The 112,697-nt window shown below is 40.2% G+C and overlaps 2 protein-coding genes and 1 long non-coding RNA gene across 4 annotated transcripts; all 3 read right to left on the reverse strand.

The window, feature by feature from the left end:
- Window positions 1-209: 209 nt before the first annotated feature.
- Window positions 210-60,866, reverse strand: notch1b (notch receptor 1b). Of its 2 annotated transcripts, none has more exons than XM_042489070.2 (34): window positions 60,604-60,866; window positions 59,820-59,901; window positions 39,815-40,077; window positions 39,251-39,589; window positions 36,042-36,164; window positions 35,688-35,921; window positions 34,713-34,868; window positions 34,118-34,303; window positions 33,717-33,830; window positions 29,058-29,171; window positions 28,365-28,598; window positions 28,167-28,277; window positions 25,358-25,550; window positions 24,676-24,821; window positions 24,406-24,519; window positions 23,546-23,665; window positions 22,182-22,334; window positions 21,828-22,056; window positions 20,604-20,805; window positions 19,116-19,269; window positions 18,799-18,983; window positions 17,350-17,482; window positions 16,241-16,498; window positions 15,453-15,565; window positions 13,963-14,537; window positions 12,299-12,733; window positions 12,020-12,168; window positions 9,547-9,760; window positions 9,145-9,235; window positions 8,341-8,503; window positions 4,784-5,082; window positions 3,866-4,013; window positions 3,155-3,252; window positions 210-3,024 (listed from the first exon to the last, which is right to left on the reverse strand). In XM_042489070.2, the coding sequence occupies exons 1-34, from the start codon at window positions 60,659-60,661 to the stop codon at window positions 1,639-1,641; spliced, it is 7,572 nt and encodes a 2,523-aa protein (XP_042345004.2). In that variant the 5' UTR covers window positions 60,662-60,866; the 3' UTR covers window positions 210-1,638. The 2 variants fall into 2 exon arrangements, with proteins under 2 accessions (XP_042345004.2, XP_042345003.2); XM_042489069.2 differs by having other exon boundaries at window positions 8,341-8,506.
- Window positions 60,867-77,680: 16,814 nt separating this feature from the next.
- LOC148189708 (uncharacterized) lies at window positions 77,681-99,795 on the reverse strand. Its single transcript, XR_015776382.1, has 4 exons — window positions 99,450-99,795; window positions 91,017-91,082; window positions 79,597-79,702; window positions 77,681-79,203 (listed from the first exon to the last, which is right to left on the reverse strand). It is a non-coding gene; the product is annotated as an uncharacterized LOC148189708 (long non-coding RNA).
- Window positions 99,796-108,968: 9,173 nt separating this feature from the next.
- Window positions 108,969-110,968, reverse strand: LOC121944309 (gamma-crystallin M2-like). Its single transcript, XM_042488053.2, has 3 exons — window positions 110,825-110,968; window positions 109,430-109,672; window positions 108,969-109,290 (listed from the first exon to the last, which is right to left on the reverse strand). The coding sequence occupies exons 1-3, from the start codon at window positions 110,855-110,857 to the stop codon at window positions 109,006-109,008; spliced, it is 561 nt and encodes a 186-aa protein (XP_042343987.2). The 5' UTR covers window positions 110,858-110,968; the 3' UTR covers window positions 108,969-109,005.
- Window positions 110,969-112,697: the final 1,729 nt, after the last annotated feature.

Below are 112,697 nucleotides of genomic sequence, written 5' to 3' on the forward strand. Positions count from 1 at the left end.
AGTTTATAAGACAAAGGTAATTTTTATTTTAAAATCTATTTACATATAAATAATAAATTGTTTCCCACAACTATCAGAGGCATAGGTGTTTAAATTGTGTTTATTGTACTAAATTCATAAATACTTAGCTTATTCCTTGTTTCGCACAGTGTGTATAGAAGAAATTAAACTTGTAAAGTAATTTGAAGGAGAAAAAAACACAGTTCCCATTAATTCAAGACACACAAGTGCCCTTTATTATAACAAGAAACATTTTTACAGATTGAAAATGAAAAGGGGAAATACATTTCTTGCAAATTATAACTTTATAAGAGGAAGGAAACATATTGCAGATATCACAATTTCACTACAACCTAATGTTTTTTTTTTAAAAATGATAACTTTTTTCCAAACTATACCAGGGACCGTCTCACAAAGTATTGAAGCTGAGACAACTAAGAATTTAGCCAACAACAGTTTTAACCAAAGTGTAACAAAAACATTTTTTAATACGCACAAATGGTTGCCTCAGTGGATTTTTATGTGTTACAGAACAGCAAATAAATATGAATTCATAAAACTTCAATATTTATGTATTTTTCCTTTTTATGAGAAAAGAAGTCTCCTAACAATATATCATATCTATTTGTATATATTTCAAATTTATTTATGCATAAGGGACTTAAAATACAAAATATATATTCTGTTCTGTTTGACATTTTAGAGGCTGTTGACCGGTGCGAGACCTATCAAAATTGCATGCTTAAGACATCAGATTTCTTAAACAAAATCTTGCTTACAAGGGAAATGCATAACATATTTACAAAAGGAAGAACACAGCCATAGGCTCAAACTAATAGGAGGGAGAGGGGAAAATGAACTTTCCTTTTTCCCTCTGGACAATGACTTACACTGTGGCCGACGGGCCAGTTCTCAAACACCAACAGATACTCAAGCCTGTCTTAACTGCCAATCTCCAAGATGGCTGTATACTGTACAACATATCACATCTCCACCACGTGAAAGACAATCAAATATAGAAGCACAACATAATGTTGTCGAAATTGATTCAAGAAATGTTCACCTTCATAGAGAGTGTAACTAAGAATCACATGATATTTTAAAAAAAGGGGAAATTGTGAAAACATACAGGATGTGCTCTGTAACATTCACAATTTATCATCAGATTACTAGAATATCTCCCAAACAAACTGAAATAACACTGAAACTTAAAATGTGCTATATAAAATGCCCCATAATCACGAGTTTATTTATAAACAAGATTATACAAAAAACAAAAATATAAACAAAGATTGAGAAATCATATGAAAAAGGCAAAGACTTTAAGTCCTCAAGGAAATAAATACCCAGTGTGTATGCTGCGGCTTCACTGCAGAAAAGAAACTAAAAGCAAAGAGTCTCTCTAAAGGACTTTCTCCGACCCAGCACCATGGATCCCCGAAATTTCTGTAAGCAGGCAATGCGTATAAATAAGGCATTAATAAATAAAAAGAAATGGATGAAACACAGGTGTTGCTGTTAGTATAAAAGCATATAAAAATTATGTTTACAGCTTTGCCCTTTTTCTTTTTTTTTCCACAAAGAGTGCTTTTTTTATAAAAAAATATACAGCAGCTCATCTGGGCATAAAGATACTTTTTATTTGAACTGTTCGGGTATATGTGCAATCTGAGACTGCATGCTCGTCGGTGGACTTGAAATGCCCTCGGACCAGTCGGACATGTTTGAGTGAGGAGATGAGCTTGACCACTGGTCGGGGGAGCCAGGGGAGGGGGTCAGAAAGGGGTGGTCAGGCACCTGGACCTGATGGTTTGGGGTATTGTCCATGGGGCCTGAATAGCTGTGCTGGGAGGGCGGGGTGAGGAACTGGGTGCTGGGCATTGACTGGCTGATGGAGGAGGGCATGATCTGGGTCTCCTGCGGCAGGATGGTGTGGATGGGGATGCTGGAGTTGCCGGTGCCCTGCTGGAGCTCCGGGGAATTGAGCTCGCCGCTGATGAAGTTCTGGCTGTTGGTGGTGTTTGAGTTCTGGTGCTGCAGCTGGATGCTCTGTTGTTGTTGTTGCTGTTGCTGCTGTTGGAGCTGCTGCAAGTTCTGCATCTGCTGCATCTGCTGCTGCGCCTGCTGCTGCATGATGTGGGGCTGCGGACCCAGTCTAGTGCTCTGGATACCCTGGTAAGAGATCATCTGAGACAGGCTGGTGGTGGGGTGGCCGTTGTGGAGGGAAGTCATCATCCCGTGCTGCCCTCCTGGGTGCAGGCCTCCCTGAGCGCCTGCAGCTCCTCTCATGGGGTTGAACTGGCCGGGCTGGCTCATGTTGCCATGCATCCTGGACAGCCAATCGCACTGTCCGTTTATGGCGCCCTGGCCTCCAGATCCAGACACGGGCAGATGGGTGAGACGGGGAGGCAGCGGGTCAAACTGCATCCGAGCCAGCTCCTGCTTGTTCGGCATCACCATGTGGTTTACAGACAGGTGTGGGTCACTCATACCCTGCAGGTGGTTCAGAGACACAGACGGCGACTGCTGGAAAGGTGACGTCATCATGGGCGGTGAGGCCACATCAGAGACATAACCGTGTGGAGACTCCAACGAGTCAACAGGAGACAGAACAGCCGAGCTGTCCAGTAGGTTCCCAGACTTCCCGTCCTGCGAGTTCTTCTTCTTCACCTTCATGTCTTTGCCCTCCTTGCAGCCGATGCCCTTGGCGCTGGGCTTGCGTGCCTTTTTGCCCTGGCCTTGACCTTGAGGCTGCGGTTGCTTCATGCCGCTCAGGTAGCCGTTGGGCGAACAGAGAGGGGGCGACAGCGTGGTGCTGAGTGACCCTCCGTGCATGTGAGGACTCCGTACCAGGTTGTAATCATCCATCAGCCGCACAATGTCGTGGTGCATCCTCTCCTGTGCAATGTCTCTGGGCAACCGGTCCATGTGGTCGGTTATTTCTCTGTTGGCAAAGTGGTCCAGTAAGACCTTGGCAGTCTCGTAGCTTCCTTCCCTGGCAGCCAAGAATAGAGGGGTTTCCTCCTGAGGCAGACAGAGAGGAGACAACGCGTTAAGAGATTCACCGACATCCGGGGAATGTTGTTTCGGAAAGATGTTTCGCTATTGTTTTAAAGAACTAAGAGCAGGAAGAGAAAGACAGATCGCTTTTTACCTTGTTGTTTTGCATGTCCTTGTTGGCACCGTTCTTCAAAAGCACAATTGCAGCCTCCACGTTATTTACTGCTGCGGCCCAGTGTAGAGCGGATTTACCTGAAAACAAAAAAAAGGTTATTACATCTATAATGTTCTTTTGATGCTCTTCAAGAATTATCACCCAGCATTAAATTGCATTGTTTTTAAATCTCATGTAAGTAAAGATGTTCCAATACCATTTTTTCCTTCCAGACACAGATATTAATACCTGAACTTGCGTATCGGCCGATACTGAGTTCTAATGAAGTGCTATTGTATTAAAGCTTAGGAGTAAATGATAATTCCTTTACGAAAATTTAGCAAAAAAAGGCAATTGTATTTTTAAATAGCACAGTAACAGTATAAAACAGTAGTGTAACAGCAACTTCTTGTTCCCAAATATTTTCTTCTTTGCTGCTTTAAACAGTAGTTGCCACTGGCTGTAAAGCATAACTTGCTGTGCTGGCGACAGTTGTAGAGTGGAAAAGAAGAATTGATTTTTGGGAAACTGCTGATTTATCTTAACTATAAAGTTTATTAATAAATCACATGCTATTGGATTGGTGTATAGACACTTAAACTCGCCAGTAGCTGATCAGGCATTTAAAGGGGTACTGGGAGGCATTTCCAATACTGGTATTGGTACCAGAACAACTCTACATATAAGTGGCATAAAAAAGAGAGGCGTTACCGAAATCATCGATGGCATTGACGTCAGCATGACAATTTATGAGCTCCTCCACCATGCCCTCCACAGCCAGCCTGGCAGCCAAGATCAGGGGCGTGGTGCCGTCGTGCATGCGGGAGTCCAAGTCTGTGGCACGGTTCCTTATCAGAATCTATAAAAACATAAAGCAGGTTACTAATTTAGAGCTAAACATGATTCTGTTGACTCAAATATTCCAATCCAATCCAAATATATTTATAAATCTAATTTAAAAACAACAACAGTTGACCAAAGCACTGTATAAAAAATGTCAAAATCTATAAATAATGATTTTTAAAGAAATGCTAAAAATATGAAAGCACAGTTTCATGATATTCAATGAACAGAAATATAAAACAAAGAAAAGCAGCAAATCCTAAAATTTGAGAAGCTGGAAACAGCTGATGTTTGATGAATGACTTAAACACAGGGTCTCTACTGGTATCAGACTTTCAATTTTTAACATTGAATTTAATGCTTTTAAGACTTTTTAAAGATGATTTTAAACCAAATTCAATCATTTGAATCTTTCTCTCATTCAAGCATTGCAGTTAAGTACAAAAGTAAGTATAGTATAGTTGTGACCCCTGATGAGAAAGTTTCATGTAGAAACATTGCTATTACCTGAGATAAGTAAAGTAACCAAGTAAAACAAGTAAAAGTAAACAGACAAGTATTAAGTTCACTAGTAGCTTGAAAAAAATTACATCATAAATTTGGACTACCATGCAGAAAAACTTGACTCGTTTGACATATAGACCTCACAAATTACAAATTAAGTTTTTAAGACTTTTTAAGGACCTGCAGAAACCCTGAAACACTTAAGACAGACCTATCAACTGACTCATCCATTTTTTATTTCTGCACCAATACTTAAAATAAATTTGGCCTGTGATGACCCACCTGGAACACGCCCTGAGCATCAGCCGCCACAGCAGCATGCAGAGGCGTCCTGCCCATGTTGTCCTGGATGTTGGCGTCAGCGCTGGCCTCCAGCAGGCGTTTGGCAGCGTCAGAGCGAGCGTAGCGGGCGGCCAGGTGAAGAGCGGTTTCACCTGTGCGGTCGGTCTGGTTGTGAAGGTTAGCGCCCTGGTAGATGAAGTCGTTGATCACGTTGGCTGAGGCGTCCTCCTCCTCCTCGCTGTTGCCTGTTTCTAAACCTCCCCCACTGCAGGATGCGATCATCAGCGGAGTGAATCCATCTGGACGGAGACGGGAAAAGGAGAGGGGTATATGAAAGACTGCACGGTCAGCACAGGCCCAGTCACCGCCACAGGAGCCCGCACTTCAAAGCAGCAGGCAGATCAAAACAAAGCAACAAACAAATCGAATGAGGATTTGACACTTTTGCCTGAGTTGAATCATGGCGGCTCTCTCCTCTCGATAATGGATTCTGATCAAGGCCTCGGCACAGGAGAAGCTTCAGAGGGAAAAGTGAAGCTGGGGGATAGAGGCCGGGGCTTGCTAAAGCTAGGCTGCTGCAAAACCGAAGCATTAATATCTAACTGTGAGAGGCAGCTCAGTCCGTCGACTTGAATAGGTTTTCTCCTCTTCAAAAGGATAGCAAGCCCCAGATCTCGCAGATTTGGTCGATTCAAGCGCATCGATCCGCAACGGGGGGAAAAAGTGTGCTCTCAAGTTGTTAACCCCGTTACTTTGATTTTTCATAGCTTTTCTTTGGGGAATTTGGCACTTAGGACAAAATTGGGTTTTTGCATTTGATGCCTTCATTGGTTTTTGTAATGTGGAATAGAAAAAAAAACAGAGGCCCATTACTGGTCAAATGATTAATCTGATCAGGAATCAGTGTTTTCCCCCAGGCGCCTGGCTTCCAGCCGGCTGCTTTGAAGAAGATCCTTTACCCCGAGGACACGGGGCTTTATCAACTCCTACATGCACGATTACACACACACACACACACACACACACACACACACACACACACACACACACACACACACACACACACACACACACACACAGAAAAACGCACTCTTGAAATGCGAAACATTCACTCAGTAAAGGCATGAATCTATCCAGAAACAAACACATACTAGAAAGGTGAAATGTTTGCTCAGGAAATGTGTGAATCGAGTCACACACACACACACACAAAGCTTGTGTCCCTTTTAAAAATCTGTTGACCTCTTCTCACTTTTTTTTCTGTGCATGTAAGTTGTTAGCAGTTTTAGAAAAGCACAATTTTTCTTTTTTATGTAGTTTCATTTCAGGTATTTTCAGAGGTCTGCAGACTGTAAAGTATTCAATAGTTCACAAGAAAAATGCAACATGAAGATAAAAGTCATAAATAACAGATAGATGTTACTTAACCCTTTGAACCCTAAGAAAATTGTCTTGATTTGTTCCAAAAACAATGGAAGAAGGTAATGTGCAACTTAACAAGAAAAGGCCCCAAATATTACCACAAAATTAAGAAAACGTTACAAGAAATTGACCTGAAAATAATAAGAAAAAGAAAAGTAAAACACAAAAACAGACAAGAAAACGATCAAAGAAAATGCTTCAAATTGTTTTATTTTTTTTTCCGTAACAAACTTTAAATGTATAATTGTGAGAATTATAAATGTAGTTTTCTGGACATTTTCCCCTACTTTTTTTTAAATATCTAATAATGCCCCCAGTTAATTTTTCGGTAATTTTTCTTGCAATTTGAGGGTGATTTCTTGCCAAGTTGCTCATTGTGTTTTGTTGTTTTTCGTGTTCCTGAGAGAAATCAAACTGACCAGAGGTTTAAATGCTTGTGAAAGGCATCTGAACACTGCATAAAAACATTAATGCCGCCACATTGATTATCAGGTGTTAAAGGGTTTAATACATGTAATCCAGCATAATCAGGAACATGTACTTTTAGTGTTATAAATAGTACCCAAATGCATAATTGAATGGAAAAAAATCCAGAAAAAATCAAAATTATTCAAAATAAATTAGAAAACGAATTAAATGTTTATCAGTAATAGCTGCAAATTCAGTTCATCGATAAATCAACTAATCATTTCACCTGTACTTGTCTGAACTGTTGGGTAGTTTAATTTATAGCAAAATGCCATATTTTATGAACTTGTCTTACGTTTTCATGCAAAAAAATCCTAATTTGTAAAGTAACTAAAGCTTTTAAATAAATGTTGTAAAGTAAAAGTATAAAATGACATTAAAAGAATAGACTTAAGTAAAGTTAAAGTATTTCAAATTTGTACTTTAGTACAGTATTTGAGTAAATGTACTTACTAGTAACAGAAAAATATTTCTCTATCTAATACCTTAGCCCAGGTGGTGACAACAGCTAAAAGGACAGTGGGAACTCTGCTCCCAGACCTGAGCGCTGTATGTGCATGTCGCCTTCAAGAGAAAGTTAGCAGCATAGGGAGAGACCCAGCACACCAAAACAACCGTCTGTTAGTCCCTTTGCCATCAGGAACGAGACACAGGACCATAAAGACACGGACTACCAGACGGAGGAAAAGCTTCCTCCCCTGAGCTGCAGCCTCTATCACCCTCCTCCTCCACAGCGCACACACACACACACACACACACACACACACACACACACACACACACACACACACACACACACACAGCTATAGCTGCTAATTACTGATTTGAGCACATGCATTTTATATTGTGCAATAACTTAATTAACAATGCACGAATAACCAGCTGCTGCCATTTATTTATTGACATTTAAGACGGACTCCATATGATCATTTACTAATCTTGTTCTTATCTTGTCTTAATGTTAAAAATGTAGCTTTAATTTAATGTTCTTATTTTGTTTGGGTTCAAACATAATTCTATTTTTTGAAATAAATCCCATTAGTGCATACACACATTGACAATATGTACATACTAATGAATAAAGAAAAGCAATCAAACAATCAAAAGGCAGAAACAGATGTTGTTAATCAACAAAACATAAAAGGGGACAGAGAAGCAACGAGAAACTGTGTGAGGAAAAGAAAAAAGGAAAAAAACTATATTCAAAATAAGACAAGGAGAAGGTGCAGCAGAAAGGGGGGAGTTAAAATGAATAAATGAAGGGCATGGTCTGTTTGGGTTTCGATGCACTATGAGTTTAGCTGGATGGGTTTGGTTTAGGAAAATCTTTCTATATGCACACACTTTCACACTCCCACATACACATGTCCCCATTTACAAGCTTACATTTGTATTTTGTTGTTTATATGCAATGACAATAAAGTGTCTTATGCCTGTAACCATTTCAGGTCACAATTTCTTCCAGAAAGTGATGTCATGCCTGTTTTTCCACACAATTAGAGCAAACATTTTAACATTTCATATCACCACCTATCAACTCTAAAATCCTGGAATATGTCATGTTTTTACAAAGTCATCCAGAGAGAAAATGAACCAAAATACACCGACCCAGAGCCCAACACTGTTTTCTTTATGGTAAGTGTGTAAATAAGAGTCTAGTCACCCACCTGGTCCCCGCACATTGACGTCCATGCAGTCATTCTCGATCTCGCCCTGAGGGGGTGTGGGAGCAATGGAGGGGATGCGCAGGTCCGCGGCGTCCAGGTGTTGCTGCGTCCACTGGCGGTGGTCCGTCTGGTCGTCCACTTCCAGTATCGCCTGCTCGTCAAACTGCTGGAGGAGGGACAGCAAAAGGTTAGAATCAGAATCAGAATCAGACTGATTACCAAGTAGGTTTTTACTTTTAGTCCATAAATTAGAAGTACAATAAACATAGTGAGAGGAGTAAAAATAAGACTGTTGCACTAAAGAAAAAAGATACAAAATAAAAAAGTTATATTAAAAAACATAAAAAAGAACACTAACATCACAAATATGTAGGACATAGCTGCTTCAGAATAAGAGAGCTGCACCGTTTGGTGCAGGATGTGCAAAAGTTCACACTAAAGCAAATATATGCAATGTGCAGAGGTAAAAGTTGAAAATCTGTGTTAATGTAATGCATATAGACAGTGTCTATGGATTTTGGGGGGGTGGCTAACAAGTCAGTGTCAGTGGGAGACTGAAACTGAGCATGAAAGTTTGAATCAAATCATAATATAAAGGAAAAAAACATTGAAATAGATAATAAAATGATTCAAAAACAATTTTCAAAACATTTTAAAATGTACAGAAAATCGTTTTCTAGTCCAGTATGTCATTTTCAAATTCCAGAAGAAGTTGTTTTCTATGAAATTGCTGATCAAGTTGTAAAAATGAAAATGAAAAATCCTTAAAAGCTCCATTATTGCGTAATATCTCCGTTTCCTTACCCTGAAGCGTTTTGCATCTGAAGGCTCGTCTTCTCCCCATTCATTCTGAGCATCATCCATGAGTGAAATGTCCGAGGTGTTTTTCAGTGGCCTGTGATGAAGCAGAAAAACCAGTAAAGATCCATCTCCCCTACTGCTTCCATCCCATCCGAGCCACTAATGGTGCAGCAACGCCGAAAAACAAAAGCATTGATTAAATCCATACCCCACCCCTCTGCCCCAACAAGTCAATTAATGCGCACCTAAACCCGCTATATCATTATCATTAATGATCCAGGCGAAACCCCCCTTTCCCAAATTTGTCTGATCACCAGTTACACCCATTCTGACCATCAGAACTAGCCCTGCGCCCGACCCGCAAAGAAACAGGTGACAGCAAGCGCCACTGGCAAATAAACTTACTTTAATCCCACCGAATCCTCTCCGACAGGCTCACGTCTCTTCTTCTTGCTGGTCTCTGTGGTCTTGAAGCCCTCGGGGAGCCAGAGGCGCCCGTGCTCATGGCGGCGCTTTCGGGCAGCCACCATGCCGACTCCGAGGAAGGCCAGTATCCCTACGCCGCCCAAGACCAAGTAGATTGGGAAGGGGTCCTGTGAAGGCTTGGGGTCCACTCCGCCTGATGGGGAAAGGGACAGCATGGTCAAGACGGGGCCGGGGAAGGATGGGACGTGGAGCGGCAGAGGATCGACCAGGACACCCAGGATCAGCCTGAGTGTTCGAGCAGTCCGGCTCTTCTTCGCCCCACGCTTCCCAAATCCAAAACACACCGCAACCAGCAGCGAGCGCCACAAACTGACTGGCGATCCTCACCGTTTGTAAAGCTAGCTTCTACTATCTATTCAGTAATAATCAGAATTGCTAACCACTTTTCATCAAAAAAGGAAAAAAAAGGGATGGGGCGTGATAAAAAAAAAAAAAAGAGAAAAGGGGAGAAAAAAGAACACCACCACCTCCTCTCTCCCTTTTCAACCCAGGGTACCAAGAGACAACTTTACCATTTCTTCTTTAAGAGAAAAAAAGGAGGGGGATTAATGAACTTCAAATTACTGCACGCGCTTTAAGCTGTAAAGACGAAGGATTTATTAGGATTTTCGAGATAACAAAGACTCCCAACTTCTAGCACACTCCCGATCAATTTTTCCCCTTCTCTTTTTTTTCCACTAACGATTTTGAAATGATAAACTCCCCCAACCTAAACCCTTAGAGATGCATTAAGTCCTGGTATTACATTCAGCGAGGTGAAGGTTGCAGCAGCCCCTCACACTGTGGGATGAAGTGTGTGTGTGTGTGTGTGTGTGTCAGAGTGTGTTATCTGCAGACGTATATGTGTACATGTCTGTGAAAGGAGGAGAGAGGCAGAGACAGAGATGGAGCGTTATATTGTGTGAGTGAGTAGGGGGTTGGATGAGTTGATTTGCAGCAATTAACCATTTTGGAGCCTGAAGCCAGTGGATTTACACACAGAGGGGAGGATTGATTGTTTAGGCCATGAGATTCACAATTGCATTTGTTCACCGCTGCATAACAAATACACAATCAAAGAGTGGTAGGGTTAGGACCCGACCAGAGGGCGCGGCGGGTACGTTCAGTTTGGGTGTGTGTGGAGGAGCACGTGTCTTAACCACTTGTGCATGTGTGTTTTGGACACTAAAGCAAGCCGTTAACTGATAATACCAGTTGTTTTGCATCTTTTAGTCTATTTACTCAAAATGTCTTTTATCTTACATTATAACTAATTATGATACAAACCTTTCAGTTTGCCTATGTTTTAGATTTTTTTGGCTGTTTTCACTGATATAACTTTATTTTTAATTATATTATTAACTATTTTATTAAATATACTTATTATTATTATTATTGTTAATAATATAATCATAATAAGTTAATAGTTACATTAACAAATTTAGTTTTATATTTTTAATATTATTGTAATATCATTAAACTATAAAGTTTTTTGGCAACCTCCAAAGCTGAAAAAGTAAGCCAATGTAGAAGTGCCGAACACTGCAGTTCCTCTAATGGCCACTTGAGGCTGGCTGCAAAAATTAGTCAGATGCTCAATTTTCCAACAAGTACATTTTGTTTAATGTTTTTAAGCCTGTTTTTCACTCGCCAAAATCTGCATTAGCATTATTACAGTTGACCATGGCTATAAATGCACCGTGCTAATCGAGCTAGCAGCTATTATTAGGGTTATCTGCACCTGCTTGTCCAAATATGGTCACTTCTGGCTCCAAAAATCCAAAATGGGTGGACATGTCCATTATTTTTATACAGTCTATAGTGTATGAAGTTAAATGAGGCTGCCGATATTCAATACTTTCATTTTTGTCAACAAATAAATGAAGACCAAAACCAACAATGTGTTAGTTTGTCTCTCAATAGTAATTTTAAAATTACATGAAGTTTTGGAAGTAAAATTGCGTTTGTGGGGGACTATCATCAGCAGTGTATGAATACACATTTGGTGCCCTGGTGAGTGTTTCCCATACTAAGGCGGTGTATGTGAGATTGACCCAAAATAAACTGTAGTCTCATCATGATGAAGGTCATCCAGTGCAACATGCGGCTCACAGTGTTTAAAAGTGCAGATTACCACACAATGACTTGAAGTCCACGATGATGAATTACACAAGTTTCAGAAATCTGCTTATGAATTCTTATACCATAAAGAAATGACAAAGAAACCAATGGATGCTGGCAATCATTGGGAAAATGCATTAAAAAATCTACATCTGCAAAAATATATTCAGAATTTGTATTTGTGGAGTTAAAACCTGCAAACACATCAGTATGGTCCTTCAGCTGCGGTATTATATGTACAGTATATACATGTTTTCTTCGAGTCCTGCAGACTTGAATGAAATGTACTCACTGAAAACAGCTTCAATGGTGTAGGGGACATCCAGCGTGCCGCTGGAGGCCAAAGCCCCGAGGAAAGCTGCGGCATCATTGGTGCTCTGGAAACACTCAGTGGACTGCTGGAAGCACTGCCGGTTATCCACCTCCAAGTGAACGACTGAACTGTAGAGAGAAGAGAAGCACATACAGAGGTCATGTTGAAAGAAAAGACTGAGTATGGTTCATATTTTGGAGCATGAATCATTAAAAACTGTGCTACGGTTAAAAAATGAAATATTTTTGTATTGCTCACCCTTTGATCTGCAGGTGATCCAGCTCCCTCCTCGTTCTCCTGCGCTCGTCTGCCACATCATACAGGCTCCTCCTCACCACGCTCAGCACCTTGCCAGGAACTTCTGACCACGAATCCACTGAACGTTTAACGTTGTACTTCTTCAGCTCGTGTTCGTTCCCGTAGTACGGGTACACCATCATCTCACCCTTGGCGTCCTTCCTGAATATCACGTTGGTGCGGAGGACGCGGCTCAGCTCGCGCAGGAAGCCGAAGGAGTTGTTGAGGAGCTGCTCAGGCGTGATGTGGACCACCAGGACCAACTGGCCCACGGCGAGCTTCTCGGGCATGTTGTTGGCACAGTCCAGGCCGTCCCACTCGCACTCAGCGTTGTTGCAGCCCTGGTCACAGTGGCCATCAGCGTAGTGGTCCTTGCAGTACTGGTCGTACAGAGGACTGAAGAAAAAAGATCGAGTTACAGGTACGGTTATTTGAATGTTATGTTTATCACGTGGCGCATCATGAGTGCTCATACACCTTTTTAGCACCAAACATTAATTTATATGTTGTGACGCTTTAGAGAGGTTAATGAAAGGTTAGGGTCTCCAAAAATGAAGCACAGAATCACAACTACAGGCTGAAAAGGAGTCATGAAAAAACAGAATCTAAATAGTGTATGGACTCTGTAATGTTTCATGACTCTGGTTAAAATAAATATTTATAACGTTGTTTTGATTTCTCTCTTCAATGCTCATTTTTATATCTTATTGTGTTCTATTATATTGCCCATTTTATTGTTTTGCTTTAATGACTTGACCTGGCCACAACTGCTTGTGACTGTGCAGTGATATTAAAGCTAAAAGTTGGATGATTGGATGATTTTAAAGGGTAACTTTGGTATTTTTCAACCTAGACCAAATTTCTTTTTTTTTTAGTGTCTAAGTGACAGCTAGGTACAGCAATTTTTTAAATTGGTCCAGTATAGAGTGCAAGCATGGCAACCAGTGGCCGCAAAACAGGTTAAAAAAGTTTAAATTAACTCTAATGTTATAGTCATTAAATACACTTAATTCAAAGTCAGAGGAAACAAAACAAATCTCACAAAAGCGATCTTGGTATGTCTGTCCACTTTTTCAGCAATCACAAACTCTGGTTTGTTTAAAATAAACCCTTAATTAACCCAGTTAGGTGTCAACATATACTGTTTTTATACATGCAAAAATTATTGTTTATTATATGGAGTCTATTGGTTTTGTTGATGGCGACTTCAAGGATGTTTCTGGTTAAAAAAAGGATCTTGCTCTTTAACAAAAAGGTTTATCTCTGTAAGGATCCTGTCCATAATGTTGTCAGACACTTTAAATTTTATAAATTTTAAATCTTTAAGTGGACAGTGCACTATTGCTCGAAGTGGATACATTGCAACTTTTTTCCCTGGTGACAGGGAAAACAGGGTTTTCAAGAAGTAAAAATCCAAAAATTTCAAACTGTGTCTGGAAATTCACTATTTCCAAACCAAATTCTAAATGAAAATTTTTTGGTTTGTTTTAATCTGCTTTGGCTCGTCTTTGGCTCTTAGTGCCATCTGACCAGCAGCATCCCAGTTCCTGATCACAGAAATGTCACTGAACTGGTTTTAAATTCTAATTTGAATCTTGTGATTCATTGTTACAAACAGCACTCACTTGCACTGTCCCTCCAGATTTTGGCAGTCAAACCCGTCGTAAAGACATCCGGCGTTGTCGCATTGTGAATCACACTTTCCGTCGTTGAAGTATCTCCAGCACTGCAGCGAGGCCGAGCAGTTCTTCCACGGGTCGTTGAAGTTGAGCGAGCAGTCTCCGTTGTCCCAGCCGCACGCGTGTTTGTTACAGAGCACGTCGCAGAACTTGTTGTGCTTTGCTTCCTCGCACTGCGGGATGTCGCAGGCGACGTCCACCTCGGTCGGTGGCGGTGTGATGTCAGTGCCGAACCCCCCCTGGAAGCTGTAATCTAGGATGTGGCATCGGAGTCCGTTGAAGTTTGTGGGGCAGACGCAGTGGTAGTACGGCGCCTCAGAGGTGTATTCACACGTGCCACCGTTGTAGCAGGGGTTGGAGTTACAGGGGCTGTCGGTGGGATACTGGCACTCGGGCCCCGTGAAGGACGGCGTGCACAGACACTTGGGACTTTTATGGCCAGAAATGCAGGTGCCTCCATTGCGGCAGTGGAGGCTGCCGCAGGCCTGAGCGTCATATTCACATGTGGAGCCAGTAAATCCCTGGGCGAAAAATAAGAAAAAAAAGATTTTAAATAGGGTTACAATTTTATTTCAGCAAATACTTCAGCTCTTATTATTTAAATTTTCTATTTAAACAAAAATCTTAAATTATCTGCGTTCAATTTGACTATTAAATAGCTTTGCTCTTGCAAAATGATGTCGGGTAGAACTTGTTTTGGTGAAACATTTGCGTTAAAACCGCAAATTCTCAGCAAAAGAAACATTTCACAAAAAACAGACATATACTACTGTGTTATTCAATATTTTGTGATAAAACAAGAAAAACATAATTCGACTATTAACCTCGACTATTCTTTAGCTCTGGAGGAGCTCATTGGAGCCATTAAAAAAATATCACAGGAGCTCGTGTGAAGTGGATCAGTACATTTGTGAAGTCACTGTCACTGATGCATGCGGCTGCCAGAGTTAAAGGATGTGGCAAGTCAACTGCAATGGCTGTGTCAGGATCAATGGATCAACATCAGTCAAGAGAGTCCTGCGAGACAGAGTTTATTTGTTCATAGATCTTAACACCAAAGAACAAAGCAGGCATGCCTCATTGCATGATCCAAATCTTCGACAAAACACCCATTTTCAGCATAAAGATTGTTAGTCTGGAGGTTGTTTTTGTTGTTTACCGTAAGGGGAACAGCATCTTGCAGATAACGGGAGGAGGGCACGATGCCAGCCTAAATAGCTGGCCAGTGACAGGTTTAAAGCTACAGTCTATGTACAGTGAGTTAGATGAGGCCTTAGAGAATAAAAGCATGATCCCAGCCTCTCATATAGTTTGGTGAGGTTTAGGTATGTAGCAGTTCCAGTAAAGGTTTGAGTTATCCTTTAATACAACGTCCTGACAAGTGACAAAGATCTGTGTGTGTGTGTGTGTGTGTGTGTGTGTGTGTGTGTACTCACAGGAGGACATTTGCAGATGAAGCCATTTGGGGTGTTGCTGGCTACAGCGCAGGTTCCTCCATTGCGACACGGCTTTCCCTTACATCCATCAAACACTGTGTCACAGCGTTGACCTACAGACAAATCAAACACAGAAAATGTTAATCACCTTATGTAATTATCGAAGAAATACCCTCATATTTTCCACCTTGATTTAAATTTAGGGCAGCAACTTATCATTTTTTTCCAGTATCGATTTATCTGCTAGCTATTCTTCCATTAGTAATTTGGGCCAACGAAATTTGAGAAAATAGATGTGCCTGTTTCAGTTCTTAAAAGTTGTGTTTTGTCCAACAAACTGTTCAAAACTTAAATAAATAAACATGAAAAAGGTGCAAAATTATAACAAGAGCAATATATGAGAAGCTAGAACCAGAGAAAGGTTTGTATGTTTGCTTGAAAAATGACTTTCTGTGAGTTTTTCCATCATTTTCCATCAGTCCTAATGGATCAACTGACTAATGTTTCATCTTTATTTCAGGGACATGAATATAAGGACAAAACCTTAACAAAGGAATTTCAAACATAACTTCCTGAGTTGGAAATTATTAAAAACTAATTGTAATCCCACAATAAAATGAACACAGGCCTGACTTTTATGTAGGAAATCAAATGCAAGAATTCAACTTTTACTCGGACATGGACTGTGAATCTAAACAAATACATCAGAGGCAGCGCACATTAAATTTCTCCCTCATTCTCTGAACCGACGCAAAAGAGCAGAAATGTTTCCCCTGATGTCTGTTTACCTGTGTATCCCGTGCGACACTCGCAGCGGTAGTTGTTGGTGAGCTGGATGCAGCTGTGTGTTCCTCGTGGGTCGCAGGGGTTGGACAGACACTCGTTGACGTCTCCCTCGCAGCGCTCCCCTACGTATCCCGCAGAGCAGATGCAGTGGTAGCCTCCGACTCGGTCCACACACTTCCCTTTGTTGAAACACTTGGGCTCTTTGGTGACCGGGTCGGTGAACGGGTTGCAGTCGTCGATGTTGATCTCACAGTGCACACCTGAGGGAGGGGACATTGGGGAAGAGGGACGAGTCATGTCAGCTTTTTAATAGTTTTGGCCTGAAGTTTAACAAACAGAAAAGTCAGAAAAGAAACGAAACACAGAAATGCCCTTTAAAAGGGTTTCAAATAAGCTGATTTTCAATGGTATCCTTTTTCCGCAAAGTAAAACGCTTTAGGTTAAAATAGGGCATGACACAATAAGGGATTATTATATATTATAGTAATATTTTCAAAAGTTCCAAATATTGAATGATCAAAAAAAGTCATAAAACAAAAACCACGAGCCTTAAAAATCATATAATTAAAAAAAGATCTATTTTACGGTGAATTTTCCATTAACTTGATCTCAAGTCAAGTCAAGTCAATTTTATTTATAGAGCCCATTATCACAAAACATGGTTTGCCTCAGTGGGCTGTACAGTTTACGACATCCCTCTGCCTTTAGACCCTCACATCACCCAGGGAAAAACTCCCGAAAAAGAAACCCTGTAACGGCGAAAAATAAAGGAAGAAACCTCAGGAAGAGCGGTAGAGGATGGTAAAGGATCTCAAAGCTGCTGACAACTTTAAATTTCTTCTTTTATTTCTAACAACATGTCGGCTTTTTTGGGATACACCAAACTCCGCTGGCACTTTGGGCTGACCTACAACACACACTCCCTTCATGTGTGAGAGAAAAATCAATGGCGTATTTGACAAGAAGAGGAAAGGATGGAGGCAAGACGGGAGGAGGAGTTTTGCAGACATGCCCTGGCGGCTGTTAAGCCCTAATTAATGAAGCGTGGAGACAAGAGGGAGCGGATGGAGAGGCAGAGCGGTGTGGAGGAGTGTGCGTGGGGTCTGCTGACCTTGGGTTCCCCGGGGACAGGAGCATTTGTAGGTATTGATCAGGTCAATGCAGGTGCCCCCGTTCTGGCACGGCTGGGAGAAACATTCATTGATCTCGTCAGAGCAGTTGGTCCCCACGTATCCTGGCATGCACTGAGAGAGAAGAAGAAGAAGAGACAAGAAGGAGAAGAAGAAGAAGAAGGAGGAAGAAAAGGAAGGCCGAGGGAGAAGAGAGAGGAAAGTTTAATCAATGTCTGACATGAAAGAAAGATGTTTTTTGTTTACCTGGCTGTTTTCTGGCCTCCATCCTGCCAAGGCCAGCAGATCCTTTCTTCCAGAGGAGATTAACATAACCAAACTGTTTGTCTTCTATTTATATCCAGGCCTCTTCATTAAGGCTGCCTGCTGCTGTTTTAGCTGAAAGGGTGTCTGCTGTACACCCGGGCATTCAAAACTCATTCATGGAACAAAAATTGAGTTTTTATATTTGAAAAAAAAAGTTAAATGACGTGTGCAATTTGTCAAAGATTATGTGATGAGACCTTTGAGAAGTCAGGTGGAGTGGCATTTAGGACTCAATTTGCAATTAAAATCGACATTAAATTAAAACCTGATTGGGCTGATTTTCATTGGAAAAATGTCACCTCACAAATTTATGTTTAATTATATATCCACACATTACTATGAAAGGCAAAATAACATCTAACTGTAAATAAATCTTTTAAATACTTAGTTGAGTTTGTAAATCTTATGACTCTATTAGGATCTGCTGCAAGTAAATCATAATAAAATACTGCAATAAGTTTATTTCTGAAGTGGCATTTTGCATTAAAAGAATATTTCAGCCGGCAAATGACTTTGTATATAAATTACTCAGCATGTGTTACCTTGAATTTGCAAACAAATCTTTGTTTTTCTTGCATGCCTCCATGATAAACGGAGAATCACAAAAAAGACAAACATTCTTCATGAAGTGAAGTCACAGGGGTCCATGTTTAACAGCAGCAAAACTGTATCAAAACATCTGTTTACAAATTCTCACACAACGCATGCAGCATAATCCAGGTCTCATTTATCCAGTTATATGTTCAGTGTTTTTTTAATACATGTATTTTTGCTTTTAAAACACAGCGTGGCCTAAACGGCTCCACTTTAGCAGAGTTCAAATGTACGTGCGTGCCGATGCATGCTTATGGGTCAGTGAAAATGCATGTGTTTGGATTGTGTGAGAGTTTGTAACTGATGTTTTGATATAGTTTTGCTGTTGTTATACATGCTCCATCATGACGTCAATTCATAAAGAATTTTCTTAGTTTTTGAAGTCTCATTCACTTCGGAGGCACGTGAAAAAGTTTTCTTTCGTTATTCAAGGTAACTGGAGGTAAGTGATTAATATATAAGTGGTCATTTTGTGTGAAGTGTTCCTTTAACATACAAACTGTATGGATAGATTACTTTAGGGCTGTTACCTTGCAGGTGTATCCGCCCAAAAAGTCGGTACAGGTGGCTCCGTTCTGGCAGGGGTTTGGAGTGCATTCGTCCACCTGCTCCTCACAGTAACTGCCAGTATATCCGACCTGGCAGTGGCAGTAGTGAACGTTTCCTGCGTCCAGACATTGACCCGAGTTACGACACAGGTGGGCGACATCGACACCTACACACAGAGGATGAGATCGAGGGCTTTAAATTTTCACAAACATGCTTATTCAGACTCAGCATAAGATATTGTGATATGATAAACAAAAAAAAAACACATTTGGCTAAAGCCATGCACCTCCCATCTTACCTCTCTGTTTGGCTGCCACCTCACAGGAGACACTTGGGACGTCGCAATAAAGACCCGTCCAGCCCGTTTCGCACGCGCACGTGTAGGTGGTCCCACGCTGCCAGCAGGTTCCTCCGTTCTTACAGGGTGACGAGTCGCACCAGCGTACCAGGTTCTGAAGGGTGCAAACACTCAGTTATCTAATCAGTATTTTTTTTTAACCAAAATCCCCAAAAAGCTTTGATTTGGTGATTTTCTAGTAAAAAGAAGTATAAAAGAAAGAATTTTAAAATGTATTTTTTATAATGAGGATTTAAATCCTAACTACACAATAGAGTACTGGAATCAAAGGCTGAGAAACAACAACTATACATTAAGTATTCAAGACATCTAACAGCCTTTTCACAACTATATTTTTTTTTTTGCTCTGGTCTGAATTAGGGACTACGTTCTCACAATGTTATCTATCGCTTCAAGTTTGGTTTGTTTTCACATGGCAGCTTTTACAAGCGCACCAAAATCTGTTCTTTTTGATCAGTATTTCCAAGCAGGAAAACTCCCGCAAGAATGAGAAGATAAGACTGATGTCCTACTCCAAAAATAGATTAACGCCCCACTTTACAATTTCATGATGGAAGAACAACTACGCTGGTCGATTTTGGCCCTGGTCTTCACTCATTACATAATATGCATCTATCACTTTAGGCAAATGATACACTTTGAAAAATGAGGTGCAGCTGCAGCTGGAAAATAATGTGTTTCATCCCTGAAGTTTCCAAAAGAGCATATTAAGACAGTTTAGGAGGAGGCATGCATTAATCTGTGACAATGTGACATCAGCCAGAAAAAAATCATTTTTTTAAAAACAAAAATGTGGGTGTTTTTCCCTTTATTTTGACAGAGCAGCTTTAAGAGTGAAATGGGGAGAGAGGGGATGACACGCAGCAAAGGGCCGCAGGTTGAACTCAAACCCAAGGACACAGTTTTTTGTACATGGGGCCGAAAATAATTTCAAAGGTCCATCAGGTGAGCCCGTCGTCTTCAACACACAGTGTTTACACTGATGTAAACAGAGACGGCAGGCGTACGCTCGTTTGTAGCCGAAATAAACACACAAGCACAACACAACAGGCTACAAGAGCTGGTTTAATCCAAAAAAAGACACAACGACTCCTGCAGATGGATTATCTCAAGGTTTGATTATGTTCTCACCACAACAAACTGGATCGATCTGTATCAGAGTTTGATTGTAATCAGACTTTCTCCTCAATAAGGTCTCGGTGCAGTTTTTTTAGTTCGCACCCGAGTTCAACTGCGGTGTAATACCTGCCCAAGTAAATCGCACCAAGGGCTAAATGCTCAAGGGATCAATTCTCCTGAAACCTTTTTACATATTTTTTCCTATTTTACCAATGCATCTAGGCATCTTTTGACCTGAAAATCACCAAATCAAAGTACACTAGTGCACTTTGTAACACTTGATACGAGAGCCCCTCTCGGTCCTCTTACCTGGCAGTTGAGTCCGGTGTATCCGTGCGGGCAGGCGCACTTGTAGGTGCCGTAGCTGTCCTGGCAGGTGGCTCCGTTCAGACAGGGTTTGGAGTCACACTCGTTGATGTCATGCTGGCAGTAGCTGCCAGTGAAGCCCGGCGGGCACAGACACGTGAAGGTGTTGATGCCGTCCACACAGGTGCCGCCATTAAAACAAGAACTACAGACAAAACAAAACAAAAAAAAAATTTTTGCATGAAGCTTAAATAAATGAGATGTGAATTATTCTGCAGCTTTTTAGGAAGAAGGTAGTAAATCAATAAAACTCTCATTATCTGAAGCTGCAGGTATTTCATATCTGATTTGTTCACAGAAAGTTAACAAAGAACAAATACTTTTTCCAGAAATGCCCTGCTTCATTTAACTTCCACCTGAGAGCTGCATTGATAATGTTCAGGGAAACCCGTTGATAGATTTTAACAAACGACTCTGCAGTAAGCAGCTCGTTGAGGATACAGGCTTCTTAACCCTTTGAAATCTGGATTGACATCTTTTTGACAAGTATTTAAACCTTTGGACCCAGAGCATTGGTTTGATTATTTTAAAAAAACAGATAATGAGCAACTTGACAAAAAATGTCTTGCAATTAACAAGAAATTAGTATATTAAGAAATTCATTTTTTTAAAAGCTATGAAACAAATATCAGGACAAATACACCTATAATAACCAAAAATAAATGTTTAAAATTATTTTTACATAATTATCATAATTCTAAGCATTTTTCAGGTCTTTTCTGTTTGTTTGTTTGTTTTGTTTTACTTTCCCCTTATTTATTTATTTTTTTGTTAATTAAATGCTAATTTTCTTGTTCCGTTTATTAATTTTTATAGATATTTTTTAAGTTGCTCATTGCCTTCTTCCGATGTTTTTGAAAGAAATAAAGCCAATTTGCCCAGGTTTCAAAGGGGTAACCCACTGTTTAAGGGACAGCTGCAAGAGCACAGCTGTTGGAAGCAGCTTTGTGCATCAATACTTCACCAGAGGGGGCAGTAGTGGACAAGAAAATGAGGTTAAAAAATGGATAAAAGTGAACCTGTTGATCTGAGCAGATGCCCTCAGTCACCAATCTGTGTAAATACACATCGTGACCAATGATCACTGAACTGTCTTCCCTCCTAAAATAAAGCTGAGGGGTTTAGATGTGACACTCTATGACACTTTGTAGTGTGTGACCTGCATACCTCTCCGTGCAGTCAGGTGTGTTGTTTTCACAGTGGATCCCACTGAAGCCGGCCGGGCAGGTGCAGGTGTAGCCGTTGACGCAGTCGGTGCAGTTGGCTCCGTTCTTGCACGGGTTGCTCTCGCACTCGTTGATGTCCTCTTCACACTTTGTGCCCCGGAAACCCGGCAGGCAGGTGCACAGGAAGCCGTTCACCTCGTCCTTACAGAGGCCTCCGTTGCTGCAGGGGTCTGTGGGAGGAGCGATGATGGATAACAGCTCAGTGAATGTGTTTTGAGGTTTTTGATAAATGCAATGACTTTAAAGTAGATCCAATAACCAAAAGAAGCAGAGAGACGGTGAGTGGAGGACGTACTGGGCTTGCAGTCATCTATATTGCTTTCGCAGTTGCGTCCTGTGAAGCCCGGTTTGCAGGCGCAGATATAACTGCCCAAAGTGTTCTGGCACGTTGCTCCGTTGCGGCAGGGATTTTTCACACACTCTTTGATATCCACCTCACATGTTTGGTCTTGGAGGGGCGGAAAGAGGAAAAGAAGGTAAAATGATGATGGCATGAGACAATAACAATGTGGGCGACAGGATGAGATAAGACTACTCTTAGTTAATTCCCAAGAGGGAGAATTATTGCAAATGTATAAATCATGCATGTACTACTATCATAATTATTATCGTTTATGTATTTTTTATTTTTATTTTGTTATAACTTTTGTTCTTAATTCAGTTCAGTTTCAGTTAGTTTCCAGGGTGTTTGCTGTTTATTTGTAGTTCAGTTTTTATTAGTTTCAGTATATGATTATCTATAATATAATATAGGGGGTATTTGTCAGGTGGCAGTGTAAAGAAACTCAGATGTATATTATAACACAAACATAACATTTTGTGGAGACACATTTAAACTCATGTAAATGTCTCAGTCTCTCTAAACATGCACCGATGCTTCTTTATGCTTGTTGTGTTGACAGTTTTGACCAAATGTACAAAGACTAAAACTTGCGACATTTCCTGTATATATTTTTTATTTTAATTTGTTTTGTAAGTTCACTGTATCTTTTCAGTGCATTTCTTTTTACATTTTATTTGAGTTTTGTCATGACTTTGAGTTTTGTTATATATTTATATGAAGTTGTCATTCAAATATATTTTATTGTTTCTTTTGTATCTCTTTATTATTCTATTCTATTTTTTCTATTTGTTATTTTCTGGAGCTAACCCCAAAAGCATTACACTGAATGTTACTGTGTATAACTGTGCATGTGATAAATCAACATGGTTTTCTTATTAGCATTTGATATAAATATACATGGGAAAAGTACAAATCCTCTGGATGGAAGTATCATTTATAGTATTTAGTATTACATTTATGACATTATGTTTGTGCTACAGTATTTATTTATATCACTTTCTTCATATTTTACTTAATGCTATATTTTGTCCTTTATTTTAACTTGCTTATATCCTTATATCTAGTCCATCTTTTTTTTTCTACTTGTGTGATTTTATTATAATTATTATTAATTTTGTACCTCCTAAAATTGCATTGTTGGAGGGCGTCTGTGACCCAAGTTTTTTAAATGGCAGCGACCGCTCTTGCAATTGTTGCTCATTTGACAATAAATAACTCTGAAAGTCCAAAACTTAAGACTGGTTGACTTGTCTAAAGTTTGAACCCCCATGTAAACATCAGGGAAATTAGTCCTTGAAAACATCCCTAATGTTCACCTTGCCATCCTTCAGGACAGATGCAGGAGAAGGTTTGATAATCCTCCGACTCCTGACACACTCCTCCGTTCTTGCAGGGTTTGGCGCTGCAGGGCGCCATCAAGGTTTCACAGTTCTCTCCTGTAACAAACAAACAAAAGAGAACACACACCTTGAATTAAAATTAATGACATTTGCAGGGTGTTAAAACATTAACTTCCACTGTGTGTTATCACGTAGGAGTCATGAACTTGGAGATAACCCAACCCAAATGGACACAGAATCATCTTTCAATCAGTACTATCAGAAGATTTTAGCCAGGTTCTGTCAGTGTTGGAGGCCTGCGCAGACATTTCCCTATCTGTTTCCATAACACGCGGCTCGTACAGGAAGCCGACTCCAGTTTCCGCCCATTGTGAAGCCATTTGCTGCTTTGTGAGACAGGAAGCAGGCAAACAGGAAATGTGTCAAGCACCCCGTTCCCACCCCGGCACATGCAAAGCCCTTTTATTATTCAAAGTGCTGTGGATTTTTCCGAAAAGACGACTCGACAAATACAAGAAAATTTGCCCTTAGCCTTTCCATCATTATCTGTTCTGTCAAATAATACGTGAGATGAGATGAAAATATTTTCCAGCTCTCTTATCAGGCATGCTCGCGTCTCACAGAGGAGCAGAGAAAGTCAGAGGTTCGCTGTCTTTAGGGCTCTGAGGAAGTCTTGCTGTTGAACTTTACTCGACAGTAAATTCATCCGCTGCACGTTTTTCCTCTTCGCCCAAACCCGTACAGGCCATGGAAATTGTCCTTTACACGGCGAGGAAATGCCAGAACACCAGGCCATGACATGGGTGTATCAAATATTTTCAGTAATATTTTCATACCCGTGTAAGGCAGAATGCAGTTGCACTTGTAGCCATCGACGTCGTCAATGCACGTCCCCTGGTTGAGGCACGGGTTGGAGGCACATTCGTTGATGTTGGTCTGGCAGTTTGGTCCTGCAGTCAGATTGAACGATATACATTTCAGTTTATGTTGAAGGTCAACAGTCAAGTGGTGCGGAAGTAAGTGTGGTTTATATGACACACTATACAAGCTAATACATCAACACACACTCATTTACACACACTCATCCACAGAACACAAATACTGACCGGTGAAGCCCATGCGACAGGTGCAGACGTATCCGCTGGTCATGTCCTTGCAGGTGCCTCCATTCATACACGGGTTGGATTCACACTCATTGTTGTTGATGTCGCAGTTTTTGCCGCTCCAGCCGGAATCACACAGACATTTATAGCTGAAGGAGAGAAAACGTGAGAAAATCTCAGTTATAAATCTAAATCGGCTGCTGATTTGAAAGATATTTTTAGAGCTGCCCCTTAAAAGTCTCAGATCCTTAGTGGACTGAGATCACTTTAAGTCGAGCAGTTGTTTGTTTTCTGTGTTGTGTATTTCTGGGGATGTGTTGGTCCCCAGAATTTGTTGGGGAGTGAGTGCTCTTAACTTCCATGCTATTCTTTGGTGCACGGAGTTGCAGACATGCAGGTCGTGGCACAGAGGGGGAGAGATCTTCTGCATGAAAGTGGTGAATTTACAGCTCACAGCAACTTCATTCGACACAGTCTCTGGCTTTTGTTTGATATCTAGTGTCTGCAAAAATGTTTACTATATTACGTGAATACAGCTTTCAAACTAAACATACCGCTGAGCCCGTTCAAACCTTAGAAATTTTGTAATGAAGTATTACAAAAGCCCAATCCAAATCGACAGGCATAATTCTGGATATTTCAGTGTATTTTTGCATTGTCTTGGTACATTTGTAGAGTGCCTCACCCGTTGATCTTGTCCTCACAGTGGCCGTGGATGCAGGGATTGCTGAGGCACTCGTTGACCTGGGAGAAGCAGGTGGCGTCATGGTAACCCTCTGGACACACGCAGGTGAAGCCGTTGATGCCGTCGATGCAGGTGCCGCCGTTGTGGCAGGGGTTGATGGCACACTCGTCAATGTTGATGTTACACATAGTGCCTGAGAGAAAGGACAGGACACGTTGTTATGTTTTTTAGAGTCTTAACGCAATAGTTCTCCAAGGGGGTCTTGAGGGTTAAAGTCCCCCAAAAAAAACTTTTTCCAAGTTTTATTCCTGTGTCCCGTGTTAAATGACCATTTATCTCTTATTATGTGCCAAATATATGTCAAAAACTCAGTTTAGGAGTATTTTTTCATCAAAATTCCTATTTTTTCTCCTTCTGTAAAACCAGGTAAAACAGTTTCAAATGTTTAATGACCATTTGGAGGACGCACTTGATAACTGAGAAATATGGAGAGCGATAGGAGAAGATGTGCGTATGGATATCAGTGGGCAAAACCTTTGTTTTCATTTCCAAAAATGATGTGGCTGAGGTCTAATTCAGTCATCTCTCCCTCGTCCTTCTCCTGATCTAACGGTAAGGGAGGTGTATGTGGAGCCAACAGTCCATTTTAACTCCTTATAGCGCTAACCTCTAAGCCCGCCCACTTTTGAGCAGTCAAATCAAATGCAAGGGATTCGATCTTGTCGATTTGGACATGCTACACACATGGTTAGCTTAAGATTATAGAATCTGACGTTAAAGATAGCATAAGACTCTCTACGATTCAGTCATTTAGTTAATTTTACTGAATCCATGAGCACCAAAGAAGACGCAAAAGAGATGCAAAAAAAGAGGCTTAAATAAACAATTTAATTGCATTTTCCATATTTTTAGAGCAACAGTTTTGTGTGAAAGGAAATAGAAGCCTGTCCAAAATATAAGCCTGTTGATTTAAGTGGTTTAAGCAAATAATAGCGCGGGCTACTAACTGAAGTCAGTTTTGACGCTAAGTAAAAGGACAGATTTAAAAGCTGTTGAATTATTCCTTTTAATCACATGATCACAACACGTATTCACTGGTGAACTACATTAAAGTGATGCACTTTGAAAAAACCGAAATCATTTCTGTGACACCTGTCAGCAGCATTTTACAAAGTATTATTTTAAATACACAACGGCAGCTCACACAGCAACACACAAAGCGGCCGCACAATGAAGTCTATATCTCAGTGCAGCGATGTATCAATTTCCAGAAACATGAGGGGTTTTAAGTCCCCCTTTGTCGGCCACTTGAAGCGTTGACGCCATTCAGCCTGGTGCCACGCATAACATAAAGGCAGCCCATTTAGCTTTAAAGCAGGGACCGGCTTCCGAGCTTTTAAAAGCTCAACTTTCAGGAATCTTTCAGGGAATCTTTTCTCCTGCTCAAATCCCAGGTGACCGTGTGTGCCAGAGTGTGTGTGTGTGTCCTCTCTTTGTGCCGGGAGGGCAGCTTGCGGTGTCCTAACAGCAGCAGGCTGGGGACAGGGTGGAGCTGGAAAGTGACACCGGTTGAGCCTCAGAGGAGCGTGCACGCTCGCTCGCCATCTGTCACCCTCCCACCCATCAAGACCCTCCGTCCATACGTTGCGTCCTCCAAATCTGCACCTTAAACACTGGTTTTTGTTCACTGGTTACCTGAGACAGCAGCCACGTTTAACTCGTCAAGAGTTACCTTTAAAGTTGCATAGAGCCTTTCTATATATTGAGAGTCTGCGATGACTCAATCGGTAGAGAGAAATGTCACCTTGACTTCCACTAACAGGCATAAATTTCCCTAAATCTTAGGAGAAAGCATGAAAATAATTAACTTGGCTATAAAGTGCTCAAGGCTCCTCTTTTGTTTTACTTTATTCTATCAATTTATGAATATATGTTGAAAGGATTGTACTACTGGAAGCATTTGTTATTAATTATTTCTCCAAATTATTTTGTTTTCTTAGCCCCCACTGCTTGTTCAAGGCTGCACTATCACGCCGTAATTCTGCCTATCTGGGACAATCGTGGAATGAGGAGACAAACTGTCCCACCTTTTAGCCGGCAGCAGAGGTACTAACAGCGCAGAGTCGTCATCTGTGTAAAAGGGACAGTCAGCAGGATGGGATGATTGTGATGTTTTGATAACATGTTATGTGTGGGACTGATGGGAGATTTAATAAGCAAGATTTAATCTGCAAACTGTGGAGAACATGCAAGGCGGCGTAAAAAAATGGACTTCGCAGGGGCCCTATGGCCTGATCTTTGTATAAATTAGCTTTGGCAATAATAAAACATTGACACTCATGTCAGTAATCATTGCCTGATCTCTGATTTGATTTAAGAGATACCAAATAAAAATCTTTTTTATTTAAGATTCGGGTATTTTTTGCCTTGTTTTCATCCTTATTTGACAGGACAGCTTTAGCGTAAAAGGGGGAGAGATTGACTGACATGCAGCAAAAGGCTGCGAGTTGGTATCAAACCTGCGGCTGCTGCAGAAAGAACACAGCGTTTGTACATCCGGCGCCAGCTCTAGTTTTTTTTCTCTTCATTGCTACTCAACACATACTTATCTTTTTTAGAGATGTCTGAAATAGTTTCTGATATTTGTTGGCATGTGCATGTGTGTGAGGGACTGTTTATATTGGTCTCTCTTGCTAATGTACATTTAAATGGTCACGTTTCGTGAAAAAGTTACAAGCCGAATGTTTGTCCTTTTCTTTCAATTCCCAACTTCCTGCTCCGACAGGAAGCAGTGTAAATTTCTGCTTACCCGTGTATCCTGGCTCACAGGCGCACTCGTAGCCATTGATCTTGTCGATGCAGGTCCCGTAGTCACAGGCATTACTCTTGCAGTCGTCAATGTTAATTTCACAGTTGATTCCTGGCAGAAAAATTGTGTTCAGTAACCACAAATGTCAAAATTAAAAAAAATTGTTATATTTGAGTCTCAGTTTTGTGTGGCGGTTACCGGTGGTGCCTTTGGGGCAGCTGCAGATGTAGGCGTTCTCTCGGTCCTGGCAGGTCCCTCCGTTCCTGCACGGCTGGCTCAGACACTCGTTGATGTTGGTCTCACACAGCCGGCCGGTGTATCCAGGGTTGCAGTGGCAGCTGAAGGAGGCCAGGCCGTCGATGCAGGTGCCGTAGTGGCACGGGTCAGAGTAACACTCGTTGATGTCCGTCTCACAGTGTCTCCCAGAGTAACCTGGAAAAGATATTTTACCTGAATGCTCTGAGATAACATTATATTCTCTCTTTTCCTTGAGAAAGTGAAGTGGTGAATTCAGACCTCACAGCAGCTAAATACAACAGTCTCTGGCTTTTGTTTGATATCTCGTGTCGGATTAAAAAAACTGTTGCACATTTTCGGTCTGTCGTTAGCGAGTTAGCTTGTTTACTATATCACATGAATGCCACTGTCAAACTGAACGTCCTGCTGAGCCATTTAATGCTTCATATGAAAAATAAATAAATAAAAGGGAATCGTCAAATGTTCACATTGAACAGCTAAATCTGATTCGACTGGCGTAATTCTGAGTCGGGTATAGCCCTAGTATTTATCTAGTTTGTTCTATTTCTGCAGTTTCAAACTTTCCACTTCCTATTTGGAGCCCCTTGAAAGCGTCTACTTGTTTCATTTAAGCTTTTGTTAAAACTTGTATACCTTCAGTGCACTCGCAGGTGTACTTGTTGGGTCCGTCTGTGCATTTGGCGCCATTTTTGCACGGCGTGCTGGCACACTCGTCGATGTCTATCTGGCAAAGGTTCCCAGTGAAGCCTGAAAACAACAAGAGGGTGTTACTGTGTGCATGCAGGAGTGTGTGTGTGTGTGTGTGTGTGTGTGTGTGTGTGTGTGTGTGTGCAGACATTGCTACTGTGTTCTCACCATTTCAAACCCACTCATAATCCTGAGCCCTTACTCTCAGAGCTCCCAACGAATCAGAAATCTGCATGTTAATTAACAACTGCGCAACACTACAAACTCTCTATTTTCCCTTTCACTTCTTTTCAGCGCGACTCCAAAAGGAGACGAGGTTGGGGGGGGGATTTGTTCAAAGAGGGGGGAGGGAGAAATGAGGGAAGAATGAAAGTTGCAAGGCCTCCTGACCAAGGGTTGAGAGACAAAGAAGAGCCTGTCTGCTCAACGCAACGCCAAACTGAGCCCGTTGCCTCTTTTGTCCCCCAAAAACTTTTCCATCACAATGCGCATTCTCCTGTCTTGCTTTCACCCCTTCTCCGCCGCCCCCCTCCACTCTCCGCCCGCCTCTAAAAAGAGCCAGCTTGACCTTTGACCCCCCACTATTCAAGCTCCTTGTCATTCAAACTCAACCAGCAGGCTTTCTCCTTTTTTCCAGAGTTATTCTCAGATATTTTTCTTCTCGTCTCCCCTCTGTCACATGATGGTACAGTCCAGGGACTAGTAGGATGTTGTCTGATGAAGAGATAAAGTCTCCCCCTCCTCTTCCTCCTCCTCCTCCACCACAGGAACACACAGGTGGTTTAAGCTAAAAAGACAGACTCAGTTGCAGCTAATCCGGTGAGGAAATATTTGCGCGGCTGATTTCTCCCAGCGGACTTTGCTGGAAACATTCACTGAAGACTGATGTGTAGACACAGTGGAGACATGCATACATGTGTGTTTTCAGTTACATATGTTCAGTGTGTCCTTACATACAAGCCGCAGTTAAAAGTATCAGAGGCCCAGAAAAAGAAAAAGTATAAAACAATTATAATGTACCACTTTCTAATAAGGCATAAAGTGTCTCATAAATCAGAACCACTGGCTTTATGAATGGATAATAAATTATTTACTAAAACATTTTAGATCAGTTAAGATCTAAAAATCTAAAAAAAAAATCTAAAAAATCTTTAAGATATTATTAACAGAAAATTTGGGTTGCCAGGCCTGGAAAGATTAATGAATGAACTATTAATAATTAGATACATTTATAATAGAGTTATAACCATGAAAAAAGCCAAGGTACTACACTATAACTTTATAATCAGGAACTGTTAATAAAGGGTTTATAGGTAATCATTACTTAATAGTAAATACACAACTGACTAATGATTTAGAAATCAGAAATCAGTTAGAAAATATAATTAAGAACAAATCTGAAGGGAGATGGGTTGTGAGAAATCCTGTTTGCTGTTTTTTATTATGCAGTTAAAATGTTAATAATCATTAATACATGTTAAATAGACACATAAAAAACACATAGAAATAGTAAAAAAAATATTTTGGTCCACTTTTGAGTTACCAAATCAGTTAATGTATTTTCTGCAATCTGGCAACCCAAAAAGTTTATTATTAATGGCCTAATACCATAGACAATTTAAACCGCCCCAAAAAAACACTTTGCCACAGTGACATCAACAATTGGTTTGCTGGCTCAAGTGTTGAAGCTTTGAGTTCAGCATTTTGGTCGTCACCTTATTTGGATGAGAGCTGTGGAGGAGCGAGGGCTGGATCTGACTCACAGACTGTAGCGACGCCTCATAGACAGCCTGTTACTGTTAAGTGACCCCGCCCTGAAGTTTGCATAACTTTAAGTTTTAATAAAAATTTCTACAAAAATTCACCCTCCATAGAGCTGTCACAGGTGTTGAAGCTAGTTTTAGAGACCAAAACCACTTACTGTACCAGACTGTAAACATGTTTATATCTGCGTAAAGTTTTAACATGGAGGTCTACAGGGATTGACTCTGTCTTGGAGTGGTTATTTATTTTTCAGCCCCAGACTTTGCCGCTTGCTTAAAACTGATCTGTGAAGCGCTAATAAAAAGCAGTATAACTCAGGTTTTTGGTTTCACAGAAAGCATATCAGCTTTCTCTTTCTCCGAGGATATTTTCTAACTTAAGTGTTTGTCTTTCCAATTTTTATATATATATACTGATGAGCCATTGGTTACGATGTAGAAACATTTTATTTAGGGTGACTGTCTTGTGAAGTGATGCAAAACTAAACTGCATCAGTAATGACTAGGGCTGCACAGTTAATTGAAATGTTATATTCCAGGTGTAAGGAAACACGCTTGTTTGAAGGCAGCAAAAATCAAATAATCAATTTTACATTTTTCTCAGTGAAAATGAAATGTGAAAATGCATATGTTATTTTAGCATATTGTGCAGCTGTAGAAATAACCTGTTTTTTTATTTCAGTGTGTTTTTATGTAAAAATAAAGAATCCAGCCTGAGACAACATACGTTTTTTTTGGCACAACACGGCCAGCGCAGCCCCAAAAAAGGAATACAAACCACACAAAATCAAACAAAGCAGACAACATCATGAGGAAGAAACGTAAATAATTAAAAAGTGGAAGCTCAGCTGTTTGCACACTGAGAGGAAAAAACAAAACCAGTCTCCTCTTCTGTAAGCGACACTGCCAGTTTCCAGCAAGAGGCCGGAAAAAAACTGAGTGCTTCTTTGCCAAGATGCAAAAGTTACGTTTCTCCACAGTTCACTTACAGTGCCCCGTGAAAGAAATCCTGCAGATGCACGCATATGCACACACACACAAAAGCTAAAGCTCAAATGTAAGCACACACACACATCATGCACCTCAGCAGCCAAAGAGGGATTTATCCGCAGACTGCTGGAATCAGACATTTCAATGGCTCTCAGTGGGGTTTCCATGGCTATTCCATGTACAGAAATAATAAGAGGGGACCCTCGCCTCAGGCCTGGCTCGCAACGGGGACAAATTTACATCTCAAGCAGGGCGGTTAAGACCCCTACCCCTTTCTCTACCCCTCCCTTCCTGCTTCGGCATAACGGTCTGCGCGTCTCACCCCCTCCTCCCAAAACAACACTTTCACCGCCACTTTGTGCCGCTTCCTCACATAACCCTCTCTCACTGTCACACGGGGTTTTCTTTTTGGCGTTAAGCTCTTGTGTTCACTCTTGTACCCCCTCTATCAATTCTAAAGCTTCCTTGTTGGTATGTCTCTCGTTCTTTCTTTCTTTCCTCCTTCCTTTCTTTTTCCTCTCAACAGGAGGAACCCTGCCTCTCTCCACCCAGGCCGCCTTTGATCCACCCGACTCAGAGCTTCTCTATTTTCCTCCCCAAAAAGAAAGAAAAAAAATTCACTTCCACCTCAATGATCCCGATGAAAGAATGCAAAACACAAAAACACGTTTGGGGAGTTTTGAAGATCGTTCCTTTGCTTTCTTCTCTTCTCTCTATCCAACATTCAATAGCTGCACTCCTTCACTCGTGAACAAAACATCAATACCTCCTGTTCAAATAGTCTAACTCCAATGGCATCTCTGCAAAAACAACTAAGCTGTCCTCAAAATAGACCGAACCTCATAATGCCACTAGGCGCAGGTGTTATCATGATATAACTTGTTGCTCCTACCCGCATGTTTGCACTATTGTACCTTATATTGTACATTTGTGTTTTTCTAAGGTGTATTTTTTGTGTTTGTATGTACCTTTGCTGTGTTTGAGTGAAGCTAAAGACATATTGAGGTGGACAATAAAGAAGGGCTGCCCCGTGAAAGTTGGAGGCTCCCATCATCGGTCAGAGACCCACAGTCATCCTCAGATACTGCGTTCACAAAAATGAGAGGTCACGCTGACCTTGACCTTTGAGCGCCAAAATCTAATCAGCCCATCCTTGAGTCTACTCGAACGTTTGTGCTAAATTTGAAGAAATTCCCTCAAGGTGACAGATGGACGAACGGACAACCTGTGAAAACAATGCCTCCGTCCACGGCTGCGCGGAGACATAAAAAACTACAGGTCCCACAGTGCAGAAGTCCTATTTTCAGTAAAGAGAGAAACATGAATTCAGAAGGTGTACGATTCTCGCCGGTCGGCGGTGCGGGTAAATATACCGTACACCCGGTAAAATTTCAGGAAGGTGTTGAGGTATGAAAAAATAGATACCACTCAACCGTCTTTGCCACCACAACACACAAAACGTCATCTTAAAGCAGCAACTCTGGCAGCTATTATCAGTTCTTCTCCCTCGGTTCCAGTCGCAATATTAAGATCCACGAGTTTCTGCTCACTCATCAGACTTTGTAAAACTTGTTTCAAAAGTTCAAGCTTCCCGAAGCCTTTCCCTATAGATTTTTTTTCCTCTCCCTCTCCTCCTCGACTGCTGCGTTCGTTCGGGCTACCCGGGCCTGTGTAAGCCTGCCTCAGGGCTGGGATTAGTGCCTGTCCAGAAAAGGTGTTTGTGTGTGTTTGTGTTTGAGTGAAAGAGAGAGAGAGCGAGGCGGCGAGAGAGAGATCGACCTCTGTGCCCCCTGGCCCCACGCCTCCCCCCCTCTCCTCCTCCCCCTCCTCTGCAGCAGTACGGCAGCCTCACCTGTGGGGCACTGGCAGTGGTAGGCGTTGATCTTATCGATACACTTGCCGTTGTTCAGGCAGGGGCCGATGGCGCACTCGTCCGTATCGATCTCGCAGAACTCCCCCTCGTAACCTGGCCAATTAGCGAGGGAGGACCAGGAGGGAGATGGATTGGTTAGACAGAGACTCACAGAGAGGCATTTTCACACTGCTGTTATATAAATATATACCGCTGTAACGGGTTTAAATTATACACAGAGGCTATAGAAATAGGAATAAGTCTGCGATTACATTCTGTATTCATCATAGTGAAAAAGTGACGTCATCAACACTTGTTTTTATCCAACCAAAAGGCTTTGAAATGGGTTTAATTGCACTCCAAGATACAGATACTGTAATACCTCTCTGAGGCCGTCTCACCTGGCATGCAGATACAGTGGAAGTCTCCTATCTGGTCCAGGCAGGTGGCCTCATTCTTGCACGGGTTCGACATGCACTCATTGATGTCCAGCTCGCAGCGCGGCCCCACGTAACCCCGCTGGCACTTACACTGGAACGACCCCTTGGTGTTGATACACTTCCCAGCATGCTCACACGGGTTGGACCCTGTATAAACAGATTAATACTTTTACTTCACTTAAACGGACCGTCTTGTACGTACACGACTTAACATGGAGAAATCTGACTGTAAAGACATGACAATGAGATGATTTGGATGGTTTAGTGTTGTTTGAGGACGCCAAACCAAAGCCTCGACTGTGTGTGATTACAGCAATAATACCCCTGAGGGTGTCATTCACTGCGATTATGGGCGCAATTATGGGCACAAAAGTACCCATAATCACAGGAAAGAATGAGCTCGAGCTTGTGTAAAAGAGTTACGAATGCATGTGTGATGGTTGAAAAGATTTCTTGACAGGAGTTAGGGAAAGTTGAAATGTGTCCTCAATCAGTCAGATTTTGGGGCTGAAATTGAACAACAGAGAGTTTGCACGTCAGTTAGTGCGAGTTTTACCCAGAGAGCACTCGTCAACATCCTGATCACACGAAGCTCCGAAGTATCCCGACGGGCAGGTGCAGAAGTGATTCCCGCTGACCGGGTTGGTGTCGCAGTTGGAGCCTTTCTGACAAGGGTTGCTGATGCAGGCGTCGTCCAGCTGGCACAGCAGTCCTGGTGAACGACACAGAAGACGGACTTTATGATGCTGAACTCAAACATCCTCTGAACTGTGTGAAGCAGAGCTACTGTTTCAAAATGACAGGAGGCCAGCGGCCAGTCGCAGCAGCCCCACACAGGGGGGGATTTTCGGAAATTTCAAGGATTTTGGGATGTTTCTAGGATTTTAGGACATTTCTTGAATTTTAGAACATTTCTAGGATTTTCAGGAAATTTCTCATATTTTAGGACATTTCCAGGATTTAAGGATTTTTCTAGGATTTTGGGATGTTTCTAGGATTGTAGGAGATTTCTAGGAGTTAAGGGCATTTCTAGGATTTTCAGGAAATTTATTGTATTTTAGGATGTTTCTAGGATTTAAAGACATTTCTAAGATTGTAGCTTATTTCTTGTATTTTAAAATATTTCCAGGATTTTAGGATGTCTCTAGGATTTTAGGACATTTCTTGAATTTTAGGGCATTTCTAGGATTTTCAGGAAATTTCTCATATTTTAGGATGTTTCTAGGATTTAAGGACATTTTAAAGATTGTAGCTTATTTCTCATATTTTAGGACATTTCCAAGGATTTTTCTAGGATTTTGGGATGTTTCTAGGATTTTCAGGAAATTTCTCATATTTAAGGATGTTTCTAGGATTTAAGGACATTTCTAGGATTCTAGGATGTTTCTAGGGTTTCAGGTTATTTCTGGGATTTTAAAATGTTTCTAGGATTTTAGGACATATCTATACAATTTATCTTTCAGCACTACTTTTCATATAAGAACCATTTAAGAGCTAAATCTAAATCTAATCTAAATATAGATATAAATACCTGTGCGGCCATGTGGGCACTCGCAGTAGAAAGAAGCTACTCGGTCATGACACGTGGATCCGCCGTGACACGCGGCACTGGCACAGTCATCGATGTTCTCACTGCAGTCGTCCCCCGTCCAGCCGTTCACGCACACGCACTGATAGCTGCCGTAGGTGTTGTGGCACGTTCCGCCATTTTGGCAGGCGTTGGGCATCAGCTGGCACTCGTCAACGTCTTCTGTGCAGAGCTGACCTGTGGGAGGACCAGAGGTCAGAGGGTTAAAGTCGGTTTTCATCCCAACTGCACCTACTGGTTTACTGATATTAATCTGAATAAAAGATCAAAACCTTATCTGGAACAAGCTACACAGACCTGTAAATTCAGGTTTACACTGGCAGTTGTAAGTGTTGACTCCGTCCACACACGTCCCTCCATTCTGGCACTCATGACCCGGACAGTCATCGATGTTGTGGTTGCAGTTCTTTCCTGTGAAACCTGAAAAACAAAGAATGAAATATAACTAACAGACTTCTAGTGGGGGGCTTCAGACTTTCAGTTACTCCTCCGTCTCGTGTTTTCAACAAAGTAAATGAAACTTCTCTACAGTTAAATGTGGTCAACTGTCTTTTTCCTCCCGAGAAAGAAAGGCAGCTGTACGCTCTTGAGGTCTGCGGTAACTCGCCATGTAATAACAACTACTCTGATATACAGTTACACAAGAAGGCAACCGCTGGACTGTACATGTGGCGTGTTGGGGAATATAAATCAAAACCAGTACAAGGAGTCACTGCCACTGAGTCTTTTGGTCATCTTTATGAAAAACTTTGTTTACTTCTGGATTGAATGCACAAAGCTTCATCTCATCATTATCTTTTCATTTGTGCAGCACAGCTGTCAGCCTGAGAGTAATCAAACATAATTTCATTTTACATCTAAAATGACCAATAAAGTGTCTCATGTCTTATGTGTCTTATGTCTTATAAGTTTATAATAAAATGTTGCACAAGTTTTAAGTGAATTTCAGATATTTTTAAATATTAAATCTAAGGGTAGGAATCTCTAGGTATCTCACGACTGGATTAAATTCAGATTCAGACTGCTACAATGTGATTATAAAGCTTTATTGTTGCATCTTGATGCATCAGATTTTTTTATATCTAGACATGTTTTATTTTTCCCACTTTGCTACTTTTAAGACATAGCATATTTGCAAAATATACAAACGAATTTACTTCCATAATGTTTAATTAAAACATTAATAGAACATTAACAGAAGCAAATGTTTACGTTGAGGCGATTTTACTGTTGAGAATCAGGTTTTTAAGCTCTGATTATTGACTTTTCTGCATCGAGACAAAATCTTTCAAGAGAGAATCATGACGGATCTAAAATCTCTATTTTTTTTTTAATTAGTGAATTTGTTTCTCTTTTATCCATGCAACAAGGGCCGTTACCTGGACATGAATTAGGAGTTTTGCAAGTATGTTCATCCCAGAATTGAGGTGTTTAATAGTTAGTAGAAGCATGACATGAATGTTTTGTATACAGGAGAAAAAGAAAAGGCAGATGCCTTCCTTTTTTTTTTTCTTAAGATTATTTTTGGGGGGTGTTTGAGCCTTTAATAGATAGGACAGCTCAAGCATGAAAAGGGGAGAAAGAGGGGATGACATGCAGCAAAGGCCAGAATTAAACCTGCGGCCGCTGCAGCGAGGACACAGCCTCTGTGCATGGGGCGCCCGCTCTCGTGTATTTGTAAACATGATTTCTGTTTACGTTTGTCTAAATGGTGTGCTCAGGAAACATGAAAATAAAAACAGGCAAACAGAAACCAATCGCTCTATGACGCCACTCTGCGGGGTAACTAGAAGAGTAAGAGCTCTACCTCACTGCTGAAATGCGTAAAATACATGGGGTATTTTTTCCATGGATGAAAACCCAAAAATAGAAAAGGAAGATGTTTGTTCAGTGGTAAAAGATAAAAACAAGGTGAAGTCAGTCTGTGTGGAGGTGACGAGGCGATGGGCAGGACTAAACTCCCAGCACCTTTGCTTCACTCTTCTATGTGAAGAGGATGTTGTCCTTTGACCATTTCCTTATGATAAGCCCTGACGTCTTCCTGCTCTGCCTTGTTCACACTGTACACACCAAAGCAGAAACACACACATATGTACACACACACACACAGGACCGGAACAGCCCTGCCTTAAATGACATCATTGCTTAACCAGCATCAAGCAGGCAGAAACATTTACGATCAACATGAGCGAACTGAGAAACTCAGCGCATGAAGAATCTGAAACGCCGACCTTAATTCAAGCGACTCACGTGATTTATGTCAGTTTACAAATGACGGATCGAACTGATTTTTCACAATAGTGCCTTTTCTAAAACTAAAGACTTCACTTCGTCATTACAAGGAAATAATTAAAGGCCTGAACACCTCAAAGTCGCACAGTAAAAGTCATCCGCCCATCTTTATGAAATAATCTATAAAAACCTGGTGACGTAGCGACGACTTGCAGGGCTAATTGGCTAACCACTAATACGTATGTTTTACCATCAATTTCTGTCTCATAACTGCAAACCATTCCACTTTTGTGTAGCATTTTACACTCTGACAAAGGAGGATAATAAAAGTTGATGGTGCAACACAAAAGCTACAATAGCTTCCTCTATTTTTAACTCTCCTGCTCTGCGTTCCCTCAATGGAGGGAAAAACCAGCATTTAATTCACACAGATTTAAATGCCTGCAAGGGATAGTTTGGATCTTTTCGAGGCGGGGTTGTATGAGAAACTCATACGTAGTCAATGTGTTACCTATAGCAGATGACAGTCGACACGCAACAGGTTAAGACAAGCAGGGATAGGGGATAGGGAAGCTAAGCAATGTATTTGAGCCACCCAAAAAAAAAGTACAGCCTAAACAGTTTTCACTATTTTCACCTTGCTGTCAGACAGTGATTTCCAAAAGGAAAATAAAGCCAATATATCGCTCTCTTCAAAGCCAGACTCAGTTGATAAAAACATTGATTTAACATCAGTGAACACAGGAACTTCTGGTCTTTCGTTGCCTCTATCAATTTTTTTGTTATTGTGTCACTTTGTATTCAAAAGTTTTAGTTCGTATTCAGCAAAGTCACACAATAACACAAACAGGCGAACTGACTGCAGCAGTGGTAGACCAGCAGCTCACATGTTAAGCAATGTTAAATTACTATTTTCCCAGTGGAGTGGCTTCTGTGAGAGCATAAATAGAGAACTGCAGCTTTGCCATCTCAATGAGCTGTCTTATGTAAATGAAAAGCTGTGAAAATAATCCTTAGCCACCTTTTTTTTAGGTGGCTAAAAACCGTTTAGCTGCTGCCCACAACAATACATTGCTTAGCCTCTGTGTTGGCACTCTGCCTACTTCTACAAACTGAGGGTGGACCATCTGACATCGTCTGTATGCACACTGACATAAGTGCCCGATACGATCCCCTCTTCAAAAAAGTCTGAACTGTCCCTATAAGTGACAGAACAGCACATCATCACAACCAAAAGGACCGTATCTCCATAGCCATGAATGAAATGACCCTACCAGGCACACAGGAGCATTCATAGCTGGTCTCTCCCTTCTGGATGCAGGTGCCTCCGTTGTGGCATGGCGACGGGTTGCAGGGCAGGTAGCGGCTCTCGCAGTGCTTGCCCGTGTACTCCTGTGGGCACTGGCATCGGTAGCCACCGACTTCATTGATGCATAGTCCGCCATTCTTGCAGGGCGACTGGCTCGCATCGCACTCGTTGACGTCCTGTTTGCATGTCTTTCCAGAGAAGAAGGGCGAGCAGGTACAGCGGTAGTGGGACTCAAAGGAGGAGCAGACGCCGCCATTGGCACAGGGGTTTGAGGCACAGGGGTTGGCTTGTTGGCACAGTTTACCTGACGGCACACAGAAATTATTTTCTGTAAATGTTGGGTTTTTTTTCTCAGGGTGAAAAATTTCTTTTGAGTTCAGAAAGAATAATATAAACAATTGACTATTTTTTATTTCCAAAGAGGCTTTTCACAATTCTTTTTTCCTTTTTTAATCCCTTTATGTTATTACTTTTACAGTCATAAAGTTAGAAATTGCTGCTGTACAGTCATAATACTCATGTGTGTTACCTGACCATCCCGGTGGGCAGCGACACCTGTACGTCTGGAGACTCTCCAGCTCACAGGTGCCTCCGTTGCGACACGGCGAGCTGATGCAGACATTGTTGATGGGCGTCACACAGCGGCGGTCGGTGAAGCCCAGTTTGCAGGTGCAGTTGAAGTCTACCGTGTTCCCCTTGGACACGGCGCGACACGTGGCGCCGTTCATGCATGGCGAGCTCATGCACGGGTCATGGAACTGGCACCTGCTTCCAGCGAATCCCACAGCGCACCTGAGAAAACAGAGCGAGAAGTCAGCCACGTTTTTCTGCAGGTGAGGAATGAGACGGTGGCATGCTGTGCGTCTTACAGATTTCATTTCTTATATTTGAAATTTGAAGTATTTAATGTTTGTCCTTTATGAAACGTAAAAAGCTTAAATAACTTACTTAACATACTACTTAACATTCTGCAGTAACTTGATCCCACGAAAAACAGTAACTGCTTTAATAAAGTGGATAAATCTTGGTCACCATCTAACAAGTGTTCAAACTGTAACAGACTTAAAAAAAGGCAAAATATTTCCTTTGTCATGCTGATGACACCTGAGCAAATTATTTGATTTCCTTCATAAACATGGAAAGAAGGCAACCAGCAATCAAAGAAGAAATGAATGCAAAATGAGCAAGAAATTAGTGAAAAACGCAAGAAAATTACCTGAAAAATGGTTAAAAAATAAAATAAAACAAATAATAATAATAATATGCATAAATGCCCTGGAGAAAAGTCCTTACATTATTAAAATTTTAAATATTTAATTATGATCAATATAAATACAGTTTTTTCCCTGGATTTTTCCTTCATTTTTCAAAAATAATTTCCTAAATCTACATATTTCTTGCAATTTGTGAAATATTTATTACCAAGTTGCTTGTTACCTTTTCCCATGTTCAAAAGTTTTAAATACTTATGCATGGCCTCTGAAAGCAGCACAAAAAAAAGTGAGTTTTATAGGGTTATTAAAATAATGACTGGCTTAAAAGTCTGGACTTTGGACCCCCTTAAGGTAATTATTCATAAAGAAAGGTGTGAAGAAACATCATTATATCATGAATATAAACAATTTACTAATGATCTAATAAAGCCTTTTTCTGCAAGATATATCGGTCTGCTAATAAATGTCCATTCTTTCTTTATTTTCCTCTTTTTGAATTTGCATCACAAAGAGTGGAGGAAATTCCCAAACACTGTTTTCATCCATGCCAATCTTTCTCAGCTCAGCACTGATTGAAGAGTTCACAAGGCTGAAACAAAACTCTGCACTAGCAAGGGTCATCCCTTTGTTTGCTACTGTGCTTATAAATCAGCTGGTCGGGTAACCAACAGGACTAATTGTCCATTTCTCTTAAACGATAGTCCCGTCCCTGCTGTTTTTACAACGCCGCCATGAGAAAATAGGTTTTAAACAGGACATTCGTCTTTCTGTCCCGCCACCAACAATGTGATTCAGGCTGTAAAACTGAGTGGCCTGAAACAGAGGGAGGAGGGGGGACAAACTCCTGTGATGTTTCTCACAGGTTGTGACTGAGTCATAAACGCTCGGACCCCAGCGAACAAGTTCCCAGAGAGAGAGAGAGAGCTGCTGCGGATCACAGGGACACATTCACAAATTTACAATTACAATGAGAGGAGTTGAAGGGTGTCCCCTGAGGATACGCACGGCTCAACAAAGGGGCCACACACACGGAGCATGCACACACTCATACCTACACAGTGTGCAGGCTTTTACAAACACACGCACACACAGGAAGATTACGCACAAAGACTACGCACAGGATCTTGTACATTCACGACTGCGTGCATCCACAGTCAATACAATGAAACCCTGCAGCTTTGAGACCACAGCTGAAATGTTACTTCCATTAATATTATTCCTGACAATCCATTTAAGTTATTTATTATGTCAAAAATGCCAAATATGCCCTTGTTTCAACTCCTTTTTGTCACGATATGTTGAATTCTTCTCTTTTTTGAATCACTGATAGTTTGCTCTGGAATAATAAATGTGATCTCACAATAACTACTCCTTAATAAAATCAGCAAACTGATTTTGAGAAATATAGTTATTATTTTTTATTGCCTTAAGATATTGGATACCACTTTCATGTCAGCACATTAAATATGAAACTACAGATAGCTGAACTTTTATAGACTGGAAACGGAGGGAAACAGGTAGCCTAGCTCTATCTAAAGGTAACAAAATCCACCTGCCAGCATCTCTTAAGCTCATATTTGAAAAACAGAAGCAGTTGTACAAAAATTGTGTCTGCTAGATTGTCAAAAATTGGCAAAATCATGTTTTAAATCAATAACTTTTACTAGAGATAGTGTTTTCCACACTTTCATTTATGTGTGGCAGTCCACCAAGATTAAAACATCTGCCGTCACAAATAGATTTTAGCTAAATAGATTTAGACCATTCGGCATCGCACCTCTCAGAGTTCAAAGCACACCTTGGGCACAAAAAGAGCAGCAGATTATCAGGCATTTCTGCTGCCTCTAAAGTTTGAATTCACCTGCAGCAGCTGCTCCTCTAATCCATCGATCTGATCAGATCAGCTCTGACCAGACTGAAAGATCAATTATCCACCCCACAATTTACAAACTGCTGCTGGGGAAAAAAATCTCATGGAAAGCTCCTTCCATGTTGCATAGACAAAAAAAACCTGAATGTATAAAACACTGAAAGAATAATTGACTGAGACTAAGACACTCTTTCCCCATAAAAATCAGTGAGTATTCAGGTTTTTAAAATATGAAAAAACGCGTGAACTAATGTGGAATGATGTACGATCGCTGCTTGGACCAAAACGGATGTAATTTGTGGCTGAAATGACAGAGAGTCACAGAAATTACCAACGGTCACCTCAGAAAGGGGGCAAAATTTAAACCCCTTTCCCACAAAACTCCCACTGTACAATAGTCACAGGTGTTTCTCAGCTACAGCTCTGATTGACTCTGACCGGCAGTTTTGGAAACAAAACACCTGGATGAATGTTAGTCCATGTTAGAGGTGCGCCATTTTATCGTTCACGATAATATCAGTATAATTTTCACCATGATAAGAAAAAGTTGTGTTGTAATAATGGCAATATTCCAACTGAGAATAAATTTTATTTGTTTATTTTATTTTTATTTTTATTGTTTATTTTATTACTGGATATTTACAGGAAATTACAGGCAATCACTTCAAATCAATACAAAATATTTTTTAAATTTTTCCCTTTTTTGTGATATCTTTAAGAATATCGTTAAAACAAATGTCCACAGAAATGTCGTGATATTATTTCAGGGCCATATCACCCACCCCTGTGGGTGGAACAACCAAGAACCAGGAATTCATCGCGTGCTGCACATGACAGTTTCAAGTGTGCTACAAACACATTTCAGTCAGCATCAAAACAATATTGAGTTCTAAAACCCAGCCCTTGTTGACGCTCTACTTGACATGAAAAACAACCACCTCAGACCTGCCACATTAAACCCTCCTCACCGCCACATTCCCATATTCATCACCGTCAGAGATTCAATACTGTTGTCAACAACGCTGGGTGGCCTGAGAGGCTCGGCCATTACAAAAACAAAGCATCTACTCAATAGCACCGGAGACGAGAACAAAAAAAATCTGCAGTTATCTGGAATTCTTGTTCCTAATCCGTCCTTTCCAAAAGTCGAGACACAAGAAAAGCAGCCGTCGTGGCTCCCCTCAGCAGCTCCGAGGGCTGAAATGTGCTCGCTCTGACCCTTTTGTCAGCACTCATTCATCCTGAGGACAAGGACGCATCTATGCCACAGTGTTTGAGCTGCAAGCCAACATTATGGAAACTTCAAAGCATCGCACCCCCACCTCAACGCTCGTTATTCTTCCCTCCCCAGAGAGGATTTGCTCCGGCATCAGACAAGGGATGGGAAGAGGATGAAACAGAAGAGACTGTGGAGGTACCTGAAAGATTTCTGAATTCTTGCACAGACGAAAATCACACAGCAAATGCCAAGAAATCAAAAATTTCTGCTTTGCTGGGTTTTTTTCCTTGGAAAAAAAACACTTCTCTTTGAATATTGTTGTATTTTAGCCTCCGGGCAGAAACAATATTGTGCATGAAACATCCTGCCGACATCAAAGCGGCCTTCCCACAACATTAAAACCCGCCGTCACTCTCAAATACCTGACCAGAGCCAGCAAGTCTGTCAGCCCCGAGGGGCTGGCAGGACCACGTCCCCAAACATTCCCAGGGGGTCCAGTGTATGTGTGTGTGTGTGTGTGTGTGCGGTGGGTTTAGGGACAGGGTTGTAGGGACAGGCGTGTGTTTAGACAGGGTCTCCCTCTCAGGGGATTAGGCAGCCTTAGGACTGTGGTAAGGAAAAGAAAACATCACATGCTAGGCTGCGCGCTGCACAAACAGTAGTAGTGAGTGGTGGCATGTCACCACGTAGAGAGCGCAGAGTGGTACCTTTAACGGACTGTCATTCAGGCCGGGATCCCTGTGTCATTAAGGTCAAACATGCAGTAAAGTCAGAAGCTAAAAGTCAAATCTGGTGCATGCAAATAAAAAAAATCTCAGTGATTGTTTTTATTACAAAATCACACTGCATGAAAACTAATTTGCCTCGAAAAACTTTGAAAAAAGTTATACAGCTACAGTTGGTGCACTCTAAAAGACGGACTTTCCTATTTCCTTTTCTTTTAATCTGATGAAACATTTAAACATTCATACTAGGGGTCGACAGATTATCGGCCTGGCCAATTATCAAGGCCGATATTTGGCATTTTGCAGATTATCTGTATCAGTGTTTTATTTTAATGGTCACCGATAAAATTAATTAATTAAAAAGTGCAAAGAAAGTGTCAGCATGGGAGGAACTTTTACTTTGTAAAACCTAAGGAAGCTGTTTTTATTTATTCATTTTTTATATAAATATTCACTTGACTTTAAAAAAAAAGTTGCAGGGAACTTGCTGCATAAAATGTTTAAAGTGTCAGTTTTAATGAAACATTTGCTTAAGGCATTTCAACAAAGTTTTAGGGCTGAAGTTTGTTATTTTCCAAGTTCTAAATTTGCATATAGGTTCCAAATATCGGTTATCGGTCACATTAACTACTAATAATTGGCATTGGTATCGGCCCTGAAAAACCAATATCGGTCGACCCCTAATTCATAGTGCTCATACTGTATATCTTGATGTATTTTGTACTGTTTATTGTAGTTATTACTGCTATACATATGTACATTACTCTGCACTTTTTTTGCACTTCAGGTTGGATGCTGAACCACATTTCACTGTCTCAGTACTCTGTGCAATGATGGTAAAGTTGACTTTAATCTAATCTTATCAAACAAATTTGATTATGAAGCTGGATGGTAATTGAAGACAAACGTAGATAAATGTACCAGAAATTTAAAAATTCAGTTTCATGTCGCTCAAAACTGTCTCTCTTTGAATTCAACCCTGATGCAAAGAGGACACTTTGCAGATTTTCAACCTGGTCTGCGTCACTTCGGTGTGGGCAGATGAACAGTGTGAAGCGTCCTCCGTGCTGTCAACCCTCAGAGCTCCCTGCCAGCCAAAATCCGCCGGATGACACAAAACAAGTCATCAATGACGCAAAATGCCGAACTTCATGTCATCTGGGGGATTTCTGCTGACGGCACGAGCAGGGAGTTCTCAGTGTACAAGCATGACAGGAAGCCGAACACCCTACATCGGCAAACACTCCCCACACCCCGGTGACCCAGACCACGACTGTAAAATCGGGATCCTGTTTCTTCGTCAAATGGGTTTTCACATACAAGGAATTTTCTTTGGTGTACTGGTGCATAACAACTAACACAGTAAGAGTCAAGAAGCATAAACAGATAAGAGACCAAATTAAAATAAAACTAGTAAAAATAAGAAAAAAAAGTGCAGTATATATGTTTTAAGATGATAGAGCTGAACAGATAAAGAAGTAATTAGTCTAAAATGTGCAAATATTTAAAATGTTAAGCTGCCGTGCCAGAGAAACCGCACTATTGGTAACTTTGCAGACTTCCAAATTTTAACTTAAAAGTAATACTGCACCTACAAAATGACCATTTATACCTCAATTGTTCATGTCATGTTACCTACTAAAGTACTCTATGCTTTAATTTTTAATCCAGGGAGTAAAAGTGCAAGCATAGATGAGTTTCACTCTTAGTCACAGCACAGCAATGCAACAAGTTTTGGAAGCGCTGAGCATGCCACTGAAAACTTGACACTTGGATTATACTGAAGGAGTTGTGAGAGTTTAAAAACATGTTTTACTGTAGTTGTCTGTTGTAAAATGTGGTCCCTGTTTACTTAAATTAATCAACAACATTTGTTGTATTTGGCTTCTTTCATTCACTGGAGGCATGCATGAAAAACAGTTTTCATTATGAATTTAAAGTAACAGGGCATAAAAAAACTGATTAATAAATAGCCATTCTGTGGGTGAAGCAGTCCTTCAGTACCTAAATAGCACGGATCCTGTTGGTCTGGTTACTCTGCTGCAGTTGCACTTGCTGATTTAATCTGTTAAGACAGATGTTTCTTTACATGAAACCTTGTGGTATAGCTGGAAATTCCTTTACATAATTTCTGAGCATCCATATCGAGTCCATTAAGTGAACAGTAGGAGTGTGTTTGGAGCGGAGGGGGCGAGGGGGGGGTGTCAGTGGAGGGACGCAGCAGATCTGGCTGCTAGAAGGCCAGTCCAGTTAAGTCCCAGCGGTGGCGGGTGCTGAGGTCGTGAGGCGCCACACGAGCTCGCTGGAAAAAGGCCGCAGGGAGCAGGTGCGCATGTTAATGAGGAGACAGCAGCTGCTGCCCCGGCCATTCACTCCCCCTCCTCCTCCCCACACCTCCCATATCCCTCCACTCTGCCTCCTTCCTCTCCATGGCACCCCATCCTACTACTGTCCTCAAGCCTGGACGGACACAAGGGCCATGCACTGCAAAAAAGTCTGATTATTGACTTGTGAATGAGTCTGAATTAGTCATTTTGGGGGCTAATCATTCAAAAATGTGATTTCTTATGTTTTTGTCACCTTAAATGACATTACTGGCTTGAGTCTGTGCAACATTTGTCACTTGAGAGGTGTTTTTACAGTCCTCTACTGATGGGGGTGACGTCTGTGAACATCCCTAAAATCCGATTCAAATTACTCTCGCCGGGTAAAACAGATTGAATATGTCACAAATATGAAAGCCAATCACCATCTCATTTGTAAACACAGGGGAACAGACTTCCAACACAATATCTACAAAGAAACCAGAAACCTCCAGCCAACTTGAGAGTGCAGAGTTAGCATTAGCACAGTAAAAGTCTTGATACAGTAAGCAGTTTTCGGATGCAAATTGGACCCTGAAGCTTCCTTCACATCTACCAAAAACCCATTATTGTATTGCAATCTAGCCCTGTCTGCCTATCAACTCCTGGTCATTACAGATTTTAGTAAATTTCACCGCTGCTCATTTTAGTCGGGCCATCGCAACAAAACAACTTCCTTGTTTAGATTATCAAATGATAATCGGAATCAGTAATCTAGGGATGAATAATAATATCAGCACGTCATCTGTATTAGCAGATATGAACTACATCAACATCAGCCAACGTGCTTATTTCTGCCGATATCACAAACTGATTTTTCTTTTTAAACATTTGTAAACATGTACAAAACTTTCTTTTCTTATTTTGCACAATGAATAAATATAACATACATTGAAAAGCATTGTATTTTATGCCATCTGCTGGTGGGCGGTCATGATAAGAGTATGCATAATATGCTTATTAAGAGACTCGAAGATCACTAAAATTAGGTGCGGAAAGAAGTGGATATCTGTATATTGGTACCAGTTATCAGCTAAATGAGTTGCTCTTATTTCTACATATCGGATATCAGCAAATAAAACAATATTGTGCATCCCTAGGATAATCAGATAAAATCGAATAAAGGTTTGTTTCTGGCTGCCAGTGATAACTAACATCGAGTTTTCAATCATTTTCAACCATGCAAGTAATTCAGTTGATGTAAGTCTAACACACACTCCTCTTTTGAGCAGCGAATACAGCCCAACTGTCGACATTATGATTAACTAGAGACATAACTTCTACTACACTTAGACCATAATATATAATACAAATACAATATATATAATATAATAACCACTGATTGAAATCAGTTGAGAAATAGAAACGCTACAGTGCTTTTTATCTAGAAAATGTCTCTCCCTAAATTACTTGCATTTATTTACAGGCAAGTCTTGCTCTCTTTAATACGGTGGTGACAGTGATGCATCAGTGCAGCGGACTGAAAGAGTCTATGGGGAATTTACATATATATGTCCAACGCAGGGTGAACAGTGCTGGAGAAAGCAGAGAGCAAAAGTGAAACTTTTCAGCCCATTTTCAGAGTTTTGTGTGTGTGTGTGTGTGTGTGTGTGTGTGTGTGTGTGTGTGTGTGTGTGTGTGTGTGTGTGTGCGCGTGTGTGTGCGTGTGTGTAAACTATTATGTGGGATAACCATTTTAAACAAAATATTGTTTATATATATCTGGAGAGGGACTTTATCATCACTGAGCTAAAATCTGAAGGGGAAACTCTTTCTCTTTGTTTAAAAAAACGTACTTAAAACTATCAAAATGAATAAACGTGTGAATATTTCAAGAATCAAACTGACTGGTGTTGAAAACACTTAGAGTTGGACATTTTTTACAGTGTTGGTATCTGAATGGCCGCCCCCCTCCCTTCACTACTTAGCAGAGAAATGAAGAGCGAGTGAGGAGAGAGAGAGCGAAGGATGAGTGGGCCCATTGTTTTTCCTCCCCATTCAGAGCTGACCACAGGCCGGGCGTATTCAGCTGTTATACCTCCTCTTTCCTCTCCTCTCCGCCCCCCCCCCAAAATAAAAAAAAACTTTCTCCTAATCGTCTTTCATTATACATGGCTCATCCCTGAATTTTCCCCTTTTTTTCTCATTATTGGTTCCACTTCCTCTGTTCAAAGTCGTAAGATCGCTGGCATCCGCTCGCTCCCCTCTGTGCACCTTCTTTCCCTCCAAACCCCATCACTCCCCCTCCTCTTCCCCAATTTCTTTTCATTTCTAAGACACCACATTAGGATTTATAAGTCTCAACTGACTACTGCTCACCCCCCCGTTCAAACTTTCTTCCAAGTCACTCCAAGCTGCTCTGCAACGTTTTAGCAGTCGGCGATGTTTGAGGCCAAGTGTGAGGCAAAAGCTTAAAATCCAAAACACACACAAGCCGCGGGACAAACAAAAGGAGTCTGAAAGAAAGGAAACTGGTTTGGTTGGGTTTTTCATGGGGAGAAAGCCAGAGAGGGGCTGCCAGTTCAGAGGGAATTTTGGTGTTTACTCTAAAGCAGTGATACTCAACTTTCAGCCCACAGGCCAAATCTGGGTGCCGGGTGGCCCCCCAACCTGAATCTAATTCACAATAAAAATAAAGAGATTGACACTGGGAACTGTTATGTACTTTTAGAATAAATAAGATGCCAGAGTGCTTAAAACAGCATCAAAATAGAGCTTGTTTGTCTAAAAAAGGGCCAGTGAAGGATCCCCTGCACCCCCAACAGAGGTCCTAGCTGAAATCATCCGAAATCCTAGAAATGTCCTAAGGTCCTAGAATTGTCCTAAAATCCTTGAAATGTGCCAAAATCCTGGAAAGTTCCCAACAGTCTATAAATGTCCTACAGTCCTAGAAATGTCCTAAAATCCCCCAAATGTCCCAAAATGGCAGATGCAGTTGAAAATCCTAAAAATGTCCAAAAATTCTGGTAACGTCCTAAAATCACAGAAATTCCCTACAGTCCTTGAAATGTCCTAAAATCCAAGAAATGTGCTAACTTCCTGGAAACATCCCAAATCCTACAAATGTCCTAGAAACATCCTTAAATCCTAGGAAGATACGGCCGAAAATCCTAAAAATGATGAAGAAATGTCCTAATATGGTAGGAACATCTTAAAACCCCATTGTACAAACGTAAGGGGCTACTGTAACTGGCCCCTGGCCTCCTGTCATTTTGCAAAAGTGGCCCCTGAGCAAAGCATGTTGGGTATCTGCTCTGAAGAGTCTCCTGTCCTGATTCTTAACCTGAAGCTCGCCTGATGGCAGCTCCACTTTATGGCTCACACCACCTCTGAAACCTGGCATGCGCTTCGTAAAACAGCCCAGCGTCTCGCACAGGGGCCTAAAAGACAAACAGACGGAGCCCCTGCACCCTTACCTCGGAGCACGTGGACACACTGTCCAAACACACTCCGGCGGAGGTGCAAGCAGTAAGTCAACTGTAGCACATGCTAGGCAAAGAATGCCAACAGTTTGCTCTTTAACTTGGCGAGAGCCCGTCAAATACAGCACAAAACGGCTTTTACAGACGGCGAGCTTACCTGCCTCAATGAGAGCTCGAAAAAATGAGGGTGTGTAGGACAAAAGATATTCAACGACTCTTTTATGGAGTCTTGGCTGTATTCAAAACAAACAGAGCAAAGCAGCTGCTCCAACAAGAGAAATCGGCTGGCCTGGCGAGCGGGATAATCTCAACAGCAGCAGGTAAACTGGACGGCTGGAAATGTAAATAAAGGGGGCATGAAAAGAGGGGCACAAATAAGAAGCTGAGCAAATATCAGGTGTTTGGGAGGTATCGTATAACTGCAGGACAGCAGTGGAATTATCTCTGCGGTAAGGCCGATACTGTTATTATCTCCTCTGTCATCCCGGCCCAGTAGCCCTCATTGTTCTCCTCCGCGCTCGCTCCCGGGGCCGTCTCTTCTTCTGTGGCTGCCGCTGTAGCCCGTGGCAACAGGTTCCGCGACACTGATGGGATGCATAACAGGGCCGGGGCGGCGGCTCGAGCCTGCAGCAGATGTTGTGGTGACATCTGACCCTTCGCCAGGCGTCACTCTCACTGAAGGGGCTTTCCTCGGTGTCGGGCCAATCTGCCATCTGCCATCTCTCTGAGGTCACGCGCAGATGGGGACGGAGGCTTTGAACGTAATATGTAGGCTACACACATGTGCACTGTAAACAAATAAAAACCTGAAGCGAGTACACAGATTTTGGCAGCTGTATGGGCCCCGATCTGAATCCGTTTTAAGAAGCTTAGTGAATTAGGTTGTGCTTTTATTCAATTATTGTGCCACGTAAAGCTCTGTGGGAGACAGATTCACTGTCTGGGTCCATCTCTGTAAATGACATAATTAAGATTGTTTTGGGATTATTCTTTTTTTATCTATCACTTTATATATTCAAGCAAAAAATAACAGGATAATTCATGTTTAGGCTTTATTTTGGGCTCTTGTCCACACACAGACTGAGTTTTGGGTCAAACAATAGATTTTTTAAAATGCCTTCTGAAGTATAGATTTAAAAAAAAAAACTGGTTACTTGCTGTCTGTGTGGTCGTGTAAAACAGAACATTGTAACACAACGAACATTTAAACAAAGTTTTGTGTTGGAGTTTGTTATATTTCAAATTCTAAATATTGACAAAATTGGAGCGTAAGCGAGCGTAAAAACGTTTTTGCAATAAATGGGAGGTTTTTTTTTTCCATTGATGTGTTTCCATTATTTCATATTCACACTTTCAACTTTGACAGTTTGAGAGTTAATGGAAATCTGCCTAGTTTGGGGTACTTTTTTTGGTTTTCCCCTTTTTTCTCAGGCTTCATTCTTTTCATGGAAAATGGCAAAAAAAAAAAGATTGCTTTAAGATCGTTTAAAATATATCTCTCAGGTGAAACAGAGCGTCTCGCCGGGAGTCAAACTGTGTTAGTGGAGCATATTTGTACCTCTGCTCCCCTCCTCCCTCCTGTCTCCCCTCCTCCCCGTCTCATTTCCTGGCTGTTTGGTCCTGTGCCTGCCCTAAGTCCCCTTTAGTCTTGTCTGATCTGTTTTTACAGCGCTGCCCAAAGGGGGGCCTCTCCCCTCCTCTCCTCTCCCTCCACACTTCCCTCTCTTGTGTTTTCCCAGCAGCTCTACCGCGGCTAACCACAGTGACAACTCTGCCACCGCTGGCGGAGAAAATCAACACCGAAACGTTCGCTTAAATTCAGCTTCAATCACACAAATCGAGCCTAGTGAAATAAAAATAGCTCTTCCACTCAAACCAGAGCTGGCACAAAGAAGCAGGGTTGTTGTTTGTTGTGGAACTGAAACCAGAGTTACCACCAAATCCCCACTGGCTGCAGAAATTACAGGGAAACGCTGCCCCTCTTTGCCTCTCCTTACATCCATCCGTCCTCTCTAATCGTACAGGAGAGCTGACCTGGCCAGCCCACATCTGGCAGCCTTCATTAGAGACCCTGTTTATTTGGGAGTGTTATGGACACAGCCCATGGGAAAGAGCCTGCTCCCCCTGGGACCGACCTCCAAGTGTGTGTGTGTGTGTGTGTGTGTGTGTGTGTGTGTGTGTGTGTGTGTGTGTGTGTGTGTGTGTGTGTGTGTGTGTGTGTGTGTGTGAATGTCCTGAGAGTCAAAGCAGCTCTAATGACTTCTGCCACTGCCTACTTTACGAGGCTGGGAACCACTTAAAGGCTTTACGGGTGTCTGAAGGTGTAACTGACAGTGCAACCGGACCCTCAGGTTGTCACCGTGCATGGCGACTTCAGGGTCTGAGGCAGAGCACGCCAAAATGTCACATCATTGCATCCTCAGAGCGCCCAGTCGACTCCCACAAATCAAGACAGGATTGTGTTGTTAGCAGGCTTTACATTTTTAGATTTTATAAGCTGTATTTATGTTTATTTTATGAGTTGGGCAAACTACAAAGGGAACTGTTGGCTGTCGGTCGATAATGGTCAAGTCAAGTAAAGTCAATTTTATTTATAAAGCCCATTATCACAAAACACAGTTTGCCTTAGAGGGCTTTGGAGCATATGACATCCCTCTTTCCTTAGACCCTCACACTGCAAAAAAATGGAAGAAACCTCAGGAAGAGCAGCTGAGGAGGGATCCCTCTTCCAGGACGGACAGACGTGCAATAGATGTCGTAAATAACAATTAAATTACAATAATGACAGAATGACAAAAGAGGGGGGCACAGCAATAACGCAACAGTAGCATGTGATATTACAATAGTAATATAAAATGTTAGACGTGACTCACAAGCCAGTTTCTGCTCCCTCAACCTAAGATGACTTTAAGGGGTGAAATGCCGCTAAATGTCATTTTGATATCTAAAAAATGAGAAACGTAAGTGTAAGTGTTACAGACATTTAACCATCTCGTGTGTGCATATCATTTTCCAGCTTCATATACTGTTTAGTTAAGTATTAATTGACAGCTATCAGAAGCAGATAACTTCAGATAATTTAACATTAGCTTAACAGAGAGCAGACAGAGTTGACACCACAATCAGTTAAGAGCATGGCAGTCATTGCAAAATATAATGCCATTTTTGTGTGTAATAATTACAACAATAACAAAGGTACTTTTGGGTATCACGGTAATATAGCAAGTATGAGGTTGACTGTAATCTATTTCTCTTTGAACTGTGACAGTGTTAAGATTTGAATGGGTTGACTCTAGGACGACAGATACAAAGGTATTATTACTAGTAATCTGGCTCAAAGACTGCGACTTGAGACGTTACACTATCGTACCAGAGGCTCAAAATTATTGTATTTTGAGAAAAGCTATTGTACGCCAGTCACAATCCCAAAAACAAATATGTTAAATTTATAACTTTGGTAAGCAAGTATTTAAATGACTTTTTGACACATCTACAAATCTACCTATATCTGCATTTTTTATTTTTTCCCAGCATGCTGATGGTGGCCGAATGTTTACGAAAACAAACGACAGCAGTGCGTGCCCAACAAACGTGACCCGAACGTGGCCTACAACAAACATAGTTGGCTTTAAGGAGATCATGTGAGATGTGATGCATAAACACAGAGCCTGGAAATGAGTTTAAATGAAACGTGTTAACTAAACTAAATTCATATTGTGAGTCTCAAAGTGGTTGAATTATCATGAATTATGGCAAATTTGGAATTATTGATTGTACATCACGCAGAAGCAAAAATTATCATACAAATATGATAATAATCGTACATCTGGAAACACTGTATCTTACAATCTGCATCACTGTTTAACTGAACAAACTGCTCTGTGTCACCACAAAGGCATCACACTCCATTTTCCTAAATATCCTGTGAGTGAGCGTGCATCTGGAGTGACTGAAAGCTAAAAGCACACCTGGCAGACAAAGTCGATGTGTTCCTGTGTGAAGCTGAATGGGCAAAACCACAAGTAATCATGGGTATTATGGAGCATGCTGCTGTGTGGGTGAGTGCATGTTGTTATACTATAACCCACAGACAGGTGGTCTGGCTGAAAGAAAAATAAAAGAAATGAGGAAGTGCGGTTTGGAGTATGCCCAGTGTCTTTGTCTCACACTCACACACGCGCTGTCAGTCCACTCAGCCTGCGATCAAAGTTTATATGATTTGTCTTGGCATATGCCAACCTGGGAGGCTCAAATATCACTAATCCTCCACGCTGAGGTTCCCCACCACCACCGAGTCACTTCATTCAGCCAGGACACTCTGACGATCAGCCCTCTCACCGGCCGGACTCTTGCCAAAGGGAACCCAACACCGGCGGCAGCGGCCATATAAAAGCCTTGCGCTGTGTGTTTCTCGTTGTGTGATGATATGATCAGATACGGCACCTTTTCTTCCCTCGGGCCACTCCGAGGCTGTTTCCTGACTCTGAATGGATGCGTAGAGGGGAGTGTAGTGTGTGAGTGTGTGTGTGTGTGTGTGTGTGTGTGTGTGTGTGTGTGTGTGTGGCTGAGATAGACTCATCTGACCAGAGCGAACAGAGGTGCCATTAAGGAATCCCCAGAACAGGAGAGACAAGGGCTCACTTTCATCCAAGTGGGTGGATACTGTAGCAGTCGCCGCACATACCAGCCAGGAATTAAAGACTGTTTGTCATCTAATGCAAACACAGAATAATCTGAAAATCCTGACATTGGGATTAAAGTTCTCACATTTTCAGATCTTAAAAGTCTGGCATCCACACTGAAACCGCCCCCAAAGTTTTACCCATGTTCAAACATTTAAACGCATCAATCACAGATCTATGTCAGGCGAAGACGAAGATCTCAGTTAGATCGAAACTTTGCACAACTTAAATTGCTGTAAGCTTTTAACACGTGTGGACCTTTTGTCTGATTCTTGCTTTAGTGAGATTTTTTAACCCAGCACATGTTAAAGTTTTGTGAATGAATGTAACCTTTACACTAAGTTTTTAACGTTTATCGACGGCTGTCATTTCATCCATGTGTCTGACTGAGATGATGGTTATCAAATCTCCATACTTGTTAAAATATCAGCCAATATGTATATGTAGAATAAATCATCAAAAGCTGTCAAATATCGAATGTTAGTGACAAATTTGTAGCTACATTCTCAGTCGTGTTTACTTATTTCATTGAGTCTTTCCAGGTTTAAGTAAGAAACTCGAAACATTTCTAATTTTAGAGCATATTTTAAGTAGAAAAAGTTCCTTTATAGCTGCTTACGTAAAGACAACAGACAGCAAATACTGATATACAGATACGCTTAAATTATTGGCTAATAAAAACGGGATTTTGAAGAAAAGAAAAACTCCAATTACTGACTTGCAGTTGTGTGTTACCATTGTTGTTGTTTTTTTGAGGTCAGTGACCTTTGATCAGCCACAATCTAATTGGTTCAACTTCCAGTCCAAATGGACGTTTGTGCCAAATTTGAGGAAATTCCCTCATGTATGTATGTATACAGGCCTGAAAACATTTTGCCTTCAGCCACGGCTGTCACCGCTGCGGAGGCTTAAATATCTTGTATAGTATTATGGTATCTGTTATGGATCTTGAAAAATGTTACTCTAACAATCATTCAACATGAGCATGAGTAACTCCTTTCCCCTGTCCTTCCAATTTTATATTTCCTGCACGGTTTTTGACAGTGGAATATGCCAAATTACTTTCAGTGAGATACAAACCAATCAATCAACTCAGATCTTTGGATCCAACAGGAGCCAAACGATTCGTCTCATCTGACAAACTAGAGGAATTTCTGTGGTATTCTTCCAGTTTGGCCTCATTCATACAAACTTTGGACCTCCATCTACAAGAACAGAAATCCTAAATCACCACGTGACTCCCGGCAGTCATCGGTCTGTCAGAGATCAGTTGTATTTTTTTCATCACGCTGACTAACTGCTGATGAAGGTTTGTGATCTCTCAGCAGCGTCCTTCCTCGCCTGACATCTCTCATCTCTCCGGGCAGAGACAAGCTTTGATTCTGGCCATTGTGCCACTGGAATTTGGGAGTTATTTTTCCTGGTCTGGACTGGCTCGGCTCTGTCACTGCTCTCTGCTGCTGCCAAGCCTCTGCAGTAAATGAGAGGCCTCCTCCTCGAAGCTCTTTGGAGATAAACTTCAGTTGGGATCTCACAGGGCCAGGCGAGGCCAGATATGAAGAGGAGATGGTATTTATGGTATGGCATGTCAAGTAGGCATCTCTGTCAGACTATATAAAACTGAAGCATCCAGTCCCACTTAGTTGACCTCGACATAACACTCGAGTTCAAGAGCGGCGGCTTTTTGATTGAGGGGAACCCAAATCGTAATCCTGTCAAGAATGAAGCGAGGCTTGAGGAAAAAACTCTTTCATTAGGAAAATATTGTCAGCCTTTATCCTTCACCAAGCAGGATACCACAAAACAGGTTAAAATGTGTCAAGTTTACTGGTAACCCAAATAACCAAAGGAGTTCTGTTAGTGAACCTGGGTTACTGGTAAAGTAAATTAAAAAGTATTTAGCCTGTGAAAACAGTTGCATAATGTATTATTTGGTTCCGACACAATAACCCTGGACTTGTCATCAGGGTTATCTTGGTTTGAGCATGAGATGTCAAACTTTTCAAGACAAACTGCGGAGGTTATGTTTGAAAGATCTCGGCCTTTACCAGGGAGGATCCAAGAAAAGATACTATTGTTTGCATTACGCTGAATCCAGCAAAATTTGAGCTTGACTGATAGCACGGAAACTTTGGATACCAAAAGTTCTGCTATATTTAATTCATTCAATACTGGCGCAATACTTCCTGTAAAAGCTGGATTTCCCCTTGAGTCATGTAACAGTAAGAACTTAATTTCCTCTGACAATTTACTGTAAGAATTCCCTGCTGATCTCTCAGCAACAGAAGAAATAAATCCTTCATGTTGCCGTGCAGAGATTTTGGTATCGATATTAGTCTCACATTGAAGAACGATCACTTCCAAACATAACAAACGGAGCAGCAGGTGGTTAAATCCTCACTGACAGACTACACATCATTTGAAGCGTCACAATTCTGTCTGAGTTAATCATTTAGAAACCTGATATCACTGTAACAACACTTGAGCAATATGAGAGGGAGCACTGTTGTACTGGATATCAGAACGGCTGTGATTTGTCCGTGGACACGAGATCGAATAAAGAATTCAGTCTTCTTCCCTTTGTCCCCCTCTGACAACTATTCATACTTTAAGTCAAATGTTATTTGTGGGATTATGTTCATCTACGATGCAAAGGTGTGAAGTTATATATCACAGCTGTTAACACACTCGGTTAGACACGAGTTGCCGACTTGATGTCAGAAATGCATAAACATGGTGGGCAAAAGTCAATGTTTGGTCAGTGTGAGAAACTTTTTTTTATTAATTCACATATGGAAACAGCTGTCAGCCTCTTGTTTAAATACTCTTAAAATGCAACTCTTTGAAGCTTCAATGTTGTTCCTGTTTCACAACCTCAAAACACATGAACACAACGAAGACCGAAGAACAACTTCCCAACTCGGGAACTTTGACCTTTCAACATCACATGACTGCAGCATAAAACCCAGCAGAAGACGAAAAAGAATGATTATGTCAACCCCAAAGTCCAGTGTGTCCTAACAGGGACCTGCACCGCAATGGAGACACAAAGGCTTTGACTAATTCTGACTTTTCGAGATTGAACTCCTAAGAGTTAGAAGAGACCAAGTTCATGACTGTGCTTAAAGGGGACAAAGAGCAGCATTTGGGATATTTCAGTCTTTGAGCTTATTTGTTGCTATACAGTAACTGCAGCAAATACACAAAAACCCACAAGGAATGATTTAACACTTATACATCAACAAAACCACTAAACTGATCTAAAATGTCTAAAAATTGTGAAAAAAACCTTTTTTACTTCAACAAAAGATCCAAACCCAAATGTTCAGTTTACAATAATATATGACAAAGAAGAGCAGCAAATCATCACATTTGCAAAGCTGCAGCCAGAGAATATTTTGGGTTTTTTTCTACACTTTTGCTTTTCAAAATTACCTAACCAATGAATCGGATATCAAAAGAGTAGCTGATTATTTTCTAGTGATTGACTAATCAATTAATCCTTTGAAACCTGGACTGACATCAGTTTTTTGTGCTATGTTCAGATGCCTTTCACAAGCATTTAAAACATTTTAAGAAAAAAATGGTTTGATTTCTTTTGAAACATGGCTAACAAAGCAGCAAGCAATTTGGCAAAAATTTCACAAATTGCAAAAAAATAGGAAAAGGTGCCTGAAAGTCAACTGAAAATAAGTTAAAAAAAAAAGACAGATGAGAAAAACTATTAGAAAATAATTTTTATAAATTAATTAAGAAATATAAATCATATATTTAAAGTGTTTAAATCTACACATTTCAACACCTTTATTAGTTTTTTCATTCCTTTTTTTTTTTTTTTTTAACCTCAGTTTTTTACATTTCTTGTTACCAGGCTCATAATAATTGGCTCATCACCTTCCTCCCTTGTTTTTGAAAGAAATAAGCTAATTTTCTCAGGTTTCAAGGGGTTAACCAACTAACCATTTCAGCTCTAAGTGAAAGTATTGCTGTCTGCACTTGAGGAACCCAAACGTTTTTTCTCCTGGCCCTCTGGTGGCACAGTGACGACTAACACACCGATGCCTTAAACACTAACAACACATCACAAACTCAGCCCTGTGTGCCCGCTCAAACCTTTTCAAAACTGCGAGGACGTCCACCTCCATGTTTAATTGGAGGAGTCTGAGGAGGAGGACAGTGCGGGGCACAATGATGGCTTTGTGGCCCAATGAGGAGGTGGGGAAGGTGGGGAGGAGGAGGGGAGTGTGTGATTGAGGGGTGAATAACACAAATTAAGATGTGGCGGGGGGCCAAGATGGCTGCCTGGGTCTTGCAGTCTTGGAGCTGTGACCCAAACATTTGCCCGGTCAGCGAGCTCTGCGACAGTAGTAAGATGACACTGGCTGGTGCTGCTCATGCCAGGATGGAAATAGAGCCAAAGGAGGCTTTTGTTGTAAAAGAGAGCTCTGGGCAGAGCTGGAGCTTATTGGTTTACATGTGGACCGAAAATACAAGAAAGCTGAATGTTTGTTGGATGTTTAGCAGGTTAAAAATCTACCCAATGCCATCTGTCCAGTGGAATGAGAGGGAGCAAGAGCACTGAGGGCCATTGAGGAGGGGACACAATCCCAGGAGAGAGGAGGGAGTGTGGGTGAGGGAGGGGGACAGGGTCTGAGGGTCTCTCTGGGAAGCCTCACCCAGATTAGTCACACAGAATTAATGGCAGCGGAGAACAATGGTCGCCGAGCTTCTGGCAACCCCAGCTGTCGCTCCGTGAAAGAAAAGAAAAGCAAGATTTAGGGCTGCGGGGCTGCAGAGGGGAGAGTGTGGTGGTGGCACTGACACACACACACACACACACACACACACACACACTCACACACTCTCTCTCTCTCACGGTGACCCCTGTCCTCATCAATGTCCACTCATTTCTATCTCTAACCATTTGCATCCCAGAAATAGCAGCACCGGTGTGAGCGCTCATCCCCTTTTGAGCCCTCACATCAACCAAAAACCTGCCACATTCCACAATTTCTCTACAGGTTAAAGAGAAAACTTACTTGCACTCTCCGTTTCCATCTGGAGTTGCTTCACACCTCCCCTGGTTCAAACACGACTCCGTGGGCATGGAGCATCTTAGACCTGCGGATGGAGAGTTTTAACACACCTGCTGAAACTTTTAAGAACTTTTAGGCAGTTATTTCTGTCTATGTGATGCAGCAAATATTTGTTTTCCTCATTGGATTCACAAATAGCACAGGTAGTACTCCATAAATGTGAAGTCTAGGTGTGACTCTTGCCACCTCAAAAGTGTAAGCTTTTGTGGTGAACAGAGGACTTGACACTAGTTTGGCAGTTGCATGCTCCTCTCTGCAGCTGTCCCAAAAAGAATGTGCCATTTGGGGAGTAGCACAGCTTTGCAATAATATAAAAAAAGACACACACATGTCTGAATCCAAACTGCAGAGGCATGCGTTTACATACAAGTGAGAATAAGTTGCAAGTGCTCAACAGCTGCCCGGATTTTTTTTAGCATGAATTGAGTCAGTTTATAAAAACGAGCAAAGAAGACATGTTTTGATAATGCAAACAGGTGCTTTAATTAATAAAAGTAAACTTGATTTATGTAAATTAACAGTGATGTTCGGAAACCTGCAGGATGAGTCCACAAAAGTTTGGAAAAACTTGAGTTTTGGTCCAACAATTGGCGCAGCAGTGAGTGCAACAAGTTAAAATCAAACTCTGCTCTGAGCTTTAGATCGTAAATAAGTCAAAAACTACATTTCTATATCTTACAGACGCAGAAAACTTCTCAAAAAATGAGATTCCCCTCGCGCCACTCACCTCGCGTTAGTGCTATCAGCGACAACAAGAAAGTTAGTTTCACAAAGAAAATATGCATTCCTTCTGGTTTAAAATGGTTTTATAAATCCACGTGGGTTTTCTCATAGATCCGATAGTGTGTCTTCCTCTCCGTTAGATAAAAAAAGAAACGCGCTCAGTTCATCCCGGAGTAGATCCACAGAGAAAGTAAAGCGCTGTCTGTCTGTGAACTCCGAGCATGAGATGTTGTCACTTCAGATCCCGGGTTGGAAATGACTTGAGGGGACGCACTTCTCCATCCGCTGCTCCGAGGGGCGTTACACACACACACACACACACACACACACACACACACACACACGCACACATGCACAGACACGCACACACACACACACACACACACACACACACACACACACACAGATGGGCACAAGCTGTAGCTACAACGAGATGAAGAGAAAGTGCGCAAACTTTTCCCGCTCTGGTGATTGGTTAATTAACGACTTTGAAAAGTTTCTCCAGTAATTAGCCTGTACCATCGGTTTCCATTACACACTTTTTAATGTCTGAAAAAGTTAGCTTTACTGTAAATTAAGACAACATTTAGCATTAAAGTTCATTCTTCCCAGCAAACACATTATTTTCACCATAAATAAGACAGTTTGCTTTCACTTTGATTTAGTTTAACTGCTGCTTACTTCAGCTGTATTTGAAGAAAGTCTGACATTATGCCAAATATGGCTGGTAATACTAAAAGTTTAGCACTTGTTCCGTTTTGTGGGGGGATAATGTATGTATCTAAATTGCAAAATGTTATAGTAATTAGTTAGTTACCAAGAAAAACTATAATTTAATTACAGTTATTAATCAAAATATTAGTGATGACAAAGCAGATACATCTGAATATACTCTTTTCAGTAAAATGTTGTCTGCTTCTGCACATTTCTCACCTTTATTGCTCAGTTTCAAACAGTTAATCAAGTAATCAAAAAGTAATGTAATTAGTTACATTACTTTGACAAACTAAAATAATTCATTACTAATTGCATTTGAACAAGGCAACTAGTAATCCATTACATTTTGAAAGTAATCACCCCTGACACTGCTTGTTTCAACTTTTGAAGCTGACTAAGAGCACTATGTTAAGCCTTTAACTTTTAATGAAATACAACAAATTAAAGCAGTTACAGTATGAGACATCAGGTACTTTACCTGCAGTTTAGGTGAGTTTTTAGTATTTATACATAGTAACTAAGTATATTCAGCCTACATAAGTATGGTAGCCTTCAAGAAGCTACCGAGAACAAGAAAGCATTTTGACCGGCTTGAGTATTTTTTATTTTATGCTACTTTATGCTAATTTATGTCACTTTGTACTTAAACAACATTTTTTTTAGCCAGGGGCGGAGGCTTTGTTTCAACATTGGGGGGACACATATGAACCTGGAGCATTGGGGGTTTTCCACCAGACTTTGTTTTTAGCACCAAACACTTAATTTTCTGCATTTCATGCAACAATTTGTGCCTTTTCTGCATACATTTATGGTGTGGTAAATGTCTTTAACTGTGTCAAAACAAAAGTCCTGGGCTACTTTTATGTTTTTATTGTGGGAGACAAACATGGTCTAAATACTGAAGGGGGGCATGAAACAACAGTCATAATTCCATACAGCAAATAAGAGAGAGAAACCCAATTTAATCCAGAAACGTCAGTATAAGTTTCGGTCTTTAAAAGCCCACATCAGTCAAACACGGCTCCTGAGCTTGGTCGTCGGGGCACCGCCACCTGACAAACCTGGGAACCAGCCTGTTTGCATTTAGGATCTTCCACACTGATAAATAAATGCTGACAGCGACTCACGTGAAGTTTTCACTCAGTCAGTCTGCAGAGTCGGCAGAAGATTCCCATCAGGTGGTTTGTGAACGGAGTCTGAGCAGCTTCACACAGGTGACTGCTGAGAGACAAGACAGACTGATTACAGACAATTTTCATGATGATCACATTAACCCTTTGAAACCCAGAATTTCATCTCTTTTTTGTGCTGCTTTCAGACAACTTTAATAATCATTTAAACCTTTGAATCCTGGGCCAATTGGTGCGACTTTTTTCAGAAACACAGAAAAAAAAGGCAACAAGCAATTTGGTGAAAATGTTCCTGAAATTGCGAAAAAAAAAAAGAAAAAAAAAGAAGGAAAAAAGTACATTAAGAAAAAAAATTAAGTAAGGGAAAATGTATAGGGAAAATAATAATAAAGCTTGGAAAAAACTATATTTACAATGATGACAATTACATATTTAAAATCATGTGAAGAAGAAGTGTTAGCCTTTCTTTTCTTTTCTTTGTTTTTTACTTTCTTGCTTGATTTTACTCATTTTCAGGTAATTTTCTTGTACTTTTTTTCTAATTTCTTGCTGATTTTTAGATCATTTTTTCTTTCGATGTTTAATGCCTTCTTTCCATTTTTTTAGAAAAAAAATCAAGTCAATTTGCTATAGTTTTCAAAGGGTTAAATCTACTTAAATTCAATATGGTAAAACAAAACAACTAGAAAACTTTCAAAGGGTGAGAATATTTTGTATGGGCACAGTATTTATATGAGTACAGTAGACCGTGAAGAGGTGTCCGATCACGCTGAGCTGCTTTAAAACCACTTCATCTCAAGTGCAGGATAACTGTCAAAAAAAGAGCTTTGAGATGCAGCCATTCAGGATTGTTAACCGTATGTAGGTGGTAACTGTCTCTTTCAACACCATCAGGCCCTCATCTTTTTTTTTCATAAACCACAGAGTGACATACAGAGTCTCTGCCAGGACGTTACAGGTGAAACAGCTGCCAGAGAGCAAAGAAAAAAAAACATTGTGCAGACGTTTAAAGCCTGAGGGCAGAGAGAGCGTAGGAGTGCTGGAAGAGGCGAAATGAAAGATGTGAATCACCTACATGTCTGTTCACATGAACACTAATGGCATGATTATAGTCAGATAAAGGCGATACTATATGTGGGTATTGTCATGTAAATATCTCAGTCTGTTTATCTCTTAATCAGCTTTGACTGTTTGGCCATTAACCCACAAAGAAGATTTTAGCTCAGTCAATTAATTTAATCACCTTAAAAGGATAGCCTCATTTGAGTTTGTATTCTGAATCATCACATGCAGTGTTTCTCTATTTTTGAAAAACAAAAAGTTACGGCGAGTAGTGGCCGATTATTTAATTGCATTAAGCTTTAAGTAAACATGATATAACAGAAAGCCTCAGAAATAGTTACTAAATGGACTTTGAGCTAAGATTGTTTGGACATCGGCTTTTTCCAACCGTTTCCAAATACAGGAAATGAACCTCAATTTTCAAGCCAATGTGGACAAAAACTCCCCAAATAGTGCAAAAAAGGAATTTTCGAAGATGACAAACTTGCTGATGATGCACTTGACCTTTTTTGTAGATTTGGCATTTTGTTAAATGGTTCTTATTCTTCACCTGTAAACATCATTTTTTCCATTTGAACAGATGGTGTGTGTGGACCCACTTGACATATTAAACACTGGATGTTCACACTGACTGGGTCAGAGTTTGACCTTATTGACACTTATTGACTGTTTCACACTGCCGGTCAGTGTCAAAATCTGATCCCTTCTGCAAGTTTTAAGACATTTTCAAACCTATAAAAGCCGTCTTTCATTTAAATAACTCCCTATTGTGCTGCTGTTCATTGTGGGGAAAAGAGGGGGGGGGTGTTTATTGTTTGACATTGTGAGGTGGAGAGTAAACAGGATTTGTGTTGATTTCCTTCTCATTGTGTTGACCTGGGGGTTGGGGTCTGTCCCGTAGACTGGGGCAGCACAGATGGAGAGACCTATGCTGCTGTACCAGCCTTGAAAAACACAGACAGCTGCTGAGAGTCAGACCAGATCAGAAAACTGCAGGACAATCTGTCAAAGCCCTGATTTGTGTCATGCAAGCCACCTAATGAGAGATTACAGTAAACAGAGAACACAAAGTTAAATATCTAATGATACAAGATACTCTGCATGATGATGAAGACTGTTTAACAAATATGGTCTTTGAATGATCAGTAAAAATTATACACTTTATGATGCACTTTATTCCGATGGTTTAAAGTTCACCTGCACACAAAAACGTGTTATTTCGTATGGCTGTTTGAGCTTCACTGTGCAGAGTGATGAATGAGCAGAGTCTGACGCTGGAGTTTTCACATTCACCTGCTGAAGGAGGAAAGTTTCTCTGTGCTCACCTTAAATCTGACTGTAAGACGTGGATGTTTTTGTGACATTACAACTGGTTTGTAAGCCACTCTAAATGTCTAAAATTTAAATTACGCGAATGTGATTTGGAAACTTTCAGTGCACAAACACTAAGAATTAAGTTTTCATCAGTTACACCTCTGAAATTACAAACATTTGGATGCTTATAGATTTTTGTTAATAAAGGGAAAAACGTAGAGCGCCAGCCGTGTCTGGAGGTGTATTTTCAGGTTGTCAGATAAGATTTTTGAGGTCAAAGGTCACTTTGACCTCAAAAAATATGTTTTTGGCCACGACAGTAAATTCTCTACAAAGCTAATTTCTTTACTTATGGGCAAATGTTTAAAAAAAAAGCTCAAAATAGAATATGATATATGTTTTTCATTCTTGGATTTTTTGATTTGTTATCCTGCAATCCCAAAACCTTGTTCCAATGATACTGATCCTGGATATTTTTGTTATTTTTTAACCATGTAAAGCCTTAAAAATTAAATATTAGCTTTTTTTAAATTGATATTGAAATTAAAATGTAAAAAATATACTCAAAAATAATTTTCAAATCTGGAAATCATTTTATATCACATTTGATACGCCAGGCTTTCATTGGCTATTAACTGATCACAAATATGTCCTTTTTTAAGAAACAAATACATACATTTTTTTGTTGCTATTGTAACACTCAAGTTTCAAAAAAACAAGTTCTGTCCTTTTTCAGGTAAAGATGGACTTCATAGTTTCCTCAGACAAAATAATCGGGAAAGTCATCGAGCCACGGTCTCTAGTTTGTGACTGTAAAGGTTCATGAGGCCGCGATTACCCTGGAGGTCACTGTGGGTCATTCTGTACAATGAGGTCAGTATTGATAATTAGGATGACACTGAGGTCACAGAAAGTCGTGTATCAAATACAAATGGCTTTATAGGGTTAGAAATGCTAACACTGAATATCTTCCCATATCCATGTGTAAAATATGTTTTAACAATATCCAGGCACTTTGCCAACTTATCTTAAATTAAATGCTCAGAGGAACATATAATCATACATGTGTCATTTATCAGGGCCATTTAACTCAGACTGACTTTTCTCTGCTCGTCATGTTGGTGACATAATAGAAACTTCTTCATCTGCTGCACTAACTGTATTTCATGAATGAGCTTTCTGCCCAGAATAAACGATGTTAATATCACTTTGCATAAAAGATCTTCTGTTGGCCTTCGAGGAAGAGCGCGCGTGGGTGGGCGCCGAGCAGCCTGCAGTGGCAGATGTGGTGTGTACGGGACAAGTCAGGACATGTTTATGTAACGCACCGTCATGCAATGTACTGAAGGGACGGCTGTGGGCAACTGTAATGTCAAAGCTTATTGATGCTGCGTCACTGCTACAGATGAAGTACGCCAGAATTTAAAAAAAAATGTTGGAAAAACTTAAATATCTAGTTTGGTCGGAAAATAATATTGCAAATGTTAAGGAATAACAGCTCGTGGGGTTAAATAAATTACTCTACTGTCTACTCTTTCTGTCAGATGTGATTTGTGATTTTTAACATTTCACAGTACACCTGTTGGCACTCATCAGAGAGAAATGACCTTGCCACGTGCAGCAGTTTTACATGTCCAATGACAGTTACGGCAGCAGCATAAGTCAGAGGAAGAGTTTATCCTCTTGAGAAAACATTACACTTTTCTCAAAATGATGTTCATTGTTTTGGAAATGTTACTCAGACAGGAGTTGTTAGGGAGTCTTTAACACTTTTTGAAAAAACATTGGCTCTTTATGGCACATTCATCACATCAGGCTTTGGGTATACTTGCTAGTGGACTTTTAGCATAAATCTTTGTTGTTTTTTGTCTTTTAATGGGATTATTTGACAACAACTGACTATAAAATCTCACCACCCTCATCTTTTGAGTCAGTTGTTCCCAATTTAGAGGTCAAAACTCTTCCAAGGGGTCCTGAGATCAATTTGAGGGGTCAAAAATAAAATACACAGGACCTGATAGGCCAGTTGGGGTTCGGAAAAATATCTTAAAATGACATTTGGGTCGGGTTTGGCCCACAGGACATAGTGCTTCATGCTTTGCTGCATCAGCTTTCAGTTTGTAGTAACACAAGGAAATGGAGTTTCAGGTTAAAGCATTTTTCTAAATGAAAAGTCAGATTTTTGGTGCTGAAAACTACATTTACTCCCGGCAATTAACAACCATTTACAACCAGTGAAATCCATGTTTGTCACTCAAACCTTCACCACTTCAGACCTGAATCCTTCAAATTAAAATACATGCTCACAAGTTATGTCCACACTAATGCTGTAACCTCTGGCAAGCGTTTGTAAAAGTATACATAGCTTCCTTTGGAGGGAGCACAAGCCACAAAGGTTGGGAACTACTGAATACTGACACCAAAACCTGTGTGAATAACTGAAGACTGACATTGTGTCCACAAAACAACTCAAATATGCTCTTTTTTTTAAACAGTATTTAAGTGTTATAGACTTTCAATTTCTGTCAGTCACTCCTATACAGATTATCAGATAAATTTGCAATTACAAGAGACTCTAGCAGATCATATACCCATTAGAAGAAGTGTGAACAACTGTCGAACGCCGTAACGTGTTTATTGTCTTTATCTTGAGCCGGCGTGACAACTTTCTCGCTGACACTTACAGTAAATGACCCGTGAAAACCGAGCTGCTTCAATCCCTCGACCCATCAACAGACCGGCCTGCGCTGTTCAGGACTGAGAGCTAATTCCTTCTGCACAACTGTTGTGTTGACTGAAACGTCTCAAACTCTCTCACAGATGCTCACTGAGCATCCTGAAAGGCCCCCAAGGAACCGAGCAACTCATTTGTAGTCTGTTTAGTGCCCTGTGGTCTTGTTTCCCTTGCAGAGAATAACTACAACCAAGCCATTTCTAATTATACAGTCTTGTTTACTACTGACAAATTCACAGGGCTGTAACAAGCTCCATGGACGGGGGAAGAATTGACCCCTCGTACCCTCACATCCCCGAGGGACTCTCATTAGTTGGACAAGATTGCTTGGGCCCATTTAAGCTAAAGGTCTGAGCAGGAACAGTGTAGTCGACAGTATGGACTCAAATAACTGCAATTTGGTGCTAATTATAGGAAAAAGAGGGACACATTTTAACTGGGACATTTCCAATAAATCAAGTCTGCACAAGTGCGTTTGGAGTCTTTTAGTCAATGTACAGCAGGTCAGCTGATCATGCATAAGTGTAATTTGTATACGTGCATGTGTAACATTATTTCCTCTTATTTTCTATAAATGAAAGACATTATTGCAGAAGAACTGTGCACAAAGCTGGATCACCACTTTTGTCTGCATTTCCTTTTCCAGTAACCTGTTTGTTCAGGGCCAAAATTTTAACATCAGGCGTTTCATTTACTGTCAGAATCTGCACTGAGACAGTTCTCATAAGTATGATGTCTACAGCGTCACAAAGCATACCTGAGGGAAGGAAAATAGGCCATTGTATTGCGGTGGTATTATTTCCGTAGTGTTTCAAACACGGATTAATGTATCCTGGTTTTGCTGTATTGTTCTTATCAGGGAGGAGGGTTTACTGACTTTATTGTTGAATTGTAGATTATGTGGAGGAAATGCAGGCGAGGGTCCTCGGCTCCTGCTTTCCTGAGGTAGCAAGGTTAAGGGAAGGAGGCGGCTGCTGAGAGTCTTGGCAAAAACTCGGCACTTTCATGTGAAACCAGCAGGTGTGGAAAACATTTTTTAAACAATGTGTCACTTAATATTACTGATGTTTCTCAAATTAAAACAAACGTGGACGCCTCACGTCAGCCAAAGTCCATCTTCAGTGTAATTAAAACCAAATCAGTCAAATATAAATGTTGCTCTGTGATCATAAAATCATCTTGAGTAGAAAAGAGAGGTAGTCATCAAGATGACAGACTTTCCTATTCAGGGTTCCTCCAGTTTAAGGCAAATTAAATTTAATACTTTAAACGACTTAAAAAAAAAAAATTAGTAAAATAATGAACCAACTTTTTTTCTTTTTTTTTTAAGAACAATTTGGTGAGAATCTGGTCAGAACTGGGAAACACCTTGCATTGAATAGTGATAGTGCTGATTTCGTGTGCCTCACTCTGCATGTGGGATTATTCCACTGCTTTAATTTCAATCCTGAAGAGTTTCAGGAGAGAAATACAGTAAATTATCAAATAAATAAATAAATGTTACCAATTATTTTGTGATTTTACAGTGCAACGTCAGGAAAAAGCAATTCATAACATCCTACTTCCAGCGTCTTTGCATTTTTAAGACTTTTGAATGACTTATTTAAGACATTAATTAAGACATTAATACCAACTAAAGGCCTTATTTTTTGATGAATGAATTCAATGCCTTTTAAGACTTTTTTAGGATCAGCGTGACTCTGGTATCTCTAAAAAAAATGGGAAATCTCGTGATAACTCTGATGCATTTCTAATAAATAAATAAATGAAATTTAAATAAATACATCAGAGTAATGTGATTGCTGCTTTCCCATTTGTTTATTCAGTTAGCAACCACATAGTAGCAGAGCACATCCAAGAGGAAGCTACAAAAAATACAGACACATCACCGAAAAAACAACATGAGGTGAAATGTCAAGCAAAGTTTGCTCAAAAACAAGAGTGACTGTGTGCTTCAATACCTATACTACTGTACTATATAGTATTTTTCCAAATGCAGTATGCCAAAAGGATCTTCTAATACATCCGGTTGGATTTTGTAGTCTGCAAGCCAGCATGCTTATCTGGCTACTCTTACCCACAATTCTCTGCGCAGCAGCAGCAATGTCACATTGACTGATGTGCAAACAGATGACAGCTGATTAACAGCTGACAGAAGCCGCAAAGACGGACGACAGCACATTCAAGTGACTGATGAGTAGCTGAATGACAATAATAAGAATATAAACTGAATTACCAATAACAAACATCTCACTGTTAGCTTAGTTAGCTTGTAGCTTGTAAAGTATCGGCTTTTCCAGTACAAGTGTAACGTTCCTTCAATAGTATCCTGTAGTGTATGTACAATAGGGAAGAGGGGCCTACTTTGAATATCGTGTTTACAAACAGTAACCAACAATTCCTGCATCCATCACATGATGTTAACCAGGCATCAGGCAAAGCGCTTTTTGCAAAGCGAAGCTTTTAACTTATTCTGACAGCAGCGCCGTTTATTTCACAAGTTAAACTCGGCTCCATGTCCACCAGCTTCAGCATTCAAATGCATCTTAAATGTTAATGCTCTGGTAATGATCCAAATGTTTTTGATGTTTTTATAAGGACCTCTCTGCTACACAATGAGTTTTTTTTAACTCACTGTCAATAATTCTCACGTTTTGTATTCAGCTTGTAATAGAGTATTTTATAGTGTGGTATTGTTCACTTTTATTTAAGGAGTTTAAATGCTTTTTTTCTTTTTTTAAGGCATAAATTCATTAAAAAACTCAAATAAATTGTCTAAAAGTAAATCTAAAGATTGAAAATAGAGGTGTGACCTTAAGACGACACAACAAACTCAACTGGACGAATTTTGATTTTAAGCCACTGAAACAGTCACAATTATTTACCACCTTATGGAAACACGGTCAACCTACCAGAACCACTGACCCAGCGAGTTAAAAAACCATCACGACTGCTTCCTGTGCCACTGCCCATGAAGCTAATTACACTAATGATAGCTGGAGTGTTGCATGTCATTAACAACATACATTTGTCACTTTTGTGTCCACCGCAGCTGCTTCCCAGTATTGTGGCGCCCTGGCTACGTAAGCACAATGTGCGGACAGCCAGACGCAGCAGGTCAGTGGTTCTCCGGCCCCGAGTGAGACGAAGTCGTGGGAGGTCCACAGACCCTGGTTCTGTTTTTGGACATATAATCACAAACAGGAAGTCCCAGCAAACCAGTCACACAGGGCCACTTCCTCCTTTTGTTTACAGCGGTGGTTGAACTAAACTCCCAAAGACTAAGTTGTACCAATGTTTGCTGCTCCAGCATCCATTTAGCCCTCTGTTACTCTTCCCAGTAAACTTTCTTTATCCAATCATCTTGCTTCAAGGTGTCATTGAAAATAAATGATTAACTGTTCAGTTAACTCTGCCACATTTACAGTACAGTGGTGTTTTTTTTAAATGAGCGTTAAATAATGTTCACTGAAACTTATAAATAAAAAATGGTAGCAATTCATGTTTCATACACCAAAGATTTATAAGGGTAAAATAGGAATATAAATGTCTTCACTATTCCTCATTTCAGTTTTGAAAATTTTAGTCCCATGACCACACAAATGAAAATCTCCTAAAAGTGCTCTGGGCAAAATTTCTGAACAGTTCCTCAGCTTGCATGTCAACGTTTCCATTTTGCATCTGCTGACGAGGGCTGAGTGACACGGTCGAAAGTTCCTGTAAAAGCCTAAATTAACCTTTGACAGGCCCTTGAGTTAAGTCAAGTCAAGTCATTTTTGTCAAAATATTTATTAAACTTGGAAAATGTGCTGTGTATTGAAATTACAAATAATTCAACAATCACATTTAAAATCTAGTTCCCAAAGTGATACACTTTTGATTGAAAAATCTGACTCTACCACCAGTTTATCACCAAATTTACAACTGGATACTATTTGTGTAAGCATAGTGAACTGAAACAAACCAAACCTAAACCATGAAAGTATCCTTCCCCAAAACCAAATGTACCTAAACCTCACCAAAACTGAACCATAGCAGTATCAAAAAACGGTCATGTAAATCATTTTTGTTCAAACAAATCACAAGAAAAAATGTTCACACTAACCTTTTTCTGCAAACTGCAAATGTTACTATACATTTGTAAAGTATTTTGTAGAAGATACATTTAAATGTTTTGTTTATCAACAACACTGTGGTGAGTAGGTTAGATTTTAGCGCAAAAAACGCTTGGTTTTTGTCTGGATAGATTATGTTTTGGCTTAAAACATCCAGGGTTTGGTGGCAATAGCGGCTGGAAAAGCAGGGACAGATCGATGAAAAACACTTAAGATTTAGTGGCTCGAATACTGGAAAACGCCGCAAAGCGTCAGTAAAAAAACGCCCGAGTTTCGTGCCACAAAGAGTAATGGAAATGCTGCAAAGGGTTGCCAAAATACAACTGTTTTGTTGTTTGTCCCAAACAGCGGTCTGCAGCTTGGCAGGCGTCTGGCCTCAGACACGCCATCCACTGTCCCCTCCAACTCCAGATGACAAAGTCAGCTCGTATACTAAGTCACTTAAAAACATTTTTATGATACTTAAAAAACATGCAAACATAGAATGCCAACATTTTAATCTGGCGACTGGGCTGTTTCATTCAGGTATTTTGTTAAAGGTTTTTGGGAGACATTGACAAACATCATTGTCCTGACAATAACGGCTTCAGATAAAGATATTTTTTAGGAGAATTGTTTTGGTAGGCTTTTAAGTCAAAAAACATATTTTGTCATTTTGTTTGGAAAACCTATTGGGAAAATTTAGAAACACAAAATGAACTTTTCCTCCATTATTCTTCTACGGTGAAATTCTGTGAAATTCCTGTTGATGCCGGATGCCACTGGATGCTTGTCTTGGAGCTCAGCATATTTGGGGTGAAAGCTCAGTTTAGGCAGCTGCTTTTTGCAGTGTTGCATGTGCACATTTGAGTGTGAAAGTAATGCAAAAATTGGGTTATTATATATCCTGCACTGAATTATAAACAGAGGTTGGATGTGACTGAGAAGCTGTGAAGTGGAGACGGAAACGGTTGCAGCTGAAGTTGAAATTATAAAAACTGACAAGCTGCATTTATGGGTGTAATTAAGTTTTCCGTCATCAGTTTCTATTCTGAATATGATAACAGACGTCTCACTCACTTTACCGCAGTGCAGATTCCCCTTCTGAGGAATGCATCTGGCGTGTCGCGGCTCAGGACGTACATTAGAGTGACACACCTCTGAGCCGCTGTTCCCAGGCGGAGAACACCATTCCTTTGTTCCTTAAAACATTTGATAATTACTCCCTCTGCATACCACTCTTTATGTGCTCCGTCTACTGTGAGAAACACTCCACTCCCTGCGTCGTGTGGAGTCTTAGCTATATGCCAAAAAAGTTATTTTTGTAAGAACATGCAGTTTAATGGAAAAAGTAATATCTGCGGCTGTGTTATGAGGATGCAAAGGCATCTCTGGGGATCATTTGTTGCTTTAAATGTTCCCAACGTCACACTGAAGCTACTTGCCCGAGGTGCAGCAGCCAGGAAAAAAAAAGGCTGTGTTTGGGAACTATGTGGCTTTTCCCGTATTAGGATTTCCCACGGGGCTCTGTAATTCCACTTCTCCTACATCCATCTTTCATTCGGAGTTTCTCCTCCTCACTTTCACTTCTTTCTACCATCTTGATGTCATTCACTCTCCGCCGCCTCTCTTTCATTCACTGTTTCCTCTTTAATATTTCAGCTGCCAGTCAGTATTTCAGCATTTCACTCCCACACACTCAGTGGTCGTGCCATGTGTCAGACGTCCAAGCTTGTTTAAATCCCACGGGCAATTTTAGCAACTCTAATCCACTTTTTCCCGCAGTTTTAAATTGAAACATGAAACTTCCAGTGAAACATAAAAATAGACTTAATTCACATGCCATGAAAGGCCTGTTGTGTTCCCAGTAAAGAGCAGTGATGTGCTGTCAAATAAAGTGTCCAACAAGATAATCTTGATTAATCTTAGCTTTGATTATCTGCCAAAACAAAAAGCCTAGAAGTCAGCCACATCTGCCACACAAAAACACATAAAGCAAGGCCACATTTTGCACGATGATGTCACAGAAGGGCACCATATTCTCCATCACTAAATCACTTCCTGCAGAATAACGGCCACCACCTAACATTATAGTTAGGTGCGTCACCTTTTCCCAGTCACAGCCCATTTCGCTCTGGTTTCGTCATTCTTACTTTTCTTTTTATGTAGTTAGGGAGCCCGGCCCCCTCCTCTGCACACATTTTCTGAGACATTTAGGACAGAAACAGGAAACGGAGCAAAGCGAGGTAAAACATGAGCTGCCATTCAAACCTGTCTGGGTGTGGCACTTTACAGCAACTCAAGGACAAATCTGTTCTGAATGTGACTTTAAAATCCATGTACATTTTTAAATTAACATATCTTTTTTGACTTGTGTACTTATTAAGTTGTAGCAAGTGAAAAATATTCTTGTTTTATTATGTTTAGACACAGAACCTTTTTATGGTCAGAGACAGATGCGGTCTTGATTAAACTACAAGTCTACAGGGACTTAAAGGATCATGACTTGCTTTTTATTTAAACAAAACAATCTTAATCTCCTAAACCTAAACTGAAGATCTTTTGTAGCCTGAACATCACCACACACCATATTCAGCGTGAACTCCAGTCTCTGAGTCTCCTCACAAAGTTAAAACAAACAAAAAATTAACATAATACAAACTTCACTAGTTTGAAAAATATTGCCACAGAATATAAACCATGTAACAATTATGTTCACCCGCAAAAGGTTAATTAGTACAAGTAATTTGTCAGAGAAATAACATAAATGAAAAGTAATCTCATCCCTTCTCCTCGTGCTGTGACGCCTGGGAAAAAGACTTTTGTGTTGTATCTAGAAGAAGGGGATCTGTTATGTTTATGCAGAAAAGTACTTGGTTAAGTAAGAAGTTCAGTTTTGATATTAGTTAAGTCCAACTGATAAGCGACTAATGATTCACGTTACAAAATAACTCGATGCTGACTTATGGTCTCACATTAGACAAGAACCCATCCACCTAAACTTTCACCTGCCCAACGTGGACTTTCGCACTCTGGTCTGTTAATGTGAACATGTAATGCTACGCAGGTTTCCATTAAAAGTGTGCACATTGAAACTGCAAATATAAAATACATCTTATGGAAACACTTCAATTTAGAAAAATCTCCCATTTATTGCAAAAAAGGCTGTGAAATCAGTGCTTTGCAAGTTTGCAAGTTAGGCTTTTTTGAGACTTCTTAGTGACTTAATTAACAAGACAGACATTATAATGGTATTGTGAAATTGAGCATACACATTTATTGAAACACTATATAATTTTTTTTATATACATATAAAAATGAGCACTTTTGTAGCTGATGGCTGTCAGTCAACTGTTACAATTATCATGTTTTCACAAATATATCCAAAATCTTTGGAACATTTTCTTAACAGTTACAGCTTCATTATATATAACACAAATTTAAATTTCAGTTCAACTTTAAAACACTTTTCTGTTTTTTTGTTGTTGTTTTTTTATATTTTCTTTTTTTGACATCATCACCTGAAGTCTACACTCTTGAGAAGTGTCCAACATGAATGCTGCCCTCTGCTCTGATGTAGTGATCAGGGAGACATGAGCAATGTGAAAGGCCAAACTTTCGCTGTGCAGCTGGGACAGACTGGCTCCATGACCCTGTGGGATTGTGGGTAAATATCTGCAGCCCAGTCATGGGAATGAAATAGCTCCATGTCAAGTCTGTGAGCTGGGGGTTACTGATATGGACTTAACCGGTTTAAGGTCACCGCTCGGACCGAGGGGGACTTTCTGCCTTTCTCTCAGAAGGGACTTTATAATTTTTCAGTCATTTCTTTTTCTGTCTCTGTAAAACACACAAACATCTCACTGTCTTTGTTTCACTCGTTTTCCCACTGTGCTGTAAATCTTTGTTAGAAAAATATTTGCAGGAAAATAACTGTTTACCCGAGGCTTTGATGCTCTCCGGTTTATTATTCTAAGATTTAATGAGTCCTCATGTCCTCAAAGTTTGGACAATATTAGTGCAAGCCCCAATAATATGTGTGTGTGTGTGTGTGTGTGTGTGTGTGTGTGTGTGTGTGTGTGTGTGTGTGTGTGTGTGTGTGTGTGTGCTGCTTGTTTGTGAGAGTAATCTCATAATTGTAGTTTGGGTCGAGGGAAGGAAGGGTGAGGATTAGTGCTCCGCTCCGTATGGGAGCGTGTGACACGGTGCCACACAAAGAGCGAGGAAACCAGGAGTTTTGTGGGACAATGAAGCACCTGAGGGGGTTTAGCTCGACGCTCGACACTACAGAGGATGTGACAGGAAGAAAAAATTCACACACTTCTCGTTTATTTAGATGAGACTTTTTTTGGCCAAGTGGGGGGCCTTTGTTGGTGGCTTTCTGTAAAGTCCATATCTGTTTTCTGAGGTACAATTAGATTTGAGCTCATTTAATCTAAATGCATGTGAAGTTTAAGCAGTTTACCGTAAACAGTGAGACTCATCCTTTATATTAATGCATTTCTGTTCTCCCATATAGCAAATTAATTACTCCCAAATGCAGGAAGAGTGTGGTTTGTTTTCCTTTTCTGATAATTATATAAATAAACATTTTATCTTCCTGGATATAGACCTTTTTCTTTACAAGCATACTTAAGCACAAAGAGAGGGAGACACACACACACACAAAAACACACATGCACACACACACACACACACACACACACACACACACACACACACACAAGTTGAAAAAGTAGTTCATTGATGACAAAAAAAGACTGATTTTTTTTTATACTGGTTCTTTTTGTCAAAAAGTTTTTGGGGAAAAGGATGATTTGCCCTCAAAGTGCCAGTCTGCATCTCCAGAGGCAGCATCATGAGAACCTAAAATCACAACAATGGCTCGTGTGACAAAATGGACTGGAGTGCATACTTCCTCCTCAGCGGTACCCGGCAGACAGAGTTACCTACTGCGCTGGGCTGCTGCGCTTTCCCAGCAGCACGTACACAGTTCACAGGAAGTAAATGTTTTGTTTTCTGCAATTAAGCTCCTTAGCTTCTTGTTCTGTTCCACGTCTCACCTATAGGTCTGCGGGATGAAAGATATCCCCGACTTTTGTTCAGAATTCCCCTTTCACTTCCAAAAACTCAGAACAACTTACATAAATTATAGAGCCGGTAACTATTTGTTTATGTACTTAGTCCTGCCCTTAAAAGAAAACAGCTATTTGAGGCTCCCATGCATTTCACAGGGTACTTGAATATCCCCTCTGTCTAAACAACTGAGACGAATACAGCAGTCTGCATATATAGACCTGTTTGTCCCCCACTGGCTCCCATGACAAGACAATATTACAACTGTGGGAAGTTCATAATGCAGCTGGGAAACGTAATTGAGTGGCAATAATCCCTAAACAGCAGCTGTGAGAAAGCTCTGGAGAAATGAAAGCTTTATTACACCTTTCACTGCTAATAGCTGTGAATCACTGTCAACCAACAAGGAAAACTGAAAAACAAAACAATGCATCATTGAGAGGGAAGAAGGAGGTTTTAACGTATCAGTAATTATTTGCCGTTTGTGCTTTTCTTTTCCTGCCACAGACAGACTGTGATGGAGGCATTCAAACCTCAAAAAGGTCAAAAATGTACTTAAAAATGATATAAATACGATTTTCTTCAATGCCAGAACATAAAATGCTGCAGCAGGGTTTTCGGAAAATGTGATTTGGTGATTACTTAAACATGTGCTGAGACTTTCTGGTGTTCAGAGCTCAACTTACAGTCAATATTTTTGTTTTGGAGCAGAAACCACCTGGCATCACATTTCAGTCACAAATAAGCCTCATTCTCAAGCCAAAAAAAGGCAAACGACAACACGAAACTACAGCCAGTGTTCTTAGGACTTTATGCTCTCGTTACCACCGTGAGTACACACCTCGATCATTTAGGCAGCTGATTAATTCTCTGAATGGACCCCAAAAGACTTACAGCATATAACACCATTGTGCTGCAGGAAAATGAGATATTTAGAAAAAGGTCACCTGGTTAATTTAGGACTAAAGATTCAAGATTTTAAATTAGGGTGTCCGAGGACACCAAATGCATGAATGCATGATGAACACGGCTGTGCATAAAAGAACTGCAACCAAGCAGGCGACTGACATGTTCACAATGTATGTGAAGCGGAGAAATAACATGCTAACAAAAAGTTGCCAATATGAGCAGACACTGCAGCAAGTTAGGGCTACTATATGAGTATTTTTAACTTTCTGAAATCCTAAAAAGAACTTTGGTTGGGATGATTAGTTTAAAACACGTTGCTCTGCAGGTCTGTTTGTTTGCTGTTTGGTGGAAAATATTCAATGCTTTTTTTGTTTTACTGGGTGCTGATGGTCTTCATTAAACGGCTCTAACCATGTGTACATGCATGAACACATATCCACTGATGTCCCTGATTAAATCAATTCACATCGCTGTCCAACATCTGCAGGGCGCTGGAGGTAGAAATCAGATGTCTTGAGAGGGCTGCACGACAGGAAGTGGCCTGTTGTTTCCAGCAATGATTTGTGATAATTACAGCACAATAAAACAGCATATTCAGTTCAGCTATGGCTAATTATCAGTGTTTTTTTAATCAATATTCATAGCTGTTAGTGTGAAAACCAGAGGCAGATCCAGCCCCTCCCAGAGGAAGGAGGTGATAAGTGATTGACTTGTTGGTATCAGTACATTTATAGAGAATTGTTGGAAATTCAAACAACCACAAAAAGATGGATAAGGGCCAAAAAGTTACATGAAATTACCAAAATGAAAAACAAAACCATGCAGTGATGCAAAAAGTGGCAAAAAATGACCACAGAGAGACAAATAAAGACTACAAAGGGTCACAAGATGACTACAAAATAATGAGAAACAACTACAAAGGGATGCAAAGCACTAAATAGTCAGCAAAGGACCACAAAGAGACTCATAATCACCAACATCCACATAACCTCTAGAAAGTGACAAAGAATGACTAGAGAGACAAAGAAACAACTACGATGGGTCGTAAAATTAGTACAAAGTGAGGCAAAACGACTACGAAGTTACTCAAAGTGACTACCAAAATACACAAAAAAACGCAAAGACTCAAAATGACCACCAACATACACAAAATGACTAAAAGTGACTCAAAATGACCACCAACATACACAAAATGACTAAAAGTGACTCAAAATAACCACAGAGATACTGAAAATGACTGCAAAACAACTACAAAGAGCTGCAAAACAGCTATATAAAGTCGCAGAAAGACTAAAAAAACATAAAATAACATTAAGTGATTCAAAATTATGACAGAGACGCAAAATGACGTCACAAAACAGGTTGCAAAACAACCACAAAATAATGCAAAATGACTTCAAGTGAAACATATTGATGATGATGCAAAATTACCTCAGAGACACAAAACAGCTACAAAGAGACAAAGTTCTGGCACAAAGAAACACAGGATGACTGCAAAGAGTCGGTCAGTGTGGGTGTCTTGCTCCTACAGGTGGACTGGGGGTCTTTTTTTTTTTACTTTTCAGTATCTGTAAGAAATTGTTCATAATAGTTAGAATAGTTTAAAACACGTTGCTCTGCAAGTCTGTTTGTCTGCATGGCTGTTTGCTTTTTGGCGTTCCAAATAGCAGCTATTTATTAATATTATTTAATATTAGAATATTTTGGCTTGTTTATTTGGCATTCAGTTAACACATCAAATAAACAATGTGAAGTTTATTTTAACCGGCGTCCAGGTTGAGGAAAAGGCGATTGTGTGATTCACACCTTCAGCAGCCTCACAAACTCTTATCAAACCTTCGATCAGGTTCCCACACTGTGTGTCCGCACATGACGTTCCCTCTCTGTTTGGGATTGTTCTGAAAATGCTGACGCTGTGTGATGGAGTTTTTTTTCTCATTACTCTCTCCTGGACCAGGTACCTGCCTGCCATCGAGTATCTCCGAGACCATCTGACTCCCGTTTCATCCATCTGACACCTGCCATCCTGTTTCATCTCAGTTAACCGTTTGTTTCCCCTCTCTGTTCCTGCAGCACAAAGGAAAAAGCCTGAGGGTTACTGGCTATTGTTTACCAACCAACCTCGTATCTTTTTCTCTCTGTGCACACAATCCACACAATCAGTGGTGAGATTTTCTTTTTTTGTTTTTTTATTTTTTGGTGTGGGGGGGGCAGGAAGAAAATTCCTTTGGAGCCTGGGAAAAGTCCTAAATGAGGAAATAATATTGATGTTTACATTCACACAGCGGTTACCCCGCTACCTTACAGGCTGCACTGTGTTTTGAGTGAGTGAATCCATTTGCATGCAGGATGAAAAAATTCACAGTTAACGAGCAGCTGGTTTCATTTTGCATGAACATGTTTATCCTCTAAACCTGCAGTGAGACTTTGCATAACAGATTTCATAAAAATAAACAGCTGTGTCAATGTTTTCGTTATTGGGTGTTTGTGTAACGACAGCAAAGAAACTCATTCTCATGTACTCTGTTATATCTCAGCTCGTCAGATTCAGAGTCAGACGGCCCGGTAACTGCAGGCAAACACACCCACAAACAAAGAGGGCTATTTTTTACTTGTAATGAGTCGCTGCTGATTGTCCCTGCAGCCTCTCTGAGGCCTCTGTCCGTCCATTCAGAGTCACTGAGCTGGAGCAGGAATGTCCAAAAGTGACGAATCATCATACCATCAGGCTGTGGGCTCTCAAAGGCTGATACCAAAGCTGATATTTATGGTTTTCACCTGCCAAGAGCAAGTACTTTGAACCAAATCTCCAAATCAAGCCTGCATTCATTTTAAAATTATTGTTTTGAGATAATGCAGACTTTCAAAATCAGTCAGCTTCATTACCATGCTATATTAACCCTTTGAAACCTGGAGAGATATCATTCTTGTGCTGATTTCAGACGCCTGAATCAAGTATTTAAACCTTTGAAACCTGAGCAATTTGGCTTGATTTATTTCAAAAGCACGTGGAAAATAAAGGCAACAAACAACTTGGTGACGATTGTTCCACAAATTGCAAGAAATTAGAAGATTTAGAAAATTATTTTAAAACAGCTAGGGCAAAAAGTCTAGGGAAAATGAGAATAGCTAGGGAAAATATTTTTTTACAATAATCATAATTAAATATTTAAGATTATGTTATTATTATATTTTCAAGCAATGTTTCCAGGTCATTTCATGGTTGTTGTTTTTCAAACTTTTTAAAAACTATTTTTCACATAATTTTGTACTTTTTACTAACTTGCTAATATTTGAGTGATTCTGTCTTTTGTTGCTCATTGCCTTCTTCCCATGTTTTAGGAAAAAACAAGCCAATTTGCTCAGGTTTCAAAAGGGTTAATGTAACACTAACAAAAACGAATGCACTCCTGGCGTTCACTGTGATCGATAATACAACATAACTTTCAAGACCAGCTCATAAAGGTTGTGACAAGTCCAAGCCTGCTCTCAGTCCCGGGGTGTCACGCGCCCCTTTTACGTGTGACACTGACGCTAAAGGCGTCCTTTAGTGTCTTTATGAGACGCATCAGGCTTTCAGCTAATTGCAACTTAAACTTATCCGCAGCAATACTTGATGCATAACATCTGAGGTAGTTTAAAGAGCCAGAAGGTCATGGGTGGGACATAATTTGAGGACAGGGGAAGAGACTTTCACACAACACTGACACGACAGTGCAACTGGGAATTCAGACAACGCAGCTTCTGATACTGGTAAAGCCAGTTTTTATGAATATTTGAAAGTCTTTAATAAACAATCATTACAGGATAAAAGCAAAAAGATCCCACATTTTTATACAAACTGTGCCTCCCGGGTCTGAAAAAAACCCCATCAACTTCAGCCACGTCATCAATGAATCTGAAACATCAAGTAAAAGCATCTGACCAATCTTTGGAAATATCTGATTACAAGATTTTGTTGGGTTTTTTTTAAGAAGAAAATTCATTTTTTTGAGACTGTGAACTTTTAAAGTCTAAGTTGTGAAATATGAATATTAACTAGTTTGACTGAACCGACAGGAGATTTTTTAAAACTGTTTCTGCAACAGTTAATGATGATATGACATGTTAAATGTAGCATTAGGGACACAGCAGGACAAATGACATACTTTTATAAATTACTGTATGTTTGATGCATTTTTTTTGCATCAAAATATAAGTCCTTACACCTTTTTTTGTAGTTCTTGAGATTTGCCATTTCAGAGCTGATGTCTGACCAATGCATTGTTGTCTGTGAAACTGTCAGCCACACTGCCGATGTCCCCAAGTACGGCCCTTAAATAGTCCTCCTCCATGCAGACTCCTGCAGGGCAGACCTCCTCTTGGTCTGGGTGAACTGGTCATGGCCTCTCTCTATCTGGTCTCCTCTGGGAACAAAGGCTTTTACTGTGCGCTGATGGACAATGTTGAGCGCGACGAGGCGTCTGGCTCTGACACAGTCAAGCCGACAGCGACGCGGGCCACACAGGCTTTCGTCCTTTCATCGCAATTATGTTTGGTCCTTCTCCTAATTGCGGAGAGCTGGCTGGAGTGAGGCGAGGAGAGGTCCGGTCTGAGGGGGTGTATTGAACTGAGGGATGCAGGGAGGAAGAGAGGGACAAGGCAGGGTCAGGGAGATGGTCGCTCATTAGGGATTGAACAGCTGCCAAACTCCCAGCTGCCTCTGCTCCACACAGAGCTCACTGAGGAGGCAGGATGTGCAACGCTGTGGTTCACTTTCTCCACCAGCTTCTCCTCATCCTCCCATCTATTCCTCATCCTTCTTGTTTTCTTTATTCTCTCTTTTCTCCCTCGTTGTCTCTCTTGATCTTCCAGCCTTTGATGCCCCCTGTTGTGCTTTTTATCCCTTTTATCAATTAGCATCACCCTCCCTCCTGCGTGTGGGCAAAGAGCAGCCGAGTGCACGTGACTGAGATCAACACCATCTCCTGTAACAGTCATCACTGATATCAACACGAGGCCCATCTGCGGCATCACGCCAATTAACCAGGCGGCATCGTTAAAGGGGCATTCAGTGAATTTTCATCTCCCAGTGGCCATCGTTGATTCCCAGCAGGTTTGACAGGGCGTCAGCTCAGGGAAGTACTGGACTTTATCATAGTGTAGGATTAATTTCATGACAAATGAGAGGTTTATTAGCATTTATGTGGCGACTTAATAAAAGCCACAGATCCCCAGAGGACAGGCGATGACAGACAGACAGAAACAGTCGGTCAAGGGTTTTCTTAAGGAGGTTTTGAGACTCTTTGCTACAGTCAAAACAGCTTGGGCCACTTTTCCTGATTTTAGGTTATCAGAATGGAAACTCAGCTCTTTTGTTTTTAACATTTACCCCTCTCCCTGTAACCTGGACCCAATCGCAAAAGACATGGACATGTTAGAAATGTAAATTATTTTGTAGCAGATATGCTGAAACCTGACGTTTCTGAATAACGCTATGGTGAAGGCGTGGCTAGATTAAGGCACAGATACCACCATTATAGTTAGAAAAATAAAATATTTTGGCTTAAAACAGCCAAACTTGGTGGCACAAAAGCTGCTGGAAAAGTTGTGACGGTTCAGTGATATACACCCAACTTCAATGGCTCAAACGCTATCAGGAAACGCCATAAAGTGTGAAAAACACCCAGGTTTGGTGTCACGCACAGCCTTGGGCAACACTACAAAGAGTTGGTTATAAAAAGAAAAACACCCAGGTTGTATGTGTGGCTAAAATGAACCAAGGTTTGGTAAAAAACAGTGATTTGGTGGCCCAAACGGCAAATGGATGCAAATGTGAAACGTGCGTGACTTGGAATTCTTTATTTCTATTTTATTTGGCAATTTATTTGTAACTCCAGTTACTTTGTCTCACTCAATTAAATAAAAATCAAATGTAAACCACCAATCTGAAACACTGTCAGAGTTGGAAAAGTCCCCTTGTTACACAGATAACTGTTACATTTATTAAAATATGTAAATACAGACACAATCGCCCTCATTGTCCACCAGAAGTCACAGCCAGCATATCAAATCTATCTCATAAAAAATATTATTTTAATATTGTACTAACTTGCAACAGATTTTTATATAGTGAAGAAATGTACTGAATTGGGTTTTTTTGCCAAGTTGTAAAGTGTTGATAGAGAACATCTTTAAAATGTGAAATAATAATATATTTCACTTGTTTTTACATGTTATATCCACTTTCACAAAATAATAGCTGCTTGTAAGCAATCTGTTCACAGTATCAGGGACCTACCTAAAGTAAGGTCCCCACAAGGTTAAGTTACTATTAAGTGTCGGGGTGCATCAGTGATGCTTAAGGTCAGGTCTCCGAGTCAGAACAATGACCTCAGAAGTGTGTGTGTGTGTGTGTTTTCTGTTGTTACTGGACCAGTTTCTTGTATGTCGGGGACCTGAATGAGGACATTGTTCCTGTGGTGATAAGGTGTAATTCGGGCTTGATTGTGTAGGAGAGTAAGAATCTCCGGAAAGTATATAGTTTGTTCCCTTCATTCAGTTCCCGCCTGTCAGGAGGAAGCTGAAGTTGATTTCACTGCATAACAGCTACAGCTGCAAGTTTTCTGCATGAGGCTGCTTCTGTGTGTAGTTATAGAGAGTGCAGGGGAGTAACCGCTTGTTTTCCACCAGGATTCAGTGTAGGAGTATGAGAATGAGTTGATTACATAATATTTATGAGAGCCGTAGCCAGGAATGACAAACCCCCCCAGGCCCCATAAATAGAATCTAAAAAATGAACCTATTTGTATTTAAAGTTGCATTTTGCATCAAATTTTATTTAGAGTAGATTAAATTGCAAAAACAAGCCTTTTTAACCCCTCAAGATCACGTCAGCCTCCATATTGTGCACCTATTTAACAATATGTGCCATAAAATATGCAAAAAATAAATGTCTTCTTCTTACTATCATTATTATATCAAAATCTTATCACGTTTTCTTCCTATGAAATCAAATACGATGTGTACTTGTGTGAGCTAGTACCAACCAGTTTTAACCAATAATATGCAACTTTTAGCCACACAGAGCTGAGTCTAAGTGAGCAAAGCAGCGGCATGCATGCTACGTCAGTGTGTCTTCATTTACCCAAAATACTGTTGTTTCAGGCCATAGGCTAAAATTTGTTCATTTTGAGGAAAAAGGTTTCCGTGACAACTTTAGTTTGCACACAAGGCATTTTACAATGCTGCTTTAGCAACTGTTACATGGAGCATTAGATGGACTTCAGCCCTTTCTTTGCCTGACGAATACCACTATCCCATCTGTGTACAATACTCTGGCCTCACTTAAGTCAAACACAATTCAAGGATCAAATCAAATTCCTTCTAAAGTTATATCTCGCCTGCCTGTCTTGTTTTACTCGTTAAAAACGTCACGATACAGAAGCTAGATAATCTTAAAGTGCCGTTTCATCTGGACTTTAAATAGAGCAGTTTTTTCAAGAAGATTAAAATCCACAAAAAGCTCATAAATTTAACAAAACTCAAACTAGTGTGCCTCTGACTCTGTTTTGCCCATAATTAGTACCAAAACATGAAATGCTGATGAGAGATGAAATAAAACTTGAAAGCAGTTTTCAAAACCTTCAAACTGCCAGGAATAACATTTTGGCGAGAAAATAACTTTATATTTAATTTTGGTTTAATTATTTTGTTGGCCAAAAAGTGATCAAATTTCAGTTCATTATGTCTAAAACTTTAAGAATCAGCCTAAAAAGACATTGTTTTTTAATGTAAAGAAACATAAAGAGTATCATTATCAAAACTTTGCTCAAAGTGACAAGCTGGGAAAAGTCAACCCTCGTTTATTGTGCCAAAAAAGTGTCAATTTTGAACTGTATGTGAACTTTGAGTGCGTGAGGTTCTTAAATCCCCAAATTCTCAGAAAAAAAATAAAATAAAATCAGCTAACGTGACCTCAGCGTCAGTAGCTCCAGCTCTGGACCTCCAGTATTTTCTACGGCAGTGTGGTTTGTCAAACACCAACCCTGATAACTGATGTCAGGTCAGATGTGTCAGATGTGTCTGGAGCGCTAAGACTCGGCTTAATATCCCTCTCAACACATCATCTGTCTGTCTGTCTCAGGCTGGATGCCACGAATGGCTGCAGTGACAGACATAAAAGGGACCAGAGACCACATGTCAGTCCACAGACACACTGACACTGATCCCCTGTGTTTAACTCACCATACTCCGAATGACTGGTGTCACTGAGCTATACATAAAGGTTTAAATTTGAACTTATATGTGACAACTTCAACATGTCAAGTCGGAGACAGCGAGAACATACTTTTGGCAGTAAAGTCTGTATATTTTTTTTAATTAGGCAAGTTTCTACTCTACTTATTGGTTTTGATATTGTACAAAGGGAAGACTGTAGAAACCATCTGATGCAGGAGAAAACAAAAAAAATCACTATATTTTAACATATCTGACTTAAATCTTTCAGGTGAGTTAACAAGACTACACTACTTTGGCGATACTTGTGTAAAAGGTCCACACTTGATGTTTTGCATGTATTTTAAATTATTGTCAACAAAATGTACTCACTCCAGTGAAGATTCATCTCACAATACGACAAGAAATCCTCAGAAAAGCTACTAAATAAATCTTGATGTGGAACTGAATTGCCAGATTCTTTTTTTCTAATTCAAAGTTAAACTTAAAAAATCAAATTTTAATCAAATAATGTCTGTGAAGTGCTTAGAAAAATGTAAATTCTACTATTTCCATCTGCTCAGGAAGATCATGTAATATGATTGATAAGAGTCAAAGTATAGTATGTCCAAAAAAGTCAAAGTATAACATGTTGAAAAAGAAATCATAGAATATATAAATATAGTATGTCAAAAAAAAGAAAAAAGGTCATCATAAAGCACGTCAAAAAAGCTACAAAACTGACCTTAAGGTGAAATTACCCATTTTTACACCGCCTGTTCAAAGTGGGAATAACGTGCCGTTATGCCGCCCTGGTATAAAAGAAGATTGCGTAATAATAATGTTAACGCCAGCATAGGAGGTAGTAAAAGTGCTGAAAAAAAGTCTGTACAGAAGAGACAGCTGGCGAGATGTGACCATGGAAAGGACAAGTGTGCTGATTCTACAGTGGGTTATGCATGTGACCCACTGCAGGAGAAAAACAGCAACCAAAAACATCCACAGAGTTGGAGATAGTTGGAGTTGGTCAACAGTTAGTTGAGGGAGCTCCTCACCCTCTGAGCAGAGAACGAGATCAGCTGTCGTATCACAGGGACTGCAATGCCATTATGCCATTGTTATTGTTAACAAAACAATGTTAGGTTATGTCCGATGCTATCGTAGTAAACATCTGGCCCATCACGCCACTTTTGATTCTGCAATGCCGGCATGCTGTTTAAAATCACACATTGGAGTGGCATGATGCCGTCTTTCTAAAAAGGTCATTTAAGTGTCATCATGAGTTCATTTTTTGTACATTTCTGCTACACTTAAAGGAATAATTCACTTTGGTGTCAAAGTTTCTATCCTAAATTTTGACTTATTTAATGCTCTCAAATGATAATGGGCCCTGTAACCCCCCAAAATAGTCCTATAAAGGACATAAACTGTAAAAATAACTTTTTTGGGTTTTTTTTACCTGGCAGTTATTCAAACATCTCAGTGAAACCTGCTTTGTGAAATGGGTTATTTGTTTACTTTATGCTACTTATCTGCCAGACGGGTGGGACGGGTTGACATGAGCCAATATTTTCAGACTAAACAGAAAGTTATTTGTCCGTTGCCCACTTGCGCTGTGATTACATGCATGTTGTCTTCACGAATCTGAGACTACATGCAGGTCAAAACAAACACAAAGCTTAACTTGCAACAAGTCACAGCAGACTGAACCACGCTGTGTTGACTGACTGGGACAAACCACGCTTTGGCATGTGAGGCGCTGCATGTTTATCCCTTCGACTGTGACACAGGACTGCTTTGTGAAACCTGAGCAGAGACAAGTATGTGCCATCTGTTTGATGTTAATTTGTTTTAGGCCCAAAAAGTAACATTATACTTTTATGAAATATCAGCTGTTGCTGCCAAGTTAGCCTTGCAGAGGAGGAGAGTGTGACACCTCAGACGAGTTGACCTTAGCTCGTTCACACGACCCTCTGTTATAAAAAAAAAAAAAAGGCGAGTGACTGCTCCAGTGGGCTTTTTCAAGAGCATTATTATATTATTTATGTATTTTAACAACCAAGATTTTTTTTATTGATTTCTATGGACATTGTTTCCTATTTTAGCGATGCACGTCACGCTGTTCTAAGTAAGAAAATGTCGGTCAGTTGGTCATCACCACCTCAGTGATCCAGATTAAAATATCACAAAAACTATTGGACAGATTGGCATGAACTTTGTGTGGACATTATTGGTTCTCGGACGATGAATCCTGATGACTTTAGGAAGGGGATGGAAAGTTTAATGCTGAGGGTGCCACAGACAAGAGGAGGAACAACACAATCTGTAAGCAGCCGGCTATTTTAGCATAATTAAAGGGCTATCTGAAAATTAGTTTTACATTTTAAACAGTATATGATAATTTATCTGACGTCATCTTGCAGACAGGCTGAACAGGCTCTTAGAAACAGAAAATTTCCAGGACAATTGTTTAAAGCTGATTTTTAGATCCATAAAATTCGGTGGACATGAGGGACTTCCAGTTTTATGGCAGCTAATGATGGAGCAAAGCATGAGCGGATGTGTGTTTTGTCTAAAGGCATATGAGTGGCTTTAGTGAAGAGACAACTGGATGTCCGACATCATCCAAAATGAAATCTAATAAATTTTGGCACATGCAATCCAGGAAGAAATAGTGTCTAAGGCAAGGGAGTGCACATTCTTTGAACAAATGGCTAATAAAACCGCCAATGTAAGTACCTCTGAGCAGGGTTTTTTTTTGTTTTTTTGTAGCTTCTGTAAGCACAAGTACATGCAATCGCACATACACATTTATATTACAGCACCCACCCTTATGGACTTTGGTGATCCCCTGACTTTTTTTCTTTCTTATGCCATCTTCAGGTCAAGTTTCTATTTGTCAAATACAAGCTTAAAATTTCCAGCATATCTAGTGATATCCCCTTTAACTTCAACTGTAATTTGTGTTTAGATGATGAACACAGTAAACAATGTTCCCTCTTAACAGCAGCAAGTTAGCATTGTCAATGTTATTAGTATTTTGTTCATAGCCTAAAAAAATGACTTTCACATCTGTGTTATTTTCATTGAATTCCTCACTGGTTGTCGATACTGTATTTGATTAATAGACTATACATAAAGCTGATCATGTCTGCCTACTATTTCTCATACCTTTAATATGCCCTCATTGTTTTCTTTATGACACTGAACCCACCCTGAAAGATCAAAGTCATTTTAGAAATGTTGCATGTGTTTTAGAAAATGTCCAATAACTCCAGCCAAAATTTTATTCAGACATTTTTTGGGCAATTAAGTGTAAAGTCTGGAACTTGTATTGTTGTAATAATACTGGCACGGTTTACCAGAGCGGCAGCACTTAGCTGTAAACGCGTGAAGGTGGCCGTGCTGCTGTGAGCTTTGGGAGCAGCCGGCTGCTGTGTTTTGGCCACTGGCTACAAGACGTACATGCTGCCGACAGCTGCTGCACATGCATGTGCGAACACACACACACACATACTCACAGAGGTCTTTTACACACACAGCATGCCATTGTTAACAGCTGGCAGGGGTTTAACTGCTGTATTACTGCAGACACGCAAAGGCAGGGAGATAATGTGGCATGGTAACCTTGACTGTCAAAACTGGGATGTGAACGCAACAATGTGACACAAATAGCCGTTTTGTTTGCAACTGATATAAATCTTGTGTAACCATGTAATCTGTGTGTAGCTGTGACGGAGTGGTAGAGTAAGCTCATACAGGGCATGACTGCAGCAGTGTGTAAAGCCCAGAGCATTTATACATTACGTTTGGTTCATTTGGACAAAAGCCAAGAAACCAAGAAATGAAAATGTGGGTCTCTAAAAACAACAACTTTGTCATGTGTCTAAAGACAACAGCACAGCGCAAGGTCAAATAGCTACAGGAACAGTTATGCATAGGTTAAAAAAGCACTGCATAAAAAATGAAGCAAGGCCAAACATAAAGTCAAGATAAGTGGAACAATGTGAGGCGGCAGTAAGGTTAAGTATAACTGTTTCTACATGCCTTTTACCTGGTATGAACACCAAATCGTGAACAGTAAATAACAAGAAAGATCAAACACAATAAATAATGCAACGCAAATGTTACAGGAACTATTATTCTCTTCTAACTGCCAAAAAACGTCTACCCTCCAGAGTGGAAGCTTACCAAAACTCTGTCTAGTAAACAAGAGCCTTAAAAAGCTATTTTTGTCTCAAAAGTGCAAGAACAAACTTTTCCACTGCAGTTTGGAGCAAGAAAACTGAACGGTCCCAAAAGGGGGAGAGAGAGGGGGAGACATGTAGCAAAGGGCTGCAGGCTGGAGTCGAACCCACAGGTGCTGCGATGAGGACACAAAGCCTCTGTACATGGGGCGCCCGCTCTACCAGGTGAGATACCTAAAGAGTTTTTTAACCAAATTCCACTTATCAGGCACTTTTGCAGAGCTGTCAATTGCATCTCACAGTCGTCCTCAGTGGATGGAGCAACATGTGGATGTAAATTAAATCAAGCATAAATTAAAGCTGAAAGTCAGCACGTTATCTCAGTCCACTGGGGAAGATTTCAATTTGCGACTGCTAAAGCAAGTTGACCTTGAGTTTAGAATTGAAACTAGTTATTATGCACGTTATTGTTTCACTGGCTGATAACTATTTTCTCGATTAATCATTTAAGTTGTTTATTCTGTCTGATCAACACCATAAAAACCTTAAGTGATTCGATTTACTGTCACAGAGGGCAAAGAAAACCAGCAAATGTTCACATTTTTAGAAACTGGAAGCTGTGAATTCATGGTATTTCAGCTTTAAAAATGGCCAATGACCAAAAGAGTTTCTGCTAAATTTTCTGTCTATAAATTACTGGAGTAGCTCTACATGAGTTAAGAGTTTTTGGCAAACTACAGTGGGACTTGGAGCCTTTTTAACACTTGCGGAGTAAAAGTTATGATTCCTAAACAGTTCATGAGATGAATGGAAACACCTTCAAATTAAAGCTGAAAGTCAGCACTCTTGCTTCTTTCTTCTTTACAGTGGAGTACAGAGCCTGATCAAAACTGATTTAATATTTACTGAACTTCACTTTAATAGGTTTGCATATATATGTGTGTAAGAACATGCATAAAAACATATGAATGTGCACAGATGCGTACATGAAAACACACCTTAGATGCAGACGTCTGTACTGACAACAGCGAGTGGGGATCATCATCATCATCATGAGGTACACACTGCAGACACAGAAAAGAAAAGGAAAGAAAAGACAATGATTAAAAGACAAGACTAAAAAAAGCAACAACAGCAGTGTGACAGTCAGGGAAACGAGTGGGAGAGCTGGAGTCCCAGTCAGGCAGAGAAGGTCCCAGGCCTGTGGAGGAACTGGTAGGAACATGGAGGAGGAGGGGGGTCTGGGTGGAGATGAGAGAAGTTCCCATGCCCTGGAGGCCCCTGGGGAGTTGTGGTGGCAGATGTGACGTCTGGGGCCCCGGCCTCCCTCCCTCCCCTCATCTCTGCTACTTCCCTTCCTCCCTGGTCTGGTGTCGTCCTCTCCGTGTCCTGGCTCGTCTGCTGCCTGTCTACGGACTTCAATCCATCACTCTGCCTTCCTTACTCTAAAAATACAAACACAACAGACCCGACACTGACGCTCATTGGACAAGAGAGACTGCTATTTTCATGACCAATCAGAGCAGATTTTGTCCGCTTGTCTCCGAGGAATTGATCCTTCGAAAGTGTGAAACAGTCCTTTTTCTATTGTTTCACTACAGCATTGAATTTCTTTAATTTACTGATTAACAATACCAAAAGGGATCCCTGTTTTAGCGTGGGTTGAGTTCTCCAGCTTCCTCCCCCAGTCCCAATACGCAGGGCAGGTTAACTGGTGACTCAGAATTGGTCATAGGTATGAATGTGAGTCTGTCTGTGTCAGCCCTGCGATAGTCTGGCGACCTGTCCAAGTTATATCCCCCTCTCGCCCAGTGTCAGCTGGGGTGGGCTTCAGCCCCCCACAACCCTGAATCAGGATAAGTGGTTACGGATAATAAATGAATTAGTGGATAAATAAATTAATGTTTAAAGAGATAGTCGTGTAACCTTTAAAACCCGAGTTCATTTGTCAGTTAGGGGCTTTTTTTTTTTTTTTTAAATTAAGCTGCTTTAATGGCGTTGGCCTTTTGAGGACCGGATGTACACTTTAATAACAGCTTTAATTCATAATCAAGGAATTTGTCACATATTTAAAGTGAATGTGTGGATGACGGGAAATGTCGTGTACCACTTAAAATCTACTTCATGTTTTAATTAGAGCTTTGGAGACTACGGTTTATCAAGTTTTTTTGTTTCTGAGACTTCTTGTATCCCTAAACAGTATCTTAAATTCATCATTTAGGGATATGCCAAATATAGCAAATTAAAGGATAGGTTAAAAACATGTACAAGTCAGCCATTCCTGCTCACCCTAACACCACAAGAGGAATAAACACCCTGAGAAACTGCTATATCGCGTACATAGGCGGCTGCAGAGCGACGCTGCCCACTTTCAGAGGGAGCGACCACGTAGCCATTCTGCTGAGGTCAAGATATGCAAACAAACTACACTACACGCCCCCAGTGACGCCAGAAACGGAGCTGAGCAGAGTCTGCGGCAGGTTCCTGGACTCTGCCGTCATACATCACAGAAGTCACAGAAATCCCTGCGTTGAGCTACTGTATGTAATAGATAATTTTTGAGTTTCAGTTAATTGTTGTGTGTTGTATTAGTGTTGCAATGTGTTTATGGATGTTACAGATGTGTATTTATGTAATCTAGTAAATGAAATATTGTTAATGAAAATGATGGAGACCCCAGGAAGAGTAGCTACTGTTTAACACAACAGATCTGAATGAACAAACAAGCAAACATCACTGAACTCACTGAGTCTGTGGTGGATTAAAACTGTAAAACGCTGCAACTGCACCCAAAACTACAGTAAAATGATTTCACAATCAGAAACCAAGGATTACCAGAACCATCCGGAAACATGAACAAATATAAAGAAGCAGCCAACAATGTATGCAGATGCAAAAAAGTACTAAATTGTGATGCACAAGTTGAGGGAGCTAATGAGATGGTATTTCACTGGAGTTGTACCTTGTGACTTTCTGTGACTTTATGAAATGACTGACTGATAAACCAATTATAAGAAACAATCATACTGAGGAGAAAAAGGCGAAAAACACTAACTCTGCATGATATCCATCTCAGACTGCTACAGCTTCATATCAACTTCAAATGTATTTTTGCATGAAACAAGGTCAACACATGCAGGATTTTCAGCTGCCATATAAAACACCATAATTTAGGTGAGCGTTTTTGGCATGTTTTAAAGACGTGAGGTTTTTGGTAATTCACGTGCCTGAGAAAAATTGGGAAAAATGACAAGAAGCTTTGCAGTTAAGTGCACGGTGTTTTGAGCCGGCACTGTGAGGAGACCTTATCATAACAATGATAAGAGAGATTTATGTGTAAAAAGAAGGCCGGGCTCAAGGGTTTGAAGGGAAGTGTGAGTCTGCGAAGAAAGAAACCTGTGGAGGAGATACGGCGGCAGAGAAGGGAAGGATCCTCCCAGATCCACCCCGAGCCAGTTTTTCCAAGAGTCTGTCAGCATGAGACAGCTGCGAGGAGAGGCCTTTATCTTACTAATGCACTGTATTACAGCAGGCCTCTTGGAAAAAGCCCTGTCTCTGTGCAGCTGGATGAAAAAGATCCGGATTGTATCCCCCCTCCTCTGAACAGATTAGGACCCTGTGAGCAGTCACACATCTGCAGCCGCCGCGTTGCTCTTTGAAGCCCTGCGAGTGGCTGTCGACACCATCAAACATGGCAACAGGAGCACGGCCCCTGACGCCGCACCGAGGGACCGAATCTCCGGGTTTGAGGACCAGCAGGCGGCTCTCTTTGAGGCCTGTTGCCCGAGCTCCCTGATGATCTGTAAATAAACATGCTCTAAGTGCCTGACTGATAAGTGCTCGCTGTCTTTGTGCCTTGTTTTCTTTGGGAATTAGGAAAAAAAAGGAGAGGAGGTGATGAAGGCATAACAAATTAAGAAAGGACTTCCTGGATTGTTTGAAAACAGCTGCCGGGACATTTGGGATGATAGCAATCGGGAATAACAAACAGGAAGTGACCTCAGATCCTCTGTGAAAAATGCCAAAGGAATTACTGTAAAACGGATGCCTTCAGGTCCTGAGAGGTTTCCTCCTTCTAGGATATGGGTGTATTTTAGGGCATTTTCCCTGCCAACAATGGGACAAATAAAACATCTCAGAGTTTTGGCTGTTTGTTAGTTTATCTGAAAACAAGACTCAGAAACATACAGATGGATTTCCATGATAGAGTTGTCTGGATCCAGACCTTTGAATCTGCCCACTCCACTGAGTCGACTGATTAGTCTGGCATCCAGACGTGAAACTGCATTTTTTTCCTTTAAAAAAAGGAAAAACAAACAACTAAGTGCATATACAGCAAGTTATATCAAAATCTTGAAGTTTGTATGATAGAAAACCTCTTAATTACAAGTTATCTGTAACAAAACAGAGAACAAATATGAAGACATCTGTCTAAAAAAAACTGAGATTTAAAAAAAACAGTAACAGTGTTTTAGTTATCAATCAATCAGTTCATTATTTAATGATTCAGTCCAGATAATAATTGTGAAAAATCTAAATTTCAATAATGCTAACGTGATGCCTTAAAAGTCCTTGCTCTATCCAGCCAATCATTTAAAAAAACCAAAGGTAGTCAATTTGAGATGGTACAAAAAAGAAAAACGCAAACCAACACTTTTGGAGCCGCTAATTTTTGTGATTTTAGTTGATGAACGAACAACCTGAAGAATCTCAAACACTGTCAGTCACGTTATTGCTTCTTTGTTTTGGTCCTCAAACGTTAATCATGTAAAACCTTTAGAGTGGGAACACCGAACAAATATTCTAAAACCTAAACGATAGAAGACGTTGTTTGCAAAAGGCTCCCAAAACGACATGTATGATCCACTGTGCAACGCTGTCAAACAGCTGCAGTTTGAATAGGTTTAGGCACCAAAACTGGTTGGTTAAGTTTAGGAAAAGATCATGCTTTGGGTTAAAATAAGGATGTTCCACATGTAACTTAAGTTACATAAAGTAAAATAACTCTTTGTCAACACTTTGTGTCACACAGGACACAAACAGCAGTCTCCTGGGTAAAGGTCCTGTGTTTGTTTGACCCATCCATCCACCCACCCCTCCTTTCCAAAACTGATTCTGTTATTTTTTAAACCATGTCACCTCACCTGCTGTCCTCCTTTTTTCCCGTAATAATTCTACTACTATAATACGTCTACTAGATGTCGCCGCCAAACAATAAACGCATTTATGGGTCGTAATAAACAGCCGATATACAGCCGATTTTCGGGGGGGGTGGTCTGTGTCGACAATGAGTGGATTCCCTTTTTTTTCTTCATAATCAAGAGTTTAATTTACTTTGACATTTTTTGGGCAATTAATTTCCTACTAAATGATGGATCGATCAGTCCATTAATCGTTTCTGCACTATTTTGTAACAACAAATATAGAAAGAAAGTTTGCACAGCGCAGCTGTACCTACTGAGCATCTCTGTTTGCAGCACATCAGGGAGACAATAGGCCTTCAGACAATAAACTATTTTCTGCTGCTGCACCACCTTACTGCACACACTGCATTGTCACGAAGCATCCTCCCTCAGATTTTCTATTCACAGACACGTTAACTGTGAATCACATAGAGAGAGCTCTTCCCTATTGGTCCTTGGGGACACTACGTCCCTGCAGCACCTGTTACACTCTACAGAAAAGGATGTCCTCTCACCCACCAGCCCCCGACCTGCACACAACAATACAGAAAACCTATACTCCTCTGACACAAAGCACAGGGATATACAGTGTTAAATATAGATCTCGGGACACTCGTCCCTGTGGAGCGCCCATCTGATACCTTTGTCCCCGCATACATTTACACCCACACTCACACAAAGCTGAATCTTGAGTACAAGGTAAGAGACAAGACAAAGGGTAGTATCTGCATCGCTGAGCCTACAGGGCCGGGCTTCCCACTCACTGAAACTATGATACCGAAGCAGAGAGAAAGATCCCAGCGGTGTCTCAGATCTGCCGCAGACAAAGGGTCAGAGTTTGGTCTTCTTTGTCAGGTTTTGTTTCAGTTCTTTGGCTTCTGGAAAGAGACTTGGTGAGTTTGCTCTGCAGAACTGGAGAATCCCATTTTTTAGATTAACTGGGATACAGTACGTGAGAGTAACAGCACCACTGCCCCCTTCTGGTGCTTACAGGTATTTAAATGACCAGGCACAAACCTGCTGCCTTCTTTCAGAATCAGCTTTAACCCTTTGAAACCTGAGCAAACCGGCCTAATTCCTGTCAACAACATAAGAAGGCAATGAGTAACTTAACACGAAAATACCCAAAATGTTGGCAAGAAATGAGTCAAAGTGTCAAGAAACCTGAAATTTGTCAGTTAAAATAAAAACAAACAAAGAAATGATCTGAAAGTGCTTTAAATATACTGAAATAGATATTTTTTGTAACATAATATTAAATATATCATCATTATAATTATGCATTTGATCCAGCGTTGGACACAAGAAGTTCAAGTTTTACCTTGAAACTGTCACAAATATAACAGCAAAGGTGCAGATGATAATAAAAATGTGTAAAAAGACTTAGATGTGTGTTGAAAAAAAGCGAGATTACAGCAGTTCATCATCGTACCATATTTAAGTGTGGGTGAATAACACACCACTAGAACAGAAAACAATGAAACCAGATCAAAACATCTCCTTTTCTAGGGAGGATTTCAACGTTTGGGTGCTGGGTAATGAGTGATTTTAGTAACTACAGCTGCCAGATAAATGTCATGGAGTAAAATGTCCAAGGTTTTACTCTGAGATGTAATGAAGTAAAAATAAAGAGTAGCAAAAAAAAGGAAATGAAAGTACAAGAATCTAAAAATTGTACCTATCACTTTTCACCATTGTGGTGTTTAAAAAACTATGATATTCATATCTACAATAAACACTGTAGAAACATCTTATGCCACAAAGAAAGTGTGATAAAACATAATTTATCAACAAAGTTAGAAGTTGTTTTTCAGATCATTTGAACACTGCTCCAGCTCAAACAAAATTTAATGTTTTCCTCATCATAAAGACACTTTCCTTCTCGGGTCAAAGAACATTTCACACACTGGGGTGGAGAAAATCTTTCCAGTCTTTGTGTTTTCATGAAGCTGCTCGGCTGGCAGGCAGCAGTAAGGTGCATCCTGGACACGTTAGTCTACACCCAGTCTGCAGCTGTGTCAACAGCGCAGCCTACGCCACAGCCTCTACAGACACTGATAATCTGACAGTGTATTACTGAGGGCAGAGATAAAGTGGATAACAAGTTTTTAATGGCACAAAAGACACAATTTAAACCTTCCTTCCCACATGATTACTGGGCTACCACTATGAAAGTGACTCTGAAACTTTAGCCAAGCTTCAAAGGATGAACAGACCATATTACACATAAAGTGTGTAATTTGAAATTAAGTTAATAACCCCTTTGATCATCATCATCATCGTCATAAAGTTTGGTATGTTGCAATGATCCAGACGTAGTATAATTAAATTACTCCAAAGTGGCCTCTCCTTTCTGGATTGCCATATGGAGCTGATCTGTCGGGGTTACATTAAATGGCCTGGGCTAAGAACAGAGGTCAGAGGTCACTGCAGGTCATCACGGCCTCCTCAAGGCCTCCTCACACCACAACCACCCGAGGTCGCATCAGCAGCCTCTGACACAGAGCCTGGCTGTAGATTTATTAGTGAAGGCGGATCTTTTCACATATAAATCAAAAGCCTGAGCACAGTCAAAGGCCTGATGCGTTACTAAAGTGCAACTTAAGTAGTTACTGATACACTTAAAGGGATTATTAAGACACTAAAACACACTTAACTCTTAATTTGGGCTCTCTATAGTGTAAAAGATGCAGTACAAATGGAAAATGAAAAACAATAAACGCCTCTGATAATGGATACAGGTCTTTAACGCAGAGACACTTTATCAATAAGTGAACTCAGCTACCGGTGTCCGGCGTGTTTACCTTCTCAACTTGCTAAGTGGATAATGTGTCAGAGGCGAGAGGTTAATCCAATGAAACACACTCACAGGTCATAAATAGTTCCCTCCACTGCTTCAGAGCCTCATCTGAGCATTGCAGAGTAAACATTAAAGCAAAGGTGATACAGTTCAGTAACAGAGAGACAAAAGACCGAGTGATAATAATTGCAAAAGTTAGTGTCAGAAAATAGTTCATCACAGGTGTCATGTAAAGTCTTTGCTACCTTTTTAAATGTTGTGCTATCCAGTTGCTTCGATCAGTATTTTCATATTTAAGGGACAGTTCACCCTAATATCAAACATCCATATTTTTGTCTTACCTACAGTGCTATTTATCAGTCTAGTTGGTTTAGGTGTGAGTTGCAGACTGTTGGAGATATCGACCAAAGAGATATCTGTCTTCTCTCAAAAATAATGGAACTTGCAAAAAACAGCAGTGTCTCTTTCAAGAAATCATGACCCGGTTATTCAGTTAATGCCAATACAGAATAGCCTGCTAACCCTTTGAAAACTGAGCAAATTGGTTTGATTTCTTTTAAAATTGTGGACAAAAATAAATAAATTTGGCATCACATAAAAGGAAGTCTGTAAAAATGAGTTTTAAGAAGTGATTTAAAAATTTCTCCTCATGTTGCAATGAGCAACATGAGGAGAAATGTCCTGCAAATTGCATGGAATTAGTAGATTTAAAAAATTATTTTGTGAAAAAGGTTAGGTAGAAATGTCCAGAGAACTATAATCATAATTATCATGATTAAGTATTTAAAATTATTTTATTTTCCAGAATTGTTAGAATTTTAAAGCAGTTTTAAGGACTTTCCTTGTTTTTTCCTTTTTTTGTGCTATTTTGTTATTGTTATTGTTTTACTTTTTATACTTTCCTGTTTTATTTGTTTGTTTTGATTTTTGTTGTTTTGTTTTGTTTTTTTTCCTTTTCTCCTTTTCTTATTTGTTTTTTGTTTTGTTTTGGGGTTTTTTTGTATACTAATTTTTGGATAATTTGTTGCTCTCTGTCGTCTTTCAGTGTTTTTGATAGAAATCAAGCGACTTTGCCCAGGTTTAACAAGAACACAAATTCACCTCAACATCCAAAATCGACAACTCTCCTGAGAAATAACGCACTGCGACATGGACCTACAGAGAGTGATGCAGGAGCCATCCTGCGGCTCAGTATTGATTTTAAAATGATTGTATTGCTTTAACTGAGCGCCTCTGATCAGAACTGCGTCCGAAATAACAGACCGTAAATACATTTAAAACCGGATTTACAGCGGACATTACTCCATTACAGTTAATTGAAGCCACCTGTGTGATGGGAGCACACCTGGCGCTGCAGCTAACTGGCTAATAATGGCCTTAAACGGTCACAACATGCGCTAGCTTTGCACGAGCAGTATCACCTGTTCAGAGGTTGTCATCTCGCTCACCTCAGCAGCGACCTCCTCCTCCTGCTCCTGGCCTTTAATGTTCAGCTGGTATCAGTCAGCTGCTGCCATGTTTCTGTCCGTGTTACTGTCCTCCTCTTCATTTGGTGCAGACTGTTGTTGTCACTGCAGCTAAAACACCTCGCAGCGTTAGTCTCGAGCGCTTTTCTGCTCCGCTTTTTTGTTGTGTTGCTCCTTTATGCATCTAATTTCTGTTTTTATTCCACTTATCCACTCTCTCTGTCTTTACTTATATCCTGCTTGACCTCGAGGACACTAAAAAAGTTTTTAGTTGTTTTCTAACTTGACCTTTGACATTACCTGGTGGACCGATCCACTTGCAGGGGCGAGCGGGGGGGTGATGACGGCCAGTACCAATGCACCCGTTTCCCCTAGCCACGCACTTATAGGTAATATTAACTGATTTAATTTATGCCCAGTGATTTTTTTTTTTTTGTTTCAATGAATATAGTGGCAGTAAAGTCAAAGAATATTATATTGTATAATAATAATAATAATAATAATAATAATAATAATAACAATAATAATAACTTAATTTGTATAGCACCTTTATACACAGTTGTTTACAAAGCAAAGGCAGGGACTCAGGGAAAAAAAAAAAAACATTAACAAACATGCCAAACAGAGAAAGGTCAATAAAAGTCAAAAGTCATACCAAAAGGCAAGACCTCAATGTGTACACAAAAGGTCAATAAGAGTAAAGCAAATTAATGAAAAAAAGTAATAAAAGCACTAAAGCAAGCATTGCTTGAAAAGCAGTAAAAGTAGCAAACATAAGAATAAATGCAATGAAATATGATAAAAATCAAAAAAGAAATAATATAAGACGACATCACATCCATGGGGATAAAACAAAGATAAGAAGATGAAAACAGATAAATAAGAGATAGATGAACAAATTTGCATAAATTTAAAACATGAAAATATGGTAAAAAAAAAAAACAAACAGGGATAAGGAATAGATAAATAGAGTGAGAGCAGCAAAATTACTGAATAGATGAAGAGAAATAGAATAAATAAATAAATAAATGTGAGATCACAAAAAAGGAAGTCTATGAGTTTTAAGAAGTGACTTAAAAGATGCACTGATTCTGCAAGCCTTTTCTCCTCAAGCAGGTCGAACCCATTTTGTCCATGAGAAATCCACCTTTCAAAAAAAAAACTGGAATCCTCATTTTGATTGCCAGCAGCTCAGCAGCCTTAAGAGACATTTTCATTATGTTGTAATGGCTGTGTTAGTGCTGATAACCTCACTGGACCTGCCGCTCCATCACAGGGTCAAGGGTCAGAGGTCAGTGTCTGATCCCAACACTGCTGACCACTGAGTGCATGGATGTGTGTGTGTGTTGGGGGACAATGGGACACAAAAGGCCTGTCGCTCTCCCGTCACTGCCACATCCACTCTCCACTTCCTGGGTATCTGGTGTTATGAGCCGACTGAATTCCAGTGTTTGTTTCTCTTTCACAAGGCTTCCAACTGCAACAAACACGGGGAAGAAGCTGGCAAACACACAGAGGGAAACACACGCAGCGCCAGAAACCACATTCCTCCTACACAGAGCTGAGTTATTATCAGTGATGACTGAGGACGAGTACAGGAAGCAGCAGGAGGGAGAAGACACTTGGTGTTGCAGAGATGAGTTTAAATTAGTGTGATCAGAGTTATCATCTAGTTAGTGCCATCTAGTCTCATTATAGTCGAGAGAAGCAGACATATCTGCTGCTGCATGGATGGATTATTGAACCAGCCACAAAGAAAAACGACTACAGGTAGACACACAATGACTACAAAGTGACACAAAATGATCAAAAAAGATACCAATATACATCATGGAGACACAATTTTTTCTTTATAAGACACTAAATTACTTCAAGGAGACCCAAATGACTATGAAAAGACAGAAGACAACAACTAGGAGACAGAAAATGACTACAAAAAGACACAGAAAAAACAAAAATGATGCATAACTACTACAAAGAGTACAAAACAACTGAGGAGACTCATAATGACCAATAAAGATACACATTTACGTTTTTTTAGAACACAAAATCACCATAAGAAGACAAAATTGCCTCAATGAGACCCATACAACTACAAGACAACAAAAATCAACTACAAGGAGACACAAAATGACTACAAAGAGACACAAAACGACCAAACAAGATACAAAATTGCTTCACAGAGACATAAATTTACCTTAATTAGACAAAAAATGACCTCAAAGACATAAATTTACCTTAACGGAACACATAATTACCTCATATAGACCCAAACAACTACAAAAGAAACAAAACAACCACAAGGAGACAAAAAAACACAAAAATATGCTTCACATCTACAAAAAGACACAAAACAACCACAAAATGATCACATTGCGACACAAAACAAGCAAGAAATTACCTCACAGACACAAACTTACCTTAATAAGACACAAATCTACCTCAGACACCCAAATAATGACAAAAAGACATAAAACAACCACAAAATGACATAAAACACAGTGGAAAAAAGATATAAAATTACTTAACATACGAAATCACCCCAAAGAGACCCAAAATGACTGCAATATGCAAAACTAACACAAAGTGCAATGTACATAATTGACCAAAAAGCAAAATTACAATATAAAATCAGGATAGACTGTAAACCTATATGACGAATACGGATCTAAGAAGACATCAAACAAGTTTGAGGTGCAGACAGACAGATAAAATTTGAACCACACGACCTCCTCTGCAACATTTCACAGACTTAAATAATCTGAGTATGTGATCTCAGATCTGTGTTTGTTTTCATGTGCCTGATGTGGTCACGGCCGGCTGCAGTCACCCATTCTGCTCGACTGCCGGAGGCCTGTAACGTGTGCTCGCTGTCTGTTGGCTGCAGATGCTTTCGTGTGATTAGCACCGCTTGTTTGTTGGCACACGCTCTGTCTGATAGCAGTTACTCTCGTCACGGCTGGGAGCTGCCCCGAGGAGAAAACCCCTGCACCTGCCTGTTTCTGCCTAATGTAAACACGTAAAACAAAAAGTGTGTGTGTGTGTGTGTGTGTGTGTGTGTGTGTGTGTGTGTGTGTGTGTGAGCAGGAGGGAATTGTGGGATGTAAATGGAGTAATTTGCACAGATGAGATCAAGTTGTCAGGGCGTGTTAAGGCCGTCATACCTGAGGAGAGAAATTACACAGCCCTTATTAGACGTGTAAGTTCCTCGGGGTCGTGGGGGACGTGACCCAGAGGATCACTGATGCAAATGTGTGTGAAATGAGGCAGGAGATTGTTGTGGATTACAGCCAGCATGCCGGAGCAAAACATCACCTCTGGGGAGGATTCAGCCTGTGTTTTTCACCGTTAACTGTTGGTACGCTACATGTTTGTCCAGTTCAGTGGTTTAAATGAGAATCAGGTCCACAGTATTTCAATTAGACAATGTTTAGAAGAGAACAGTCCTACTAAACACAAAAAAAGTCTTTCCTTTGCTTAAAAAAAAAAGCAATATGATAACACTGTGAAAACGATCCTCGTGTACAGGGAGCCACAAAATCAACTGAAAACGTTGTAGTGCATGCCAGGCAAGTACTTAGCGATGTGACATTGTTATGACACACCATAAAGAAACACCACACACCTGTGCACAAAAGTGTTTTTCTAGAGAGCAGTGAGCATAAACAAACAAGAAGACGATGGCGAACACGCACGAGAAACAACAGCATCAGCAGCACAAACACAGTTCGGTGGTCCGCCATTGTTGTTATTGTCGTCCTCCTACTCTTGTACGGCTATCTGTCTGAAATGCAGTGCTCATGCACATGGATCCGTTTTCACAGGACAACAGAAGGCGTGGCGTTCTCAAAACATTACATTCTGGAGCACGGTTTCAAAAGTTTACATTTGCAGGCCCCCAAAACGCTGCTGTCCCGTGAAACCATGTAAACAAACCCTACAAGTCCTCAGCTATGTTTGCTTCCCTTTGAGGCCGCACCTCAGCTAAACGCTCACATCAGCATGCTTCATGCTCACAATTATGATTTTAGCATGCTGATGTTTTGCAGTTACGTTAACTGTGTCATTTTGCCATTAAAATTAAAACGTGTTTTGGAACAAAGTATTGCACTGCAGAAAAGTGTGACCGGATGATGGTGCTGGGGGAAAAGCCAGGGGATCACCACAGTCCTTAGGATTCATCCTCTTTGAACAAAGTGTCCAGATTTAGCAGCAATTCATCGAATAGTTGTTGAGACACTTCAGTGCGGACCTAAGTGATTGGGCGATGGACAGACAAAATGTCACTGCAATCCCTGGAGCCATATATTTCTAGTGTGCCAAAGAAACATGGGAAAATCAGGCCTCCTGATACTGAAGTTATCATTGTACATGAAAACAACTTTCCTTCAGGATTTACCAAACTTCTTTTACAAAACTACAAAAGAAGCCCTCTTCTATTTTTGCAGCATCAAATATTAACACTCACCCTTCACAACAAGACAATGCCACGGGTGCATCATCGGAGAAATCATTTAAGCTTTTTCATCTCAAGATTTGCTCGTGCTATGTAGAGTGATTTTCTCGGTCTCCACTGGCCGAGATCAGGGAGGGAAAAAAATGGAAACCTGCCAAAAAGGGAGCTCTGATTTTGAGAATCCTGCCTCAGGTTAAAAGACGATGAACCATAGCGGGCTTTGATCTGCGTTCATATCCAGGCAGAATAACGATGGCTCCTTTGACCGCAGCTAATGATGTCTGTGGTGTGTTATCGTGCTGCAGAGGGGGATTTGTAGCCACGCGGGTACCTTTAATGAGTTTTATTTGTTTTGTTTTATCCCCCTCCACCTCCTACTCACCTCAGTACACAGAGTAATGAAGAGGGAGGGGTAGCACGGGTTAAAGAATCAGACTTCTCCGTACCTTCATGGGGCTAATTATCCAACCCTCACGAGGATCATCTCACAGCTAGAGGAAAAGAGATTTCTCCTCTTTTCTTTCTACACATAATTCTATATTAACCTCCTTCGTTAGTATAAATTGGTGTCTGGATGGAGCTAATTTCACTTGGCAACCATTCCCATCCACAGGACCCAATTCTGTATACTGATTTATGAAAGAACACAAGGTATAAGCTCAAAAAATTAAAAAAAAAAACTTCATGGAAACACCCATTGGCGTCATTGGGCCTGGGTGTGAAAGGCTTTAAATGGTGTATTTTCTTATTTTGGTGATTTTAAAAATCACCCCAAAAAAAGTAAAATAAGAAAAAGCATTTCAAGAGAAAAAGGAAATCACCAAAAGGTTTGAAAGAAATAAAAACCCCCTTTTTTAAAATCAGCAAAAACTTTTCAAGAAAAAAAAAAGACAAGACAAAAAATATTGCCAAAACAGTTTTAAAGCGAAAACAAAAATCTAAAAAGAGTTTTAAAGGGGGAAAAAATCAATAGTTTTTTCAAAATCACTACAAAATATTAAAGGGAAAAAATGCCATAAATCTTTAAAAAAAATGGAAAAAAAACTCAGCAGTAAAATAAACACAAAATACAGCCATTTAAAGTTGGATGTCCATTCCATAAGCCAAAATAAAAAACGTAAGTTATTCCCCAGTGCTATACGAAACATTTTTGCACCACCCCCTCCCCTCTTATAAATAATGAACAGTCCCTAATACTGATTAAAAGCCTTGGATCTACTGTAATAACCTGTCATTCCGTCCATACTTGTACTTGACTAAATGCTTTAGTTAGATTATAACATTTTAATGATGGCATTTGTTAAGTTCTCTGTTTCTACTCAGTGTTAATTACAAATAGTTAAAAATAGGTTTCTCGACTATGTCCTTGCTGTAGCAGACACAGGTTTGATTCTGCCCTCGGCCATTTGCTGCACGTCATCTCTTCTCTCCCCCTTTCAGGCTATATCTGTCCTATCAAATGAAGACAAAAAAACCCCTGAAAATATCTGAAAAAAAGGTCTCTCGGGGTAAATGAGGTGCAGAGTGCAAAGTGCATGTAAAAGCATCAAAATAGAGCTTGTTCATCAAAAAGGAGGGTCCCCAATCTCCTCAAATCCTAAAAAACGCCCCTGCGAACACCAAAGAAATAGGTGCATGACAAGAATTTGGGAGGATATACTGTGTTTACTGTTAGAAAATATACTTAAATTCACTTTCTTTTGACTTGGGTAAAACTTCCTGAACTTTTGTGTTAATGCTGCACAAAAGCTACAACACGGACTCTTTCCAGGGCTCAGCATTAAACTTTAATCCATCTGTCCCACTTTTATTTTTTAGCAATTTTCACACTCTCAAAAGTCTCTAATCACTGACAGAGACGTCGCTTGGAAAGCGTGCCCTTTCACAGTATCGGTCACAGCACTTCCTCTACACAATACGCTTCCTATCTCTCTCTGTCGGACGGCAGGTCCCAGTCCATCTCCTCCTCATTAAGCATATGTCTCATTTTCCATTTCAGACAGCAGATAGCATAGAAGTGCACACAAAAGCACTATTTTCAGGCCCTTCTGCTCATCTCGTCTAAAAGTCTAATGAGAGTGGATCAAATATAACTGACACTGAGGGGAGACAAAGGGAGACGTAGCCCTGGGTGAAAGATGAGGCGAGGTAGAACAATGGGCCTAAATGTGCCGTCACTGCGGCGGTATGCAGCAGGGCCAGTGAATGCAGATGATTCTGTAATGAGGGATTAAGTGGTGGATTATGGGTCTTTATTAAGATGTTTCTGATCCTCATTAGGCTGAATCTCGTATCAGGGCATCGATTCCCCACTCGCTCGCTGGATTGGACGTTCTCTGGAGGAAGAAGAGAGAGGAAAGAGAAAGAAAGAGAAAGATAGAGAGACATGTGCCTCTATAATCCTCCTTTGAGGAGTGTAACAAAAAACTATATGTACCTATCTTGGTGGAGATAGGAAGTCAATTATAAAGACTATGTACATCTTGTTTTATGCATTTTCTAAGTTTAATAAAGTGCATCTTGAGCTTGAAAACACAACGTACAGTTGAGGTTTGCAGCTACTAAATCATAAACCAAAGCATTGAACATATTCAAATTTTGACAAAATGATGATTCAAGATGAAAAGTTCATGATATAACAAAAGTTATTACAATTATGGGGACATGTGTATAGGTCTACTATATTTCTAAACAATTCATCCAACAGTTGTTAAAATATTTCACAATTTATGGCAAATCATCAGATAAATGTTGTGAGAATGATAACATAATATTTCACTGATCAAGTCACATAAATATTCAGGGGATCAACAACCCAACATCCAGAAAAAAAGTTGGTATTGTAGCTTAATCCGACATATATTGTATTATATATTTCACTGAGAACCATAAAGTCAGCATGTCTCAACAGTGCTTTGCTATGTTATGTGTAATATGTTATTTCAGTGACCATACTCTGGTTGTGTAAACACTTTGAAACCTGAGAAAATTGTTTTCATTTATTTAACCCAAAAATTAGCAAAAATAAATAAATAAATAATTAGTACCAAAAAAAACAACCTAAAAATCAGAAAAAAGCCAAAGAATAAGGGAATGGCCTAAAATGGTCCTTAAAAGTAATAATTATTATGTGAGATATTTTTTTAAATATAACTATGATAATTATAAATGCAGTATTTGGGACATTTACCCTGCCTTTTTTAAAAATAATTTTCCTAAGCTACTAATGTCTTGCAAGTTGTGGAACAGTTCTCGCCAAGTTGCTCATTAGCTTTTCCCACATGTTTTCAAAAGAAAACCCCCAAAACAATTTACTAATATACAGATGGTTTAAATATTTCTGAAGGCATCTCAAAACAGCAAAAGAAAAGTGATGCCAATCCAGGTTTCAAAGGGTTAACCTGTGTCAAAGGGTTAACCTGTGTGATTGCTCGTTTTATTTGTCTTCCTTATTGGACTGAAGGAAACATACAGTTGAGCAGAAACAAACCCAGACGCTCTAAAGACAATATTTACATCTCATAACAACTCTGAGGGGCCGAAGCCAGATTTGAGCGACGTTAATATAATCAGAGAATCTCAGCTTTTCCAGTATTTACGTGACACTGTCCAAGTTTACGATCCAAGACTGTAGACACAACGGTTTGAATTCCACTCAGAATGAGACTAAACTTCCTCCTGCTCAGTGCAGCGACTTCAGCTGACAGAAAACCTGATTTTATAAGAAGACAGCAGCAGGTCAAACAGTACGCATCACTGCTTCTCAGCTGCACGTCAAAAGGCCGAACAGATGGTGAACAGCTGCATCGCACAGAATACACGGAGACACAGATAGAAAACCACCACCTGTCAGCAGGTGAGTGGGCAGCAAGACACGCAGATAACAGGCAGACAAAGAGTTTGGAGCACTTACTGAAGAACACATCAGCACATGGCAACTTTAACAAACCGAGTGAGGAAACGGGCCAATTATTAAGTGCAGGGCGGATGATAAGAGTGAGAGCAGGTGTGTAGGTGGGAGGGCATGCAGGTGACCAACAAGAAAGTCTGAGAGCGTCTAGTGGACGGTTTGAGGACAGCAGGGACAGACAGCCAGGCAGTGATTTAGATTTAGTCTTTAGACAAAAATGCCTCTTAGTTTTGGTCACATTTTCGTCATTTTTATTCTTCATTGTTAGTTTCAGTTGATAGGTAAAAAGGAAAAAAACCTGCACATTGCAGGGCACCAGTTATCACTTTTTGGGGGGCTTTTATTGCCTTTAATGGACAGGACAGTTTGAGCATGAAAAGGGGAGAGAGAGACATGCAGCAAAGGGCCAAGGCCAGAATCGAACCAGTGGCTGCTGCAGCAAGGATACAACCTCTGAATATGGGGCGCCACTCTTTCCACTGAGCCACTAGGCACCGCAGTTATCACGTATTTAATGCACCAAAGTGAGAATCAGACTAGATTTACATTGCGAGACACAATCTTCTATACGTATGTGAACAGTCATGTGACATGACCAAAGTATATGTCAATAAATATCAGTGAATAAATACATAATCACAGTGTGTTTAACCAAATTTAAGAATTAGAAATATAGTTTTCTAGACATTTTTTTCTTTTTTGGATAATATCTAATAATCTCCCTACAGCTAATTTTCAGGTAATTTTCTTGTCACCTTTTACTTTTTTTTCTTTTTTTCCCCAGACATTTCTTGTGAAGGCTCATTGCCTTTTCCTCATGTTTTAAAAAGAAATCACACCAATATTCTCAGGTTCCTTATGGTTTAAATGCTTGTGAAAGGCATCCGATTGCAGCCCAACAAAACTGATGTCAATCCAGGTTCTAAAGGGTTAACACAGGGTACTCTGCCTGCATTTAGAGCCAGCCTCAAGTGGCCATTAGAGGAACTGCAGTTTTTTTTACACCCTCGTTAGCTTCATTTTTCAGCCCCGGAGCTTGCCGCTTGGTTGGAAGCGTGAGCAGCTCTGATGTAAACTGTGAATGTGATGTACGGGGTAGTCAATATAAAAAATAATGTTTTAAACACACGAGCAGTTTAGGTTTTGACAGTTTTATTTAGTGCAAAGAGAGTCTAATAGCAGGAGTCGGTGATGCGCCTCATGCTCATGAACCTCATGCCGCTGCTGCCCATGTTCATGTTCATGAAGTTCCTGTACTCGCCGGGCCTCATGTACATCATCCTGCCTCTGTAGTTGGGCTGCTCGTACATCAGCCAGTGGCCCTCCATCACGTTGCAGGACATGCAGTTGGACATACGGTAACGCTCCATGATGTTCTCACAATCGTCCATCAGCTCAGACATCTGACCGGCGAAGTTCTCCCTCTCGTAGATCTTCATCCTGTAGGATCCCCTGTGCTGTGGTGCAGAGGAGGAGTGGGTTTAACTCAGAGCATTTCATATTTTAAGCATTATTTTCTAAATCTCACTAAAAGATATAACTGCGTGTAAAGCAAAATGTCTTTGACAGGAAATCAAGCCAGGTGTGAGCTCTTACCATGGGGATCATGCGGCAGGACCTGATGCAGTCGCTCATGCCCATCATGCTTGTGTAGTCGGCGTACTCGCCCCTCCTCATGAAGAACTGGTTGCCCATGTAGTTGGTGCGGTCGTACACCATGAAACAGCCTCTCTCCACCCTGCAGGAGTGGCACCTGCTCAGGTAGGAGGACATGTCGGGGCAGTCGCTCATGCACTCATAGGAACGACCCTGGAAGTTCCTGTCCTCGTAGAAGATGATCTGGGAGAGAGGAGGGAAAAGGATTTAATCATGTGAGGTATATGAGAGGTGTGTGTTCAAATTAAAGGGAAAAAATTTCAGTGTGAATTTAGGTTTTATGGATGTTGCGCTGTTAAGGATAAAGCTTACACTTTACTACCAAGTTTACTTTAAAGTGCAGCTTTTTACCTGCATACACTGACTTTTTTGTCCACTTGGGGGCAGCACACACAAGCCTTGAACAACAAACAAACATCGAACCTGATGCCTATTTACACATGCAGAAGATACATGGAGCAACATTAGCATCTATTTAAGTTGTGTCTGTCAGCCTGATGAATGTACGTGTCATTTTTTTTCATGCAGCTTTGTTTTTTGGGGGAAATTTTATATATTTGTATCTTTGAAGTCTGTCTGCCCTTAAGTGCTGGGCAGACATTGATGTAAATTTCCTAAATGAAAAAACAAACAAATATGAAAGTAACAGGGGGCTTCAATTTTGACAAAATTAAAGACATAGCCTGTCCCTACACGTTCTCATCCCAACTCGTAATATTTTAGCTTTGTCAGTAGATCTACACATCTTAATATGACACGCCAGGCACCCCTCTGCATCCGTTCTGGACGCTCGGAGATGGGCTATAAATAAACACTTGTAACGTGTATTTTGTCTTTACAAAGTACACTTCTGTTTTCACAGGAAATGCACAGTTTCTGCTCATTATGCATACAATCTTTTTAAAAATAAACTCAAAGTCTGAGTAATGAGTCTGGTTGTTGCGCATTGCCTCTAAAACTGATACACACAACGCGTATCCTGCGAAAGTTGCTGCTGTGCATCGGTGTCTGACAAGGACATCACTGACAAAGCGGCTGTTTTTGGTGCATAAGATTTACAAGAATGTAGGAAATTAGGTATTTAATGCTGAAAAATTTTCTGACGGGACAACCTCCAAACCCCCTGTTACATACGTGTGGCCCCCAAATGTTAAAACGAAACCTAGACTCTTGTGGATAGTGTTTTTTTAGGGCCTTTCCACTGAAAACAGCTGCCTGCTGCTGCCAAAAATTACACTTTAGGAGTTCTGAGTGAATCAAAACAGTGAAGTTTGCAGTTTATCCTGTTTAGTTTTGGTGACATTATGAAAATGAGGACTATGAGAGAGAGCTTACCCTGCTCTTCATGTTCATCCCAGAGGAAGTCATTCTGCTGCTGATGGACCTGCTGCTGCTCCTGCACCAAACTGTACCCCACCTGGTTTAACCCTTTGCTTTTATACCTGATCAACAGACTGGCGCTTTTGTCTCACCCCACTGAGCCAGCAACAGCGCCATAGAAAAACACAGAATATGGAGGGATTGTCCACATTTCCAGGGGCTCAGAAATCCTTTCAGCGGCCGTTTCTCGTACACAGGGTCACAGAAAGGGTGAAAGGGTTAACAATCGGAGGTCACACCTTGGCATTGTTTATTCACTGTGACAGACGCTGTTTTGTCAGCAACCACATGCTTCTGTTGTTTTGTTTTTCCTCTTTGTTCCTGACACGAATCACGTGTTATTAGTAAAGTTACTGACTGTAGTTTGTTTTGTTAGTGTATGTGGAAAGTTTCTGTATTTCTGATTTTTTTAAGTTTCATGGTAACGCCCAGTGACAGACCTGCATGTAAAAGCATCAAAATAATAGTTTCCTCAAATATCTTTTTTCACATGGCAAAAAATATATGACATAATAAATAGCAAAAACTGTACATAAAAAAAAAAGTTTTTAAACGCAAAGAATTATTATGTAAGTCTTTTTGAGGTTGATTGCTAAGTCAGTGATGTGTGGGTAACTATAAAATAAGTTAGGTCTGAGGTGATGTGTAAATATATAAAAATACAATAAAAATATATCAGTTATATCAAATGGTGTATAAGATGGAAATAAAAGAAAATGTCTTAAAAACATTAGGTTTTTGAAGACACATAACCTTACATTTACATTAGTTAGCAATGACTATTCTTAAATATCATAAATGTTCTTTTTGTCCTCAAATGGCAAAACTTTGATTACTTTTTGATTATACTTGCACAAAAATGAATTTTGCAACATAAAAATGTATGAATTACTAAATATAAAATTTAATATGATTTAAGCGTGAGGATGATACATAATTCTAAGTGGCTTTTGTCACATCCTGTTAAATTTGTGGAGAAATAAGTTTGTTGTAAAAAACACGTAAAGTAACCTATATTCTTCCAATATTAGACATTTAAAGAGATAAAAAAAAATATTAGGAATAAGTGAGATGAAATATGTTTGCGACTTTTTATTTTGTGGAAATGAACCTTAGATCTAACTTTAGGTCTAAATAGGAAGTTGTATTACAGTTTATATACTACCTTAGTTTCTCAGTTTTTAATATACAATATGTGTGTGAGACCTTTTTCATATGCTTTTTTTTATACTTTATAGACACCTTTTGCTTATTTTAGAATCCACTCAGCATGCTTATCTCTCTTTGTAAAAGGATCTTATCTTCATCTTATCTTATATCTAATCTTACTTTAAATTGACATATATTTACCAGCTAAACATGACTATTTCAGTCACATCTATATCAATATTTTCAATGTGAGGTGCTGAAACAGTCTGAAAATATTGTTCTGTTTACATATTATTATGTGTATTTTTTTTGTATGTATAGTCTATTCCTAGTAAATACATTTAGCTTTACTGTTTATTTCCTTTAGTGCTACTTTTATATAGTTTCTTCTGTCTTATTGCTTATTTTCTTATGATTACTATGAATATCCATTTTCTGTAGCGTGAACAACTTCATGTCATTGTGCAACCTGTATTGTGTAATGACAGTAACACATGCTTACGTTTTTACCTGCTGTCCTGTACTTTAAATGCTGCTACTTAAAATTGTTTAGTGCCTTTACACTTGTGTCATTTGTTCTACTGTAAATTTCTAAATTTCTATTTTATATTTCTTTTATATTTGCTACACGTTAGGCATTCTGTGGACAGCAAAGTAAGAATTTCATTGTACAGGGAAA

The sequence above is a fragment of the Plectropomus leopardus genome, chromosome 4 (genome assembly GCF_026936395.1).
Source record: "Plectropomus leopardus strain MGB_pleo_1.0 chromosome 4, ASM2693639v1, whole genome shotgun sequence".
NCBI classification, from domain to species: domain Eukaryota; kingdom Metazoa; phylum Chordata; class Actinopteri; order Perciformes; family Serranidae; genus Plectropomus; species Plectropomus leopardus.

What these genes read in the sequence shown, in the direction of transcription:
- notch1b (XM_042489069.2), bottom strand. Translation starts at nt 60,661, where the DNA reads ATGCATATTTTCTTTGTGAAACTAACTTTCTTGTTGTCGCTGATAGCA. An exon ending in TATAGATGACTGCAAGCCCA is followed by an intron (nt 22,057 to 22,181) that starts GTACGTCCTCCA and finishes CTCCTCCCACAG; the next exon opens with ACCCCTGCAGCAACGGAGGC. An exon ending in GAGGATTCGGTGGGATTAAA is followed by an intron (nt 9,236 to 9,546) that starts GTAAGTTTATTT and finishes GCTTCATCACAG; the next exon opens with GCCACTGAAAAACACCTCGG.
- LOC121944309 (XM_042488053.2), bottom strand. Translation starts at nt 110,857, where the DNA reads ATGACTTCCTCTGGGATGAACATGAAGAGCAGG. An exon ending in GGATGAACATGAAGAGCAGG is followed by an intron (nt 109,673 to 110,824) that starts GTAAGCTCTCTC and finishes CCTCTCTCCCAG; the next exon opens with ATCATCTTCTACGAGGACAG. An exon ending in CCTGCCGCATGATCCCCATG is followed by an intron (nt 109,291 to 109,429) that starts GTAAGAGCTCAC and finishes TCTGCACCACAG; the next exon opens with CACAGGGGATCCTACAGGAT.